The sequence below is a fragment of the Netta rufina genome, assembly GCF_964035555.1.
Source record: "Netta rufina genome assembly, chromosome: 3".
Taxonomy (NCBI): Eukaryota; Metazoa; Chordata; class Aves; order Anseriformes; family Anatidae; genus Netta; species Netta rufina.
In genome coordinates this window covers 14,154,594-14,297,721 of record NC_140125.1, presented here as the reverse complement: position 1 = coordinate 14,297,721, position 143,128 = coordinate 14,154,594, and the positions used below count along the sequence as shown (strand labels likewise).

The 143,128-nt window shown below is 48.5% G+C and overlaps 2 protein-coding genes across 2 annotated transcripts; both read left to right on the top strand.

The window, feature by feature from the left end:
- Positions 1 to 51,885: 51,885 nt before the first annotated feature.
- SLC8A1 (solute carrier family 8 member A1) lies at positions 51,886 to 124,543 on the top strand (the record flags this gene model as incomplete). Its single annotated transcript, XM_084285190.1, has 7 exons — positions 51,886 to 53,699; positions 113,969 to 114,072; positions 116,798 to 116,815; positions 118,182 to 118,312; positions 119,102 to 119,201; positions 122,304 to 122,579; positions 124,167 to 124,543. The coding sequence occupies exons 1-7, from the start codon at positions 51,901 to 51,903 to the stop codon at positions 124,541 to 124,543; spliced, it is 2,805 nt and encodes a 934-aa protein (XP_084141316.1). The 5' UTR covers positions 51,886 to 51,900.
- A 9,643-nt stretch (positions 124,544 to 134,186) lies between these two features.
- On the top strand, positions 134,187 to 136,779 carry GINS1 (GINS complex subunit 1; the record flags this gene model as incomplete). Its single annotated transcript, XM_084285020.1, has 7 exons — positions 134,187 to 134,261; positions 134,357 to 134,421; positions 134,502 to 134,597; positions 134,909 to 134,999; positions 135,517 to 135,633; positions 136,451 to 136,525; positions 136,687 to 136,779. The coding sequence occupies 7 exons, from the start codon at positions 134,187 to 134,189 to the stop codon at positions 136,753 to 136,755; spliced, it is 588 nt and encodes a 195-aa protein (XP_084141146.1). The 3' UTR covers positions 136,756 to 136,779.
- Between the last annotated feature and the right edge of the window lie 6,349 nt (positions 136,780 to 143,128).

The window sequence follows — 143,128 nt, the reverse complement described above, 5'->3', positions numbered from 1 at the left end:
TGGCCTTGAACACCTCCAGCTTCTTGGAGGCATCCTCCAGGCATCCACAGCTTCTCTAGGCAACCTGTGCCAGGGCCTCACCACCCTCTGAATAAAGAATTTTTTCCCTTTCTTGGCTTATTTCAGCACTGGGGCCCTGTACATAACATTTGTTTCTCACTCTTCTTCCAGTTCACCTATGTTCAACCTGAAAACTCTTCTGGTCAGGGGCAGCATCTCCTTAAGGCTGTTATGAGCTTACCCAGTGACGTGAGGAAATCCCCATGTGCAGGCATTGCCCTCGCCATCAGCCAGAAGAAGGGACTTCGGAGCCAATGGTTGTAGGAAACTGCTGCAAAACAATTAATTCCTGAAGCCACATCTGAAGTTCGCTCGTGTGAACTTTATTGATCATTTTGTGAGATAAGATCTCAAAACATAACACTGTGTAAGGTGATAGGCATAGTCCTCATGCACGACAGGCTTTGCAAGGACCACATCAATTTTGAAAGCAGGTTATCCAAAGACCATCTATTGCAGAAATGGTGTGAGCACGAGGACAGTTTGTGACCTATCCTTCCTTTCATTTCACAAATAACTCCAATTCCTTTTTTACACAGTAACTGTGCTGCAGTCTTATCTTCCTTTTCCACTCTGAAATCCCTCACAGCCTCTGCTCCCAGCCCCTGGTGCTCAGCTGCTAGGGGTGCTTTCACATACAAACAATTTAGACTGGGGATGGTCTGCACCACTAATGCAAGTGTTCCTATTTTCAGCCTCTCTTCTAGACTATGCCTAGCTACTGTTAGGAAATTAGTGGTCAACACTTGGGGACAAGACTTTTCAGCAAGGTGAACAAATTTTCTTTGCTACTGTGACCCACCCATTTGGCTCCATATTTCTCCCACTATTCCAGTGAGGCTGGGAAATGACCAGATCCAGTTTTAAGGTGGAGTGAATCAGAAAGATGAAGAAACACGGTTCCTGTTGCAAAATACTGGCTGCAGTAGGGGATTTATTCTCATCAGTGATAGCCCAGGTTTCCGTGACCACAAGTGCTGTTGTGAAGAGACATGTGAACATCTTGAGGGTGCATCTCCAGAAAAACAGAGGGTGTACTTTTGCAGGAAGGGGCACGTAGCATCCTCAGGCTTTGAAAAATTTTGTGCTCCCATAAGGATTTGTAAGGAATTTGGGGACTGACGTGCTCCTGAAAATCTTTTCAGTTCCGCTGAGGGATTGGTTACATAATTCAGATAAATGCCAAGCTCCCTTCTCTGCACTTTCAGGATTAAATGTATACCTTCAGTCATAACATATTTTCCTATATTTTTCATGCAACCTAATTGTTTCAAGCAAGGAAATCACCTGCTATCAAAGCAAAAAAAATGAAACTTTACAAGCACGGAATTATTTCAAGTTTTCTGTTTGCCAAATATTTTCCTTTTTACAGCTTCAGAATCTCCCTATTTGGGGAGATTTCCCACAGCTCTAGAAGGAACAAATGTGATTTTGCAATTGCACGTAACCACACCAGGCAAGATGAAAACTTTAATCAACAAAACTCTTCTTGCAAGGCATGCTGGAAATACTGTTTTAGATCATGTATCCGGGAGGAGAATAAATGCGTAACTGGTAGAGCTTTATTGCAGCTGCTGTGCAGTTACAGAGAGCACCACAGCTCCCCTTGCAAAAACAGAGTGCAAAGATACCCGTGAATAATTCATTCTGGACTGTTTTCAGCATGAAAACTAGTGTTTGTGCTCCTAATGAACCAACCAGCACCTCCTGGTGTATAAACCATGTGCCAGTCTACCCAGCTTCAGCAGGCTTCTTATGGACACGTGTGGCTGCTACTCTCCTGGATAACCACAAGCAGCTCTGAGAGCTCAAGGGCAGGTCCCCTCTCCTCACAGGTCTTCTCCTACCTCCAACCCTTTCCATGCTATGGCAAAGCAAACCCCAAACAGAGAGATCAAAATAACGTATTAAGAAATAAGCATGACTAACATTTTCAAGGATTTTAAATATATATGTATCTTTAGCAACCATGAGAAAGTTGCCCTAGCAACATTATTTCCATTCCCTTTTTGCTCACTGTTTCCTTGCCTCTTTCTCTGACTTATAATACACTCAATGAATGAAGGTTTTGAAAGGGAAGAAAATCAGCATTCAGCCGAATAAAGGTCTTTCTTTCCCCTCATATCATCATGATGCAATCTATAATATCCTCGTATCATCATGGTGGAATCTACAATTCCCATCTACGATTAATACCAACAAATTACAAAAGCGAGTTCAGAAACTTTCGAGAACCGGAAAATCCTTAACATTCAGAAAAAAATTTTGGACTGGCTTCTGAAGGACAAATGACACAGCTTACATGGGAGGGGCAACTGCCACTCTTAACCTTTTTTCCAGCAGACACGAGCCCAAAATGGAGCTATTATCCCCATGTAAATGCCAATTTTCATTAAGCATACAGAATGTAATGCAGCAGTTGGAGCTAACTGGAATATAATTTAAGTTGACAGCTCTGAAATCTCTTCCCTTTGGTCAGATCTCATTGAATTTGGCAAATGGACTCAAGAGCTGAGAGCTTGCAAGGTAGACAGGTGAACAGGGGGGAAAAAATGACTGCATGTCCGCTTGCTGCTCTGACCAGAAACCACAAAAAAAAGTAAAACAGTTTCTAGAAAGGCCAACAACTCTCCCACTCCCAAGATTTCTTGAAATTTTTGCATGTCATGAAAAGGTGGTATCAGTCATATAAACACAAAAATATATTTTAAATGTGACAAGAATACATCCTGAAACACCCATCTCTGCACAGCGCTGTTTTCTCTTACACCTCACGCAGTGCCCAGACTTCCATCTAATTCAAAACAAATATTTCTGACCACAGCACTATATTAGTACATTTACATGGTTATTTTAGTTAAAATTTCCATTTTGGCTTCCAAACAACTCTCTCCAGCATGCTTTCATCACCCATTTGCCCAGGGAGGCAGGAGGACACATCTCAGCATCACAGCCACCAGCTCCCTTACAAAACCTTCACCAAACCTGGGCTTTGCAACATGAAGGCATGCTATTTGCACAAAGCTTACAGCATCTTGGATGCACTATACTAATACGTGTCCTGACAGCTGAAGTGCCTGCCAGATGCATATCTTTCCAAGTCAGGAGATGGACAGCCTTTAACAACTTCAACTCTTTCTCCTTCTCCCCTTGATGTAGCCCACATCTAGGAGTTCAAAAATATTTATTGCTCTCTGTAATTACCTACCAGGAGGCAACTGACAGTGTGTTGACATCGTTTTGCCAGAATTAAAGCCTTTAGGTTTTCTGAGAAAGCATTTAAAACCTTAGTTATTGCTTAGAGATTAGCCAGACTGCCAAATATCCTGGAGTTTTATATATATAAAACTCTATTTTATACAAAGTTTGAGGTGTTGAGTTTCCTTGCCTTGAAATTTTCCAATACCTTCATGTGACCTTGCCTCAGGGAAATAAAAAGAAATAGAAAGTTAATTCAAAACAGTCTCAGTGAGTGCAGATATGTTCATTTCCCTGCTTCCTTTAGCATTGCCAGACCTGGCAAAGTTCTCCATAAGAGCAAATAGAGTCATCACAGCATTTCATTTGTAATGTATAGCTCCAGACCTACCGTAGTTATCAGGAGCAGATCATCTGACTGTTTCTGTCAAACGGCAGAAAAAGCTTGTTCTTTTCTTGTGATGGATTAGACTACTGCAGCATCAGGCCACAGCCCTGAAAGGGGGGAGAAGCTGCTGGAGGTCTCTAGACTGACTCACACCTGATGCAGTATTTGGGTCTCATTGACTTCTGACCCCGTAATGTAAAATTCCCCTTAGAGCACACCCCATACCCTCAGGATACAACACTGACAACACCAGGGCCAACAGAAGAGCAACTTGTCTTGGAGAGAGGCAGGATTTTACATATCACATGGCATTTGTTTTGCAGGGCAATTCCTCTATTGTAATCTAACAAGGCTATGACAAGGTTTTGGTCAGCCCAATTAAAAGAAAAGAGAGGAGAAATAGCCAGAGGGATGCGGGTCTAGGTGGAAAAGAGCAGAACTGGAACATGATGAGCAGGTGAAAAAAATACAGAAAATGAGCCATTAAGAAAAAAAGTGATGCTGGACAAGAAAAATATATAGAAAATACCAACACTGCTGTGCCTCACCCTCTACTAGCCCCTGAGGAACACTAGCTTGGACAGCTTCTAAGAGAGGACTTGCAACTACATATCAGTCCTGTTCTCCAGGCAATGCACATGTGGGAGTATATTCCTGGGAGAGCACTGCTGATCAGCAGCCCTCCCAGTCCTCATTTTTTCTAGAAGGGCACAGAAAGGCACTTCCTTGCCCAGGTGCTGTTGAGCTGGTGGGTTGCAAGAAGACTAGTGAGCACACTCCCTTCCTCACCACCCTTGATGCTCAGAGTAACTGGCCTTTTTGCAGCTCTTTGTTGTGAGAGTTTTGTTCTCCCATTCCACTCCTAGAGCAGCCTTCCTTGCGTCTTCAAATTATGACTCAAATCCTCCAGAATAGATGAAACACATCCCTTGACTGAGAGCGGTGTTTTTGCTTTCCATGAACATTCCTCATTACCCAAAATCTGGCAGGGAGTTTGCAGAGTGTCTTTGGTCTCCTTGGCTTGAGTCCACAGGTTTTATTTGCAAAATATCTGTGGATACTTCTGGTTAGCTTTGCAAAGCTTGAGTGGATGCAAATGAGTCAGAAGCTATTCAGCCTGCTGAGGAACCCTGTGGATCAAAAATGAAACAGGCAGAGTGGGACATCAGAAGTGCCTAGGCCAGGTACAATTAAATATTAAGTGATTTGCATTGAAGAATTGAGATTTCAGTTAAATACTATTTTGCAATGCCAGATTCTAGTGAAACATAGGAAGCATTCATCCCAAATCTAACATCTAAAAGCTGAACGGACAGCCAAAAATCAATAATAAAACACTGATGTTTGATTTGGTCAGATTGTACTGTGTACATGTTAAACTGTGACCTTCTGATTCCCAAGAGAAAGGTAACTTGGATGGCTTATGCCCACCTCCAGGATATAATAAATTGTTATGTTTTATATATCCTCAGCAGGTTTTCCTGCTTGAGCAGGGCAGCCAGTTCCAGTTGCATCCACTCAACGAACCTTTGTGAGAAAGCAGTATTCCATGAGATGAGGCTTTTCAAATATTCAAAAGTACTCATGATATCTACCACACAGTTCTCATCTTTGTCTGAAGCCCATTTTTGGTGTCTCTGTAGGTGCAGACACCTTTTCTGGTCACATGCAACATGTCCATAATACAAGACTCTTTTTTCCTCATCAGCAAATCAACTTTATCACCTGTTTTGGGGAGATCCTTTCTGTTTGCACTTCAAGATCTTTGATGATTGTGATGTCAATGGGCTCAGAGGAGTTTTAAAAGGTGCCCACTGATGTCCAAGCACCTGCAGGACTGCCAGACCTGTGTGTTCACAAGCAAGCTAGAACATGAGAAGAGCTTAGCTTCCATCACATTGTAATGGATGTTTCCAGAATTCACAGAGGTTCTGGAGTCTTTCCCATAGACATTTCTTATTCTACACCTTCAGGACTCATTCACTCAACTCCTCTAGGAATCAAACAACAACAGTGCCCAAAACCACTGAAAATGCCTTGGTAAGAAGCACTCACTTTATTCCTCCACTGTTTGAAGGAGCAAACCATTAAAGAGAGGCTGTGGAAACATGAGAGAGCTGCTCCCTCAAGGAACCAGAAGCCATAGTCATCTGAAGACTGCCCTTTAGAAACTGGAAGTTGTCATTGTCTCTCTCAATCAACTGAGGGTTGCTTTCCCTGCAGTGTGAACGCCCATTTCAATTAATTTCCCAGCTTGTGCAGCAGATGAAAACCCTAAATCAAGGCAAATGGCTCTTATCCATTCATACCGGACATCTTTGCAACTTGATGAACCACAGCAAGAACTGGAGTGACTGCAGAATACATATATAGTATGAAAAATTAGATTTTATGTGACTGGATTTATTATTCAATTTAGGTTGATAATTATTTATTAGACATGCAGTCATTTAGTCACTTGCCCTCAAGGAGCTGGGATAACATAAAACCACTTAAAAGTCACATTTACCTTCAGCTTAATTCCACATGCTCTAACATCAGTGTTGTTCATTCTGCTGTAAGAGCACCTTTCACTGTCCTTAACAGACAAGTGTTTTCTCTCCTGCTAGGGTAGAGAGCAGTCCCAGCACATGCAGGACAGTTCAGCTTTTTGTTCTTCAAATACTTTCAGCTCATTCTGAAGAAACAGCAAAAGCAGGGGTAGAGGTCTGAATCGATACAAAATTAAAGTTTTATATTGCAATGTTTGAAACAGTCCCAGCTTAAAAGTCAGGATCAAACAATGAGCTTTACATCTGTTTTAAGCCAACAGCATTAATGAAATCACTTACATTTTACCTCCCCTAAGCTTTTACTGAGCTGACTTCAAATTACACCTGGAAGCAACATCTATTCTAGATCATCAGCCCCTGCAACTGGACACACGGTGACTGGCTACACAATTTGAGACTTTGAGCTGAATTTCACTGTCAGTTTAGGGACTGACCCTTACAAGCAGCAGTCTGAAATCCAACAACTGCAGGAAAAGGACAAAACACCCAGAGGAAGCAATACTCACCACCCTATCCATAGCAATGACAAAGCAGCACCTAATTCAGAAAAAAAAAAAAAAAAAAAAAAAAAAAAAGCATTGCAAAGTTATGTTTGCACAGTCAGTGAAGAGGAGGGTGAGGAGACAGCAGCAGCTGACAGCTGCACGAAGGGAAGCTGGAGCAATGATGAGCAATGTTCTTGGGAGACGAGGCATCGGAGGGCATCCAGACAAATTTCTTCCCCAGAAAGTCCCCTGGGTGACCAAGGAAGCTGAGAGGAAAATCCCCAGTTGTGGTAAAGCTGCAGCTGCCCTGATCCAGCGTTTGCAATATGTGGTTAGATTGCAGATTGCCAGCAGTCCTTCCCACCAACACTTCTGTGAATCTGTGTGATAGCACCTAGCCTTAGCACCCTGCACACTCGCCAACAGGCAGTTTTATCACATCCTGGATTGCAGGGTAGATTTCTAGGTGTACGATACAGCCTGCACAACATCCGGTAACCGGAGATGGCAAACTGAAGTTATCTTATTCAAAATAACATTATGGAAAAAAACGCAGTTTGAAGAATAGAGGGGGCTGTTGGGAATTGGGAGCAAACATCAAAATTTTAAACAATGAGATTTTGTCGCTTTCCTATTCCCAATTAAAATTTTTCTTTTTTTTTTTTTTTTTTTTTTTTTTAGAAAAGACTTAAAAAAAAAAAAGACAAAGTTCACCCTTAAATATTTTTAAAAGCTTTATAAATGGATTATCTGAGCACAGCAGGCATTGCACTTTTGATAAGTGCAGGATGATATAAGCCTCAGGGAACTTTTGAAGATAGTTCATTCAATAATTCATTCACCTCCCTCTAATACTGCATCGAAGAAAAGTTAAACACTGACTCTGCTTTAATAAGTGAATGAAGGTTCCAAATGCAGATTCCTCACAGGATGAATTCAATTTACCATCTTCCTCAAAGTAATCCTCTGCATCGCAGTGTCAGGAAAAAGGCTCAGGAGCAAAGTACCATGCATGTACCAATAGATAGCTTTATCACCTAGCTCTAGTCCTTTCTGAAATACGGACTCTGAGTTTGAAGTGCAAGTACTACAGGTGGTGACTCTTTCATATTCTGAAACAGTTTCTAAAGCTCCCTTCTAGGCCAGATAATTGGGTAGAGGTGGTTTTCTGCACAGGGGGAAAGCCTTTCACAGAACTTTCGAGATTTTGAGGATTTTTGAGAATTTCTTGAGTGATTCCAGGCAACACTCAAGAGCACGATGTTGGCTGGAGGAACCCAGGGGTTTGAGGACAGGGCACTGCATCATCCCCTTATAGTTAAGTTTGCAACCCCTTGAACAAGGCAGCAGAGAGAGGGCAGGCAGAAAAGCATCCCAGGTCCCTGCTCTGGGAGACAGTGTACACATGTAAGAGATGCAAAAATGTGCAAATCACCTGAAAAACTAAGAGAAGTCAATACTAGTATTTCATAGGTGAAGTATTTCCAGAATAGCTCCTGAAGAAGAGCACCAAGAAAAGACTCCACAATACAGGCCTGTTTTGAGCCCTTTCAAGTGGCAGGAGAAAATAAATGAACCAATCCAGAATATTCAACAAATTGAAAGACCATTTTCCTTCCCTGATGGGCAGCTCTAGTTTTCAAGCCAATTGGGGAAGCAGTCATCTTTATACAGCGTGACTTATAACCTTGAATTTATTTAAGATTAAATGCTTTGAAAAAGTTATGGTTTGGTTATTTAATGACACTTGATCAACACTGGAAAGCAATCAGAGAGGCCACACAGAAAGAGGTGGCTGATTTTCAGAAACTGACGAAACAGTAAGTGTGAAGGGCTTTGAGGAAGCAGCAGGAGGATGTCCCGTGATGCTCAGAGGTTGCTGGCTGCTCATCCTGTGCCTGGTTTTGAGGGCTTAGGCATGGTTCTGCTTTTGTTCCCACTGCACAGGCATCTGAGCCCTTACCCGCACTTCAACATATTAACAAGGAACTTCTGACATTCAGCATATACCCTGCCTTAAAATGAACTTACACATCTCGGTTTTGTCAGTCTGATATAAATAGCCTGGAAATATACCAAGCCAGGCTGCACCCTTATGCCTCTGTCCTCAATCTCCAGACACTCTCCTGGGCCACGGGTGGACTCTTACCACTTGCTGCATAGTCCTGTGGACTGTAGATGTCCCAACACTGACTTTAGTGAACACTCACTGCTTTTAATCTTTACAGCACATCCTCTCCTTTGGTTCTGTGTGAAATTTTCAACAGTTTGGTGTATTTGGACACCATAATGTTTCCCCCATTAAGACTGGAAATGCTGAGAAGTAATTTAGGCAAGTAAGGGTGTTGGTGAGCTCCTATACCTGTTGACGTAAATTTGTTAGAGCTCCTGAAGTCAGTGTCACCACAAAGGACTTTAGCTCAGCCTTTCCTTCCTGTGGAGCAGCATGCCATGTGGCACACATCTGCTCAAATCTGCTCTCAGGCATTTTTACAGTCCCCCAGCGCAACCTCCAACAGATATTAAGACCTACTAAGATAAATTTGTGGATATTTATGAAGGAAGACTTTTGATGTCCAAGTCAAATTTTATATAAGTGGATATTTATACATTCATTTCTTTTCCCATGTAGGAAAGCCCAGAATTAGTTCTCTCTTGGGACCGATTCTGATTTAGCTTCGACAACCCCATTATCGAATGTAACTCTGCTGACATACAGTTGAATAACATTTGCTATTACAGTTGCAATATATCTTGCTTGTGAGATCCGCAGATCCCTTGGAAGCAGGAGTGCTGCTGTTTTGATTCTGATCAGGGATTCTACACAGTCTTTCACCACCAGGGCTCCATAATCCCTTTCAGTAAAGAAGTAGGATTATGAGCATCATACCCAAGCTTATTATTTCCTCAGCCTAGAACTAAGGTGAGCCTGGCTGAGATAGCTCCTGACCTTCTTCATTTCTGCCACCTCCAAGGCCATGACAATTTAAAAAAAAAAAAAAAAAAAAATCTAGCTTGAGAACTTATTCAGGAAAATTTGCAGAATCACTGAGTAACACAGGAATCTCTAGTCCAACTTCATGCTCGAAGTAGGGCAGCTTCAGAGCTTGGGCATGGGCAACCTGCTCTGTCAAGTTTTGAAAATATCTGGTGATGAGTATTTCCCTCTCTTCATACTTTTTCCCCTTTGTTTTGCCTGAATACAGAAATTTTTCAAGTGGTTCCTCATTGATACAGTGCAAACCACCAGAACAGGCAGTTGGAGGGTTCTTGCAATCCACAGCCATCCTACTGACCCTGTTAAAAGTGCTGATTCATTTGTCACTAGTCACATGCTTCCAAAGACAGCTCTCATTTCTCAATTTCTAAGACTGTTTAAGATTATCAAAATGGATGTTAAGAAAAAAAATATCATATCCAACTTTCAGCAAAGTAATGGCAATATTCCAATATAATTCAATGTGTCAGGCGAGTTTCCAACCCCAGAAAGCCAACATGGGCTAAAGAAATTCCTTAATAAATATCTCTATGCTACAGATTTTTTTGCAGCATACTAAGGAGAGCTCCAAGAAGTCTTAATGTCAGGCTACAGCACATCACTCTGGTGAGAAATCACCATTTTCTTATTTGCAGTGTCTGTCCAATCTAACACCTGAACTCAGAGGGGTGATCCAAGGACAACAGATTCCAGCACAACTCATTTTGCTGAATTTGGCATATCAACAATGAAAAGCACCATCATCAAATAAAGCAAATGGTTAGAGCTTTACCAGCAACAGCAAGGAATCTGAGAATTAACACCACATTCTCCCAAGTCGGTCTCCAGTGCCAAACCCCAAATACACTGTCCTACTGAGACTTTTCCTTTTATCCCACAGGGAGGAGATAAATATTTCTGGCCTGAATAAAAATAAAGTGGCTTTAGCATGAGACAATACATTTTTGTCTCTTCAGGTCCAGCATTAGTCCCTGTACAGAAATCTCAGCCACACTCAAGATGTTCAGTGAAGAGCTGCAATTAGAAAAAAAAAAGAAAACGTGGACACAATGAGTGATGAACCAGCAACTGTGATGAATGCTCCTGTCCTAGAAACCTGGAAGCATCAGGAAAGACAGCCTGTGTGAAGTAGTTCCCACCCTCAAGATAATTGCTAGCTGGAAGTACCATCACCAGAAGACAGTGGGTACTAATGAGCTCTTTCTTCCAGCAGGTTAAAGGTCCTTCTTCCAAAAGAGAACTAGAAACTGGTGCTTTTTTCTTTGTAATTTTCTTTTTTCCTGGCTGTTATTGTGAGTACAGTCAGAGCACTGGACGAATCTACAGTGCTTGGCACTTCCAGAACAACCCAGCATGTCTCACTGGAGGCAGACCTGTTGGGAGCCCAGCATCTGGTAACAGGGTAAATTTTGGTGGCCCAGGTTGTGACATGTTTGATGTCACACTCAGACTCTGACATTTGAGTTTCTTGAGGTTTTATAATAAAATAAATACTCCTATTTCCCAAGTCTGCCTCCATCTTCTCTACCACTGTTTTTTCGTACTACTTCCAATCCTGGAGCACTCCAACTCCAAACATGTCCAGACGCACTGAGAAGACTGAAATCACATGAGATCTTTCCACGATTTGGATAAAGGTATGATAATACGTACTAGCAAGAAAAATCTAGTAAGGTTATTAAAGGGCATAGATCTGGGAAATACTGCAGCTAGCTCGCTAAAGATGTCTGCTTGTTGTTCAGAGACAGCAGCATGACAAAGCATCAGGTTAAATATAGTATTTGAGAGAGAAAAATCTCACGGTGACAAGAGGAAGAAATCCATGCCAGCAAAATACAGTCGTTAAGCTGCACGCGTGCATTGCCAGGGACAGGACACGGCATCTCCCGCCTCTCACCGAGCTCTTCAGCAGCCAGTGCAAGAAAAAACCTCCCTCGCTGAGGCGAGAGCATGGTTTCTGTCTTCCCCTGGCAAGCCAAGGCAGCTCCTCGCCTGCCAAGCTCTGAGCCTCCCTCCAGCAGAGGGGAGTGCAGCCTGTTCAGCAGGAGCCGCCAGGAGCTCCAGGAGAAGGGGAGAGCTCGACATTTGCACTTGGGATGATGCTTTCCTCTTGCACTAATATTCTCTCACCTAACTCAGCGCTGGAGGGAGAGCAGGCTGAGGTTAGCAGGCTTTCAGAGACAGTGAACCTTGGAAAGAAGCTGGTGCTAGATGAGAAATCTGCTACAGGTCAGTTTTCCCAGCTCACAAAGGTTTGCAAAGAACTGGTCATGTATTTCGATTCTGAATTAGTTGTTTATAGAGCCAAATTAATATGTTTGCAAACTCCTTTACTAGATGCAGTGCATGGTTCAGCCTAACTCTGCCCATCTTGCTTTTCTGCAGAGCACCTGATCTCTACACTTCTGCTCACAAAATTTTGTGTGAGCAGCTTTTTTTTTTATATGTTCCCGTAATAGATTAACATTTTCCTCTTGCTACTGCTGAAAGTGTTCCAGAAAATTTTTACTTCCCTCTAAAAAGATATTAGACAGCAGCATATATACTTTAACTTACATCCTTTTGGTGTGAGCAGGTAAGCACATCTGTCACAGCGCAGCCTTCTCAGAGAGCAATAATCCATGTCAGTATGGCCGAGGTCACCACTAAAAGTTTTGTGGAACAAAAAACAGACAAAAGTGAGAGAGCCAAGTGCAAACAGACACACTTGCACAATCTACCTTGGTGTTCTCATTCTCAAAATGCATTTGAGATTTAGTATTGAGCTCTATTGTCTCATTAATGCTCTTTCAAGATCACATTTATCCGTATCAATCACCATAATTGCCACACTGTAAAGAAATCCTATTAGAGTTATGGCTGCCTGGATTTCACAGTTCAGTGCTAGACAGAGCCTTTAACAAAGTGTACAAGTAGCCTAAAATTCAAATGCGTCTAGGAGGAATTGCCTTTGCCCTTGGGTTCATTTTGTTAACTCCAAATGGAACCTGAAGAACCCTTTTCCTCCATACCCATGGGGCTGGTCTCTCCTTTAAGTTTCTCCTTCACCATCCAGCATTACATTTCTGCCCTGCCTTGTCTGTTTTCCCTACGTGGGCTCAGCTCTCCACCTCACAAGGCTCCATGTAGACTTTCTGATTAAGTAAACCAGGTTGTTCCCAAGGGAGTGCAGTGTCAGCATATTTGGACACCAGCTGCAGTAACCTCAGTTTCGCTTTGCTCCGGAGGAGCTGGCAGCAGATCCAGCGCATAAACATGTTTGCCAGACTCGTTCACTGGTGAGGGTAAGAGGAATTGACAGCTCTCACAAGAAATATACGTCAGGAAAGCAAGGATGCTATTAATACGGAAAAGGTAGTAAAAGTAATAAGCCATATGGAACAGCTACCAGACAGAAATCAGGGTCCATCAGCAGAAAAACAGAAGCAGCACAATTTGTTCCTCTGTCTCCAGATGCAGGCCTTGATCCTAAATTATTGTACCATGAAGAGAAGAGTTATTTAGCTATTCCAAAGGTGTTTAACCTTTCTTAAATTTACAGCACATTTTGAGTTATATTTCTCACACAGCTTATGGAAAGAGATGCTATGACTCCTGGAGTCTCTCCCAGCTCAAAGTAAAACTGCAAAAGTCCCCAGGAACGCATATGTAAGTCTGCCCATCACAAAGTTGCTTGTCTGTGTGTTCATTAGATGGGTTTTATTGTGTTCTTTGTATTGCTTTAATGAAATGTTCCCTTTGTCCACATGATGTCTGTCTTGTTCAGACCTGACAGATTCATGTCTCTCCTCTAGTTTAAAATTCAGCGTTCTGCACCCTCTGCAATATTGTAACGCTGCTTAGCACAAAGCTTACTGTGCAGGCAGATGTGCTCATTTCCCCCAACCTTACAGTAAGGTAGCAGAGAGAAACCGAGGCCAAATGCCTTAAACCAGCAGCAGTCAGGGACCACCGTCCACCAGGAAACTCTAGAGAATCCTATTTCAACCACTGCTCATCCAAGGGAGTAAAAGGGCACTTGTTCTCCTCAAAGGTACATGAGATCCCATCTTTTTGAAAGCCCTCCCCCAAAATTTGGCTTCTCATGGGAACTGGATATGAGACACTTGCTGGAGTCCTTCCTCAACCTTGCTTTTGGAGCAGCTGCTAGTGGACACTGACAAGAGGCACATCACAATTCAGCAACTCCTACGTGGTTCATTTGTGAGCCTGGCAGCCGGCTCCATCCTTCTTCCAATTTCCTCTCTAAGCAGTCAAATAACTCATCTGCTCTGCGTACACGCTCCTGGCTCATCTGCCACCCACCACACAGAGCAGGGACAATTTGGAGGACATCTGCTCTGAACATTCGCCTGATGCTGAATGATGGAGCTTAGCTTATACTGACAAAGACAGACTTTTTGAAACTTCCCAGGTTGGAGACTAGCAATCATACAAGAAGCAAAATTGTCCATATCCAGCAAAGGGATAAGAAAATAGCTGAGTGTTTTTTCTTCTTTGCACCACATTGGCAGCGAGCGAAACACACGCTAGGTTTGCTTCGCAAGTGAAACACTTCACAAAGCGGATCAAAGCACTTCCCAAATCTCAGCAATAGTATGGATCATTTCCGAGTAACACATCCCATGGAGCGAACTACTCCTTGCAGGGTTGCACCAGCCAAAACAGGATTAGCAAGCGGTAGAAATAAACAGAAATTTTCACACTTCTGAAAGCAATCACTGCTAGAATAACTCACAACGTGCAAAGTGCCTTCACTCCGGAAGATACCTACACTCAAGAAAAAAATGCACGCAATGGGATCCCACGCTGCCGAAATGCCATCGCTTTTGAGGACAACCACTAAAATTGTTAAATCACATTTTGCATTCTTGTTCCAACTCATTCAGGGGCATGCGGAAAAAGCTGACTGCAAGAGACCTTGTACCTGGGCTCTTGAGATTGTGTAGAACAAAATACACTTCATTGTCTCAAATAATGCTGCAAATATCTCAGTGCCATCTGTCCTTGTAAGCTATTACCATCAGTACCCTTTGTAGGAATTACAGCAGAGAATCCAACAAAAAGGAGGGTCCCAACATGCCTATTTCTGTAAATTCACATAATGACGCAGCCCTCCTCTGAACAGCTTGAAACACAATAGCAGGAAGGAAAATGCAGAGAGAGAAAAGCTATTTTTTTAAGAGGTATACAGACCAGAGAGATTTATTATAAATCTGCCTGCATTATGTGATCACATGCTGCCAGTGACAAATTTGAGGGGGGATACCAGACTAGCACCTCTTTCTTACTATATTTGCCTGGCATCTTAGCCACAAGAGCTATTATCATGTTAAATAACCTCTGACAGATTATCTCTGGATGAGGCTCCTAATTTATTGATTGAATGATTGATTGAAGCATCTTCTGTTGAGGAGTTTCACAGCTTCATTATGCAATGCATGGGAAAGGATCCTTCCTTCTGTCTATTTTAATGTGTTGTGTTTTTTTTTCCTTCAAGTATCTGAACATTTTTCAGTTATTTACTCAATCCCTGTTTCTATTGGTGAACAAAGAGGACTTGAGCACAGCCCTTTCAGTTGTTTTCTTCCCAACTGAATAATAGTAATTCTTTTTAATTCTTAATAATTCTTATTAATAATAATTGAAATTCTTCTTAAAAGAAGACTTGCCCAAATTTTGGCTCCCAGATCTCCTCTTTCCATCCCTCTATTGCTCCCATCATATTCTCCAAGAATGCAAAGGTTTGTGCCATGTCTAAGTCTGAGGCACAGGTGGGATTTGTACAGCAGTATTATGGTGTCACTTGGTTTCCTCTGTATATCTTTCCTAATAATTACATCCCATTTGCCTTTTTTGACCATGCTGAGATATGAACAGATGTTTTCAGAGCTATAACACAATACCTCAAATCCTTGGATCCTTTTTGTGAGTAGTGCCTGATAATTTAGATACTAACAATATATAAGCACACTGAAGATTTCACCCCCCCACCCCCCAGAGATATCTTGCTGTTAAAGACATGCAGGAGATTCCACAACCAACCTCTCCCCATGGAGAAAATCAGTGCTCATTCCTCCTCTACCTTTTAAAACATTTATATGCAAAGGACTTTCCTTCTAGCTTCATCACAGCTCTATTTCTCATTCCCATGCCCCCACTAATTCTGTTCATAATTATGATTTCTGCTAATATGCCTGGGAATCCCCTGCAAAACACAGTGCTACCACAAAGCTTGGAGAACATCCTTGAGCCAAACTGAAGACTCTGGAGTCTTTAGAGGTTTATTCACCAACCTAGTGCAATTCCATCTAATTTTCCTCCTTTACCGGAGAACAGCGGTGTCATTTTAACAACCTGCCATCATGGAGCCCTTTCACAACATCACTCAAATTACTGGTGTCTTTATTCTAATTTCCTTCTTAGATAGGACACAGAAATATGATTAGTTTCATCAGCAAAAGCTTCTGTCTCTTAGCATCTGCCCTTCCCCACCTCCAGAGATAAGGGAAAAATTTAAAATCTCTCAGAAAGTCAAAGTTCTTAATCAAGGGGGGGGAAAATATACAGTAAAAGTTAGCAAGGGAAGAGCAAATGAAGTGGCTGTACTGGAGAACATATGTTTCTTCTGAAGAGACACTCAGGCTGATGCCAACAGCACACCGGCTGCTCCCATGCTTGTCACAGCACAATTTGACTCGGTTCCAGGCAGATAGGAAGCTTTAGCAGGATCACACTGCAGATTAGCTCTGCAAACGGAGTTGAAATTATTAAGAATCTGTCACTGCTTCCAGATAAACTTGAAGCACAGATGTAAAATTGCTTGGATGTTTTTAAACCAGAATCCTTACACTTCTGGTAACCTTAAGAGCTCAGACCAGTATGAATAACTCTGTGGGCTTGAAAAGGCAAGGTTAATCCAGAAGGCCTCTCCAGACTTTAATCTAACACTAGGGTTTAGCTAAAAGCATAATGCCATTGCAAGAAGTGTATCTTTTTATGCAGATATTTTTAATCGCTAAATCTGAAGATATCACATCTTCTCATCTGAACTGGCAAGCATAATGCTGTAGAAAAAAAAAAAAGACACAAGCTACACGATTACTTAAGTTTCCTGGTGGACTAACCCTCGGTCATAACATGTGTTCGTTACCTGCCCACTAGCCCAATACATAGCACTGAATGAGATTTCCCTAAGAGATGGCTGGTCATCAAATACATGCTACAATAGGCCGCAACAGGATCTGCTGCACTTCTGTGGCTACAAGTAGCCGTAAAAGTTAGGAAAGGACAAATTCAGGAACAAACTGTGCTTTGTATATGTGGTCAATTTCCTCACTAAAGCACCCATTTGACTAGAAAGAGCACCAAAGCCACCCTTCCAACAGCACATCCAGACCACCTGCACCAAGCACCAGCTGCTACACAGCAAGGCAGCCAATAGCCTCCAGCTGACAGACCATCAAGAATTAAAAGGTGCCCACTAAAACCTTCAAAAAGATGGCCTTAAAATGACTGAAGTTATCCAAAAAGCCAGCTGTTCCAGCTTTGCTAGACAAGCCTCAGTATGCCACTATACTCAATAAACCATAAAAACTAATTCTTTCAGCTTTCGTTCTCTGGCGCCCATCCACATATCCTCAGCTGCTTGTGCTATTTAATCTCCTAAAGTCAGGAGATGACACCAAGGAGGCTGTGGCACAGCAACACTGTTAACCAACGATAATTGTTGGGAGCAGGCAGGCAGGGAGTCAAACAAAAATTGCAAGTGCTTTGCCAGCAGAGAGCAAGGATATCAGCAAAGGTGCCATCTCAGCTAGCTAGGTTTTCCAGGCTGCAAGTGATCAGAAGCAGGCTTATTCAGAGTAAAGCACTAAAAGAAGGTTAAGAGGAAAAAAAAGTGCATGTGGTAAACTTTTACAAATGGCTTTTGTTAGGTAACATCACTTTCATTAGTGGCAACAACATACTCAGGAAAAGTCAGGGTAGGATGCTGGAGTAAGAGCTTGTCTGGAGAGACCTCCAGGCCACAGACTTGATCTGTATGCACAGGCAGACTAGCATACAGGAAGACGTATGCTTAATTCCCCTTTTTGCACTACATCTTCAACAGTATTTGCAGCACAAGATCCCTGCCCCATGGCCTCACATTCTCTTGCCACAGAGCATCCATACCTACAGCATCTAGCAAATATGGCTTTGGAAAGCATCAGGTCTTCCCTTCACACCCTGTTCCATCCAGTGTAACATGGAACAACCAGGCAAAGGGTGGCAAGTTTAGAAACCCTGCTTCTTCCTTCCAAGAAGGAAGTTTCTCCAAAAACCCAACTTTTTTTTTCCCCAAGCATTGTGAAGAAGAGATGTCTACTCATAGTCTACAGTAAAACAACTCAATTTCAGAAAAAATAATTAGTATCACATGAGTCAATGGACTGCTTCAGGGAAGGCTGCATATAATATTGGTGCCAAGTAAGTGTGGCACTAGCATTGTCATCGGATGTATAGGCTCACCAGAACATCAGCATTATAAGCAAATTGCTACCACTATTTCTTTCCCTTGCATTCAAAGGTCTTTTTAACCATCCTTGGAAGAGTTACTAGGATCCAACATGGGCAAACCACGGTTTTTCAAGTACATTTTTCTCATGACTCAACACTCATTCAGTGAAATTTTCTCCAGCAACCATCCTGGTGTGAAACAGCACACTCAGCCCTGCACACTGGATGAAGCAGAGGCCACGGGCATTTCCTGAAAGGCAGCATTCTGATCACACACCACTGCCTCTTTTATTGTACCTGGCCTTTCTTCACCTCCCACAATGGTGCATGATTTGGGTGTAGTATTTGGATTTTAAATGGCATCAAAAAGCAGCAATATGATTCCTGCAGCTCCTGTGGGCCACACATGTTACCATAACCTTCAACAACTCCAAGTTGATTAGATGCTGTGCACTGTTACAACTACCCACATGAAAAAAAAAAAAAAAAAACAACCTGCAGGGACAGATTAAAATCCTGCTATATTTGGGATAAATAAAAATCATGGGATGGTTGAGGTTGGAAGGGACCTCTGGAGGTCCTCTAGTCCAATCCCCTGCTCCAACAGGGACATGGAGACAATCCCATGCAGGGACACAGATAATTTCACTGGAAATTATCACAGTTATGCTCTGAGTGTAGAAGCACGAGGCAGCTCAGAAACTCAGAGGAGCTTTGGAAAAGCAAGTGTTACCTTGGTGACTGGCACGAGGTATTGTCCTTGACAATAGCATTTAAGGTAGGCTGTTGCATATTTAAAGCTTAGGCTGTCCTACTTAATGGTCAGAAAAGGCAAAGGGGATTTTTTTAATTCCAAATTTGCCAAGCTGCTGTTTCAATGAATAACCTGGCTAAAAGGCACACTAACCTTCCCAATTGCTATGCAGACCGCAGCACCTCCCAAAGCTCTGGCTCCAAACTGCCTAATTTTAGCAGTAAGATCACTCATAACATCGACAAGACTAGGAAAAGGAAGGACCAATTCTGGGACTTTCATGCTCTCTTACAGATGTCCCACCTCCTTCCCCACCCATCATGTCCTGGGGATGATGCCCAGCTGGGGAGTGGAGCAGCCCACAGGTAAGAGAGAATAGGCATTAGCTGTGCAGGGGTGGGAGTCTTGGTCTAGGGCTATACCCTACCACTTCCCATGCAATTCCTTAGTTCATGCTTGATTTAATATTTTTTCATGTGTTTGCAAGCCTGTTGCCACTAGCTCAGTTACAGCTTGTACCCGTCTCTTTAGAGAGAATGAGGACTTAAATGCCACTTTCCATATGTTATCCAACTACCCTTGCCACAGGAAGGAGGAAGGGGAAAATGATGCCTCTGGTTGCCCTGGGCACTCTCCCCCCCAAAATACAGGATCTAAAGCCCCCCTCAGGCAGAGGCTCAGCATAGAAAATTTTAGCATCATAGGATGAGCGCCTCAGAAAGTTATAGGGAAATGAAAACAAAAGTGATTGAATGGAAAGTGGTTTATGACCTCAGTGCCAGTAGATACCACTGAAGCCCAGGGCAGGGATCACTTGTCATGGGGTGAAAGCAATCTTTCTTACACCACTCACAAACATTAATCAAAGACCTTGGAAAAGTTTGATTTATAGATCATGTATTCCCAACAAGCATGTATTTTTTATTATCCATCAGAAAACATCCATACAGATGACACACTGCCAAACTAGAGGTGTCAGATACTTATTTTTGCAGTCACTAGATGTAATGTTATTAAGCAATCCAAAGGCTGCCTTCAAGAACAAGAAAAATAAATTCTGAATTAGTTAAAATGAATGAATTCATAATAATCACCTCTAAAGTATCGAGTGATCAATCTCTGTCTCCTCTGCTTTTCAATCCTGAATATTAAATTAGCAGAAGAAAAAACACTGCACAGGACTCACTGGGGTAAGTCTGGAGCCAGCCCACTCCCATGACAGAAATGCTTGGCTCTGACTCTGCCCTGGGCCTGCCAGTAGGTGAGCAGTAGGTGTTAGTTCCAGAGATGTTCTCTGTCAAAATCCTGGTCTTGGAAATCACAAAATAATTGAGATGGGAAGGGGTTGTGGTCCAACTTGGGTAAGGTTGCTCAGGGCTGCATCCAGATGAGGTTTGAGTGGAACCAAGGGTGGATATCCTACAGCCCCTCCAGGCCATTCTTCCCGCAAAGGAACCACCCCCGTGGGGATAAAGGGTTTCCTAACATACCTTCTTAGTTCCCTCTGGCTGCTGGTAGCTTCCCCTTTTTTATGCTTCAAGAAAAGAGCAGGGTTGCTGGGGTCACTGCTGTCATGGTGAAGGCCTGAGCCACCCATGGTGAGCATCTGGGTGTCGTGACTGGTTAGCAGTAGTAGGATGATGACAGCTGTCTCTGAGGGCTGAGATGCTCCTGAAATATCCTCCCTTGAGGAACATCTTCCCACCCACAAGTGCATGGTTGGTGGTAGGTGCAGTGGGGTCAGTTCTTCACCCAGAGCCAGGCAGCTCTTTCATTTCTGAGCGCCCAGAGGCCACCGTTTGCTCAACTCACCATAAAAACAGGGACAGAGGCATACCCAGACAGTACAAAAGGAAGCAGCAGCCAAAATCAGCTCCCTCTTTCCCCTTTCTGCCCTCTAAGAGTGAAGCAAACATTTTGAGCAAATGTTCCTGGGGAAGGCAGAAAAAATTAGGAAACTTGATCACTGAATGGACATGCTGTATGGGACTGCTGCCCTGACAGCCTGGGGTTGGTTCAGACCCCTGAGAGCATGCAGGAAATTATTAATGATAATCTCGCAATTATATTAATTGTATATTGCTCCATCCTGTGTTGTATGAACTGTATTAACAATATTAAGTGGCAATGTGTGAAGTATAAGCAGTATTATCCAGACGTAAGGAACTCTGTTTTCTCCTCCGCTTTCCTCACTCTTGCCAGAGAGGCGGTGAAGTAGGAAGCCACTCATGGAGACTGAAACAATTCTCACTTGTCCTGAGCTGGGGCAGGAAAACAGAGGCTCAGGGTGCCCCCGAGCTGTGCGCTTTCAGCTTTATGACATTTGTGCTGTGAGCCATTTAATGCTTTTCAGTGGGCAGTGATATGCTTAGGCTTTGCCTTTCGGTTTTATAGGCCACAAGATGCTTCTGAAATGCTTCACCCTTGTCAGGTTTATGGACAAATAGATCTCGTCCTCTAATATTCAGTCACATTCATACACAAATTACCCGATCCCAGCTACACTAGCGCTAACATTATGCCCTTGTGTAGCTTCCTGGATTTGAACATTTATCTGCTCCAGTTTGTACTGTTGTGACAGGAGGGAGTGAGAAAATGTCCCCTCTTCCAGTCCCTACATCTGAAGCTGCTGACTCCAGCAGGGCTTAAATGTGTTGAGAAAATATCCGAGCCAGAAGCACAGAGCTATGAGAGGGAAAACAGAGACAACCCCTTTCTCCAGGAAATCTCAGAATGGAAAGTATTAAGAGGAGGGTTCAGTTTTGCTATGTCTTCAAGCATACACAGTCTCATCATGTTCAGTCCCATGCTGGGAGTCACCAGCATGCCACATTGGGGCATTTCTTTTGACTGGGGTAAAAGCTGGATGAACAAAGCTGGGAAGGTGTCTCCCAGTTCCCATCCCCAGATGGAGCAGGGTATGAGGCTGTCGGTGAAGTGGCAGCTGAGCAGTAAGGAGCTTAAGGAGATGGGGAACAGGACCACGGGATATGCACAACATCACTGCAAATCTCTTCAACAACAAGGTCTGGGATGAATTTCTTCCAGCATGAACATGGGGCCAGGTTTTTTCTTTTTGCACTGTCTTCCTCTGGGAGCCAAAGCTGCTTGCTGTGAGTGTTTGGCTAGATGGGATGGTCAGGAGGGAGAGCACCGACACACCAAGGAGAGTACCACCAGGAAAATGTGAGCTGTGAGCAACATCTTTGCTGGGGCTCCCACAGAGATGCCACCCCCTCCGACTGTGAGCATGCCTGGCTTTGTCAAGACAGCGTGGAGCTAGTGGATAACGGCGCCTACGGATAAAAATACATTTTCCCAGTGAAAGCAATTTTGCTGGATTTAGACTCTTTAATTTTAGCAATACTCATCAGTGTCTCTTCATTCTGATTACAATGTTCGTCTCTGAAAGCACTGTTTCCACAGAAGTGCTGATTAATGTTATCAGACCAACAAGCTGATGAACAGAAACGAAAACACTCTGGAGAAAGGTTGTCAAAATCCCATCATCCCGACAAGACTGCAGCAGCAAGGGAGCCCCTCAGACACACCTCTCCTCCCACAGCACGGAAAACTCCTTTCCTAATCCTAGAGGGCCAAAGATGGCCTCTGGGATTCCCAGGACAGCTCCTGAGATGGTGACACTTGGGTATGCCTTAAGGAAACCTGCCGTGGGGGGTCCCCAGGTGGCTTGCAGGCATCAGCAAAGCATAACTCTATGCCTTCTGCATTTCCCTTCCCTTCATTCAGCACCTTCTTCAGTGGTGCCCAGTGCCAGGACAAGAGGCAATGGGCACAAACTGGAACATGGGAGGTTTCCCCTGACCATCAAGAAGGACTTCTCCACTGTGTGGGTGATGGAGCCCTGGCACAGGGTGCCCAAAGAGGTTCTAGATTGTCCCTCATTGAAGATCTTTAAAAGTCGTATGGACATCGTCCTGGGCAACCTGCTCTGGGCAGCTCTGCTCGAGCAGGAGGGTTGGACAAGATGATGTCCAAAGCTTCCCTCGCACAGCTCCCTGGGTGCGCTGGGTGCATCTGAGGCATATTGTGTTAAACAATTTAACACTGCAGGAATTGCACCCTCGCCTCCCTGTCCTCCGCTTTCGGCACACAGCAGCAATGTGATATGCACAGGAGACGTCACAGGGAACTCTGTACAGACTCATACAGTGTTTATCGAGTGAGTGACAGTGCTATCAGCATTGGTGCTGATCCTCATCAGGTGAAAACTGCTGGAGCCACTTACGCCAGGACATTTCCAGGAAAACAAATAAATCAGGAAAAACAGCCGCAGCTTTTTTTTTTTTTTTTCCCCTTGGCAACCAGCAGTTTTTTTTTTTTTTTTTTTTTTTTTTCCAGCTGTGGTTTTCAAATTCTAGATGACAACCCAAATATGTTCACTGAAAACAAAACAAAACTTTCAGGGAAATCCTCTGTCCCTTTTACTTTGTTTCCAAAAAAAACAAAACTTTCCTTCAGCAATACTGCAACCAGCCTTAACACACCTCCTGGATCCTCTGCTAGCTTCTGCTGGCTGGGAGTCTGGCCTGTTGAGATCTGAGGTTTCTAGCAGAGGATTTTCAAAATTGTCATCCCTCTAATGTTTTAAATAAATGAAGGCAGCTGTCTGAGCCATACATCTATCCTAGCCAAAATATTGTTCATTCCAAGTGCATTTGCTCCATTATAAATTGTCTACAAATAATTTAAAAAGTGACAGTGTTTCTTAAATTATCTTATCAAGCTCTTTAAATATTGAAATGCATCAAATATTAATGCTTGGCAATTCAGGGTATCCTTAGCCTTGGTTACTGCAGTACTCTGATCAGCGTTTGAGCCATCTTCTGCCAGCCCTAGGATCTGGAGAGAGGGTGCTAGCTGAACGAAGGGTCACTTCTATGCATCCTCAGCTCCAGAGGCATTTTTACAGGGAAAAAAAAAAAAAAAAAAAAAAAACGGAATACAAAGAGCTAGGAGGATTTCAGAAGGAGTGGGGCAAAGAAAGAGTTAGCAGAGCCTGGAGCAAGTATGCAGCAGGGCATGCACCACCTAAGCATGCTGCTGGTTACATGCATGATCTCCTGGTCCTGCAGTGCAGGTGCAGGAGGTGCTGGTATCAGCTGAACCCTCTGACTGCCACCACAGGTGCACAGGGCTCAGTGCCAGTCTGGCCAGGGAGCTGTAAGTGTCCCAAGGGATGTGGAAATGGAGCCCATTAGGCTGGTTTGGAGATTTGGATATCACAGGGACTGGGCTGGTGATAGTCACATCTCTAGCCTCAGAGGTGGCTCTGTTGGGAGGCAGGAAAGTGTGAGATGAAAAAAAAGCACTGCATGATGGTTTTACACATCAGGAAAGGAGAGCACAGATAAGCTACACCTGTGGAAACCAGAGGCCAAGTAAACACAGATAATATCAGGCTAGTTCCTCCTTCTCCTCCAGCAGAAATCCCAGAACAAAATCCAAGCCTCATCTTTCAGGAGCACATAAGTTCTGGTTGAAGCCACTGGAGTATCAAATTTGGAAACAGGGATGGGTCATTTTGCACAAATAAGGGAGCTGGGAAAACAAGCAGTCTCACTGACTTCTGTATTTACTGCTGCCATCCAGGAACCAAGAGTTTTCAGGACTCAGTCACCAGCACGTGGTCTGCATGGCAGATTGCCCCAAACGCCGGTCCCTACAGCTGCCATGAGGCCTGCAGCCAGGCAGATATGCTGGCAGGGGATCAACAAGAGGGTTTTGATGAGTTCCCTCGTTCCTTACTCCCACCCCACCCTAGCCCACCATGCTGTATCAGGGATTCAGCGAGACCAACACGTTCTCCTGGAACTTTTCAACTTTGACTAATCAGGAGAGTTTCTGACAGGGAAATGTTCCACTGGAACATTTCTGACTAGCACTAATTAGCATTTTTTCTATTAGCTTTGTCCTGAAGGCGCCGTAATTTATGTCTTGGTGAAACACAATCACTTAATGATGGCTAAGAGTTGGACACTCCCCAGGTTTGAGGCATCCTTGCTTACCCTAAACAGAAAAAGGCTTACTCACTTGCAGAGCTTTACATACTTAACACAAGGAAAGAACGGCTGCCTGACTTTCTTCTGCTTTACCTGGGCATGGGCCCAACTGCGTTTTAATCAGTTTGCCATAGGAAAAAGGGAGATTTTTCACTTGCAGGGCAGGAAAGCCCAAGCGACATTGGAGACAAGCCCTGTGTATGACATGAGAGATGGACCACGCTCAAAGAGTTTGTAAGATAAATGGTAACAAAACAAGAAAAGAAGAAAAGAAAAAAAAAAAAAAAAAGAGGAAGACAGAAATTGACCCAGGTGCCTTAAGTGTTCATATTTCTTTACTATGCCTCTGCCATATGTCTGTGTTTTAAGCCGAGCTTCTCGCTGAATCACAGGATAATTTAGGTGGTGAGAGACCTCTGGAGGTCCAGCCCCTGCTTGGAGCTAGGCTGACTTCCACGTTAGATCAGGTTGCTCAGAGCTGTGTCCGGCCCTCACAGCGTGTAACGCTGCATAGGCGCACCTGAGCAGCACATCTGAATGTGTGAAATACGTCAGCTGCAGTCTGTCCCTCCATCCTTTCTCCCCGGCAAGCCTTTCTTTTGGAACAGCGTGCGAGCCAAGCACGGAATAACAAGTCCCTGGCGGTCTCTGAGAAGCGGCTGCGAATGCTGGGCATATGGTGCAGCTTTTGCTGCAGCGAGAATACTGCTACAGGGTCTCCCAGGAAAGCAAGCAGCTATATTTAAACCACGCTTGTGAAATTCACATTGATATTCAGAAGAGAGGCTTCAACACCTCTTTGGTGGCTTAAAACTGCAGCAGAGACAGGGTCAGGTTGGCGCTGGGGACCCAGGGTGGACGGAGGGTTGATATAGGGGGACCGGGGAGAAGGAGACAAGTCAATGGGCACCGAGGGCAGTGGGGTTTTATTTCCACCTCCCTGTGCTCCACTGGGTACATGGTAACACCACCATCCATTTTTTCTTTTGCTTTAGGAAAATGTCTTTCACGTTATCACCCGCATGCCCTGACGCAAACTTCACCTCTCCTAGCAGGGACAAATGGAAAAGCTCTCGATGGAAAATATGAAAAGCTTTTTGGCCAATCTTGTGGAGGGCTGAGTTCAAAGAGGGTGGTGCTGTTCATCCGGAGGGTGACATGCAGTGGCTGTGCAGAAGGGCAGATCAAAGCCAGAAAACAGCCTGTCCCCCTTGGCCTTGTGGTTACCCAAACTCAGAGTGCTGCATTATCATCTTTTTTTTTTACAAGTACCCAAAGCCACATGTGTTTTTCCTAAGTTATGTATACCTGTGGTTTTCAACGTTGCCTTTATGATAAGGATGACACTTCTGCAATGAATTGAAACCAACAGTCTTGATTTTCTTATCTCATTTTGGTTAGCCCTAACACTTAGGTTAATATCACCTTTAATCAGGAAATTTGTAACATAACGCTTATCAGTAATTGTGGAGGTGGAGCTGCCGAGACCTTATCAAAACTTTTATTCTGCTAAGTGTTCAACAAATTTTTTTTAGGCAAAATCCCAAAGAAACAAGGTCATTCATATGGAGGAATATACCAGGGATTTCCTTCTGCAGTGAATCAAGCCCACCAGATTCAAGGGTGACATTGTCAATACAAATGGCCTGGTTGTGTTCAACCTTCAATATCTAAGTGCCTGAATATGTCTTTCACTCATTTTCTGTCACCCAGAGAGTCTTGTCTGAAGCAGTCAGTTAGGTCCCCCATAATCTTCTTTGCTCGCAGTTGTCACCAGAATGCACAATAATAATTATATATATAATCAGTCCAGCTCTTTCAGTGGAGTCCTTAACATTCCGATTTGTACAGCAGAGGTAACAAAGGGCAGAGTTAAGGTTAATTATCTGACTAGTTTCCTGACTTGTGACACAGGGCTCCCTGTGCAAAAAAAAAAATAATAATAATTTTGCCCAATACCAGCCCTTTCTGAAACTGAAACCTAGAGAGAATGGAGGGGTGGAAAGGAGAATGAGGAGTGATTTATTCCCAAACACATCTGTGAGGAGCTTCCAAACTGCAGCTTCCACTCTTCAGTGTTTCAGGCACGTCCCACGGTGGCTACTGTAATATCAGAGGAATGCTTCCTTCTGCTACTGCTGCTAATCCGGGAGCAGTCACGTGGCTCTTCCATAATCTCTCTCTCTCCAAAAATTTGACTCTTAACCTTCCCTTGCTGCAGACATGATGTATATTCCATTGAAATGCTTCCAAGTCATAAACGCACAGAACCCTGACCTATAAGCAAAGCAACAACACCAACAAAAAAGATATTTCTGAGAATAAAATTATGTGAGCTTGTAGAAAAGGGAGGAGAAAAATTGGACTTGGTCATATCTATTTGCCTCCACCTAGGAATTACTTTGGAAAAAAAAACAGCAAAAAGTTAATCTGGGGAGAAAAAAAAAAAAAGAAAAAGGGGTTCTGAGGTGCAAATCGAAGAGGGGAGCCATCAGAAAAGATCGTTATTTATTTATTTCTGCTCATTTATGTGTTGGATGAAGCTGAAAGCTGCCAGATAACTTCTTTTCGACAGCTTGAAGTTACTGTTGGGAACAGATCCATGTATGGAAGCAAAAGCAGAAAAGCACAGATAAGCTGAGATCCAGCTATGCAAACCATCTTTAGAGACACTTAAAGGACAAGCACCCCAGCTCCTTTCTTTCTGGTAAATTTAGAGACACTATCATATGAGGGCTTTTTTCCATTCTGCTTTACCCACAACGGCTGAGACGCGGCTGGGGTAAGTGAAAATCAATTCAAGCTTTTCTCGGGAACACCTAGGTTTTTTGGTTAGAAAGGCATCCTGCGAAAACCCCGTAAATCTGGGGCTATAGGCTGGCTCTAACAGCGGCGTAGCAGTCGAGCTCTCAGAGAGAGGAACATGACATATAACAGCTTTGCCGCTGGAGGGACAGAAACTTTCCAAGTGTCTGAAAGAGTCAAGAAAAAAAAAATCTTGGAAAACGGGTGTTTTATCACTCGTGACGCGGGCTCGCAGGCTGACCCATGCTGGAGCCTTGGTGCACAGAGGGGCAGGAGGGATCGGTGGTGGCGCCCAGTGCCTGAGCCTTTTTGTGTCACTACTTAGAAAAATCTTAAAAATAGTCAAGGGGCTTTTCTTCTCTGGTCTGCCCTACTTTCGCTTTGAGATGTCCTGCTTGACGTGTGGCTTGAGCTGAGTGGACATCGGGAAGAGCCTGTTGTAAACGGCTGTTGTTTTTCTTGGCACTCGGAGGCAGTTTCTCAATGTTTCTCTGCAGATTTGAGGTTGATTACATCCTGTGCAAGGATTTTTGGTACGGTTTTAACCATCATTACAGTGTTGTGAAAGTCGACCCCGGTGAAAACAGCTGTGTGCTATTGTGAATATTTCCAAAGCACAGAAGTAATCGCTCTCCTTCAAACTCACAGGGAAATATGTTCGGTCTGTGAGCCGGGCACTGACAAAAAAAAAAACAAAGTATACCCTTGGCAGAAAGGTTTTCTTCACTGAGGCGTTTTGTCACACAGAACACACACACTCACATCAAAAACCCTTTTTGTAGCCTTGGCTCCAAATCGTGTTGCTTTTGGATGGTACAGTTAAACACAAGATTTTTCTTTAAATGCTACAGCATGGCACTTGCATATCAGTTTGTGTGCTTTCAGGTGTTATAACACAGTACTCATACTCCCACTGCAAAGTGCTAGGTAAAGCTTTCTCATTTTTCAGGTGGTTAATAGACTGGAAAAAACAGTAGAGCAGGTGAAGTGAAATTACACAGAAAGAACTGAACATAATATCAGGAATATGACTGAAATTGTCAGAGATTTCCAGAGATATGATGATGGATGATTGTAAAGGGAAATTACTAGACCACAAATGTCATAAGCATTTCCATTCATGAATGAAAATGCTTTCCTTTGTCATTACATAAGGAGAACATAATGGGAGTATTTGCTTGTAACTCCGTAGTAGTCTGTGCATACTTTTTTTTTTTTTTTTTTCCCTTTTCCCCCTTATTTTGCAAGCATTTCCATGGATATTCCCACAATCCTTGTTTTCACACTCACTGAGCTGCACATCTTCCCTTTGCCTGGTGTCTTTTCATGTGGTAGAAAGGAAATACAATTATACTGAGATTTCTCTGTGCCAGGCTAACTTTTATTTTTTATGACAAGTACATATCACTTCTCTATTGACATGCGCATACAGAAATGAACCCTCAACTAATTGTGGCCAATAATTGCTACTAAGCCAATAGAAAACGATTTTTTTAATATATATCTTTTTGCTATTACAATAAAAGGACGCTTCTGTCTTCCTTGCTTACTGGGATTGCTTCCATTTTCTGTTTGGCAGAGCTGCCCAAGAGCCTTGCAAATGACCCCTCCTTTGTGTGCCACTCTGTGAAAATCAATATCAGGCGGGCTGTGTTATCCCTAAGGTTTATTACTGTTATCAGCACACTAGCTGTTATTAATATTTGCTGTTGATTAGTCGTGGGTATTGCTGGTATTCATTTGGTCCCTCGTGTGAAGCTGACAGGATCTCACTCCAAGGCACTAGGCATGAATATAAATAGTCAAATCGAGTGCTCGCAGTAGTATCACTAGCGTGTTTTTTGCAAGCAACTAGTCACGACGAGCGCTGCAGTCTCCGAGCATCCGCCACGAGGTCCTCCCACACAGCGCTCCTCGCTGGAGCAAGTGGAGGAGGAAGGGGGAGCCCTCCTCTTCCTCACCATCAGGCCCAGCTCGGCGCTCGTCCTTGCAGGCCGCAGGCAAGGGGAAGCTGCCTCAGCCACGAGGGCACTTGGAGTGAGCAAGGACGTGCTGTCCTGGTGCCTGAGCACAGTTTCTTGTGTGAGGGGGAAAGTCGTGCTTGTGGTGTGAGGTATGCCCGAGGAGAGACAGTCCTCAGCATAAATCACGCAGAGGAGGGCTACAACGTGAAGTCACTTGGCAAAGATATTACAAACTGGCTCTGACTCGCAGTGATCCCAGTGTGCGTTCTCCCCCCTCCAATGACTTCAACGTTTTTATGGTGATTCCTTGAAGGATGGAGTCTGGAAACCACCTCTGTCTTTTCTCTAATGAGTCAGAAGATTGGAGCAGATTCTGGGGACACATTGACAGACCGATCCACTTCCCTGGCCAGATACTTTTTATTGCCTTTGTTCTAGGACAAAGGGTTTATAGGCTAGCCCTGCCTGTTCCCAGCCTTGACACTTGCAGACCCATTTGCCAATTCAAATCTGGTTTGCCTGAGGAACAGAGGCCTGAAAGAATGTAATGTTGCAAAAAACAGCCCATGAAAATGGGCAGCTGTCTTATTTGGCTTTCTTGTTCCCAAAACACTACCTCGCTTTTCTCTCCTCTTCATCTTCAGGATAAGGGACAATGATCAACCTGGGGAGGGTTTCACTAGGGGACTCACAAACCCAGGCACTCCTCCAGAAGGAAAGGTATTTTAGGAAAAGTTTGAGTTTGCAGGCTGTGAATATTGCCGTGTGTCCCATGGCACTCACTGCTTGCCATCTCATGCATGGCTGCACAAATCCACCCAGCATCTTTTATGCACATGTGGCCACAATCCTTTTGCATAACAGCAGAATTTCATGTGGAAAATGAGAATGCCTCTACATATCTGTGCTTTAGAGAAACTGCACTGCTATTTTTTTATTTTTATTTTTTTGGTGTCGCAGTGCTAAACTGTGAGCCATTCAGCTTCACAGGCTTTTTCCTCTTTGTAAAACTTTGGTATAAAATAGCTGACTGCACAGTATGAAGAGGTGAGTAAATCAACCTCATCTGGTCTAAATCCAGTTGTCCGTTTTGGTCACTTAGAGACATGAATTACTCCTAACTTTCCATCCCATAACATGAGTTGCCCTTAATGCCTTTGAGTGACACTGAGCTTTCAGGTCCTCAGGATCTCACCAACAAACTGAGCCATAGTGTTACGTGTGTGGATGAAGGATGCCACCTGGTAAAACAACTGCATTTCTAGGTTCTCCTCTGCCACACAACAAGGTTTTGGCTGAGGTTAAGGCATTTGAGGTCAGAGTTTTTCCATCTAAGGTGCACAGATGGATTTTTCTAGAGAAAGGGGTGGGAGAACTCTCAGTTAAGAGGAAGGAAAAGCCAGAAGAAACCATGCACAGACACCTGCATGGTGGAAGGGCTTTGTCTACAGGTGGTGAGGTCACACACTTTGGAGAGGACCTTGCTGTCACCCAGCATTTAATCCTATGAACAGAAGGAGGTTTCATTATCGCCCCCTCTCATCCTCTGATCTTCCATGTACTGCTGTGGTAGGAGGCAGCAAAATGACAGTTTTACGCAGTGCTGGTGTTTTCTGCCAATTTACAAGCAAATCAGGCAATTTATGAGTTGACATTCATTTTTGAATTCATTCTTTAAGGAACTCAGTATTTTTCTGGCAATGCATGGGGGAAAAACATGGCAAAACAATGCAGTAAGTCTGGAGGTCTTCAAAACTCAGTTTATTCTTATCTAGGGCTCCAACCATTGCTGTGATCTAATCACAATTGTATTCTTATTGCATAGGGTCACTGCAGGGCAAAGAAGAAGTTGTTTTGGTTTCCATACTTTAACATATTTGGATTTCTTTTGCATTTAATGCTCAACTTCCTCCTGAGTTTGGGATGTTTGCTTTTAGGATCTTTCCCAAATCCCTGGAATGCTGAACTCTGACACTGCTAACATGAAGTGCAGGTTTCAGTTTCTGATGTCTCTAGCTGGGCCTTTTCCAAATGTGTGAGCAGAGAAGAGCCACGTGCTGCACTCCAGAAAACTCCGCGTGTTTCCTTCTGCAGAAAGGTGGGCAGAGGTAGGAGGGAGACACTCACAGAACTGGGATTCCAGAAAATGCCTGGATTTCAGGAAAAATACAGCATGAAGACACGTGCCCCTCACTTAACAGTGATTAATGGCTCGTCTGTGAATACCCAAAGAAGACAAACACTCCAGAGCTTCTTCTGCCAAGGAGTGCTGTTTGGGTATAGACTTTTTCAGTGCTTGGGTTGTTTTAATCCCCATGGGAATAGGCTATACGGAATGAGGTGTAAAGCCTTTTTCCTGCCCCCCAGTCTCCCGGTGCTTTCAAGCCCTTCATCCTGTTCAGGATGAGTTTCATCAGTTTTGTCCCTGGGATGTTTCCCAGGTTGTCCTGCAGACCGCAGCATGCCCTGGAGGTTGCAGACTAATCCCGTATGACACCAGCACACACCATTTCCTGCTCTCTCGCAGAGTTGTCCTTCCTTTCACTGGAACATCGACTTGGCTTGTTTTTCTTTTCCTCTTACATAAGCAAAAGCGGAGAGCTGGAGGAAAATGTGAAAATGGAAAAATAACGACATGCATTAAGGGCAGGAATGTGGCCTGCACAGCTACTGCTGCCTTTCTATCCCCACCACCAAGGCTTACCTGAGTCCCTGTTGGAAACCTTTGCACATTGGATGCTCCCCTTTTGCTTTCTTCTCTACTTTGGGGTGTATTGGATACCCTTCTTCTGCAACATGACTGGTCTGGGGGCGTGGTGCCATCTCTGTCAGCTAGATAGATCCCTGCAGCAATGCCCAGGGGGAGAAGGGGAATTGCTGCCTTCCTGGGCTACCTGTACAGCCCTCAACCCCATGGCAGGTGGGCTTGGATCTTCCACTGAAACCCACCTGAAAGTGTTCCTCCAGGCTGTGAGGTCCCCCAGGCTGCAGGAAGATCTGACAGACACCGAATTTGGTCTGAGAGATCCAACAAGCATTAGGAAGCAAGGGGCAGGGCAGGAGCCTGGTGGAGGTGATGGAGGGGGCTAAACCACCATGTTTCAAGCAGGGGCTCATGGTGTCAGGCCTCAGGCAGAAGCCTGCATGATTTCTGGAGCAGCCAAGGGATGTGGTTGGCCATCTGAGGCAGCTCTGGCCTCTCTTGGCTTTCTGCACAGGCCTAGGGTTTGAGGGACCACTCTTATCTCTTGCCCTGCAACCTCTTCACCCTTCCAAGTCAGTGTGCTTTGATGCCCGTGTCCAAAATTAGCAACCCGCAGCGAGGTTTGGGCCTTAGACAGGGAACACAAGGCCCATTCCTCTGGAACAGCCTGCTCCCATGCTGACTGCCAGCATTGGCGATCACCATATCCACACTTGGGAACAAGAAAGCAAAATAAAGGTGACATCTCCTCTGCTGGTGTCCAATTCACAGCCTATTGCTTTGGCTGCAGTTTGGTAAGCGTGACATTAAAAATGCCCCGCGTTTTCCCTTTGGCTTACAGAACGGCTCCAAGCAGAGAGGCCTTGTGCTTCTGCACTGGATGCGGCAATAAACATTTAGATTTGCTGCTAGTGCGCCGGGGCTGCCAACATGTACACAGCAAAAGTAAAACCCTTCCTGTGGCCGCAGACCGCAACATGCGAGCGATCCGTGGTATTATCCTGTTATTTAGTGAGTCATTGTCGCTGCTGAGAAATACACACAGTCAAATAAGTTGCTAACAATAACACTGGATGTGAGAGACAAGTGTTTGTTTTACTCTGGCGTAACTTATTCCATATGGTCCTTTAAAACATGTTAAATGTTAAGTCACTTCGGCCCGCCAAATATTATTCTAAGATGACCTCCTGGATTTAGCCAGCTCTTCAGAGCATAGCTATTTGAAGCGAGGCTCCGAAAGCATCTCCTGTCCAGGGTGAATGCCCAATTCAGGAGCAAGACAGATGTTATGGATTGCCCCATCTTGAGCTGGATAAGTAGGTCTTCATTCCTACTGACCGTCCATAATAACCATGTTTACTGCTGCTCTGCTGCCTGCTGTGAGAGCTTTCAGATGTCAGCCACGTGTTATACCCATGTTCTGGCACACGGCAGAAACCCCACCCTGACTAAGGGGTTAATATAGGTTTAACTTCCAGAATTTACCTCCCTTTTATGTCTTTCAAAATTGCAGCTCAGCCAAGTCTTTGTGGAAACATTCTAGCAGGCCTTCCAAATCTTCTTGGTAGTGTCAATTCATGCTGTAAAAAGACAGATATACAGCTGTGAAAGATGTTCTCCTCGAACTTTCTAGCTACTTTACCCAGAGGTTTAGCACCAAAGAAATGAGCCCCAGCACCACAGCAGACCCTTGCATGATGTCCTGCGCTTATGTTGCTGCTGCAATCTGTGCTCGATCTAGTCCACAGCACAGCTTGGAAAGCAAATGGATTTTAAAAGTTTCTCTCGTTTTGAAAGAGAGAACTACTTTTTTTGCCACTGGTTCTGGAAACTAGATGCTCCAAGAAACAACATTTCCTTATCAAAGAAGATAAAGGCTTTTACTGTCTGTCAGTGAAAATGTGCTTAGCTGGCAATGGTTTGTCTGTTCAGCAAACAATCATTGAGTAAGATTCAGGACAAGTCATGAGTACTTCATAAAATGAATCGACACCTTTCTAGACACTTGAGAATCTCCATTTTAAAATCTCAAAGACCTACCTGAGGATCCATAATTTGGTCACAGTCCCTGGATTTTCAGAGGCCAGGACAAACCTGTCTGGATATGCACCTTGTGCCACATGTGCCTGTTATGAGCCTCAATGCGTTAAAATGCCTGAAAATGTACCTCCATGGTGGGGCACTAGAAAACCTCTGGACCTTCCAGATGTAGAGATACCTAGTTTAAATCTTTGTACTTTAAAAATAGCCAAGCAGGCTGTTTTTAAGTGTGTTTTGATGCACAAACCTAGAGGAACGCTACAAAACAGGACAAGTCTGTAAGCATTTTGAGCTGTGCCACTGCTTGTGTTTGCTAGTCATTTTCTGTCCCTGTTGATAAAAACATACCCAACTTTAACATTCTTCTCTTTGAAACAGATAGTGTGATTATCTTGAAACGTGCCTTGATGTGTGCGGCCTATGGAAACTTACAGAACAAGACAGGATTCACTCCAACCTTAATAAAGCTGATGTTTCGCTGCCACAACTAAGCACAGGGCTGAACAACAGCCCTGGCTCAATAGGTCCTGAGTATGGTACTTACTTTACTTTGTCTTATTTACTTATTTATTTACTTATTTGCTTTACTTTGCCTTCTGTCTCTGTTTACTTCTGTCTTTGTCCCTCCTATTCTTCCCAGGTCCTGCTTCTTTACCAAGTTCATCTCCTTCCAGACAAGCCATCCACCCACATTTACACTTTCCTTGCTGGTCCCAGGTTTGCTGTCTGTATACACTTATTTCTTACACACCATATGGTTGCCTTGGTAATTTCTACTTTGGCCAGCAATTAAGCTAGTCCCTTGCTTTTCTTATATCCAATGTTTCTCTTTTCTGCCATTTTTCATGCTGTTATCTGGTTAGGATTGTAACTGTCCAGGGACAGTCAGCTTCATATATATTACCCTTCTGTTTGTTATCAGCAGTGTCTGGTGGCACCATTTCATTGCAATGCATTTTAGGTAGCCCTAAGTCAAGGTTAGTCACCTGCGTGGATGTCACTTAGTCCCTGCTCTGGGAAATGTCCTGGTGCTGCAGTTTGGGCAGGGGCAGGCCATTTGTGTGCATTCCTCAGCTTGTAGCTGGCAGTGGGACAGGACAGAGAGTGAAGGATTTGAGAAGGACTGCTGTGGCCAGACAAATGTTCCCAACACAAGCCTTCCTGCGCCACCAGATCCTGAGAGCATCTGGGTAAGCTTCAAGATGTCTGTGTGTGCACACAAAAAGCTATCAGAAGAGGTTGCTAAGTGAGTTAATGACGCATGTCTCTTGCTCGTTCACCTGTCAGACACACCTTCCTGATGAGATGATGCTGGGAGCTGGGCCACTGACACTCAATCTGGAAAGAGGTTTGCTCATCCAGGTCTTAAAGTCTTCCCGTGACTTCTCCCTCTCTGCAGACAATCCAGCTGGCCATGCCATTACTGATTAACCTACCCTCATGTCAAACTTCACACTCCCTGGTTGTCATTTAACCTCCTGACTTCTTATCTTATAGATAGTAGGAGTGGGAAACACCTATTCCCTCAACTTTGTGAGGATATGTCTTCTCTTGATGTTACGGTCTGAGTTCCTGCAATGTTTCCTCTTGGATCAGGTCTTCTAGATCTCTCACTTCTCTTATTTCTTCCCACTGGTGGCTCTGCAGCTGTTACCCTCCTTCCTGATGCCTCTGCTCATATAAACACAGATGTTAACTCTGGAGTCTACTGATGGCAAGTAAAATGCCAGACACTGTCAACAGCCCTGGCTCAAATTGACCAGAAATAGCACACTGGTGTCTTGAAGGAGCAGCATCCAGAAGCTTTCTTAGTGTGTGTGATGCACGTGGAAGGGAGTTAAATGAAGGAGGAAAGCCCTGGTGGGGCAGGAGGTGCGGCAGCAGCTCAGGTTCAGAGCCGGGGCACGTGTGAATCCCCAGGTCCCTGCTCTGTTCTGCTCCCTGGTCTCCAGCCTGCACATGCACGAGCACCGCAGCAGCCTGTGTTCCCGGGCTGACAGCTACGTGCAGGAAACTGTCTCACCCGCTGAGGAGATGGGGAGCGCTCGCAGGAGAGCAAGAGTTCATCTGAGTAAGCAGAAGCGCAGAGGGAAGAAGTTGGGGCTTGCACAATCTGCGTTAGGAAACATCTGCACGCATGCGCACGCTCACACACACACACACCCCCGTGGCCCTTCTGCACTCACAAACCCAGGAGCACAGCCTCACAACTCAGGCCGTTTCACCAGGAGCACGGCTCCCCACACGAGCAGCAGATTTTCGCAAGAGACCTGGGGGTTTCTGACCAAGAGGTGGGTGGCAAAGTACCAGCTGCTGTTGTGTTGAGGCACCGCGCAATCTGGAAAGCCGTGCAAAAGCCTTTGGGCTCTAAACAGCTTAGGAAGAGGCCAGGTTTGAAATTCCAGATGGGGAACAGGGCTGGCAAGTGGGGTTTGAACGGAGAACACAGCCTCACAAACAGTGTGGTTTCATTTCTCCAAAATCCTGGCTTTATCCCCACCCCACCCCAAAACAAACAAACAAACAAACAAAACAAAACAAAAAAAACATAGCCGTTAGGTTATCTGGAAGTTAAATCTGCTCTTCTTCTCTTTCTCCCCTCTTTCTTTGAGACGAGGCAGGGCTGAGGCAGAGGAAGGCAGAGCTGGAGCAGCAAGGAGGAAAGGAAGATTTCAGGCCACCCTGGCAGCACAGCACCCATTACAGCCCCTTAGAGGGAAGACCAGCCAGCTTCCCTTTAAGAGTAGTCATTTCACATCCTCTTGTCTAATGGGATGGGTTTTTTGCAAGGTGCTCCAGCTGCTTTCTCAGCTCGGAATATATAAATAAAATATAAATAAGGTGCTCCGATGCAGCTGAGGTCAGTCCCTTCTCGCTTTTAATGAAAAGGTCTCTTCTCCCTGGAGCACCCAGCCTGGCTCGAGGCTGGCAGGCAGATGGTGCAGAGGAGGCCAAATTACCTGCACGACCAGGGGCCGCAGCCAGAGCCGTGCACCACGTCTGATTTACCCCTGGTTGCCAGCTGATAGCCATGGGAACATGGCATTAAAATCAAATGAGGGGTGTGGTGGCCTCATGTGACACTGGAGATGCCGAGGAAACATCACGCAGTCTTCAGCTGGCAATGCACAGCTTTCCAGGTCTTGCCACATCGCCGTGGTATTTGTGCTTTGTTTTTTTCTTCGAGTCCCAGCTCCTAGAGGCACAGGGTTACATGCCAATATTTCATCTCTCTCATTATTTTTTTAACTCTCCTCTGGTTACCAAGTAAACTGGAAAACACGAAAACCTGGGGTTTCAAAAACAGAAGGCAAACCCGGAGAACACACCAATCAGTTACATTTTAATTATGTTTTTGTTTTATTTGGGGGAGAGGAGGGGATTTTTTTTTTTATTGTTGTTCAGCCAGGTTCTCTCCAGGCCAGGGCAGGCTTGGGGTGGCTGTGAAAAGAGCTGGTGCTTCAACCAGGGAGTGTTCGTGCCTGCTCCTTTGTAGTGGTGTCCCAGAGCTGGCACACTGCTCCTCCAGGGCCCCTTGCAGGATGCTCTTCTGGAGGCAGCTGAGTCCCCAGGCTATTGCTTTCACTGGGAAATTTATTTCAATTAATTGACCTTGCATCTGCATTTCTAGTTCCTGTATTCTGCAGTTCTGTAACAGCTAAAGATTTTATTTTTTTTTTGGTGGGAAAAGATGTTAAGGGACAGGCAGTCAAGCAGGGGACATCTGGTCCTTCGTTTTCCAGTGACTCAGGCTAGGAGGCGGTTTTGGCCTGTGGAACAGGGACGGGAGTGAGATATTGGTGCTGCTGAGACAAATGACAGCTGCCAGAAGGCTTTTGAGTTTCTACTCAAAGGAGAAGTGGGATTCTGGGGCTGCGTTCAAAGCGTGTGTCTTGTTTTGCGCACTAGACGTTTGCAAAATACTTGCAGCCCTGCCTGTTCCCAGGCTCCCTAAATCCATCCCCAGACCCTACAGCTAGTTCTGCTTTCAACCCAGCCAGGAGGTTTCCCGTGCAAAGACCTTCTTTGGTCTGCCACACATCAACCCTTCCTCCAGGAAAAAGCTCTCCCAAGCTGCTGAGTGCTCTGCCCACCGATGGATGCTCTGGATTTTTTATTTAAACCTCCGTGAAACACGGAGTAGAGCACTCGAGGGAAAGCTGGTGAGTGGCACTAGCAGAGTTTCTCAAGTTACCTCTGCAGCCTCCCAGAGCATCGCAGTGAGAGCAAAGCATAAGCTGCCAATTTTTCACAGACTTACCCAAATGCTCTCGCTGAATATCGCTTTCTCCCTGGGTCTTAGCACTCAGCTTTCCAGGGGTAAAAGACACATTCGACATCTAAGCCCTCTGCCTGGCCAGTGGACCACTGCTGTGTGTTCAGAGCTCCCCGGGATCGTCAGACCTCAGACTGTAGCAGATACGGTGAAAAAGCTGGAGATCTTAAAGAGAAATAGAAGATGTACAGCACAGAGCTGCCCTTCCTACTCACCACTGTGTCCCACGCCGCCCCTCACATTTCTAAGTGCCTGATTTATCCTCCAGCCAGCAAAGGCAGGTGTGAAGGTGACAGTGAAAGTGAATGCTCAGACTGCTGGAAACTATGTTTAGGAATATCTTTTTTGGAAATACAACTCACAGGGATCTCTAGGTCCCTGCCAAGAACATGCAGAGAGGAGCCAGCGAAGGTTCAGCGGGCGCGCGCTCAGGACTGCTGCAGCGAGGAGCGGTGACAGATGGATGGCAAGCCAGAGGTGACATCCCATATGCTCCTGCAGGATCTCCCTGGCATCTCCTGAGGGACTCAAGGAAAGCAAGGACGGAAATGACTAAGCACTAACCGACGAGGGCTCACTGGTTATCCTCCAGCATTATCCAAACCCAGAAAAGCTGGAGCAGAAACCCACACATCCCACTGAGGGGATGCTCCAGATAAGGCCAAGAAAGAGTGGTAGGATGGATGATTGTGCTGTGTTTGGGCCAAAGACTGCCCTTTCCCTGGCCACTCAACTCTTTTACAGGGAATTTAAGGCAGGAATTTCTCACACAAGGAGTACCTGGGGGGTTGTGTCCCCCTCCTCTAAAGCATGCAGGAGTTCATGTCTTCACAAAGTACTGAGTGGAGAGTTGGCCTGCACCACTCTGTCCTGTAGGCTCCGCAGCCCAGTGACTCCTGTATTCACAGGGAGGGATTGTCTTTCTGCTCTGTGTATGTAGACAATACCCAGAAACCTCCTCCAGTGACTGCAGAGAGATGCGGGCTGCTGTCGGAGAGAGCTGTGGGTGTGCATGAATGAATGAATGAATGAACCATTCGTTAGCACCGGCAGAAGAAGCTCCATGATTTTGTGACTGCTAATTAGTGGTTGTAAGTGTGTTTGCAATGGTAGGTGTTCGCTTGCATGGCTGCAAAGAGAGACAGGGAAGGAAAGGGAGATACTCCCCGAGTTAGACTCTTTCTTTCACAGCCCGGCTCCACCTTTCACTCGGGGGCTTTGAAAAACAAAGGTCTGAATGCGCCTGGAAAGATGTGCGTGAGGGTCTGGAGAGTGGGGAGACATCTTCTGCCAGCCTCTCAGCCTCACATCCCTCCTAATCAAGATCTTTCCAAGCAGATGAAGGCAGCTCTCTGGTACGGGTGGGATAACGCCACATCTCCTTTCACCTTTGCTGTCTCACATGGTTTAAGCTGGGTGATACAAGGCAGGGAACTGCATGGGCTAGCGAGCACCACCATGAATGCTGACAGACTTTGGTTTTCTTCAGCCCCTGTTCCACAGATGTCCCAAAACAACCTTAGGCTGGAGCAGCCTTCCCGAGGGTCTGGGCAGGAGGCACAGGGAGATAGGAGCATGCCTGGGGGCAGGCAGGGAGAGGTGGGCTGGGGAAGTGCCTGGCTTTTTGGGGAGCAGCTCGCCAGCTAGCAGAGCTAGCGTCCTGGTGCTCCTGAGGAGTTGTGTGCCGTGTTCAGCGAGACAGCTGGGAAGTAGGTCAGCAACACAACCGAGGGAAACGGGGAGCTTTCGGGAGAGCTTCACGGATGACAGCTAATTAAAATCTGAGCTGCACTGCTTACCGTTGCAGCGATTAGATTTCAGCGTGCGGGGCGAGGAGCATCAGCAGGGATTGTGTTTGCTGCGGGCGAGCTGCTTTCCTTGTGCAGCGCCCTGCATCCCGCAGCCACTGCCAAACCAAGCACCAGGGAGACACAGCCAGGTCCGGAGCCGGGTCTGGTGCCCCATTTAGTTGTGCTCCCTCTACATCAGTCACCCTGGTGGGAGAATCAAGTCCCATCCGATCACCACGCGTGGCCAGATGCAACTGTGCTCTTCCCCTGAAGAGTTTAAAAGAGGTGAGGCTGACAGTCAGAGTTAGCTGTTGGACACAAAAAAAGTGTCTTCTCTAAGCCAAGTGATTTGGAAATTATGTTCATCCAGCGTGTAGGCAATAAGCTCTTAAAGTGAGACCAGAACTACATACCGATCGCAGCTGTAACGCCAATAACAGCTAGCTGGCTTGCTGGTTCGTCACCTCATCACAAAGAGCTTTAAAAGAGGGTGTCGGGATGTTATCCGTGTCCGACACCAGATCCCAACCAAAGAAATGCAGTTTCCCATCCCCACTGGCAGAAAATAGTGATGTGGAAATGTCACCCTCCCCACCAGAAAAGAATAGAATAAAAATTTTTAAAAGGAAATAAATAAAAGCACAAATGAAGTCCACAAACAAGCCAGCAGTGGCATAAATTACAGGTGGACTGGATGAGGGGGAGAAGGTGTAGGACGGGGCAGGAGCTGCAGTAGTGGCTCTACTTCTCCTGGGTTCATGTTGTACCTGAGCAGGAGGGCCACACAAGGTCGCCGGGTACTTGCGGCTACCAGTGCAAGGGTTATTAGCTTTGGTCCTATTTTAAGATCCTAAACCCACAGTTTTGCCTGGAGGGCAGGACAACGGGTTCATCTGCTCCTCGCTGGAGCCAGCGGAGGGTGGAGGAGCCGCTCAGGCGCGGCGGCAGGGGAATTGCCCACAGGAAGGGTGCCTGGGCCAACCTGAGGTGCACCAAGTCCATCTCCTCCGGGCTGGCTGGGGCTGCTGGCTTCCTGCGGGGCCTCCCAAACCCACTGACCCTCTTGTGGGGACAGAAGGCTCGGAAGGTTCAGGGGCTGGCCTGGAGGTGGCCAGAAACAGGTCTTGGGAAGATGCTAAATGACCCACAGGCCCCTAGCTTGTCACCCCACAGCCCCATGGCACCCACAGCCCTGTGCAAACACCATGATGCTGGGGATGTGAAGGGGGGGGTGAACATCAAACCAGGGCCCTTTGGGACACCCCAAGCCTGCTGCCTCCCCACAATAGCAATGGGGACAACATGGGCACCCCTTGCACCATCCTTCCTGGGGCTTCCTAACCCAGGGCTGGGGGAAGGAGAGGGCGTACGGGGGGGGGCAGCGCCTGCCAGCAGCTCCCTCTGTCCTGCAGGGTGCAAATGGGGTCGGGCTCACCCCGGGAAGCTGCAACGGGGCAGGATCGGGACCCGGGGTCAAGCGGGGCAGGGCTGGGGGCTGCCCCGGGCAGGGCGGGCAGGGCGGCCGGGGGTGGGTCCGCAGCCAGCCCTGCCTTTCAAAGTCCCTCGCTCCGAGGAGGAAATCGGGAAATATTTCCAGCAGCAGCAGCAGCAGCAGCAGGAGGAGGAGGAGGAAGAGGAGGAGGAGGAGGAGGAGGGCCGGCGGTTTTCTCCCAGCCCCCGGAGGGATGCGGAGGGAGAGGAGGCTGCCTGCGGGGCGGGCTGGCTGAGCGCATCCCGGGGGCTGTGCGTGTGTGCGCTCCCTCCATCCCTCCCTCTCTCCCTCCCTCCCTCCCTCCCTCCCTCCCTCCCTTCATCCACCCTCCCTCCCTCCCTCCCTTCCTCCTCCTCCTCCTCCTCCCGCCCGCCCTCCCGCCGCCGCAGCCGCGCACCGGGGCTCCGCCACCCCGCGCCCCGCCGCGATGCCCCGCCGCTGCTGAACCGGCTCCGGCTGCTGCTCTCCCCCCCCCCCCCCTTCTTCCCCTCCCCAAACCCCCCGACAGGTAGGTCCGCGACCCCCCGGCCCTCGCCCTGCCCTCCCCGGCATCGGGGGGGAGCTGTATGGGGGGGGTCCCCGGGATGGGGGGAGGTGGGATGGGGATGGGGAGCCGCTGGGGGATGCTGCTGTCCCCCCCCCCTCCACATCCCTTCCCCGAGCCGGGAATGCTTTTTGCAAGCCAGCCGCGGTACCTTTAGGCGAGGCGATTGGGGCTCGCCTCCCTCCCCCGCCGGCCAGTCGCGACATGTCGCGACGGGAGGCGCGCCCGCGGGGAGGGGGGTGCCTCCCTTCACCCCGAGGGTCGAGCGTGCGGGAGCGGGGAGGGGGCCGGAGAGAGCCGCCCCCCCCAGCCGGGGGTCTTACGGGCATCGTCCCCCGGGGGGAGCCGTGCCTCCGCCCGGCGGGGTGGCGGTGCCTGCAGCCGGGCTGCCTTGCCTCCAGCCCCGGGGGGGTTCTGCCTTGAAAGGGGTCCCGAGGCGAGTGGCCGGAGGCACCTGCAGCCCCGCCGAAAATCCCCGTTTTCTTTTCCCCGAGCGGCTGTGCCTTTCCCCGAAGGGCTGGCGCTCGGCAGCGCTCATCACGTAGGCTTTGTCTAGGTGGAAGCATGGCTGGGGCTCTTCCGTCATCGCGAGTTTAATTCTTTCATCGTAGCCTTGTTGCTTCCCTCCCCGCCGAGCTGTGCCCGCCGCTCGGCTCCGTCTCCGGGGCGAAAAGCGAGCGGCCGAGGCGTTGGAGAAATGCAGCAAGCACTAGGGAGAGGACCCGAGCCTGGAAAGGAAAGCCGTAGTAAAACCACAAGGTCACGGGCGTGTGGGTGCGAGCGGCTGATTTCGGGGGCTCCTCTCGCTGGCGCTTCTCTTGAAGCCGTTCCTCCCGTCCCGGGTGCTGGAAAACCGGGAGTCAGGCGATGGAAACGGGGGCCAAGGGAGGCTGGGGTCCTCTGGGTGCTCTCCCGGTGGTGTTCTCGTGCTCTTTCTCGCTGCCCCGAAGAGAAGAGGTGTGCTTTTGTTTGGAAAGGGGAAGCTGGGATGCCCGCACGTTGGTGTGGTGGTGGCAGCCGGGAGAAAACAGCTGGGCTGCGTGGCTGGGGCAGTGGGCATCGCCAAAGAGAGGCAGCTGTGCTGGCTTGGGTGCGTCTGATACATGTCTCCTTCTCACCTTTTCCTTCCAGCTGGTTCTTCAAGAGCAGCTTTGCCCCTTTTCCAGCAATTAAACCAAATGGGGGCACAGCCGAGCATTTCTAGAGCCAGAACCCACCAGTAAAGCCATGAATCCCCCCCCAGCACCTCCCCGGGAAAGTTGAACCCTCTCATACCCACCAGCCCTGTTTCTCTGGAAGCATAAACAACTCCAAAGCCAATGCTGGGGAACTGGGGAGCTCAAAGCTTCCCCTGAGCCAGGGTTTGCATTCAAGATGTTTGAGGATGCACTCACTCTATCCTCACATCCCTGAATGCCAACACCAACTAGCAGAGATAAGCCGAGGAATTTTTCCCTGCTTCTTTACCCAACTCTCACTGAGCTTTTTGAGGTCTTTGGTTGTAAATTGCTCCTGAGATGTCTGATCTGGGTCTGGCCAGGCTGCAGCAGGTTTGCTCTCTTGGCACTGCTGTACCCAGCACAGCATGGACTTGGCTCGTGTCCTTGCTCTCAGGAGTCCCCACAGCACCGTGATGATGCCACAGAGGTACAACCATTTCTCTGACTGTCCAAACCTTTCTTTCTCTGCTCAGGACCTTCAGGGTTGCAGTTTCCTGGCATCACATCTAGGACAGAAGTTGGTTTTCTGTTTTGTTGCTGGGTCCATACAGCCCTGCTGGCTTCTGGGGGAAAAGCCCCTCTTCTCCAGCATCCTAACGAAACTCACGCCTTGTAACAAAGCCCAGTGTCCTCCAAGGTATGGGCATCTCTAGAGGACCAACCCATTCCTCTTGGACAACACAAATGGCATGTGATACGGGCACTGTGGATAACCTAGAACAGCCCAAGTGCTGGATGCCATGATCCACACGTGTTCCTAGCTCACAAATGTCCTGGCTGTGCCTGGGTCTGCAGCGGGGTGCTCAGGGTGCTATTGGGACTGTGGCATCCCACATGGGCTGAGCTCCTGGCCAGTGCATGAATGGTATCTCTCCAGCTCTTTTCAGGAAGCTCGTAGGGACTTGGCCTTCTCCACTATCTCTACCCCTTTGGCAAGTTTAGCTGAAATTGGGGGGAGGTGAGGGGAGCGAACAGACAGACAGACAGACATGGAAAGTGTGATTTCATACGCCTGGCTTCCTAAGGAAACCTGGCTACAAATAGAAGTGAGATTTGCTGCTGCGAAGAGCTGGGGGGAGCCGCAGGAGGCAGATTAGGTGGGGGCTGGAGGGGTGGCTAACCCTGCTCTGCAGGCAGGTGGCCCAGGCCCTGCATGCCCGGGGGGCTCAGATTGTCTTTCCTGGGATCTGGCGGTCTAAAATCCTGTGTGTCTGCTCGGCACCGGCGTCCGGCTCCCTCTAGAGTCAGCGGTGTGAGCCTCTGGGCGATGACCACCCTCCACCAGCCTAGGCTGGACACTCAGCTGAGGGATGGAGACACACAGCTGATGGATGGAGCACACCGAGGTGGCCTCCAGCCCAAATTAAGCTGCCACAGCCCTTTCCCCATGCATGTGCCCAGGGACTTCTCCCACCTCTCCATCCCCAGATGTGTGCGGGGAGCTGGGGAAGGGGGGAGCTCTGCTCTCTCAAAGCCTTCTGCTCCTTCCCCCCATAGAACCCAGGAGCACATCCCACCATGTAGGTGACCCCCACAGAGCTACCAGCCCAAGGGACAAACGGGAACAGGCAGACAGGGAGGAGAGCAAGCCCTGTCCTACAGAAACCCTTGGATCTGGGCAAATTCTTCCTTCCCAGCCTACCTGGGAGCGCAAGGATTGTTAGCGGTGTTTTATCCTCCCAACAGTCATTTTACAGAAGAATTGGATGCTTCTCAATAAAGACAAGGCCAAAAAAAAAAAAAAACAGGTGGTAGGGATAGAGAAACGATCTGGAGACAGCAGCAACAAGGAGGAGAGATGTTAAAAAAATACAGCACAAAGAATTAAGAATTAAGAATTTCTCCCTTGCTTCTCGTTTCCTGGCATTTTCGTCTCTGAGCTCGTGTATCGCAGGGAAAAGAGACAACTTGCCGCTCAGCCTCAATGCATTAAAAAGCAAAGCTGGAGACTCCCTGAAAAAAAAAATACAATTCCAAGCTCAATCTCTACAAGCTGCCCCCAAATTCAACCAATCTGGCTGAATTTTTTTATGGGGGCTGATTTATTTTCTCTATTTATCTGTTTATTTTGGAAAGTTGCTGGGGAGATTGTGGGAGGGGATTGGATGCTGCATGCAAGAGATAGATAGGATACTTGGAAAAATCAGTTGCGGACTGATAATTGTTCTAACTTTTTAATGTCCCTTACAGAAAACAGTGTGGCCTGGTGCGTATTTTACTCGATTGGCTTCATGGAGGGCTCATGCCTCTGACTATATTTGGAAAGGTTTTGATGGGTTTTGTACTGATGCAATCAGGATGCTGACGGCCTGGAAATCATTTTCCCCATGTGGAGATCTGGAGGGTCATGGGCAGGGGATTCCAACAGTTTCGGAGTGACAGAGCTGGGTGGAAGGGAGAAGGAGCAGGGCTGCGAGCCAAGGGCTTTCCAAGCTGCCTTTAAAGTGCCATCGTGCTCCGCAGCCCTGCGTGGCAACATGGCTTTTGGACACTGCAGCTTTCCTCCATGGATCCAGAGGTCCAGCCAGAGTGGCTTTTGGCTCTTCTCTTGCTTTCATGGGTAAAAATCACAGCTGGCAGGAGCTACTTTTTTACCAAAGCTGCGCCACACAGCAGTGCCCAGATCAGGGCTGTTGGCATCCTCCTTGTGTGCCTCAGCTGCAGGAAGCTGCACCTAGACTCTCGGCTGATTTCCTGACTGATGGTCAGAGACCAGTTGATTTGTTGGGGCTTTTTTTTTTTTTTTTTTCCTACAGTCATCACATCTTTCCCCAGCGCAGGGTTTGCTCAAGCCGCCCTGCTGTGAGGCAGATTGCTGCTTTCAACGAGGCGCAGGTGTACCGGCTCCTGCATGGCTGGGAAGGGTCAGGAGGAGGTGGAGAGGTGTTAGCCCTCTGGAGACAGGGCTTTGGGTACAAGTACACTCCTGCAGACAAGGTATGCAAAGCTTTCTGCAGGAAAACTACTCACATTTAACTCTTAGGTGCTGCTCTCCTTCGAGAGAACCTGGGATAGGGGTGCAGGGATTCGGAGACCTCAGGTCTCAGAGGATGCTGCTCCCACCTCCCGCACACCGGTGACACAGCCGTGGGGACACTTTCCCATACAGGCTGGCAGTAAATTCACCGTAACAATGCTTATTGTGGAGCTGATGTCGCAGTGGGGTAGGCACAGTCGGGTGGCTGTGACGGTGTGAAGGCTGCTGTGTTACAGCTGCTCTGCGTTGCAGAGTGCTTGCTGTCAAGTGATGGGCAGAGAATTCCCCGCAGAAAGTCTCTCTTTTTGCGTGGCCACTCCTTCCTCGTGAGCCCAACCTTTCCTGCCCAAGCCCTGTAACGAAGGCAGCCAGGCTAGAGCTATTTTTTTTTTTCAGAGCTCTGAACAGCGATGCTGCTACCAGCCTGTTGCAAACGGCTGCGAACTTCATCACTCAAAGGTGCAGGAAAGCAGCGGGAAGGGTCTAAAAGTGGATACGGCCCGGGTGCCGTGCCCAGATGGGAGTGGGACTTTTGGGAGGCTGCTGCAAAGGAAAAGCTCTGTGCTGCTGAAGCACGGAGCAGCTCTCAGGCTGGCTTTGCTCGCAGCACGCAGCCAGCCTGGAGGAGCCTTCCTTCAGCCTGGAGGAGCTCATGGCAGAGCGGAGGCTAAAAGGCTGCTCTCTCCCCATCTGGCAGCTCCGGAGCTGGGGGGCCAGAGCACGAGCTGGCAGCAGGAGCTCTCTCCTACCAGCTTGTAAAGCCCAGTACTAGGGGAAAGCCTCGAGCTCTCTTCTCCAGGCAGAAGGCAAACATCTCTGCAACCCTCTTAGCCTTACTGCGGGCAAAAACTGGGGTTTTACAGCACTGAAGGCTGGAAGGAAGGCTGGCCAAATGTCCCTTGGCTGGGGTCTGGATCTAAACTGAGCTTGCCTCAAAGGGACCGTGCAGCCCCTTGCAGGCTTTCTCCTGTGACTGCAAAAGCAGCTGCTGGCACTTCGGGGAGCTTCTGGGGAGCGAGCTGGGGGCTGGCTCTGCTGGCTAGCTCCAGCTCTACCTGAAAGCCTCCAGGCAGCCGGATCCGGGGGAAAAAATGAGCTTTGGGTCTGCCCTGTGTTGTAGGGTTGATGCTTACGGGCAGGGCTGTGCTGATCCAGGGTGGTAGCTTGTGGTTCGTCACCACACGTGTACAGCCAGCTCGTGTGTTTGCTTTTCTTGTTGATGGCCTGGCTGGGAAATGCAATTGAGACACCTTAATGAAAAGCTAACAAAGTTGGCTTTGAAGGGAAGGCTGGCATTCTGGTAGCCTTGCTTCTCGTTAGAGAATAATATGAATGATTTGTCTGGGAATATTCCTACTGCTGGGTTTGCAGCAGCCTGCTGACCATGGGCCGAGACCCCATGCAAATGCCAAGCAAGAGGGTCTCCAGGGACCGAGTTGTTTATTTTGGACTGTGCAAATAAAGAAACGCTGCTAATTTTACAGCAGCTGCTTCTCAGAGAGATTTGGATTGTCAGGCTCTGGTTGTGTATGTGTAGCCAGCATGTTGTGACCAAGCATTTTCTAACCCTCCATAATTCCTGAGCCTGCTGCTAATAACGCTGATTATGAATTGGTTCCAGTAGGAAGAGTGGGGGGTACCCGAATCCTTTTTGATAACTGCACTGCAGAATGTTGGAGAAAGTCCAACATAGGGTTGCTGGATGCTATGGCCACTCAAAGAAGGTTGCCTGCACGTTGCCAAGGCTGGTGTGTTTCTCCTTATTAAGCTCCAGCCCTTCTCCACCCATCTGGGCTCTCAAGAAAAGCTCCACGTCTCCTGTCTCCTGCTGTCTCAGGGAAAAATGTTGTTTGTACATGGAGAGCTGCATGGAAAGGCCAGAAAGATGGATTGCTCAGATGCAAGCCTCTAGGCTTTGTTCCTCCTGTTTAACGAAATATGGGACTTGATTAAAAAAATATATATTTGTGTTAGAATGTTTGAAAGGGAAGAACATGGCAAATAAAGTTCAAGTGACTTATTAATCTGATTTAGTGAGTAGTTTTTTTTCTGGCTGAGACTTCCAGTGCTCAAATCCTTTTAAGACTGCAGAGTTGGTCCAAAGTATGATGGGACTCTTCTATTCCTTATGACCTAAATCAGTGACCCAAAGCATAATATTTTCTCTGGAACCATCTGTTTTCTCCTCTTGCCAAGGGGATTTCACAATGCCTGGTTGCTCTGAATAATTGTACATGTGCAAGGATATGACTTGCCACAGGGAGAAAATTAACTGAACAAGGGCAGGTGGATGCTTTGAGTTTTCTATTGATTGAAACTACTACCCTTTAGAAAGAGAGGGTGAAGAACCACAGAGCTGAGTAATATTTTATGCCCACACTACATTTTCCTTAAGCCTACATATTTTTGAAATTAATTAATTAATTAAATGCTTAGGAGTTATCTGGGATAAATAGAGTAGATACCAAGCCAGCTTGTGTTTTGACAGCCCCTTTATCAAGCATCTCCAAGAGTCGGTTTGAAGCAGGGTGAAACACGGTCAGGATTACAGATGTTGGGTGACTAATTAATGTTTCGGCTAAACTTCAATGACCATGAATGCACATCTGTTTCAACTTAGCTATCTGCAAAATGGCATACAACAAGGTACTCTTCTTTGTAAACATCATGTTTTCATTTATTTTTTACTTAAGATCTGTAAGTGACGACTAGAGCCTGCATTATTGGGAAGCAGAAGGTGTCTGGGGACTGTGACTTGGGGAGAAATGTTTGGGGTTTCTGACTCCAGCAGCAAGAGCTTCTCGTAACGTTAGCAGGATTTCCAATGCAAACAATTCCTGTATTTTAAATTGAGCTTCATACAGGAGACACGCTTTTTCTTGTTCCTCTTATCTGTTCTTATCACCCAGCTCTCTGAATTGCTCACTTCCTGCTCGGTGTATCTTTTGCCTTACTTAATTAGAAAATTGGGAGGGGGCTGTGGCAGAGAACAACAATTCCCGGTGAGGAGATGCCATTTACATATAACTGTCTTAATATATTTTCAGTATTATTCTTCCCTCCCAATAATCCCACTACAGCATTCTTCAATAAAAGCAAATCAAGCGGAGGGCGTTCATCCATCGTTACAACATCTCTGTAAGGAGTAGATCCCGTAACGTGGGTGCAAGATGGTACTCACTCCTCCAGACACTTCTTCCTTCGCACACAGCCTGTCCCTGCATAACGAGCCCCTGCCCTGATGAGGAGGGGTGATTTCTGCATCATAAGGAGAGGGGTGGTGGTGATCAGGCGCTCCTTTTCGAGGAGGCGTTGGTGTGTCCCTGTTGGAGGGTAAATGCTTCTCCCTGGGAATGCCTGGCTGTACGCTTGCAGTCAGCAGTGCTGGCTGTGCTGAGAAACAAGCCCTCTTCGAGAAGGAAGAGGGAAGGTGAGCTTTGCCACCCCTGCTGGGGTCACATCTTAGCACAGGTGACAGCTGGGACACTGTCACTGGATGCAGCCTTTAGCACAGATGGGCTGGTCTGCAGCTCCAAGCGCGTGCGGCTAAGCATCTGACACTAAGGGACAGTGGTGGCACTGAGGGACAGGGTTTAGTGATGGGACTCCATAGGTCAGGTTGGTGGCTGGACTTGATGATCCTGAAGGTCGTTTCCAACCTAGATGATTCTGTGAGTCTATGATCTGTGGGACCCGGCACTGTGTTTACTGGGGAGCAGGCAGGTGGCAAATGGTGGGGTGAGACCTGCCAGGTATTATAGAGATGTTGTCTGTACCTCCTGCTCATGTCCGCATCTCTGGTATGGACCTGAGAATATTACCCCTCCCTTAAAAGCTGAAATCTTTCATGACTAGACTCTTGGTTTTGTTTCTGGGCTGTTGTTTTCTTTTTACGAGCAAAACCTGTTCAGCCTTCTGTAGTCTTCAGCAAGGTAAAGGTATCAACATGCTCATTTTCCTCTCTTCATAGAAGCATTTTTAAGTACTGTGTGATTAAATTAACTTGGAATGGAGAAATGTAGTATGGCAAAGGCTCTCCTTGAGGAGAAAATATAGCTTTAATAACAAGGAATCTGGCTTTTATTGCCTAGTAAAATTGAGAATTTAACACTGAGCATGCTCAGGTTTTTGCACTAAGCATCTCTATGTAATTTAAGGCATCTGCTCTGTAGGTTTATGCACTGTTAACTAACTGCAAACCTCTTTAACAGCTCCCCGACACTGCTGGAAAATCCTGAGGCAGGACAAGGGCAAGTACTGCTGTCATGCCTGATGACTGATGTTGTAAATGGAGTGAGAAAGGCCCTTGCAAGGGAAGCCGGCAAAGCTGACCTAGTGGGAAAAGAGCGTAGGGACAGGCTTCCTCTCGAAGCATGCCAAGAGAGCCATGCTTGGATGCATATGGGGCTCTTTCCAGTTTTGGGAAGGTGCAAAGTGATGCGCTGTGGAAGAAATGGCTCCAAAATCATTAATTAAAGACTGCCCTTCTGGTGCGCCGTATGACCGAGGTGCCGTTAAGAGCAAGGTTTTGCCAAGGCTTGAGCTTGCTTCGCGCAGATATGGAGTAGATGCTTGGGAAGGACTGTGAGCAAGAAAAGGCTATAAAATATGTCCTTTACAGTGAATAAAAATATTCCAAAAAATGATTGGACTATAGTAGATTTCCCTGTCCCCTCCTGCTCTTCCCTGAATTCCAGTGCAGGAGTGCTCCATCATTTTGAAACATGAAACACTTCTGCCAGCCATGAAGCAAAATAACGAGTTTTAATTAGATGAGAAACAGGAAAATACAACTGAAGAAATAAGCTTTCAGCAAAGAGAGAGAAAATGGCATTAAACATCTGTGTAGCTGAAAGGGGTAGGTGCTAGCCCACTGGTGTCATCTGACTCAGTCCTTGCTCGGATAGCTGAACTAAAGATTTGTACGTGGAAATCTGCAGTGGTCATAACACAGTTAGGGCTCATTAGATGGGTCTTCTTGAGGAACAGGGTAATTTGATTATACATTTGGGAAAGGTGAGAAATAAATTGGGTGGAAAAGAAGATCTGTTGTCTCTGGCCAGCCTCAGTGCATCTTTCCTTTTGTCTCTGCAGGTTGAGGACATTTGGGACCTGCTCGGTGGAAGCGGCCATGTCGCAAGCAACTCACCCACCCACCTTCCTGGTGAATTTCCAACTCCTGAGTGTTGTGGTGGTGCTGCTCGTCCATGCAGAAGGCATATATGCAGAAAGCCCCAGTGAAGTGCCTGCAAACAAGTCTGAGGAGTGCACGGGCTCGTACATCTGCAAAAAGGGTGTGATTTTACCAATATGGGAACCCCAAGACCCCTCGTTCGGTGACAAAATAGCTCGGGCAACAGTGTATTTTGTAGCGATGGTGTACATGTTCCTGGGAGTATCCATCATAGCCGACCGTTTCATGTCCTCCATCGAAGTCATTACATCCCAAGAGCGGGAAATAACCATCAAGAAGCCCAACGGCGAGACCAGCAAAACCACAGTGAGGATCTGGAATGAGACCGTTTCCAACCTCACGTTGATGGCCTTGGGCTCATCCGCTCCCGAGATCCTTCTGTCTGTTATCGAAGTGTGTGGTCACGGCTTCACAGCAGGGGACTTGGGGCCAAGCACAATTGTTGGAAGTGCTGCATTTAACATGTTTGTCATCATTGCAATCTGTGTTTATGTTGTTCCGGATGGAGAGATAAGGAAGATCAAGCACTTGCGAGTGTTTTTTGTTACAGCAGCCTGGAGCATCTTTGCCTACACTTGGCTTTACATTATTTTATCTGTGTCTTCTCCTGGTGTTGTGGAGGTTTGGGAAGGCTTGCTCACCTTCTTCTTCTTCCCTATCTGTGTGGTGTTTGCCTGGATAGCTGACAGGAGACTTTTATTTTACAAGTATGTCTACAAGAAATATCGAGCTGGCAAGCAGAGAGGCATGATTATTGAGCATGAGGGTGACCGGCCCTCCTCCAAAGCTGATATTGAGATGGACGGAAAGGTTGCTAATTCTCATGTGGAGAACTTTTTGGATGGGACACTGGTGTTGGAGGTGGATGAAAAAGACCAGGATGATGAGGAAGCCAGGAGAGAAATGGCTCGGATCCTGAAAGAGCTGAAACAAAAACATCCCGACAAGGAAATTGAGCAGCTTATAGAGTTGGCCAACTACCAGGTCCTAAGTCAGCAGCAGAAGAGCAGGGCCTTTTACCGCATCCAGGCCACTCGGCTCATGACTGGAGCTGGCAACATCTTGAAGAGACATGCTGCAGACCAGGCCCGCAAAGCTGTCAGCATGCATGAGGTCAACAGTGAGGTGGCAGAAAACGATCCCATCAGCAAGCTCTACTTTGAGCAAGGCACCTACCAGTGTCTGGAGAACTGTGGCACCGTCGCCCTGACCATCATTCGCCGGGGCGGCGACTTGACCAACACGGTGTACGTTGACTTCAGGACAGAGGATGGGACAGCCAATGCTGGCTCTGACTATGAATTCACTGAAGGGACTGTGGTCTTCAAGCCTGGAGAGACCCAGAAGGAGATCCGTGTTGGCATAATCGATGATGACATATTTGAGGAGGATGAGAATTTCCTGGTCCATCTCAGCAATGTCCGCGTGAGCACTGAGGCCTCAGATGAGGGCATTCTTGAGGCCACTCGTGTCTCAACGCTTGCCTGCCTGGGCTCACCGTCTACTGCCACTGTCACCATCTTTGACGATGACCATGCTGGCATCTTCACCTTTGAGGAACCAGTAACACATGTCAGCGAGAGCGTGGGGACCATGGAAGTGAAAGTGTTGCGAACCTCCGGCGCACGAGGAAATGTTATTGTGCCCTATAAAACCATTGAAGGCTCAGCCAAAGGTGGAGGAGAGGACTTTGAAGACACCTGCGGGGAGCTGGAATTCCAGAACGATGAGATAGTGTAAGTGAAGCTTTCATTTGTTACTTCCAGTCTGTCATTGTCCTGAAATTAAATGTACATGGCTACCAGAGCTGCACTGGAGGTGTGTGGGTGCCAGTGAGTAGCAGCAAGCTGTGAATGGTCTTGTGTGCTTTAGGGAGCCTGAAATGCTGTGTTCCTGCCTTGTTAGCAGATCAGAGAGTGGCAGCTGCTCGGGGGCACTCCACCCTTCCAGCAGCTGGGAGATGGGACTGGTTTGTGAGGCCAGCCTCCCACCTTCTACCCAGGACCTGAGCAGATCTCTGTAGCCTTGGCTCTACAGCGTAGGAGAGAACACCACTGAGCTGGCTGTTACCTCCATCCCCAGGCAGTCACCTGTCTAAATCAAGTGTGTGAATTGTGGTAACCACTTCCCCTTGACTGAGCTCACTTGGGACTGGAACGCAGTCTGTTCCACTGATACTCGCTTTCAGTTGGCTTTGGAGAAAGCCGCCTCTTCCTTCTCCTTTTCTAAGGTCCTGGGTGACTTTCTAATGCATGCCCTGATAAACTATTGTCATGCAAAGAAACTTCATGGTTAGAATGGAAGTAGAGCCATGTCTGTCTGTTTGTAAATAAAAAATAATAATAATTTAAAAAAGGGGGGGATGAAAGCTGTTGGAGGCTAGTCCTGAGTATTGCTAGGCAGCAGGTGGAAAAACTGTGCTGTAGCTTTGTTTATCACATTATGTGGAGAATGTCAATCAGCCCAGTAAATCACAGTTAAAAACATATATCCTTGGCTATGTTTTAAAGATATTTTCTTGCTCAGTTGTGGCTCTGAAAGAGCAAAAGCTGGGACTTGTGTTGCTTCAGCCTCAGGCTCTTCCTGCAGTGAGGTCTGTGCCTACAGACCAGGCCCTGCCAGCTGTAGACTTGGTAGCAAAAAAACGCTGAGTAGGACTTGGAGCAGTCCCTGATAAAGGTCACTCTGTGTCAAGAGACCTAAAAGGTGGCTTGGCTGTTGCATCTTTTACAGCTGGTCTCTCAGGAGCCAGAGCAAACCAAAGATGGGGGTGGAGAGTGGACCTGATGTTCCTTCCGTTATCTGTACCTGCTCCACGTGAACAGGGAGAAACACAAAACTCCTGGAAGCAGCAAGATGTAATTCTTAGGCAGGGTATTAGACCACTCAGTGCTTCAGATTCTCAGAAATAATTGAGCAAGAACTTCATAGCTCCGGCATTTTGGAGACCAGAACGTGCATGTTGCTCTTGCTAGGGTCAAGAGCACACAATGTGCTATTATTCCTGGTCTGCACTCCTGAACGATAACTGTAGTAGACAGGAACTCAGTTATTTGATTTGATTTGATTTTTTTTTTCCTTGTGAGGGAAGCAGGAAGGTATCTGTAGAGTTGCAATGAACTAGGCTATAAGGACATCCCCCGAAGGCTCTTTACTTTTTAACCAGGTCACTCACTGCTAGCAAAACTGGGCTGCCGTCAGGAAGACCTTGATGTTTGATTTCAGTTCCCCCGAGATGTGACGTGATTACGTGGCTTTGAGGCAGTACTCAGTGGGGCTTGGGCTTCCCCCTTGTCCTGCAGCCAGCACTCTTGCTGAGATATCTGAGATATCTGATGTGGGGCTGGGCTGTGCGGCGGCGCTGCTTTCCCTCTGCCAGCACGGCGCCGGGTCCCGCCGTGCTGCTGCTGGTGGACTTTCCTCCACTGAACTCTTTGCTGTCAATGTTTGTCAGCAGTGTAGTAAGCAGGGGGTGTGCTGGAAGTGGGCTGGCCACATCCTGTCAGGGCTGGGCCCTGGCCTCTCGGGGAGTGCTGGTGTGCTCTCCCCGCTGCAAGCCTCTCCCTTGCTTTTCTAGCCGGCTATCTGCATGTGCACGCCAAGCGAGATATGGGGAAAACAGCTTTCTTAGAAAACTGAGCATGGTTTTTTGCGTGCAGATGCCAGGGCATTGCCATCATATCTCTACTGTCTTTACACCATCTCCCCCTGGTACTGCTGGAAGGGAGGGACAGTACGTGGGAAGCACCAGCGTGCACTTTAGGACTTGGCAGCCTGGAGCAGAAGAGAGCTCGGTGGATGGAGTGAGAGGAGGTGGCAGCTGCAGGACCATGCGCTTACCAAGGGGCTTGTTTGATTCAGGTGGGAGAAGACACACACATGCCTTAGTACTTTGGGAGAAGAATGGCAGTGATTTTACAATTTGCCATCTGCCCACGTGTCCGGCAGGTAGTAGGCACCCATCTAATAGGTACCTGCTACAGACCCTGTTCAGGTGTCGGATGGTGTGGGCTGACTTGCAGAAGAGTTCCCACAAGTCCATGTCTGCCTGGGTGCAAGTTCAGGACAGCCCTGCAGCACAAAGGCAACATGGTCCTGAAGCTGAGGTGCTGCTTAGGGGCATCCTTACTTGCCTCCCTGCAACTGCCTCCTGTTCCTGATAGGAATAAAGATGTGCTAGCACAATATGTGGACTATAGAGTTAAAGCCTGTTTGCCACGTCATTGTTAGTGTTGTGCTTCAGCTAAATCTTAGCTATGTAGAATTGTGCAATTCTGCAGCATATTTGACTCAATAAAGTTCTAAAACTTCAATATTTCCCATGCTGTGGTGGCCAAGAGATTGCCTTGCTGCCCTTTCTAAAGGTCTTCAGTGCCTCTTCAGCTCTGCCATTCTAGGCTGTATTGATCAGCTCTATAAAATTGAGCAAGATATGTTTCTCTGGGACTCTAACAATGAAGGTAGGGCAAGTGCAGGAGGACAGAAAGATGAAATAAAACTGTGCAAGTCTCTATTATTAGAGGGCTTGTTTGCTGGTAAGACCAGTAAAATTAGGAACTGCTGGGAGGACACCGATCTTCTGGAGACCTTCCTCCACTTCCTAAAAGGCCCAATTACATAACATGCTATTTGTTCACAGAGTCCAGAGAGAGTTTCCCATTTTGCAATCAATCTGTTGATGTCTCCTTTCCCAGAATACACAAAATAGCAATGTAAGTGCTGAAGAGATGTCCAAACAGAGATGTACAGTGGAGAAGATGTTGGTCCCCCTGTGGAATACTCTATCCTGACAGCTATGTGGGAAAGCTATAGATATCCAAATTGTGTCCCAACAAGGTCAGCATCTTGGTGATGCTGCACAGGCACCTGGGGCTCCAAGACATCCATAGGTGCTACAATGTAAGTTTAAGAGAGACCCTCTCCTCTGGGACCATCCTTAGCAAGGTGATTCTGGCTTTGCCTTGCATCTCTGTTAATGATTACAGATTTCTTGATGAGATGATGAACTACTAAGATGTTACAGGTGCTTCCTGCCCACCCATCTGCCCCAGGTGTCGTAATCATAAAAGAGGTCAGTGGTTTGTCTGGCCAGTGTGTTTTTGTCTCCTGATTGAACACCAAATAGCTCAAAAGGAGTCCATCCTCCTGTCTTGGAGGAGGAAGCAATCTTTACCCCAGCTGATGGTATCTCTTCTCCTTGCTGTCTTGAAACATCAGGAGGTGCATCTCTTACAGAGATGACTGCAAAGAGGTATGAAAACTGTGTGTTCTTTCGTGGTCAAGAAATAGCAGCTTCCCTCGAGCTGACATCGCAGCTAGCGAGCTATTACAACCTGCACTCTGGATGTCTGCCCCCACACACCACGAGCACCAAAGTTTTTACTGCATTAAAAAGTCAGTGAGGAAGGTGTTATGTAAAATCATACAGCTAACAAATTGTATTGTTACTTCACCTATAAGGTTACACTTGTAAATGCATCGTCAATCTTATGTTAATCCATCTTGCTGTATTAATACATAAAACACATAGTTTAGCTGTTTTTATACAAGGTGTCTGCTGCAGGCTCAGGGAGTGAAATTGTTGGCCCGCCATATATGACTCGTCCGAGCCAGCTTTGGCATTTCTCAGGAAGCATAGTTCTAGGAGTCAAATGCTAGCAGTGACACAAACACCAGCTAAATCGTATGTTTTTTATGGAAAATGTCCCTGGAGATCACACAGCCTCCCTCCCAAGAGCTCTTTAAAAATGTCGATGTCAATAAATATAGATTGTGGCGGGGGGAACCAAGCAGTACTGCTTTTTTAAGTTCCCTTTTTCTTTTCCAGAAGAAGTTGGGTGAGGTATTTCTACAGAAATAGCAAAAAATAAAATCCTGACTCAGCCCTGGGACCTCTCTAGCTCTGTTTTGCATCCATGGCTTGCAGCTTCAAAGGAAAAATGAAACCTCCAGCACAGCCAGCCTTGTATTAGGACTCGGTGGAGGAGAGGGGAGCATCCCAATGTGGCAGAGAGACTGGTGTAAACTAGGCTGAAGGTGAAGCAAGCAAGCATTCCCCTTCCACCAAGAGCTGGTTGTCCCAGGAGGGAAAGGTGCAGCTGTAATGGGGTGTGCTCTCACTTCTATTTCTCCTCTCTGTTCACACAATGTTTAGTCTTTCCTGGACACTCCTAAACTTTCTTAATTAGTCTTAATGTCTTCCACCCATGGGTGTCTCTTTTAAACTGCTGTGCTCTTGTCTCAGTTGCATCCAGGGAGATAAGGCCTTCCCCTGCACCCAGCCGCCTGCAAGTGCTTAAAGGCTAATTCTTGGGTGCATAACTGAAGAATAACCACAAATGGTGACCCCACGCTGTGGTGTTCACTGCTTTGTACCTTATGGATTGATACCTCAATGCAAGAGGAAGAAATCAAACAGGCCTGAAATATTTTCTTCAGGGGGATTGACCTGAATTTTGGCTTCCTGTTGTGTTTAGGGCAGTCTGAGCCTTCCAACATCAAGCAGAAAAGCAAAGCAGTTTGGGGCTAGGGTGTTTGGCATGGAAAAAAAAAAAAAAAAAAAAAAAAAGGAAATTCACTACCACAAGATGAAAATGTGAGTGCCCACACTACCTACAGCTTCATCAGTTAGGAAGCCTGGTCTGGTCTGAGGATGGAAAATCCCTGAGGGTGGCAACTCGTCTTACTGTGCATCACAGAAAAGACCAAGAAAGAAATGTTGCTTGGGGCCTCAAGCAACAGGGAGATGCTGCCTGCATCCGAAACCCTGTGATGTACAGGGCTGGGTGCTGGATTTCAGTTCTTCGGATGCCTCAGGAGAACCACTAAACGTCTGAGCTTGGAAATTGCATGTGCATGTGAGCCTCCAGCTGCACACTGGATGGCCACGTTTGGACCTGGCTTGCTCTCACTATTGTCCTTTGCATGCAGGCCAGGCATGGAGTGATGTGGACATCATGTGTATATGCACGGGCTGATAAAAAAAAAAACATTCCCACGTCTCAAGCCTGCAATGTACTTTCTCAGAACTGTGTCTCTATGTGTCTTAAGAGCTGATCTGGTCCTCCCCAGAGTAAAGCCAGTGGGTGTGCTCCTGCAGCAAGACATCACAGCCTTGTAGGACAAGCCCTGCCTGTGGCTTGCCTGGGGAGGGTGAGCGCGGGATGCAGTCTGTGCTGCTTGCCCAAATAAGTCATTCTGCGTGTGCATGAGATCTAGGAACTTGATTTGATGGCGTCCCCTGTGGAGGGGATTAGGCAGCAAGGCTGTGTTACTGGATGAAGCAAGTTGTGCCAGCACGTCACTTGGGGGAACATGGAGGAAGAGGGGTGAGGACAGGAGTGGTTAGCTGTAGAACTGATACGGTTTTTGTCCTTGAAAAAACAATGTTTCCTTATTTGTAATGAGCTGTTGTTGGCAATTTACCGCTGCCAGCTGCATCTCTGTGGTTGATTAAGGGAGCTTGGATCTTAAATATGTAATAACTCTCCGAAAGCCATTGAGAGGCAGTTATTAGCTTCATCAGGGCTTGCGTACACATCCGCTGTGCTCCTTTATGAAAAGGCTACCTATTAAATGCATTGTAGTAATTTATAAAACGCAGGATCTAGGCTTGTTTTAAGAAATTAAAGCAGCAATCCTACCAAAACCTGTTGGCGTGGGAAAGAGTTATCCTGGAGAACAGCACAGCTCCTTAGCACCTTGCTGGGGAGGTGAGAGCAGGGGGCAGGAGAAGCCCCGTCCCTCTCTGCAGTCTCCTTTCCTTCCCTGGCACATGCCTGAGTGCTGCTGGCAGTGGCACTGCACCAGCTGTGGCATGCAGGTTTTATTGACAGAGCAGGGACCCATCCCTCTCCCTCCTGTGCACACATGGCAAGTCCTCGAGCAACGAGAGGTAAATGCAACCCAAAAAAGTGTGCAGGACCCCAACACAAGCTCTGAGTTCAAGTTGTGCTTGGGAATCGGCCTTCTTCCCTCTGATACCTTGCCTCCAGGTCTGACCTCAGTGGGCGGCACTTAATTGGTTTGTGGGCTTAAAGCAAGACTGACAGAACAAAAAGCAGACAGCTGACCACATCCAAGTGTTTGTGCAGATGGGCAGAGAAGCACCTGCCACCATCTGAAGCCAAGCGAAGTGGAGAAGCTGGACCTGCAGACAAGCAACCAAGTCAGAAACAGACCCCCAGCCTGGTCTTGCTGAACCATCTTATCTCTACAGCACTGCCAGGTCAGGAGCTTTGACTAAAGGTTAGTCTTTCACAGCCACAGTGTTGGTGAAGGTCTCTCTGCGTTGGAAGTGGTGGGTATTCTCTCTGTTTTGTCACGGGCATGGTTGCAGTGAAGGTCAGCCCTCTCCACATCAAACACCACTGAGCCTGAGGGCATCTGGGGAGATATCAAAAAGTCTGCTAATAACATTTCTGACACTGACATTGGTGGCACTGTGCTGGCTTCCAAGAATGGCGATGCTGGATGCTGGGCGACAACAAATAATAACGGCATTCTCCGCTTTAAAAATATCCTCGTGTAAGGGAAAAAGTATTCCCACTGCTGTGCAAGTGAGAGGGTGACCAGCATGTGCCTCCGCCATCCAGTCCCTATATGGCTCCATTTCCATAGTGTCTGGATGCCTTCCTACACAATCCGAGCGACAATTAAATGCGCCTGGCAGTGGGAAACAGAGCCCTGATGAAGAACCAGGGCATGGACTGGAATCCCCGCCATCAGAGCAAAGCCCTTTCCAGAGGATGTCCTCCCAGTGCAGATGCTCTCAGCCCTTCGGTTTATGCCTGCCCTTTCTCCCCAGCACTTGCCCCCTGAGCACACAAGAGATAAGGGCAAGAAACGTGCCTGGAGACTGCAGATGCTGTGCTCCAAGATGCACTGGTTTCATTGGGAACAATGAAGATCTGAGATGAGATGTCTTTGGCTCGTGCAGGTGGGGAGCAGGGCTCGCCTGGCACCAGAGCCTGCAGAGGGCTTTGCATTCGCTTAGTTCAGTAGATCTGCATTCACACTTCAGGCCTGCTTGTTGAAATTTATGTTCCTCCTTAGTGACTGGATGTGTGATGGGACCTAGGGGGATAAGCTATCACTCCTACACAGGGAAAGAATAATATAAACAAAGTCAGTATTAATGGCCCAGGCACAAATGATCCTACCACAGGGGAAAGGGAGGGAAGTGTAACGGGAGATTTACCTGACTCACGAGCTCTCCAGTGACCTGGAACGTGGAAAGAATCATACCAAAAAAATAAAAACCACAGAAAATAGGTCGGCTGAGCAGGGAAGAGTGTAACGGAGCAGCGTGGGTGTGTCAGGTTGGAGTCAGGTTGGGCAGGAGCCGGCCAAGAATTAGAGGAGAAGATGTCCTGCCCACACCTTAGTGCAGAGGGAGAAGGGAAAGGGAGCTGAACATCACACCCCACTGAGAAGCATAATTCTCCTTGGATGTGCTTCAGTCTGTGCTCATGGAGGCATCAGGAGACAACCTCCAGGAAGCCTACAGGTGGAGGATGGAGATAATTTAACTCACCTGTCCCCAGAGCAAGTGTGGATAATGACATTGAGCCTCATGTTGGTAGGGGAATGCCCAAGGGAGAGCTGCTCACTGTCCCCTTGAAAGTTTTCCTGGGTGAGAGATGAGATCTGCGGGCAAGCTCCAGAGCTGCCTTCAGCAGCAGTTCAGCCAGATTATGTCTGCTTCTGTACCTGGAGGAGCTTCGAATAAATCAACACATTATTTGTAAGTACCTTGAAGATAACGAGGAGATGAATAACAGCCAGCAGAGATTTGTCAAGAACAAATCTTATCAAGCCAACCTAATTTCCTTTTATGCCAGGTTTTTGGGTGCAGAAGAAGCAGCTGTTGTCACGTAACTCAGCTTCAGAAGGGCTTTTCATGTTGCCTAGCTTAGTGCTGCTGGGAGGAAGTGCTGGCTAAATGGGCCACTGGGGTGATGGGGTCAAACCTGCCTGAAAAGAGAAACGTGGCACTGGATGGGAGTGAAAAGGTGTTCAGCAGGTGCTCGTCCTGAACTGGAGCTTGTTGGGAACAGAAAGGAAAAGTTTGTTGTTGAAGTGTGCAGGTGGCGTGGACAGGTTGGAAGCATTATCAAAGCCAGCATGGGGATTTAGAGAGATGGGCTGAGAGGAAGCAGGATGCTGCGAAGACAAGCGCTTGTGCAAGAACTGCCCCAAGCACAAATTTAAGTGGGAGGGGAGTGACTGAGGCAGGGGCTGCCATCGTGACCCAGCAGCCAAATCTGAGCTCACCATGTCATGCTTTTGCAATGAATGAGGCCGACGTCATCCCGGAGATATTCACCAACTCCAGAAGAAGCTGGGGAGAGTCCAGAGGAAAGTGCAGAAAATGACTGGTGGTCTGAGAAATGTGACCCACAGAGAGAGGCTGCGAGAACTCAGACTGTTTAATTTAGACGGCAGCCTAGGGAAGAGCTAAGCCTTGAGCTATGTAAAGGGCAATCCATGTCTGCAGGGTCTTAAGGCAGCAGTGGAGGCGATTCAAATCAGACAGGAAGGAATTTCCTCCAAGTACATATGGGTCCACCCAGGCGTGGCTTGGGGGAGTGGGTAACCTCTGTCAACAGCAGAGGTCAACGTAGAGGCACTGGTTGAAGATTTACTGGAGATGCTCAGCGTGTTGTCTCTTTTAGGACAGGATTGGGTCAGACGAGGTCTTGGGAACTCTCTCTCTATCCTGTTTTTCTGTGATAGCCAGGCAAAAGCAACCATGGTGTGAGCTGCACTTCAGGCAGGTGGCTTCCGTCCTGTGTGGTCTTCTGCTGCAAACGGGTGGTGGGGTAACATGCAAAGCAACCTACAGATGGAGCAAAGACCGAACACGTCCACACACACGCAACCTTCAGAGCTTCCCTGTGGCCACCCCATCTGGGCTCATTGCTCACAACAACTATCTGGGACAGGGCCGGTGCTCACCTGCCAGCTCTCTCCTTTGCTAATAATTAGTTGCAATCCAGGCTTCCCTGCAGGAGAGCCCCGTCCCCGTGGGGGAAGAAGCAAGGCTGCACGGATTAAGGAAGCTAATTAGCAGGAAAGAGAGCGTTGGTGCTGAAGCCCCAACAGCCAACTTTGAAATCTAGATAAGGGAGCAGTATTTAATTATATACAATTAAAGCACCGCGTGTCAGCCCCCTGAGAACTGGCGGTCTTGGAGAGCCCTCCCGAAGGTGCTAATGAACAGATCTGAAGGTGGTGGTGGTGGATGAGGGGCTATGCATTTGAAACTTCACCTGGCCAGCATATCTGATTAGAAGACCTTGGAAAATTCCACTGGGATACCAGCTCCTTATTTCTGCTTGGCGTCCTCCCTTTGCCATAGCGGGTAATGGGAACCTGATCCCTTTGGGGGGCTAAATGTGGGGATTGCTCTGCTCCTCTGACACCTAAACACTGAGCAATGGAAACGTGATGAAGAGGAGACAAGGCTATTCTAAAAACATAATGGAAATTGGAGAAGATCACAGGTATACTTGGCCTGAGGCAGAGAAACAGCCTTTGTGGCCTTTTCTCCAAATGCCCAGGAGAAACCAAACTGCAGGAGACAAAGCTCCTGCCCCTGTGCCTGCCAGCCAGGGCCTCCTGGCATCTCCAGGGAGCTCCATGCCGATGTTCCCCTTTGCTCCACAGTTCTACAAGGTTCTCTGAGGTTATTTTCCCACGAGTTTGCTCTAGCCACTAACACAGCTCCTTCCCCTCCCTGCTCCTTCGCCTTCAGAGCACAAATAGCCCCTGACCTCTGATCCTTTACCTTGCCCTCTCCATGCTAGGAAGGCAGTTTGCATTCCCTGCAAAGTGCCTGCCTTGTGTTCAGATGTTTTTTGTTGTGCTCTGGGCTAGCAGAGCCTGCAAGCTTTGTGGGCGTCAAGAGTAGCTTTTATCCCAAAGGTGCTTCTGGGTATTAATGTAGTAAAAAAAGATGAGAACGGAAAGCTTGGATGGATCTGTATCATCTAGCAGAGAACTGCAGAGGCAACCTGAAGTTTTCTAAAAATCCTCTCCCTCAGCAACTACGTACAAACCCTTAAGAAAGGCTTTAGCTCAGCCTTGGGTGTGAAAGGAGGTGGTGCCTGCTTTAATTAGCAAATATAAAGTGCCTGAAGGCAGTAAGTTTGAAAAGCACAAGCAAAAGCCTTGAGCTCATTTTCCTGCATCCTTGTCTCCTGGTATTCCTCTCTCTGGCCTGGTCTTTATCCCCAGTTTCTTCCAGGTCCATGTGCAGAACCTGTGGGTCACATTTGCAATGCTGTCACAGACAGCTTCCCTGGTGGTTTGGTTGCTTAAATCTCACAAGAGCTGCAAGCGATGCCAATGCCATGAGGTTTATTTTATTTGTCTGAGTGTTTCTGGTGCTGTTTTCCTTTGCAGTGCCAAGAGCTAAACCCTCAGGGGGTTCTTCACTCATTGTGTTTTAGGTGAAAATTAAATTTCTTGTTGAATCCCAGAGCTCCCAGGGTTGGGGTTTTAAGAAAAATGCTGAATAGAATCCAGAGAGCCCTGTCTGGCCCTTGCTGTGCCAGGGGAGAATTTGCTGTGTTTCTTGGGGGAGAATTGCTCTCTATTCTCCACCCTGCAGAGCTGAAAGGGAAGGTGAGAGGCTCCTCAGTGCCAGTTTTCCTGGGCCTAGAATGAATGAGTGCCTTGGTCTCTTGCGAATATACAAACAGATTTCTACAAAGCACTTGCTAATGAACTGAAACAGCAGTTTGTCCTCTCAGTGATTTGCAGGGAGTCAGTAAAAGACTTAACCTGGGGAGCTCGTTACGCTGCTGAAGCAGTGCATTTTTAGTGGAGATCCTGGGAAGCTGCTGGAGAGCTTTGGCAGCACAGGGAGGAGACCTGTGAGAGCAGACATCGATTGCCCCCGTGCCAGGCTGTGCTGGTGAGGTCGGCTTTGATTCTCAGCCCTGATCATCGTAACCTCATGGCCAGGCTAATTGCATGCTGATACCATGCTGGGACCATCTATGGCCAGGTCTCGGGTGCACAGTGGAGGAGAGGAGTGTCCCACACCAGGGTGAAGGCAGCACCACAGCAGCCTACCTGGACCCTTTGCCACACGCTTGGTACAAAGCAGAGACCTGGAAAAGACATGATAAAAAAGGAAAAATCGCATTTGTATGAGTGCTTCCCCCACAGCTGCAAGCGAGTGCTTGCAGAGCTGTAATATGTTTGGGTTCATGCCCAAAAGCCTCTCGTCCCACTGAAGCCAAGAGCAAGGCTGGGGTGCTGGTGTTTGCGACGGCTAGTTGTGAAAAGCTGCTGGGCTCTTGCTACAGCATGAATTTGACATCCATGTCTTAAATTCACTGAGCCAGTATTGCACAAGTTTCAGCTTCAGTGTGCTTGCAGGGAGAGCCCTGGCTCGGCACTAGGCAGCCACGGTAAAAGCAATAAGGAAAAGAGAATTCTTCAGGCCTTGCCAAGAAAAATCACCGTCAAGGCCAACTCGATTTCAAATGGTGCATGGAGAAGGGAGAGCTAAAGTGGTCTGAACTGTCCTGTTAGTGATCAGCATTTTGGTGCCAAGGTAGCCGCACTTTGTGTGGGTGGCTATATCCATGTACCCGTAAGAGACAGAAAGGAGACAGGTAGCGTGAAAAGCTCCACATTTGTGATTGTGTCAATGTCTTCTGTCCCAGCGAGAGCAGAGGTTTAAAATTACTTTGCTGTAAATCAGGGAAAAAATACTGATTTTTGCGAATAGTATTTACTTAGGGAAGAAAGCTCCACTTTTGAGGAAAGTTGCAAGTGCATAAATTAGTTTGGCAGTCTGGAGAAACCAACTGAAGTAGGAGTTGTGATTTATTTATTTATTTTTAATTTATTGCTTCACAGAAAATTCAAGTTACGGCTTGAACCAAACTTTCATTCACTGGCTCTGGAAACTTAAGCAAGGTCTGAATTTCAGGCAAATGCTTAAAACAAAAAAAAAAAAAATGGCAGAAGTCAAAGCAATAACACTTCAGGATCACAACGTCTCTGAAAAAAAAAAAAAAAAAAAAAAAAGCAGGTTGAAAAGGTAATATATTATGTCGTGCAGCTTGTGCAACAACTCTTTGCAAGCAGGGAGTTGCTTCTAGCACCCTCGTTATGTGACAGAAAATCCTGCAAAGGAGCGTGGAGGAGTTGCAGAGCTGCTTTGCATCCAGAGCTGAGCGTGGTGATGTCCACCAGCAGCTGCGGGGAGCAGGGCACAGAGCCCTTTGGTTTGTGGCATGAGCTTTATTCGTTTATCTCTTCTTGAGCCTCAGCACATGTACTAATTAGAGGGGAACTGGTGAGCTCTGCTAACGCATTTGAACGCGGGTACCTTTAGGCTTGCATTTGGATCATTAAAAATGAAGCAAAAATGATGTTCTCTTTGCACCAGCTGCTGTGAGCGGGGGCCTTGATTTGGCAGCAGTTAGCTCCCCGGCACAACGGTACTAATGACTGCTAACACGGAAAGAGACGTGTGGCATTAATGCGGTAGGGTGGTATGAGCCTACTGCGTGAAACGGGCATGCAGGGACCGAGCAGGTTGTGAGCTTTCCCCTCGCCTGTGAGATTTCTCTCCTCTCGCTGCCAGGCCTGGTAAATCCCCCAGGGAAGCCCACCTTGTGTCTTCTGAGGATCTCCTCTGCCTGCTGGTGTGTCCAGGCAGCCCAAGTGATACCTGAGTGAGGTTTAATTCTTCACGGTGGGATCAGGCTGCTGGCTGCAGGCAGGCCGTGTTGAGATGGAGGCCATCAGTTTTTTAAAGCCAGTGATAGCCTGCGAAGAAAGGCTTCATCTCACAGCTGGTCTAAGCCATGAACATGTCACAGCTACGTGTGTGGAGGCTGCTCGAGGTGGCCTGCACAGGTCATTTCGGTTACGTCCCTGGGGGACAGGCATTGTACAGGCATGTAGGTTTTCAATCCTACAACAACTGGGTCTGGGAAATGTTTGACTGTGGGTATTTCCTCAGAGGTCCCTGACTACAATTTCTCTTCTCAGTGAAAACGAGGAAAATTGGAGACTTATCACAGCTCACTTGTTTTTCATTAAAAAAAAAAAAAAAAAAAATCTAGAGAAAGAGGAATCACAGATTTTATGGGGGTATTTGGTTTGTTTTTAGAGAAGACAACCGGGGCAAAATAAAATGTCTACTCCTGTTTTCAGTGGGAGAAACCCACAGTGCAACACGGCCACCAGTGACTTGTAGGAATTTCCTGAGCTGGACAGGCCCCGTGCCAGGGTCCCGCTGTAGAGGTGAAGTCACACCGGCTGGGGTTCAAATGTGGTGGAGGAGGAGGTATGAGTTATGTCAGAGCTTTCATTATCTAATTCCTCATTGTCAACCACCTTCTCTCATCTCCGTACGTAATTGATGTGGTGGCAAATAGTTCTTGCCTGCTGGAAGCTGGCTGCCTTTTGAAATGCTCTCACCAGAGATGTGTTTTTTTCAGGCTTGTACTTCTTCTTCCTCATTATCTTGTCAGCTGGGAGCAGAGTGGAGGAAGGAGAACATATCGGCAGGGGAACAGGAGCCTGCTCGCTCTTTGCCCTGTACATGGGGGTGCCAGGGTTTCAGCTCCTGGCAGGTGATGAATTCCCATCCCTGGCAGAAGAGGTGTGAGGGTGGTGCAGCCTGGCAGGGGCCAGCCAGCTCAGTGACTGCCAGGGCTGCAAATGCCTTCAAGCAGGAAGGTTTGTGGCTTGTCTTGTGGCTGTTCTCATTTGTAGGCTCCACAGCTGCTCCTTCAGCAAAGGAGCTCTTTGGAAATCTCAACGCTATCAGCTGCAGACAAAGGCAGCTCATTTTTTAAACTCTAGTTGAGTATAAAAGAAGAGAAACCTGGGGATTTTTCTTTCCCCTGTAGCTAAACCCCCGGGTTTTCTCTGCTGAAATTTCAGAGAGAAAATCCAACAGCTACTAATTCAACCGGTGACCAGAGGTAACCAGGCTTCTGAGGAGTGCAGAAAAGATCACATCTGACAGCAAAATGGCTCTGGAGCAAGTGGGGAAGCTGGGAAGGGTCAGCAGGCATCAAGGTGTCACCACGCCATAACCCTATTTTTGCTCCTCTGGGGTTGGAAAACACTATTCTGCCGTCTTCCTATAGTCATCTCTTGCTTTTCCTCCTATTGACCTTGTGTCCAAACCCAGCTTCCCCTCTGTCCCTTCCACCCCCATTTCCCTTGCTCGTTTTTGGAGTTTCATGGCCTTGTGCCTCTCCCACGTCCTGGAGAAGCAAGGTAAGGTGAGAGGGGAGCTGCCAAACTATAAGCTCCCATCTGCAAACCTGTGGATATATAGAAGATGGGTATTTTTAGCAGCAAGAAGTGACTTGCAGACAGTCTGTCTCGAGGTGCGGCGGAGATGCCAGCACTTGAAGGCTGTGCACCCTGACCAGGTGGTTTCCTGGAAGATCTGCTGCAAGGTGCCAGGATAAATGCAGAACCCAGCAAGCAGGGGAACCTCACAGGGACATTGCCATATTGCAGGAGCTGGGAACAGCCCGGGGCCACTGTCGGGTGCTTTGCACCCTGCATGACCCCTCTATAGTATCCTGGGGAGGATGTAAGGGGCTGCCCCAAAGCTCCACTCTCATGCTCAGAACTAGACAAAAAGCAGCATATCAGAATTACTGTCTTCACCTTCATCATCTCAAGATGTTTCTGTGGCCAAATATGCACTGCGAGATACATCCCACATAATCATTACCAGCAAAAGCTGTGGTGGTTTATTTTTAATTTTTTAATTGTTATTTTAAACTGCAGCTCTCAAGCCAGCCTCTTCTCCCTCGCCGTCACTGCAGAGAGGCTCATCGTGTTTGATGGTTGCTTCTGCCCCGTGAGCTCGCCGTTTGCTGTGGCAAAGCCAGTTGATTTTAGCGGCACTTTGGCATTGATTGAGAGCAAAACCTGGGTGGTTGGTGGTTTTGTGACTGTGCTCTGCTGAGATGCAGCATGAGTTACAGAAAGAGAAACAAAAGAGGGCTTGTGTTTAAATAGAAACGGTTCTCGTGGTTTTGTCACCGCATATGGCAGGACATATGCAGAAATGAATTTGCTGCTGTTTGCCCGGTAACAATAAGCAGGTTGAGGCAGCATGTTAGGTCTCAGAAAAGGAAGAATGCATTTTCTTTTATAATCTCTGTTTCAGAAATTCAGATGTTCACTGCTGTTTTCTCAAAACGGAGTTACACGAAGTTAATTGGTAGCAGGGGAGGCATCCAGCCGCAGTGAAAAAGCAGCAGCCTGCCCCGGCGGGACTGGAGCTCATCTGCCTGTCGGGCTGCCTTGTGGGACGCCCTGTGCAGTCACTGATCTCTCAATGAGAACCAAGTGTCGTGGGCTCCAGCTCCAGACGAATGCACGCTGGCAAGCCCACTTGACTGGTTTACCATTAACGTTATGGGTGAGCTGATGGAAGCCTACACATAGCGGACTGAGAGCAGGGGTGCCAGCTTCTGAGCACAAAACCATCTCTGTGATGGAGTGCATGGGCTCAGCAGCGTGACGGGGAAAGCTGCTGATATCTCAGGCCAAAGCTAATGATTCTTCAAGGGCTATGGACCCGTTCTCTTCCCCCATGTCTGCCACGCTGGTTTTCAAGCCCATGTGTCTGCAGTCCTACCTGAGCACACATCCCTACCCTGTGGTTCACCCAAGAGGTGATGGCCTTGCCCTCCCAGTGGCACAGCAAAGCCAAAATCAGCACCTCTTTCAGTGTCACACTAAGCTTAGAAGCTGGGAGGTAGGCAAAAATTTGCCAGCAAAAGGAAGGGAGGACAACGCTGACATCTGGGGTGTTACATTAGCAAAGCCTCAGCTAGGAGCAGAGGAGGGCAGCAAGAAACACCTCCATCCTGTTTCTGCAAACCTGAGCACCAGAAAAAAAAAACAAAAAAAAAAACACCACCACTCCTTGCGAGTGAGCATCGTACAAAATGCCCTGCCTCTGCTCAGCGGCGCTGCTCTTCCAGAGCCCCGTGGGTCCCCCGATGACTTTGCAATAGTTAATAGAGCTTGATAATTCAGGACAGCATGAGGCAGGGGGGCGTCTCTGTGCATTTCCAGGCGCTGTTGCAGATATGGTGGTGAGCACAGCATGCTGAGACATCCCCGGGAAAGCAGAGCTCTTCGCGCACGCCGCGTGGCAATCATGCCTCAAAGCTGATTGACGATGCGGGCTTGTTAATTTTAACAGAGGTTAATGGATCTCATTGCTAGGAACTTAGCATCCTTTTCTTTGACCATATATAGCCAAGGTATCAACTTACAGGCCTGGGGATTTCAGCTTTCTGTTTAGATTTTAGATGAAAGGCTGCAGTTGGAAGTGATCATTATAAATATTTCCCGCTATCTGGTAGCAGGCTAACTTCAGCCCCTTCTAAGGAATTCACTGGCATTGTCTTTTACAACCGCTGCCCCTGGCAAAGGGCTTTCGAGGGGAGCGTGCCTTGGAGCTGCTTATCCCCAGGGTGTGCTGGAGGGATGGGGGCTGAGGCCCCGCATGGCCGTGGAGGACCTCTGCCCTCCGTGCCATGCCGCAGCTCTGTTGCTTTGCTGTGGGACTGCTGCTAGGGCAACGCACACGTCTGGCATCACGCGCTCCAGCAGTGCTCAGGAGCCAAAGAGAGACCATCAGCAGCGCTGCGAGGCTCCCTGTGAGCACCAGGAGAGGGGAAGCCACTGGGATCCAAAATTCTGGGCTTGCGAAGGAGATGGACGCATGCGATGAAAAGGGTCACATGCATCCTTCACTGGCTTCTCCCAGAGCTGGGGACGGGTTCTGTCCGTGCGATGGGAATCCAGGGATTCGTGGCTACTCCACGCAGAAGGGCTAAAAAGAACATAACTGCAGCAAGATCACTTAGAAATCCTGACTACCGGGGCCTCTGGAAATTTGTGCCACAGAAATGCCGTGCTCTTGTGCAATTTAGTGTCTCTGAAGAAGAATAAATCTGCTTTCAAAAAAATCCATCTGCATATTGCATGTATTTATAGTTTGCTGCAAGCCTTTCCAGTGAGAACTTTTAGAATTTATTTTAAATTAAAGTGACTAGCGTGACATACCACTACTTAGCCTTTTAACAAAAACATTTTAGTCTTATAAATACAGTTGCTATTATTAAACTCCAGGGAAAGCCAGCAAGCTGCTCCAAATAACATCCTTCTGGTTGCCTGCCTGAGCTCTTCTGATGCGCAGAACCAAGGCATTTGAACACCTTGTTGGAGGCCAGGATCTTATTTTCTGCTTCCATGATGGCTGTTGAAGCTTGTTTAAAACTTTTTTTTTTTTTCCATTGCGTTATTCCTTTATATTGTTTTTCTCCTGGTGGCACTTTCTGGCCTTCTCCCTGGAAGCAGCCAGAGACCTGTCTGTACATCAGCTGCTGGGGCTGACTCTGAGGATGGCAGACATTATCATTTGGGTTAGCAGAAGATGGGGTAATTTCTGCAATTTTCTATGCCTGTAGAATGAGATTTTAGGAAATCTCAGTCCCTTTATTCTGTCTGTGTCCATGGCTACCAAGTGATGAAGGAGCACCTCTCCTGTGGGGGGAGCCTGAGTGAGCTGGGGCTCTTCAGCCTGGAGCATGGATCTTGGGGGGATCTCATCAGTGTGTGTAAATCCCTGAAGGGAGGGTGCACAGAGGGCAGAGCTAGGCTCTGTGCAGCAGTGTCCAGTGCCAGGACAAGAGGCAGTGAGCACAAACTGGAACACGAGGTTCCCCCTGACCATCAGGCAGCTCTTCTTAACTGTGTGGGTGACAGAGCCCTGGCACAGGGTGCCACGGAGGCTGTGGGGTCTCCTCCTTAGGGATCTGGATGTGGTCCTGGGCGAGCAGCTCTGGGTGGCCCTGCTTGAGCAGGGGCCTCAACCAGAGGGCCTCAGAGGTCCCTTCCTACCTCAGCTATTCTGGGATTCTCCAATTCCAAGGAACCAAGAGGTTAAAAGGCAGAGAGCCAACAGCTTGGGTTAATCCCATCTCTTAAACACTGGTGTTTGCCCAGTTTGTTCCAAAACCAGAGCTGAGCAGCTCTTCCTCGTGCAGCCTTTAAGTCTGTGTGGCTGCTAAGAGAGGGAGGAGGCAATAAATCACTTCAGCCAAAGGCATGGACCCATCCAGTCACTTAATTAACGAGGGGCTTTCTCCTTATTTGTAACCTCCTTTCAAAGCAAATGAGTGGGACTGGTAATGAAAGGAAACATATGCAATAGTTTAAAAATAGATGTCAGGGTAGTGAGGAAAATCATTGCCCTGCTGTGTGTAGCTCAAGACAGCATTCAGCATATCCCATTTGCCTGATGCTCTGTGAATGGGAGTGAACCAGAGTGCATGGGGGGCTCCTGCCCCTAAAGTGTCCTTCTGTGTGTTGCCTAAACATAAAAATAGATCCTGCCTTCCTGATCTTACAGGGTGGAAATTGAGGCACAGGGATCTGGGACCAGCCCATGGGAAGATGCTGGTGTGCATCGTTGCACCAGCTGGGGGGTTTTGGGGTTGGCCCTCTACCTTTCAGCTCCCCACTAGTGGGGCTGTCAAGCAAGAGGAGAGAAACAGCAGCCGTATCATGCCTCTTCCTGGTCAGCCCATATCTCTTAATGTGCATTATAAAGAGAAAAACAAGGCAGACTCCAGTCAGGAGCTTGGTGACCCCAAACGATGTACCCAGGAGATATGGGGCTTTCCAGAAACTTGTGGATGTTTGTTTGCTGAGCCTCACAAGGATCCATCTTCATCAGACAGGACAGCCAGGGCACTGGGCAACAGAAACACAGTGACCCACAGCAGTGGGGACCCCTGGTGTCCCGTTTCAAAGCCAGGATTTTCTGCCCACAGAATCACAGAATGATCTAGGGTAGAGAAGACCTTCAATATCATCAAGTCCAACCATCAACCTGACCCACTGAGTCCCATCACTAAATTATGTCCCTTAGTGCCAGGTCCACACGTCTCTTAAATACCTCCAGGGGTGGGGACTCCACCACCTCCCTGGGCAGCTGGAAGTAGGAAGCGTTAAGATTTTAGCTTTTATCTTTCTGTCTGGCATGGGACATTAAGAGGTATCAGGAGGCTTCTGTGGAAACCTTTTTTGTTTGCTTTGTCCTTATTCCAGGTTTCCCTTTCTTTCTATTTTCCTTCTTAATTCAGAGAGTTTAAAGGACTCGTAAATATTATGCTTCAGAATTAAAAGCAGACAAACTTATTCCATCAAGTTCTGAAAATAGCCAGGAGTTGGCGATTCTGGGGTAGCATCCATCACTATCTGAGCTCATGCACTTATCTCCGGTCCTTCCCTAAATGTCTGTGCCTGCATATAGGATCTGTCCCCAGGCAGTCACTCGCCTGCTGCTCCTCTTACCATACAAAACAGTGCCTGGCACTGGTACTGCCAGAACAATCGGGGCAATTCCATGTGCAAACCGGAAAAAAAGCAAACACTCAAGCACGTATGGAGGAAAAAATTAGTTAATCTCCGTGACAATTACTTTATTTGTTTTCTAGCAGTTTTCTAGCCCTGGAGGTTTTGTGATGGTTCGCGAGATAAGAAAAGTCTTTTTGCCGTATATGCAGCATTTACTAATCTGCCAAGTAATTGCATTGGTTGTAAAGACGGTGTGCTAATAAGCATGTGTGCAGCTGGGATGCAAAAACCAGAGCTAATCCAGCTGGGGGTGCCAAGCAATAGGCAGTGCAGAAGTAATGATTATTAATAGTGTGTGTTGACTTAGGCTGATAATGCCCCAGAGCCTTCGTTCTCCGTATCTCACCAGCGGTAAATGGATGCTTGGTGCGGAAGACAAATAGCATGTAACTAGGAAACTGCCCACCACTAGACTTCCTTCTTATATTTATATAAGGTAGTGTGTCCCAAGAGGCACAAGTTCACCAGGGTGGAGGCTTTGGGATGTTTTTGGAGCCTAGGACCACCAAAATACCAGGGCAGGGGATGGCACCCTGCTTCTAACGATTTTCATTGCAGAAAGGATTGTGGAACTGTGTTCGGACGTGATAAATGTAGACACAATGCGATGTGTGGGCAGGAGCAAGGCAGGTTGCGTATGGGGAGGGCTCTTGTCTGAGTTAATTATTCCCAGAACCAGAAATAATTAGTGCTGAGCCTATTTTTGGAAGCAAATGCAAGATGAGCTAGAGAAATATTAAACAGGAAAAATTATTATGCAGTCTGAAGGATAGAGCTGGTTGAAAAGGGAGAAAAGAAAATTGAAAAAAATACAAAACCTCAAGTGTGGGGAAAAAAAAAAAAAAAAAAAAGGCAAAAAAAAAAAGCTAGATTAACCCAAGAAAAATTCCTAAACCAACTTACAACCTAGATACTTCACATTTTCATTCTCTGGCTATTATTCCATCTTGCCAGACAGGATGATGGGTGACTGTTAAGTCACAGGGAAGGTTAGGGAAGAAATTCTTTGTTCTTTATTTTTTTGGTTTATTCTCATTCTTAAACTTTTTTTTTCATTTTCTACCCTTCCTCTGTTCCAGAATTCCTTGGGTTTGTGGGAAGAAATCTCTGATATGGCAAATGTAAAGTAAAACCATTCCTGTTGTAACTTTATATGGTTTCAGAATTTCTTCAGCTTTAGAAGGTCTCTAGCTATAAGAAGTGAGAGAGCACTTTTTCCTTTTTTTTCTCCCCATTATTGACAGTTTTAAAAAAATAATGAGAAGGTGGGAATAAAAGAAATGGGTAAGAAAGAGAAACAATGAGGACTTAGGGCAATGGAATAGGCAGCTAAAATGTGATTCTTAAACATTTTATCTCAAGGATGGTGAGGGCTTGAAATTTTTAGCCAAGAATTTCAAGATAACTTCCAATGGGGAAAAAAAAAGTTTTTAACAAGACTTTTTTGGACAGCTCTGATAGTAACCTTATTCCTCTGAAGAAAATTTTGGACATTTAAAGGAAATGATGAATTTTTCCCTAAGCCAGAGCAGCAAGTGGATTTGACACAAATGCAGTGATCTACTCTGCCTTGCTTAAGGATCCAAGATCCCTTAGATTCAATATGAAAGCTGGGAAAAACGCCCTCCGTAAGGACAATTAGTACTTCAGAGAGAATATTTAAAGCCAGAACTGTCACAAGCAGAGGTATCTGATTGTAGGGCACTACTTCTCAGATGACACAAGCTGATACTGCAGTTGATAAAAGCAAGCAGCAGAAATGTGAAATGTGTATGTAGAAAACTGGCCTTATTGCTCTCTTGATCCGGTTTTGATTGCTTAGGAGACTTGGGCCTCTCTTGACCATAATATTAGCTTGTTATCAACAAGAAGTTCTCACCTTGTCCTGGGATTAGAGTTTGTTCCCCATACAATAGGGTGGACCTCCTCACTGCCACAGCCTGTTTAGGTTTGGGATGAAGGTAGCAGCTGAGCCAAACACCTTGTCCTCTCCTCTCACCCAGGAAGGAGCAGCCTAGGCTCCTTCTACAGATGCCCTAGGCCAGACTGACATCTCCATCACCACTCTTGCAGCCGTACCAGAGGTGTCCACAGCACAGCAGCAAGTTGTGTAGATGACCCCCTAGCTCATGCCAGCCCTGCTCCAGGCCACAGCAATACCTGCAAAGACACTGGTTATGCTGGAGAGAGCTGCTTTGCCTTCCTTGCTTGGAAGAGAAACATCCTCACTGAGATGTTTCTAGGATGGGAAACCAGGAAGAAATCACATTTGCAGGCCTGTCTCAGAGCACACGGATGTTCAGACAGAGTGATACACAAGGGATAAATGCAACCCTCACTTCCAAACTTGTCTGGGCTGTCTTTGTATGTGTTCCCCCACCAGACAAACTTTTTCTGACAACACTGGTCGGTCCGAGGGCCTTGGTAGCTGGGATCTCACAAACCTTGTCTGTACAAGATGGAGAACACAACCACAGACCACCACGAAGAACTGGGCCTCTTCCATTTGATATTTAATATGAACTGACTAAAATCTTGGGCGTAAATTGAGCGCAGCAGTGAGCAGCTCGAACTGCAGCTGTAATGGTGGAAGGAAGTGATTTTTTTATTACTTAGACTTGTGAATATGTCTCCCAGATCACATGCGTGCCCATGGAGAATGGAAATGAGGGACCATTTGGGGAGCTAGCAAATAACTGCACTCCTCTGAGAAACCTTTGTGTTTGAGGATGGGGGATTTTACCTGTGAGCCTGCATGCTTGGTCAAGCATCCATGGGACTTCTGTCATGGGAGGCCCTAGGAAGACGCATCATTGGTTTTCGCAAGTTGAAAACAACCAAAATTGCTTTTGTTCCCAAGTAAGTGGTTTGGATCTCATTTTCCCACTGCATATTGTACCTTGCAGACTAAAAAAGACATGAGAAATAGAAATGACTGATTTTTCCATTCCTTAAGCTGCCTCCACGTGGGTTGATTGCTCAGGGGATTTCAAGGCAGACTGAAACACAGACAAATGCTGGCTTCATGTACACTCTTAAATATTGCTGTGTTTTGAATTTTGTTAGAAACTTGGCAGACTTTTGCTCAAGCTCTAACTTCCTTTTCTGCCTTCAGTTTATCAGCTGCCATAATTTCAGATGCACAATCACAGTGTGCAACCATTTAGCTCAGCACGCATGAGCAAGGGAAGCACTCTAAGAACATGTCTGGTTAAAGTACTCGTCGTATTAGGAGCTGGCAGCCAGGGCAAATTAGACCCAAATTGGTACATTGCACAACAGAGGAAACTCATTCTCTGGCATGTCTTATGCCATCAATCCTACTGTGCTTGGACAGGAAGCTTAACTGCTCGGGAAAAGGCCAGGATCTTCTCTCCGTTGTATTCTCTGAGCTCTGCCCAAGGAGACCTTGGGTGCATATATACTCAAGGGCATATGTATTCAAGGCAGAGGGTGTAATAAAATAGTGCCTCTGTCAGAAAGTAAATTCCGCCTTGTGATCTTTTTGAGCTGACTGCAGCCCTAAATCCTGCTGATGAGGCAGCCATAATTCCTTTTGCGAGGCACCGAAGACAGATGCGCAAATCCTAGTCCAGCATGGGAAATAGGTGTTTTTCCATTGCTCCAAAGAAGATTTTGACTTGTGAAGCCAGGGTTCTTCACTTGGTTTTGCTGCAGCATGTCCTGTTCAGAGTCAAAAATGTGGAATGTCAGAAATTGCTGGTTCTGGCCATAAACATTGGACAATTAGGTCTCACAAACCTTTGGGGATGGGGAAGAAACAAGCAAGGTGCGGAGAAGAGATGGGTGCAAAACAGTTGTGCAAGGAAATTGGTCCTTCATGAGCAGCACCAGCCCTCAGCACTTTGATGACCTAAAGGCAGGACGGGAAAAAAAAAAAAAAAAAAAAAAAGGCTGACTGATAGCTGATGAAGCTATTAATGTGACGGGATGGTTTTTTGAGCATGGTCCAGACCACAGCATGTTTGGGAGTCATTGGCAGCTTGCCATCTGCAAGGGAGATATTCGCGGTCTCCCTCAGTGCAAGAGGGAGAAATTCCCTGTTTGCTTTTTTGCTTCCCACACAAACAGATCCAGCTGGTGTTCAGACTCCAGCTGGGGAGAGTTTGGGATGCACCTCTCTGAAACAGCTTGGTTTTCTATGGGAAAGAAAGTTTTTACCACCGTAACTTTGAGCACTGCTGAGTGCAGCACGGCTCCAGGAAAGGCTGGCAATCAGGGTATGTGTGGCTGCTGAGCAGGGGGACACGATGGGCACTGCATCCTGAGGAGGTCCTGCAAGCTGGAAGAAGTGTTGATTACTGACCGTAGCAAAAGCTTCTTTCTTCTGCGGCACTGCAGGGGGTGTACTAAGTGGAGCAAGAAGCTGTGCAACCCGCTGTAACATCCCAAGCCGTCAGCCTGGAGTCACCGCCTAGGGACTTGTTGCAGCCATGAGAACGGGCAGTCCTGCTGACCCCACGACCACGCCAGCATCAGCCTCGCAGGCAGGATGAAACATTCCAGGAGGACAAAGCCTTCCAGGAGGGTGGTGTTGGTCTGCTCCTGGTCTGGCAGGTTCTGTCCTGGGCTCTTGTGAAGCCTGATTTCTCCATGGCCTTGGCATCCCCCTGCAATTCCCGCTGTTCCTGATGGCAGGGCATCCAGACAGAGCAGAAATATGTTAGCTCTCTGTTATCTTGACTGCTGGTGTTGGTCAGCTGCTGGCACCTTCCAGGGAAGAAGGCAAGAGCAAGCCTGTGGGTGCCAGTGCAAATGGAGATCACCCAAAAGGTGAGGACACAGTTGTGCTTCAGAGACCTGCAGCACACACCTGCCTCAAGGAAAATGAGGGCTTTTCATTCATGTTCGTTCCCTCGCTCTGCTTTCCTTTCTTTCAGCCTTCTAATTGCTGTTCCACAGCATGTTATTATCCTGGTTTATCACCCAGATGCTGGAAGCTGGGACAGCCTCCCAACCTGCCTTGGAGAGGAGTTACTCCAGAGCAAACCAGGCAATGCCTGGGAGAATAAACTAAGAAATAAAGAGAGCTGGAGAGCCTGACATGTTTGGGGTTTGATGGTGCAGGAATAGGAGGAGCCCTTGTGCCCCTGCCTCCCTTGCTGCTGGGACTGCCTCGAAGCTGAGAGCCCACAGAGAAATTAAAGCAAGTTCTGGGAAAGCAGACGGGAGCTGGAGACCCTGGGAGATGTGGCTCAGAATGGAAACGCCTTGGCTGTTTGGTCTTTGAGTCACACACACATCCCAGCCATGGCACCCCCGGGAAAGCCCCAGCTCCCCTGGTGAGCTCCACGCATCTGTACGTTTTGCTGGAAATGCCATTCATTAATTAGGGCTGGCTTGATGAGCAAGGTTTGGGGGTGGCTGCACTCTGCTTGGTGTCTCAGTGTCTCAGACTGTGAGGGAGCAGGTGCCTGAGACTTAATGCACACGTGGGGCAGATCCTGCATGTGCAGCAGAAGTTTCCACGTAGCAAGCAAACACTTCAAAGATGCTGACCCAAATCCCGCGGGAGAACAAGGCAAGATTTTTGTTGGCTTATCCATGTGTCTGCATAATTCATGCAATTCAAAGTAGGGAGTAGGTTACGTGGGGACCCGTCTGCGACTGTGGCTCTTTCAAGATAAACCAGAGTGGAGATAGCCTGGGGAAAAATCCTGGGAGATGAGAGAAGCCGGGCGGACAGCCAGGGAGGCTCTGCTGAGGAAGCAGCACGGGTGGACTGGGGGTGGTGGCTGCATGGGGTCAGAGGAGGGGGTGCTTGCAGCTTCGGCACCCCACAGCATGTGGGTTCACACAGGGCCTTGTCGCACCACGGGACACTTGCTGGAGCCCCTCTGCAGATGTTTTGTTCCCTGAATTTCAACAGCATTGCACGGAATGTAAATCAACACGGCTTCACAAGGAGTAGGGCAGCACCTCAGGCTGAGTCTGTGTTCGAATTTGGGGGCACAACTATCCACAGTAGTGTGACCACTCAGGGTCCTGCATGTCTGCGCATATCTAATGCTCCCCAGTGACAGGCATGTAGAATAACTCCTCTCTTTCAGGAGTGAGTGAAAATTTTGCCTTGTGTCACCAGGTTTTAGTAGCTATTCTCATCCTTTTATCTGCGTCCCCTGAGACATGAGGAGCAGGGATGGCTCCGCACAGATGCGCTGCGGCACGAGCACAGGAATGAAATGATCCATCCAGTGCATGATCGAGAGGCTTGGCTGGCTTACTCACCAGGCCCCTCGTAAAACACTTGGTAGACTTCTGCTGCTGGTTTTGGGGGTTAACCACACATTTTTTGGTCAAGAGGAGGCGCAGCCTCTGCAGGGTGTTTGGGGGCAGTTTGATTTCATTGTGTGTTTTCTGGAGCTGTGGTTTCTATTTGCACATCAGCAAGTGTAAGCCTGCATGTTCAGGAAGAGCTTAGAGGATGAGGACAGCCACGGTGCTGGTCTGAAACAGCGTGACCCAGCCTGGCCACGGCCCCGGGCCCCGCTCCATGGCCATGACCTACATACACCCGCGCTGGCGGTGGACGTATTCCCAGACTTTTTTTAAGAGTTTGTTCCTCTTGGCCTCGCTGGGAGGAGCAAGGGAGGGTTTTTTGGGGCCAGGCTAGGCACATCTTTATCTTAGAGGCACTCCTTAGCATGCACTTTTTTGCTGCGTAAATAATAAATAGCAAGGTTAATATTAAACAGCCTCTGCGCTTACCAAGCCTCACTGAGCACGTGAGATCTGAAGAGCATGAAGGCCATTTGTCCTTAAAGCCAGGCAGAATTTCTGGTGTGCCACTCTCCTTTGACAGAGGGAAGAAGCAAGTTTTACTCCCTTGCTATTCCCTCTGCTCCTTCTGCCACACCTCGCTGGATCCTCTCTTGCACTGGACTGCGCCCTTTCTGTGACCTGGAGCTCCTCCATGCACCACGACCACCACCATCTCCTCCTTCTTCAGCAGCCTACATGGGGACAGCTCAGGGCACGGCTCTGCCGGACCCTGGCCGGGGGCACAAGCACGAAGAAAGCAGTGAAAAAATGGAAATGATGAGCGTGCAGAGCTTGGCAGAGCTGGGACAAGGTCGCTTTCTGGCAGGGGACCTAGAAGGATGCATGACAAGGACAATGGAGGCACTGTCAGTGCAGTGGGTGACACCTGGTCGGCTAGCTCAGACTGCATGCCCATGCATGGGTGTGCATGTAGGCAAGGAGGGGGGCAGCAGGACGATGCAGTTGGCTTTTCCATCTCTGCTTTCTGCGACTCGATGGTCATTGATCATTTTGGAGAGCTAATCGCGTTACTCCGCGGTTCCAGGTGAATAAGGAGCGGGCGCGATCCCCGGGGATCTGACACGCTGCAAAGCAGGCATCCGTCTGCCAGGGCGTTATTGCATTAGCTAAGCATTTCTGTTCCTGTTGATGCATCCTCTGCTCTTGCATTGCTGCTGACAGCGCGTGGAGTAACACGCAGCAGCGCTGAGGCGAGGCCGGGCAGCCTGATTCGATTTCGTTGTTTGCTTGTGGAAGATTCATGGGAGATAGGAGGGAGGGGAAAAATCCAGATGAAGATGAAAAATGACGTTGCAGATAAAGGCTACTGATGAATATACAGCGCTGGTCTTTAAATCAGCCTTCAGAGCCTGAAAGCAACACACACTCTCACAAACGCAAAGCCCAGGCTGCACATAATGGATTTTGAGAAAATGAGCCCTCGGCTCCCTCCTCCCAGCTTTACTTTTTAGAGAATGCCTTTCCTTCATTTTGGAAATGATTGCATTATCTCAAACTGCTTGTAAATCTTGTTAGCCAAGTAATATAGTTTGGACTAAATGTCTGTTCCTACATGGGCCCCAGGGGAATATGGAAAATAACCAACGCAGGCCTTTGTGAACTCCCACCATCTCTGCAAAGGAGACTCCTTTTTTTTTTTTTTTTCTTTCTGATTAACCTCAGTTCTTTCTTTGGTGAGGCAGAAAGAGAAGCAGCAAGATTAATGAAAATTGGTTCTGTTAAAGCCAGTGTTTTCTAGCTGTGTGTGCAGCCTTGCCACTGAACTCCTCACCAAACACAGAATTAATCAAACTGGAGCGCAGGCACTTAGCTACCCTGTGTGCATGGACACATACGTGTGCGTGTGTGCAACAAGGCGCCTGCACCAGATGCATTTGCAATTGAAAGGAGCGGAGGAACAGAGACAACTTGTTAATTTGCCTATTTATTATTTATGCATTTGAGAGTTTGCACCAGCAAAGCTCATAGAGCTGCGACTGATGAGTTAATTGGACACCACAGCAGCATCGCTGGAAGAAACTGCAAGCCCGAGGACAGAAATAGCAGCTGGGGCTCTAGGAGAGCGTGTCCGATGCGTGTTGATGTGCTTAGGGATGCAAAGTTATAGCTGATGCTCCTGCCCCAAAGGGAGGAGAGGCAGGGGGCCTCCCCAGGCCCCACTGACCTGCACAGGGCCATGTTACAGGCATTATTTCTTCCCCAGTCGGGTGGCTGGACCGAAATGGCCCTGCCAAAGCCCTGGCTATTTTACTCTGGAAACACTCCCCTGCTATGACAAGCTGTTTCTTCAGGCTCTGAACCTGCTGGACATGGGTGTGAGCAGGTTTAGAGAGCACTTTCCCATAGGAAAGGCCAGGAAGACGTGACCTTTGTAAGCATGCCACGGGCTGCCTGCTTGCCCTCTGCAGCTTGCAAGTAATTTCTTTTCCAAACCGATCGCTTCTGGCTGAAATGCCCAGCCATAAAGCACAAGGTTGAGAGCAGTCAATCCAGGGAGGGAGGATAGGGAAATAGGGCTGCCATAGGATAAAAAACACTGACGGTCGAAATCCTATCCACTGGGAGCCAGGGGAAACCCTCCTCAGAGGGTTATGCTGAGTCTTACACGGACCAGAGAAAGCAAATTCAGTCATTCCCCTTATCCAGCAAATTCAACACTTATTTTTTTTTTTTTCTGTCTGCAGACATAGCAATTTTTTTTTTTTATTATTTGCATGGATTTACAAATTGCAATCAGCATCTGGATTCCTCAGGCTTCTCTTAGAACAAATTCAGCTGTTGGCCACTGGGGTTAGATCAGCCTCTGCTAAATGAGCAGAGGAATTCCTCCTTCCTCTGGGTACAGTCTGCCAGGTGAGTTTTCCAGACCTTGACTTGCTTTCAGTTTTTATTGGGCACTGTAACAGCCACGCTTTTTTCTAAACTTGCATTTAAAGTAACTTCATTTTCCACCTAAACATCTAATTCTTTGTTTAATCCTACTAATCTGCTGACCTCAGAAATACTTTGTCAGTTATTGCCACACTTTTTCATGCTTTGGGTAAAAATAGAAAAATCCTTTTGTTGCTCATAAATCCATCACTCTTTAATTTTTCCAGGAGATCACTTGCTCTTCTGTTAAGGAAGGATAAATGAGAAGTGTCAGGCAGACCTTTTAAATATTGCTTTATCTTTAAGCTAAACAAATCCACTCTGTGCAGCCTGTCTTCCTATGGAAATGTCTACACCCCTTAATTAGCTGTCACCCTGATACTGCTGTTGTCCCTTTTTGGGGCAGAATGACAGAAAGTGAATATGTGCCCTCCCTGCAAATGTACCAAATGCCATCATGCTGGTTTGATGCTATTTTTTTTTTCAATCCACCGTTTCCATGTCCAAGGGTTTCTTTTCAGAGAGGAGCTCTTCACTGGGCTGACTGCTTTTCACTAGCGGTTACAGCTTATTTGCAATGTGGAGCATGAAGGTGCAGGGTTTTTTTGTTTTGTTTTGTTTTGTTTTGTTTCCATCAGTGTGTGCATTGCTTTGCATTAATTTCTGCAGACTTTGTCTTTCCACTTCCTTGCCCTTTGTGGGTACCTTTAAAGTTTCTCACAGACTTCTCTGACCTTAAGTCAAATCTGCATATATATGTATATATGCATGTGTAGGTATATATACATGTATATGGAGGTACGTGCATGTATATACGTTTTGTTTTGTTTTTTCTCAAAATTTTAAAGAATTTATGAACCCCTCTATATCCTTCCACGCAACCGCATGGCACCCTGCTGTTGAGCATATCCTCTTGAACACTGACCATTTGTTCTTCCTCCTTCTTTTCCGCTTCCAAGCTATTTTTGAAACCTTGACCTCTCTCAGCTCTCTTTAACTATCGATCACTGCCTGTCATTGCCGCCATTTCGTACGGCCTGGACCAGGTTGAAGCTGTTTGAACCACACACCAGATAGTGCTGCACGGAGTGCTCTTAGATGTTTATCCTCAAATTTCCTGCTCTGACACCAGACGCCTCCAGTGATGGCTCACCCTCTCTCAAAACTTAATCCAGTTACTGCACAAAGCCACTTTGTACATTGAAAAAGCAATTGTTAGAAATTGTTGTGCAAGGAGGCAGGAGAGGAAGCCAAAACGTCGAAGGCCTGATACCGCTCTGCCAGAGAGCTCATGAGGCTAAGCAGATCCAGGGCTCAAGGTTGCACCATCGGCTGCCCATCCATCCCACAAACCAGCTGCCTAGCTTGATGCACTGGGCAAATCTTAGCCTTGAGGCCAAGTTTTCTAAAACCCAAACAAGCAAACATGCAAGCAGATCTAATTCCCCTCTGGTAACCCACCTGGGAGCAAAGAAGCAGCTTCTTTCAGGGTGTAAACCATTGCTGCCTGCTGAAGCCAGTGAAGCTGTTGATGGGCCAACTCTTACTTTTCCAGGTGGACCATGAAATGATTCCACCACTGCAGATCCAGACAGCCTCCATCAGCAGAGGGTAGACAGCATATTAGGGAGTCCTTAAGGAGGCCAGAAACAACACCAGCAAGTTTTACGTGATGCAGCAGAGATGGCTGGCCACTGTTACACAACCTGAATTAAGATAAGTGCCAGCCCCTTCAGTGAACATGATGAGGACCACTGCCTTTGCTCGCCTTGTGTTGTAGCCTTTCAGCTTTAGACTTACCTTGAGAGGATCCAGGTTCCTTCATTTTATGAAGATTTCACAAAAAGTTTAAGCTAGCTTCATGTTCAGTGAGTGTCTTTGTGACAAATTATCTGATGACAAGGCAAGGGGGGGGAGTGTTTTGCTCTAGCAAGGGCTGGTATCTCATTCAGCACGAGGAGCTGCTCTCTTAATGGTTCTGTAAATAAAAATCTGCTTTATGCTGCGAGAAATGGAGTGTATCATGCATGCTGTCACTGAGCCATTCTGAAACAATGTTAAATAGTGTAAAGGGGAAAGAGAACATAAAAACAGACTATGAGCTTTTTTTATCCCAAAGCAGCATTGCAATGTGTGTGTTGGGGGTGGAACTCAGAATTTCTACATTTCAGTATAGTCACAGTTCCCTTCAAACTGGGAGACCAGTCCCACTGAAAAGCACTAGGTATTCAGTGAAGCATTCACTTCAGGAAGCAGAAATTCTGGCAGCATCCTAAAGCGAGCTGGGCTGGTCAAGCCATGTATTGAAATGACATAGGAAAGGGACAGTGCAGTCTGCAGACAAATGAAGCCTGGGGACAGCTCTGCATGTAAAGTGATCCTGCTACAAGCACCCTCCAGCCCTGCCTGCCAGAGCTGTATTTACTTTCTCCATTGGGTGGCAGGCAGTTTTCCAGCTGCTCCCACAGGTCCCTGTCTCAGCAGGTCTAAAAAGAAAATAAGAACCCCTCTGAGTTTCTCTTGTGGGCACGTAGGCGATGCTGCTTCGCAGGATCATAGGGATTTTGTCTTTGAGGGGTGACTACAGCATCTGGATTAGATCCAAAGTCTATATAAACCCTCACTTTCAGGGCGAAGTCCTGAGGCCATGCATTTCAAAGGCTGGTGGAGGCAGGTGTATTGTATGCTAGCACGTGGTTTAGCTTTTTGTGTTCTACTTGACGATTTAGGAACTGAACCAATTCAAGAGTTTAAATGACTTTGAAGCCCAAATCTCCACAGGTTGCCACCAGAGTATAGATATGTGCATACACATACATTGTTCTAATGGCTGCAATGAGTGTTCGTCTTAGCATCCTGAGCAAGGGGACACAATTAACCTTGGCCAACACCACTGGACAAATTTACCAAGGTCCACTCCTTTTTTAATCATCCTGCCAACTTCTCCAGCTGGGAGAGTGATGAAAGGCTTCATCTGCTGCCACAAGGCTAGGAGAATAAGGAGAAATATGGAGGTGTTCCTACAGGGGAGTCTCACACAACAGCTGCTTCAGCAAGGTTGAAGCAAAAGCAGCTCCTAGCAGAGGATGTGACAGCTCTGATCTATCATGCAAAAATGAGGGTTCAAAACCCTGGCAAAGGGTCCTTCTCCTGCATGATGGAGTGGCCTTTTGCATGTCCATACCTCCACAGGGAAGCTATGCTCTCACCTCTTTGCCCAAGCACTGTAAACAGCTCTGCAAAACTGCACATGAACTCTTCAGCTGTCCTCAGGAGTCCTGGCTTGACCACATCACAGAGCAGGACCACATTCCTGACCGATGCATGACTTTTCTTTCAGTGTCAGTAAGGCAGTGGGACTGCTAGCACTAACACTAGCATTTGGAAATGTCCTGTGGCTTAAGATCTGAGACGTCTGGTCTGAATTGTACTGAAATGAAGGACATTAAAAAACAGGAGGGGGAAACTTGGCCAAGATCCCGATGTGCCTCTATGTTTGTGTGAGTGCACATGCCAACAAAAAAGAAAAAAAAAAAAAAAAAAAGAAAAAAAGAAAAAAAAAAACTGGGTATGATTCACCCAAATATTGTGTGGGGGAATCATTTTCCACCAAGGAGATAATTGCTAATTACATGAGTATGAAGCAATTTGATTTGCAAAGTTTTGTTCTTTGCAGTCTAAGAAACCTAATTTTGCAGGAACTGAGGTTACGGGTATTTAGGCAGTGGAGGTATTGTTGTATCTGTCAGAGCCCTGAGCTAAAGTTTTCAGGAAAGCTGCTGCTCTTTAAAATAACTTAGCTTTATTTATTAGCTCAAAACTTTCCCAGAGCAAATGACAAATAAAGCCTGTGGTATTTTTCCAGGGCTTATTTTGAGATAAAAGTTATCTGGTATAAAGGGCTCCTCTGGCAGCTGGACAAGAAGACCATAAATCAGCGTCGGGGAGCGGGCAGAGCTGTCCGACAGATGCAGGATGTGCCGAAGGGTTTCTTTGCTCCAGACAAGCTGGGGGTGATGTGGTTCAGAGGTGAGGGCAGCTCCCTCCAGGCCCTGCTGTGGCCTAGCCACCTGCTCTGGCCTGGGGGCCTTGTACCCTGTGAGACCTTTCATGCTCACAGCCCCTTTAACTTCTCCAGACGGTGTGTTGAGATGTCACAGAATCATAGGATGGCTTGGGTTGGAAGGGACCTTAAAGACCATAAGGTTTCCACCACTCTGCCATGGGCAGGGACACCTCCCACTAGACCAGGGTGCTCAAAGCCCCATTCAACCTGTTCAGCCTGACCAGCGTCATAGTAAAGAATTTCTTCGTTATATCTAAACCCTCTTCTAGTTTAAAACCATTACCCCTTGTCCTATCAGTACACTCCCCATTAAGCTACAAGCTTTCTTGTAGCCCCCTTTAGGTACTGGAAGGCCGCGATGAGGCCTCCCCAGGGCCTTCTCTTCTCCAGGCAGAACATCCTCAGCTCTCTCAGCTGTCTCTCTGCACATGGATTTTGCACCCTTCAAGCACCTGGACTGAACTCCCTGTGTTTTACATAGCATTGTTATCCTTCAAGTGCTTCTTCCCATCTTCATAGCAGGCTATGCTTCCCAAGGACACAAGGCCAGGTTTTGTGCAGAGTTAAACGAAGCTGAACACAGAGCAGGCATGTTTGTGGAAAGTGTAGCTGAACTGGGTTTAGATCAGCAGAGCTCAACTCACAAAAAAATAGAGAAAAATCTTCAGGACAGATTTTAAATGTAGCCAGATCTTTACGAGGCACTGCTTTCAATCTGTCTTCTTAACTTTCCCCCTAAAATGCTGCTGGTTGCACAGGGTCGTCCATTTTGTCTCCTAGCCCTGCAGCTCAGGTTTGCAGCTGCAGCCATGGGAGGGTGTCGTGTGGTTTTGTCACCCTCCTGCACCAGGGTGTCATCTCACCATGGATGGTCATAGAAACAACGAATCACAGAATTACCGTTTCCTCTCATCCTATTGCTTGTCACCTGAGAAAAGATTCTGTTGGTGATCCTGTGAGCTGGCTCTGCAGGCTGCTGAGCACATGGAGCTGCAGCCCACCTGAGAGCTGGCTTTTACAGCTCAGGGTGGGAATATCAACTCAAGAAGACCTGGTTCTGCAAGAATATTCCTGGGTCCAAGTGTTCCTTAACAGGACAGCTGGTTTGGTGACAAGAGCTGTAAATAGGGACTCTCCTGTATTGGCCATTGGGGCTGTTAGGTTGTACCTGGTTCACACCTTCAGTTTTTCTGCAAGTGTGTGAAACTTGGTTATGTTTTAAGAAGAATGTAAACTTTATCATAGCCTCCAAGCTCAAGGAGACCATACCTTTGGGTATCATCACCTAGCACCACACAGAGTCCTGCAAACAAAATTGTGAAAAAAAATAAATAAATCCTGTGCTGAGCACAAACATTTGCAACTTGGGACAGTCCACAGGTAACTTCTCAGTGGTCTGTGAAGATCATTCTGTGAGGACAGGAAGCTTGAATCTACCCCCTGAGGGTCAAAAATTTAATTGAAGTTTGAAGCTGCCTGCCTTAGAGGAAAAGAGAAAATGTGATATCAGCTGCTAATGTTGCACAAGAGGCCATCAGCTGGTCCAGGTGCCTTACAGTTCTGTCATCCTGCCTTGGGGGGATGTGATGAGAAGCTCTAGGCTCAGTGCTGTGCTTATGCCTTATTTCCTTCATCACTGAGGCATTGTCTGCTCCATCTTTTTTGTTCTCCTTGGCTTTTTCTTTTTTTTCTCTCTCTCTCTTTTTTTTTTTTTTCCTCCTGTCCTGTGCATTTTTAGTCTCAGGGCAGCTGCAGCATCCTGGCTTATTGCAGTTGCATGTCTGTGTATCATCCACATTTGATCTCCTCACAGCTGAAGAAGCTTTTCAAAATAAAAAATCACTCCCTCGCAAGCACCTCACGGATGAAATATGCATTCCTTGGTAAAATATTAATACAAATCTCTTCCACACAGGCATAGCCCATGAAGATGTCTTTAAAACACACAGTGAGGCATGGATGCAATATTTACAATCTTCAGCAAAGCAATTTATATCTGCCTGAGCTCCCTGGTGCTATTGGAGCTTTTTTTTTTTTTTTTTTTTTTTTTTTTACTGGAGTGTATCAGAACAAATTAATCAACATTTTCCTTCCTAACTATATGCAAATGGGCTTTTGAAGTTTCTGGCTGTAGGTTGTAGCACTAATTGCTCACTGGGCTCATCCAAGCGGCTTGGATTTGATAAGCCGGAGAAAGCACCAGACACTTCAGTGAATTTCTAATGCAAACTGACCAGCCCATTTCCCCTTCTGCAATTATTAAAGGTCATCACAAAATGAACTGGAGAGGCAGAGTGATCTGCTCACCTTTTGCTTTGATGCTGGGCTCTCCTTTCTCTTTGTGGAGCTGGGGATGAGGGGGGGGGGACATAGGGAAAAGGAGTGAACTGCCCCAGTCTCTGCTTGTACCCCCTTGTACTCCAGCATGAAGTACAAACAGTATTTGACAGTATAAATTCTGTCAAATTAACAGAAGGCTTGCAAAGCCCTGAGCCTGCACAGGGCTTCCTGATGGTGTGACCATTGGCATTTCAGAGCCAGGCTGTACCAGGGTTTGAGAGATCATCCCCTCTTGCTGTGATGCCAGCTTGCTCCTCGCCTTACCACTGAGCCCTTGGGTGCTTCACCTCTGCATAAACCATCACCAAAACTGCAGTGATAGGGCACCATCAGAGCTAGTTCTGGCTCCCAGGACTCGAAGAGGGTGAAAAATTTTCCCGTTGGGGTGTTTTTTCCCACTTGGGTGCACAGGGTCTGGTTCCTTAGCTTTAAGACACGCCGTCACTGGCTGGCCCTGATTAGATGGAGCTGCTGAGCTCCCACATCTCAGCAGCCTGGAGTGACCCAGGAATGTGCAAAGCTGTGAGGAGGCATCTCACAAACCAGGTCTGAAGCCAGAGCAAACCTGGATTGTGGCTGTCACATCAGATCAGCACTTCTGCAGGCAGAGAGCGGCTGGGATTGCACCGGAGCAGGTGGCACTGCCTGCCTAGCCCCCTGGGGACAGAGGCTGCAGAAGTCCTGCCGTAGCTGTAAAGCCATCAGCACAAAACAAGCTGCTTTAGAGAGGTTCAGGGCCTGCTGAGTGCTGCTGGGAAAACTCTGCTCTTGTGCATGCAGCATTTTCCAGCAGGAAGTGCTACGCTCTTTACACCAGAACCGGGAAGGTGGTTTACAATTTGTCACCGTAAATGGTGACATAAATCCTGGTGTGGGGCCTGGGAGTGAGGTTCTCCCGAGGAGCTCTGCAGCTCTGTTGTAGGAAAGGCAGCAGGAAGGGAACGCAGGCAGGTGGAGCCTTTCCGAGCCTGGAGAGACCCCCCTCAAACCAAAGGCAGGACATCAGGGCACAGCTGAGCATCAGGAGAGGTTATTGCTGTCTGGGTGAAAGAGGATGGAAGTATTTATTGCAGATAAGGGTGCTCTGGGTGCTGCAGCAAATGATCCTGCAGCACCAAATGTGCAGCACAGCAGTGCAGCTCTTCAGAAACAACCACAGAAAACCTCTGAAGGAGGAAATTGCCTTTGTGTGTGTGGTGCCTGCCATTGAAACTGCATTTCTGACTGTGTCCACGTAACATGCCAAACCCTCCTTACTGCTATTGCTGACATCCCCCATAACTGCTGGGGATGCCAGGATGGGAGTCCAGGGCTTGCTGCATGGGTTGAGAGAGCAGAGACGTGGCTCAGGGGCTGCTGGAAGTCCTCAGAGCTTCCAAGAGGCATCGACAGGATGAGCGTCACTGATGTGCCTCTGCAGATCCGGCTGGGCACCTGCAGTGTTATGCTGTTAGCAGGGTTATTTCAGAAGCCTTGAGCAATGTATCGATGTGAATAATGCAAGAAACTGCCCCCCTGAAACTCATTGTGGGGGCAAGATCCCTGTGCAGGATGCCCAAGCTCAGTGATGATCGGGAGAATCAAGAGGTTGAGCGATTTGGTGAATTATTTATCCGTTATTCATTTATCCGATGTGCATATAATGCTGTGCAGCAAGTGAGCAAGCGCAAAATTAAAAACCAAAATGATGGATGCTGCCTTATGAAGGGCTCTTCATCCCTACTCTTGAGACTCATTCAGCTTTAAATATTGATGGCGGACCTTCTGTTGGCAAACAAATAGCGTGTAAACCCATCCTCCTCGGCTCACTGGCACTGTTCAGGAGGCAGAGGCTTTGTGCAGTTGCAGCCTCATGGGCTGAGGCCTGTGGCCTGTACTATCTGGGCTGAAAGCAGGGCTTATATACTCTTTAATTACTTCCAGAAGGTAGGCAATTAATCTATGCTTGAGGACTTGCCTACCTGGCAATGCAACATCAACGAGGTACGGTCCTTAATATGCTGATCCTTACAGCATCCCTCGGAAGCTGTCAGGAATTCGGGAAGGGGGTTGTGCGTAAAGAGCTGGGCTTTGTCCTCGCCTCAGCAGCTCCTCCGGGACCGAGGTGGCAGATGGATGGCCCAGAGGAGCAGCCAACAAAAGGCATGCTGGAAACATCTCTGTCGTCTCTCACGGGCTGTAGGCACGCAGAGAGGTGCCTCTCTGGAGACAGTGTCCTTGCACAACTCCCAGGTGAGCATCACCGTGTGCTGCAGTGTGACTCCCACATGGCACACTGGGCTGCTCCTGCCTGCTCCAGCAACACACATTTCAGGGCTTTCAGGCCAGCAGGTTTTCATCCCTCCCATGCCAGAGAGGGTGACGTTGGCTGCAACGTCCTGGCTTACTTTTGCTGAGCTTGTGATGATGCATTTCTCAGAGCTGGGACCACACACCGAGTTTGAAGGGCAGGGGGCAAGGTTCAGTGCTGCCTGCAAAGCTACGGTGTTCTTCAAAACCACTCATCCATGGTCAGCAGGGAGGTAGACGGGGCAGGACAGGTTGCTTGCAGTATTTTGAGGGGGCTGTGCCCAACTTGGGGTGACGTTGGCCTCGCTTGGTTGCTCCACCCATCTCCAGGCTCATCCCCATGCCATCAGGAGCGTGGTTTGTCACCCCCTGAGGCCCTGCTGAACCAACTGGGGGAGCAAATCTGGCAGCCTGGTTAAAAAGGCTAAACCACCTAAACCTGATTAAAAAGACTAAACCCCTAAACGGCAGGGGTTAGGAAGGAGGATGCATTGGCCACCGCGGGGAGCCTGCTCTGCTGGTAACATCTCCTTCCACCACAGCAGTGAGCCTGTCTCAACAGTGAGCCGTAACTCAGAGCAGGCAGGTAAGAACAACTGTTTCCCAGCGTGGAAGTCAGCTTTCAGCTGCCTTTACACATCATGCCCTTATCTACCGGCTTGTCAGCTCCTTGTCGCTGCGTCCTCAGCAGCTTTAGGATATGTGAGCCTTCAAAGCCTGAGAAAAAAATGCCATCAGCCCCTCTCTTCCCCACTCTCTGGAAGAAAGACCTGATATTCTTTTCATATTTCAAACGCCCAAGACAAGTATCTTAAACATGGAGCAAGGCCAGTCCAATTACTTCTCTTGGTCCCATGCCCAGGGTTTATTCCGTGAAACATCTTAGTGACAAATGTTCTCATTGCGAGAAACTTTCTAGTACTTTTTTCCATTTCTTGATGCAATATAAACTTTTGCCAGAAGCTGCCCAGAACCAAGGTGTAATGCTGATCCATCCAGGCCTCTGAAAAGTGCGGCTGGAAAATATCTCAGCGAGGTGATAATCGCTACAGCCTTGAGAAATAGTTCTGTATAAATGAACTCAGTGATTTCTGTTGTGGGAATAAATTCCCCTTGGAGATATTATGTCCTTGTCCTCCTTTAATCTTTTCCCTGTGCTTTCCAGACCAGCACCCTAAGACCAAATCGGGCTGTGTTGCTCATTTTCTGTCCATTCCAGGCACAGATTGATTGCAGATACCCGCTTGGCTTGCTTCACCTCCTCTTTCCAAATCCTAGCTGTATGATAGCGTTAAGCTAAACCACTGCCAACCCAAGCACAGCGGACCAACTTCACTTCCAAGAGGAAAGGATCCTGGTGGCGATTCAGGCCTAGGCCCTTGCCTTGTGTAAAATCAGTGCCTGTCCGCTGAGCATGATGAATTTGGCCATTTTACACTGGCAGAGAGCTGACCCGTGGGTTATCGCTCGCGTGCATGTTGTTTCCATGGAAGAAACCAGCAGACCGCGATGCATTTCGGAGGGGAGAGGAGTGTGGCGGTGCCAAACCCCTGGCACGGCACGGCAGGGCGGTGAGGGGCAGCTGGCAGAGATCCCTGGCCGCTTCGCCCTGGCCGTGCCTCGCGTCTCGACGTCGGGGCTTATTATTCAGCGCAGGGCTCCGCGCAGACGGCTCACCACTTCTGGCTGCTCAGCCAAATTAATCGTGCTGAGTGGGAACAAGGCGTACTGGCGAGCTTCCTTGGGACTGGGCGGATCACCGCTGCTCCCCAACATGTCACTTGGGGCTTTCTCATCCCCATCGCCACCCTCCAGCTATTTCTAGGCACAGCAAGCACCAAAATGCTCTTTTTTTTTTTTATTTCAGCAGCGGTCACTCTCTGTGCCTAGCTCAAGACAAACCCCAAGTCTGGTTTGACCATATGCTGCTTCCCTTTGGGCATCATAGGGCTGAATGGATGCCCAGGGGGCTCGCAGGACAGAAAATCAGCAATATCCAGGACAAAGTGATCACTTGCAGAGCCCTGTGTGACGTGTAACAACCTGACATACCGGCAGGCTGTTTGTCACTGCTTTCTCTTTCGTTTCCCCAGTGGAGCCCCATGTGTTGCACACAGTTTTTCCTGCCAAAGTTGCTTCATCTTCACAAATCCCTCCCTCCCCATGCCTCCTGTGAGGGCTCACTAGAAAGCCTGATATGTTGGCCATCCAAAGGAGCAAACAAATTGGGAATTGCCATTGTAAAACACCTGGCAGTCTGCTGGGGGCTCTGTTTGGTCATTAAATCACTAATGGTATCAGTGCAGAAGGTGAACAATATCCCCTCCAGCCCACACGCCCACCATGGCAATGGGATTCTGCTCAGACTCAACTCCGTAGGTGAAATTCAAAATGCAATGTTGAAATTTTTAACAAAATGCTCTCATTATCCTAAATAGAAAAAAATGTTTGATTCCAAACCATTTTTCATAGTAACATTAGACGAGAGTGGCTTGTTCTAAACGTGTCACTTTCAACAAAATCAGCATCTTTATGGCTGAAAGGAAATACTTTGAGAATAAATCTTTGTGCCAGTACTAGTGATAAGTCTTTCATTTCATGCTCTAATTGAACATTGGCTTTACAACTTAAAAGCAATCATCCTAAATTGCCTTTTGCTAATGTTAATGCTTCAGACAAAGGGTAACAGCCAGATTAGAGGTTCGTATATTATTCAGGCAAATCTGGGTTCTTCATACATCACTTTTTAAAAGAAAATTAATTTTTCCATGTGTCAAAAATGAAAATAGCAATAATGGATGATACACTTACATCATCCCGCATTGCTCAGATTGGCAAGAACATTGCCTCTGAACAAAGCAAGGCTTGGCCAGCTCGGATGCCCTCATGCCTAGCCAGCTGCTGGGCAATGAGTGTGCATTCTCCAAAACACCACTGCTTGTGACCCCTGCCCCTGCTTCCTCCTCTGGAGAGACCAACTCAAGTCCTCTGCCCCATTTAGCAACATCATCACCATCTATTTGATAGATGCCACCCCTTTCTCTTCCTTGCTCTGTAGCTCAGCAATGAAACCCCTTGATCTGAGCTGAGAGCAGAGCTGGGTATTCCTCCTCGAAGCCATCCCCAGGGCTTCCCTGTCCCCACTTTGCCCCCCATCCCAAACACACTGCACCTCTCTGGCCCTATAAAACACACTCCTGTAGGCCTCCTGTCTGCATGCCCCTGGGGGTGAAGGCAGGTTTGCACAGCAGCCCTGGTGCCGCTGTGCTCCCTGCTTTTTTGGCCGTGCCATGGGAATCCCGCTCTTTCCCAGGGCCGTGCTGAGAGTGGTGTATTTTTAGTTCTCCGTGCCGCGGCCGTGTGCCAGGTTTGTGGCCCTGGTAACGCTGGTGACAAATAAAGGTCCCCTCAAGCTGCTGAGGGGAGTGGATGCAGCGGGTGACGGAGGGCACCGCGTCCAAGCTGCGCCATCCCAGGGCTGCTCAAGCCCACGGGCTCCGTCCGTCCTTCCCAGATGTGCCAACAGCTGTACAGCAGATTGACGGCTCCTTGGGCTGAGCGGAAGGTCCTGAGATCTGCAGAAGGCACAAATAGCAACCCAGTTTAAAAAAATAAAATTAAAATTAAAATAATTAAGAAGTAGCTGCAGCTAGGAGCTGTGCCTGGCACTGGGGAGTGTGCCCCCCCAGGGAAGCATTGCCACGAGCAGGCGCTTCCAGGAGGGAGCAGTCCTTGCCCCCGGTGGGAGAGAAGGATGCAGGCAGCTCTCCAGGCCTTTTGTTGCAGGATCTGAGGCTCCGAGGAGAGCTGAGAGGGAAGGCTGTGCAGCTGGAGGCTTTCTTCTGGAGATGGAGACGGTTGGGCGAGCAGGGAACAACGAGAGGCTGCAGCCCCCGGGAGCTCGCTGTGTGTGGAGACGAGCCTGGCGGAGGATTTCTCCTTGCTGACAGAGGGCAGCTGCTACCGACAGGGAGGAAATGGGCACGCAGGAAATCCAGGGCACGTTTAGGCTCTGAGGGCCAAATCCCAACTGGCCATGCTGCTGTCTGCCTCCTGTACTCATCCCGAGGAAGCCATCAGTGTAAATGTGCAGTAGCTCAGAAATTCAAAGCAATATCTGTGGTCTTATATAGCCCAGAGGTCCCCAGGTGCTTCACAAAGCCTTTGATATCATGCAGACAGGGGAAACCGAGGCAGGCAAAGGTGGAGGTAGAGGCAGTGTGTGCTGGGTCACACCACAGGGCTGCATCTTCCAGCATCTGGCTTGCCATCAGAGTGCTGCCCCGTGGCTTTGTGCAGACAGAGAAGCACTTGGGTTTTATCTGCTTTCTGTGATTTACTCTGCAGTTGTCAGTCTCCCGTTAAAGGTGGTACAGTCCGAAAGCACCTCTTGTTAATAGCTTGTTAGCAGGATCGGTGCCGCCGTGTACAAGCCGTATCGCCTTGATCCCATCTGTCTTGGGAAGCGTGGTCTGGAGGAGAGCAAGGATGGAGCCCAGGAGGGAGACCTGGGCACCCCCCGGTTGCGCTGCGACCGTCTCTAATTCATCTCCGCTCAGAGGAGCACTTAGAAATGTCACTGGGGAGCTGCAGCAGCAGTGATTGATCGCGTCTCCGCTGCACACTGACGGCGGAGAGCAACTTCAGCAAGAGGAGACCTTGGCTCCTGAGCCTCCCCTTGAAGTGCGGGAATGAATTATGCAAACTAATCCGTCCCTTGGCTCCTCCGACAGCTCCTGCTGCTTTCCCGAGGTCTCCTGCCTTTCCTTCTTTATCTCCAGGCGGTTTCAGAGCCATGGAGGCAAGGCATCCTTTTGTCTGGTGCTCACATGTGAGCACCCGTGGAACGGGGGACGATTCATCACCTCTTGTAGGATTTTGTCCAAAATCAGAGGATAAATTACTGAGCTAGTCTTGGCCACAGCTTGGTGCAAGCGTAGCTCCCCATGCATGCAGCATCTCAGTGCAGCACACCACCGAGGCGTGATGCTGTAAGGGTGCTCGCTTGAGGCAGGGCAGCACATGGGAAGGCTGCAGGGCTGGGAGGATGGGGAAGGCACCGCATCTCTGCATGGTCCCACCAGCTCACGTCCTGGTACCCTGCACTTTTGCAACCAAAGCCTTCAAATACCCACAGCCCACTCATGCTGGGCATCTGCCAACAAGCCAACTGACCCCACAGAGATGGGTTTGGGCTGGCGTTCTCCACACCAGCCTATTTAGGGCTCGTGTGTTGGAGATGCAGAGCTGGAATTTCTCCCCGTGCCTCAGCCGTCTGGAGTGCTAAGTCTTCTGCACGTGAGCTAATGAAATCCCGTGTGACTAGCATTTGTGGTTTGCCACTGTTTGCAGAAGAAAATAATAGCGAGCTTAAATACCTATTAGTCACCCACAGCTCTGCATGTCTGCACCATGCATTTAGAGAGCAGATGCAATTTAGCCGGCCATGGGATTTTTTGAAAGAGTCTTTTAAATGTGCACTTGTGAAAAATCAGCGGTTAAGTACGGGAGATGTGATGCAGTTCGGCAGCTCTCGCCAGTTAAAGAGCCAGTGGCCAAAGCCATTCCTAAAGTGCTTGCAGGCAGCAGGAATATTTCCTGGGGGAGTTCAGAACCCAGCTGAATACAAGCTCCAGGAAACAGATGCAAAATGCTGTGTGTAGTTTTATAGGGCTTTTTTTATTATTTTATTTTATTTTATTTTATTTTATTTTATTTTATTTTATTTTATTTTATTTTATTTTTTATTCTAGTTTTGTCTTGCTGGTTCAGGCAGGTTACTTAAAAACATGCCCAGTGTCCATGGATCTCCCACCTACCTCCCTGGTGTTGCTTCGTGCTGCTTTGCAGGTGAAAGCATCTCCCTCTGAGCTAGGGAGCACATTCCTCTGCATGCAAGGGGAGGCAGAAGGGAGAGAGATAGGACATGAGGACAGGTACCTCCTCGTGCTCCTCGTCCTTGTCTGAAGCACCAGTGTGGTATGCAGGAGCTTTGGGGTTGGGGTGTATTGAAAACTGGGGTGAGGCTGATTTCACCGGGCTGGTCCCACATAGCACTGGCCTGCAGGGCAAAGGATGCCCTTGTTGCTGAGATCTAGGGAAAGCTGCAACTAATGGGTATCGATCAGAGGAGGAAAGACATCTGTGGGCACAAATTTATGCGCAATCTTGAAAGAAGTATGTTCCCTAAACGGGGAACAGCGTGAATAATTAGGCTTTGAGACAAATGCTAATCAGCATTACATTTTGCCTCTGAGTCTCCAGACAGAGTATTTAATCTCTGGAATTAAATATTTCCCTGGTGAGAAGTTAGACAACTCCAAGAGACTCCTGTTTGAAAAATTAAGCCCGGTGTACATTGCTTTTAGATCTCCCCGATTGTGCAGAGTTCAGTCTGTCCAGAAGCTGGCCAGCCTCTGAACATTCTGAACTTTATGTCTCCGAGCAAGACATAAAAACATTAATTCCTCCCCATTTTTATTGAGACACCAACAGAGAAACATTTATTAATCAAAGGCGACCCAAGACTGCTTGCAATCAGATGTAAAGGCACAGCATTTTCCATACAAGAGCTGTGACACAAACATCTTCTTGAGGTGAAATATTTTATTAAAGATTAAAGCTCAGATATTTATTACCTAGAAAAATACCTCCCACAGGTTGCATCTCTGTTCCTTTTTTTTTCTTCCTTTTTTTTTTCCTTTCTTTTTTTTCCTTTTGTAGTCCCTGGGGTTCCTTGGCATTAAGTACAGGAGCTGAGCCATAGGAAAAGGATGGATTTAGGGAGACACGAGTTGAACCTTTGACAACTGTAGGCTCAGGCAGTTGAGGAATCAATAACTGGTATCCATCCCAGCTTTTGTTCTCAGTGGTGATGTCTGTTTTAAAGCAGTCTCAGATGGATTAAACTTATATTATATTGTCTGGGCTTGCTTTTGGGAGTCTCAGAAATGTCTTAGATGATCTGCATGCACACACATCTATATGGGGACATACATGAGCACCCTGAGCTAGCTTTGGGGTTGGGTTTGAGGAGGGCATGGACCCTGCCCACCTAAACCCTCTACAACAGTGCATTTGTGATCAGACTTCAAGAGAGTGTGTATGCACTTTCCAAACCCCATCGGCCCAGATAGGTGTAGAAATGTATGTGTTAGTGGAGAAATATCATCTGAATGAAGCCCCTGCTTCACGAAGAAGCAAGAAGGAAAATTTTGCATTGTTAATTAAAAAAAAAAAAAAAAGAAAGAACGGGGGAAAAAAAATGCGTAAGGCAGGAAGAGAGGTATTTGTTCCTCTTAGGAATAAGAGTTCTGGTGTTACGGTACTTATTTTGGAAATTTCATGACAGTGATTTCATCCTTTGTAGCCACTTGTGGCTCAGTACATTTTTACCATGGTTGCCAAGTAACAATCACTAAGCGTTTTTGTGTGTCGATCAGCAAAGGAGAGTGGAGGGAAGGGATAAAATCTATTTTCAGAGGCATAATCACTGGCGGCTCTTTGTAGGTTAACGGTTAAGTTCGCGCAGCAGTGACAGTATTTGGTTGAAGGCCTTGGGATTTACAAACAGGAAAACAAAGCAAAGAGACTAAAGAGGGTTTTCGATTATTGTTATTACTCTTTCTGAACGGAGTGGCTTATAAGCGATTAAGCAGGCATTAACTTAGCTGGACATCAGGTCCCACGCGCAACAGGCGTATGATAATCCCTCCTTGAGCCCCAGGTTTCGCTGTGCCAAACCTCCCGGCACCCAGCTTCAGCCCCATTTCGCTCACAGGGGTGCTGACAGCAGGTACAAGTGGAGAAGAGGCTTCCCTCACTGCAAAAAAGTATTAAAATTGTGAGGGAAATATGGGGAAAAGGAGAGAGATCTGGTGAAAAGTCACTCCGTGAGTTCTCCCAGCATGGCAGAAGCAGCTTGAAGCATAAAAATCCTCCAGGGCACCTCAAGGTCACCCACATCTTTCTGAAGGTGTCATGCCATGGATGGAGTGGCTGAGTCTTTCTGCAATTAGCTGGTGGAGCTGAACCCCGTCTGCTTGGACAAACTGCAATGAGCGGTGTGACACCTGTGGGAGTCCCACAGTTCGCCCTTGTCGTGGGGAAAGGCATTTGGATTTCATGGTTTGGGCCAGAAGGCCAGATAGCTTTGTGATCTGCTGGGCTCTTGGACTGGTGTGTGTTTAAACGGGGAGATAAGGACACCTTGATTTAGGCTACCAATCCCACCCTGAGATATTCCGTCCCTCAGCTGAGCCGGGGACAGAGCTGAGCCTCACTGGTGGCCACAGTTCTCAGCCAGGCAACACCAGCCGTGTCCACACCAGGGGATGTGGGCTGTGCTATGGCTCATCAGCAAATTAAAGCAGGCAGCTTCCTGGAAACTGCGATGGAGATAAGGCTTAACTCTCGCATCTGCACAACCAGGCTGCATCTGGGTTCCGGGAAATACTGACCTTTAATAAGTGTTCATCTCTCACCTTCTGACTGAAAAGATAAAGAAGAAATCCCCAGTGAATTGCAGAATAATGTTTCTCCTTCTTCGTATAAAATCCAGTGGTTAGAAAGGAGCGGCTCTTTGGCAGGATTTCTAGCTCACATTCAAGGGATTTGAGGTGGGGGGGTTGACTGTGGTTCCTTTTTTTACAAAAAAAAAAAAAAAAAAAAAAAAAAGAGAGAGAAAAAAAAAAAGAAAAGAAAAGAAATGACTTCCAGATCAAAACTTAATCATCCTCTTCTGATGGCCAGAGATCTGGGAAACAATAGAGCCAGAGCACTAATAACCACCTTTGTGTTTAAGGACTCTGTCTTCCTTTGAGGACCACAAGTGGGGGGAAAAAACCCGTGACATATTTTCCAGAGCCTCGCCTGGCTGCTGTCACGGAGCAGGCGAGATAAGGAGACCTGAAGGATCTCCGTTTCGAAACATGAGCTCAGTGCTGGTTTTCACACCTCCGTATCAGCCAGGTTCTGCCTTCTCCATGCCTTGCCTATCTGGGAAGAGGTATGTGGCACTGCTGCCCTGGAGGTGTCGAGAGAAAGGCAGACGGGGCCATATCTGCTTGGCTTCCACCCAGTGGGACACAAGTTTTCGAGCAGATCTGGATGTCCTGACGCACAAGCAACCCTCCCTGTGCCACCGTCTGGCTGGGACGTTTCAGCCCGCACCTACCAGTGCTGCTGCTCAGTCACATCCAACGTGGCTGAGCCGTTTCTGACACCTGGCCAGCTTGACTCCTTTCCCCTCTGAGTGATTTTTAGAGAATCACAGAATGAGAGAACGATCCAGGCTGGAAACGACCTTCAGGATCATCGAGTCCAACCATCAACCTGACCTACCAAGTCCCATCACTAAACCATGTCCCTCAGTGCCACATCCACACGTCATGGATCAAAATTCATCCCAAAGCAGGAGTGATGTGGAAAGGGGTGAAAGACCAGCACCATGGGCATATTGGAGACCACTTGTGTCGAACCAGTTTCTGAGTCAAACCACGCTGGAAGGGCTCGCAAGCAGAGGGTGCTGGGCAGCCCATGGTCAGGCTATTTTTTGGAGATAAAAATAGCAGCAGAGTGGAGTAAGCCCATGGTTAATCTGGGTCTGTTAGGGCCAGGCATCCAAATCCAGTTCCGTACTTTCATTAAAAAGGCCGCATTATTTACAGAGCTGCCGAACTGGCCAGTTGCCCACTGGGGTGACACCGGCCACCGGGCACTGGGCCAGTTTGACTGGGTGACTTCAGTATCCTCCTTCAAAGGCTGCACTGAGATTGTTGGCCTAACTCGTCCTCCTGAGACCTCACACGGTGGGTCACGAGCGGAGCTGGGATTTCTCTGCTGAATATTTCAGCCTCAGGATCACAAACGTCCACTTCTGTCTTACAGAAGCTCAGACACAGCAGGCTTCCCCGGGAGTTTCCTCGGTGGGTCAGAACCTCTCATCCTCTGTCTTGACCCAACATCCAGCCTTTAAAAGGTGAATTAAACAGGTTTTGAGAGGTTTGGGGAGGAAAACCAGCCATTCTGCAAGAGCTGGCGTGAGCAGGGCCTGGTTTGCTACTCAGCTGGCTTGGTTTGCCCACACAGGACACCAGGCATGACCCTGCTGCAGAAAGAGCTGCACGTGGAGTTTGCACATGGTTAAACACCAAAAAGCCCACTGGCAGGGTAAAATGATGGGTCAGGAGGAGAAGCTGCTGTTGAACTGCCTGTCACAGCTGTGACAGTTCGTTCTTCACAGCGTCTGGCCTCCCTGTGGCCTGAACAGTGTCCTCCGCAGGCGTCTGTATCTCTGGTGACAGAGGGGGGCTGCTGAGAGCAAGCCCCTCGGTTTAGGCAGGTATGGGATGAGTCCTGTGCCTCAGTGCCTCCAGCTTCTGCTTGCAGGAATGACCTTGAAGATGCTGGTAGATCGTTGAAGTAAAAAAATTCATGGACAGCATGGAGAATCTTGCTTGGGTGGGTGGCACGGTGTCTTGGTGGCCCCAGGCTGGCAGCCTGGCTTGCCATGGCTATCTGAGCAGCAACGTTGCACCACTGCTGATGCTGTGGCTGGCTCCAAACTGTGAGTGAGGTTGCTTGGCTGGCCCACAGTCAGCTTATTAAAATGGTATTTTCCGCACATTTGTGCAGCGATTAGGGATGAAACGCAAATCACATGCAAATCGGTGCAAAGCTCTGCTGTGCACATTCAGCTCTGAAGTTGGGGACTTTTCTTTTCTGAGGCATTCAGGCTCTTTCCGTGCTCGTGTGGAGGAACAGGATGAACCTGCCTGAGATGCAAGCACGCAGCTGAACCCCAAAGCACAGAGAGGATGCTCTCTGCGAGGGCAAAATCCGCCTGGAAGCACACGCTGCCCAGCATCAGTTTGAGCTGCAGCGATACATGGAATCCAGCCCGTGCAAAGATCTTTGTTAAATAAACAGCTAGAAACCACACGAACAAGCCTTTCACAGAGCTTGCTTCCCAGCCTTGTTCCTCTTGTTTACCAGGGACTGTCTGGAGCCCAGTTTGTGGAATAGCCTGTCACACTGCAAATCAAAATGCCATCATGGTTGCTGGATATAGCAACAAAATATGTTTCCCTGAGTATCAGATCTGGAAAGAAGGTCTATAAACACAATGAAAGCAAGAAAACAAATTCCCAAACCCTTGCCACAAAGAATAATTGCGAATATATATGAATGTATATTTTTAACTTGGCTTCTGTTCCTCTTTGGCTTGCAGATCTGTAGCACTGCTTCAGCCTGAAATGCAGTGAGGCCATGTTTCCTCACTTCCAGGCAGCTTCATGGGGATGGCAGAGCCAAGACAAATAAATAAATAAGGGCTCGCAGAGTGAAATACTATATTTAATAAGGCTGACGAGTCCTCCTGAAACCCAGTTGTGAAAACTTTAAAAAGTGTCTGTTTCCTGTAGCTATCAACATGCTAGAAAAAGGGAAGCCCTGTGGGCCAGTCAAATATTTCCCAACGGCTCCAGTGACTTTCGCAGCTGGTCTTGATTTGCCTGGATATTGCTAATTTTCCTAACACTCGTTACAGCCCTGGGATGGAAATCCTGTATCCCCTGAGACCGCCTGAAGGCAGTCAGGGCTGGAGCAGCCAGGCACTGCTGTGCCTGCATGGGCACTGCAATTCGGGCTGGGACCTCATCTGGATCAGCAGCCAAAGCCCTAAACCGAGGGGTGTGCACACGTCCAGCTTTGAGCATCGCCCTTTCCCGATGGAAAACCTCACTGAGCTTCTCCTTCTACTCCAGAGACAATCACTATCTGAGGGAGCAGCAGGCAGCAGGCAGGGAGCCGGCGCGAGCACTCGGTGACAAAGCAGCCATCCCCAAATTACTCATCCCGATTAGCTCTTGGCTTGAGGAAACGAGGCTGAGTTCATGAATAATAGAGTGAATAACAGAGGCTTAATAAAGGACAAAATTCATGGTGGATATAGCTCCATCACGTCAGCAAACAGGTTTCCGCTGCTTGCGGCATCACCCTCTCAATGCGAGCCAGCATCGAGGCTGCAGCAGCTTTGCCTGCGTGCCTCTGGGCTCTGTGTATGTGTGTGTGTGTGTATGCAAGTGCCTATTAAATATACATGGCCCTGCTATTTGTGGGGCACCATATGTGTACCGGGGACATAACCCGGCTGGCTGGAGATGGGGTTTGTTCTCGGCTGCGCTGGCAGGGCCCCCTGCACATCAGTTGTCGCCCACTTGGAATAAATACACCTTGGGCATTTCTGCTTTCAGGCTCTCTGGAAGCCTGGAAGCATGCTTTTCTGAAGCCTGTCTGCTAGGTTTTGGACATGAAGCTGTTTATTTGAGGCATAGAAATGGAAAATCTCTTCTTCACAATTCACCCTGGAATTTTCCTGCAAAGATCAGTGAAAGCAATCATTAACATGGGGCATCATTTACAGCTCTGTGCAAAATAATCCTCCAGGCTCTCCAGCAGCTATCAATTGGAAAACAATAAGGACGATTACTAAGGATTCTTTTTATTAAAAAAAAAAAAAAAAAGTGTTCTTCAATACATGCTGGGGCTGGAGGCTGCAGGCACGTGGCCAGAAACCCCAACCATGCTTGGGCCCTGCTGCAGTGATTGTGGTTAGGGCTTAAATTAACCTTAAACGCCTAAATAGCTTTATAAAGGTGATCTCCACTGAGAAAATAGAGCTGCAGGTGTGTGTGGCTATTAGAGGATCCCCACCTAGCAGTAACAAATAAACAGGTACACGGTCAGTCTGGGATCCTGATATTCAGTCAAAAAGCAGGTATCGAGATGAGGTAGTGTGAATTGGTGTGAATGCAAGTGCCATCACCAGCATGCCATCACTTCTGGTGCCAAAAGCAATTAAGGATAGCTTTGTTTCTCCCTGCCTGGGCCCCAGGCTTTACACTGGGAGGACTTTGGGCAGCCACCCCCTTAGCATCCCTCCTGCCCTCCTTCTACCCAGCAACTTCCAAACCATCCCTGTGGTTCCCACCTGGCCCAGGCTAGGTAGAAGCTCTCAAGGACACGCTTTAGGGGTGTTTCTGCCTTAAATACCTCTAGGTCTTCTTCTTTTAAACTGACCAGGTGTTTCCTGGGACCCAAAGGCAGCAGGCTCCTTCTGTAGCACCACTCCACCTGCAGCCACCCAGTGTGATGAGCCCTCTTCTGCCAGGGGCAGGCTGGAGCATGGTCCTACTCCAGGCTTTCACAGAGTTGAGCTCAGGATCAGGACAGCCAAAAAAAAAAAAAAAAAAAAAAAAAAGAGTCAGAAAAGGAGAGCTGGTCACGGTCAGAGCTCCTCAGCAGCATCCAGGCACAGGGAAAGCCCTGCTGAGGGCACAGCATCTGCAACGTCAGGTTGGCACCAGGAGAGGATGGAGCGTTTCCAGAGCAGATGAAATCCTCCAAGACCTTGAGCTGCCAGTTCGAAGGAGCCTACGCATTTTGCAAGTTTTTTGAGTCTTAGAACTTGGTCTAATTTAAGCGAATTTTTATGGGATTGGCACATCCTAAGCGCTGGAGAGATCCTTCTGCTAAGTTTCATTCTCTGCAGCAAAGCATAAGGAAGAGAGAATTACTCAGCATGGTGTTTGGGGAAAAGAAGGAAAAAAAATCATGGGCAAGGCAGCATACTTTTTCCCTAAACCGAGTCTTTGGCGGATGAACCACTCAGCCAGATGGTGGGGGCTTCTTGTAACTCTCCCTGCAGTGGCCACCCCACCTGGAAAGTTTCCATCTCAATAGCTAAAGCCTGGCAAAGTTTCCGTGGAAAGTCCTGGGCAAGTTTAACGACAGGCGCTTCGACATGCTCTGCCTTTAATTCCAAGCCCTGAGGGCATCAGTAATCCAGATGAGCACGTGTAAGATACACGGATCAGCTGGAGAAACAGCATCTGGGAACTGTTCCCTTCCTGATGTCTGAGGCAGGGGATCGCGGCGGGATGGAAACCAGCTCCTGGACTCCGGTGTTTTTGTGTGGGGATCGCCGCTCCCACGTCATTTCGGCAGTTTCCAGCTGGAGCTGGGGGGTGTGATGTGGGGCTTGGAGGAGCCCTGCCTTCGCACGAAGCGTGGTGGGCCTGTGGTTGGCACAGGAGCCAACCCAGCACGTGTGCCTCCACGGGGTTCCGCAGTAGGATTTTACATCCAGCATTTGATACGTCTATCAGCCCTCTGGGCATATGGATGGGGGCTGGAGGTGCAGAGATGGCCGTGAAGGGGAGGCTTTTTAGCAGCAGATGTAGCTGGATTTAACCTGCTCCCACAACGAGGCCTCCTCCGAGGGCCTCAACCAACAGGTCTCAGCTAATAGCACCGAATGATGCCTCCTGCTGCCACCATTGCTCTAAATGGCCCTGACACACAGCTGAGGCCTCTGTGGGCAAGGACTTTTCTCTATCACTGTTCTTAGCTGTTTCTTGCCACTTTCACCCAGGTGAAATGTGGATGTGTCCCCCCTGTAAGAGCCGCTGGCCGAGGTCAGGCCCGTCGCAGCGTGCAGCAGCAAGCTGTCACAGAGCGCTCAAGTGCTTCCCCACGCTCACGTTCCTCTCGGCCACTCCGTTCCTCTTATTTTAGCTTTGTTTAAACAATCTCCTTGGTAACAGGAGGGAGAAGCAGAATTTTTTCGTCCTTCTCCTGGGGCTGGTTTCCTGCCTATCTCAGCACCGGGAGGAAGCACGAAAGCTCTCCTGAACAAATGTCCTCATTAGCAAACACATGTTTGCATCTGTGCTCCCACCACAGGTTTTAACCCCGTGTATCTTTGGGGATTTCAGGAGCCCCCAGTGTCTCTTTCAAAGGGTTTCTCTACCCAGAGTTTCAGTGGAGAGGGCTGTATTTCACAACTTAATTTATCTGGCAGCAAATCAACGGTGTGTCGGTCAGTGAGTGGTAAGTGAAATTGTCCACATGCCCCTGACCTCGAGTCCAAGAAGACCGTGAGGATCCTCTGCTCTTCTTGGGACAGTTTCAGAAAGGCCCCTGTGAGGAAATCAGCATCAATTCTTAGCAGCTCCCAAAGTCCTGAAAATGTTTAAAAAGGCTGGGAAGCGATGGCGTTGCACGGCACCAGGGTGTAGCTCACCAGCTGGGTTCTGGTCTTAAGAAATGAGTATCCCTGACGCTTCGAGCCTGTACAACAGCAGCATCCCATATGGTGGCATCCAGAGGCTTCATGTTTTTTGTAGCCAGGTAGCACCCTGATGCTGGTCCAGCACAGGTGACTTGCCCAAGAGAGGCTGGAGCGGGGGGCACTCTGCAGCCAGCCATTTAAATTGCTAAAATGTGAGCTTTGCGCTGGAACATCCCTTGACAGATGATTACTTACAACTTCTAATAAAAGTTCAATGTGACACTTAGTGACAAGCTAATAAAAGATCAAAAGGCTCTTCCGTAGCTTAGGAGCCTATTAGCATCTGCAGGGCCGCAGCAGGGAGAGGAGGCAGGGTGTGTGCTGTGTGCTGCACTTGCAGATACCGATCACATCTGCACACACGTGCATACACGACTGGTCAAGGCAGATGTTGTTTTGCTTGGCACTTTGACTGCAGTTTGCATGTGTGCACACGTGTTTTGGTAAGTGTGAAGCATTGTCAGGAGCAGCAGAGCACGCTGGTGTGAGCGGCACAGCAGAAAACGTTTCGGCTACAGGCACTTTCTGAATCTCGAAGCAGTCACTTGATCCCTAGACAAAAGATGATAAAAGTAGTGATGGTGAAGTGCTTTTTTCTGTGGAGGCTCTGATCCTATATTTGGGTCTCCATTCCAAGATTTTGGGGGAGTGTCTCTACCTCCCATCTTGAAAAAAAGGGGCTGATTTTTGGGGCTGGCCACCAGATGCATCTCTCTGACTCAGTGCAGAGGTAAAATGAGGCAGGATACTGCTCCTGAAAGGCAGCTTGCACATTCAGTACGGATGTTTTTCCTCTGAATTTCTGCAGCATGCCCTCTGCTGTCACTGAGCATCCCTGCGTCCTCCCAGCAATTCTTTTCCCATATAGAGGGAAGGGCAGGGCGCAGCCAAGACCCCAATTGTAGCATCTTCCTGAACAAGGGAGAGCCTCCCTTGATCTGAAACCAATGCCAGGGGAGATTGAAATGTGTCTTCCTTTGGGAGGCACTGGAGCAGCTGATGCCATTGCACAGCAGACGTATTCTGGGCTTCCTTCAACCCTGATTCCTGAAGCTGAAGGCACACTGCTAGGTTTCACATGCTGTCCTCTGTTTTGTTTACTCAGCTTAAACTCAGCAAAGTTTGCTAAATAATTTACAAGGCTGCAGAAACGTCCCCTCTGCTGGCAGTAGCTTATTGCAATTCGTTTTGGGAAGTGCCAAAGCCATTTCAATAAGAGTGATGTGTTCTGTTTGAGGAGCATTGTCATGGCAACTATGTCAGGTGCACACAGAGAAGGGCAACTCGTACTTATTGGAAAGGTTGGAGTAATTATTCTCATAAAAGGGAACCTGTCTGTGAAGAAAAGCCATGTGCGTACTTGGGTGCACGGAGAAGTGGGAAGCAATTGTATGAGTTTCCAGTTGTTTTCCCTTGGGGAAGATGTGTATGAGAACAACCAAGTAGATGGGCAGAGGAAGAGCAGAAATACCAGATTTTGGCTCCAGACTCTGCAGCTTCTTCATAATGGCATTTGCAAGGGTTTATATGCAGGAAGGGTCTTAGGCTGGGAAGAATCCCGGGCACTAAACCCCTTGCTTGCAGCACAGGCTGAATTTTTTGGGACTAACGGCAGTTTTGTGTGAAGCCACGGGATGAGTTATTTCTACTCTGTCAGCTTTCCCAGGCGCCTTAAGCAATTGCTGCTGGGGTGGTTTTGATCAAATTCACATCAAATGTGTTTTCCTTCCTAGCCATCGCTTGCATTGCACTGTTTATGCGTGTTGTCCTTGGAGATCCAGACACTGATCTAGACTTAGTGACTCCTGTGTGATCCCTCCCTGCGATCCTGCCTCCATCAGGCACTCGGTGAGCTTTCAGTGGTGGGTCACCACACCTGGATGTGCAGGGCAATGGGACTGGGAGAGAACAGCAAACACTGGTTTGTCCTGGTGTTACCATATCCAGAGCCAAGAGTCGGTCACACCTTCAGCTGTCCTGGCAAGGGGAAACTTTTAAGCATGACCAAGGGCTCAGGTCCTGTTTTGGGGCACTTCATGCATTTTTTGGCCAGCCAGCCCTTTGTGCAGTGTGACATTGGCAGATGAGTGAAGGCATGGATTAGCCAGAGTGCAAATTCACACTCAGCTCAGAGCAAACATCAGGGATTCCCCAGAAAAGCAGCATCTCTGGTCTGACAAATACTGCCCAACACAGCCTTCGTAAGGAGAGCGTCAAGCAGCATTCAGCCTAGCATTTGCAATATCTTACCTGGTGATTGTTGCTCCTCAGAAGTCTTTTCTGAGGCACTGAGCATCAGCTGTGCCTGTCATCTCCCAGCTATTCAAGCAGCAACAGCCCTCGGTCCTGCTGCCTCTGCAAACCACCTCCCACATCTTGCTTCTCCACAAGGCCAAGGAGGAGAGTGCTGGATAGACGAGGCTTTTCCAGGGCTCTCCTGGTAGCGATGCTCTGAAGCAAGACAAAGTTATGTATTCGAGCCGTGTGTTGTCATTTAAACTTAATGCATCCTGAGGCCAGAGGAGCAGTTGTTTCATGCTGCCACGGAGATGACAGCACAGCCCTGTGCTCTCACAGAGATTGATTCAGCAAGACTGATTTCTCTGAAAAAGAAGGAGAGGGCAACCAAGAAAATAAAAGCGACCAAGTTAATTTTGGCTCCAGTGGTGGAGAGAGAAGGACAATTTCCCCTCCCTTCCCAGTTTGCAGTGCCCAGGCTGGTGTGCTCAACATTTTGGCAGGCATTGGGCTGTGCAGCCCCATTCAGATTTGGGCTGCTGGGCCAGCAAACTGAGCTGCCGCATCAAATCTGCTTACGTTTACCCTTCCGAAAGCATGTGTCAGGCTTAGCTTCAGGCAGGTTTTCCTTTGCCCTCCATGTCATGTTGGCAGCATGCTTTAGGTGAAATTTTCATCAAGTACAGACATTTCACGTCAGCAAGCCTGGGATCTGCAAAGGGCCCTTTATGGGTGATTCACAGGGCATCTTACAAGCACGGGACCCCATCGGCACGGGGTTAAGGATGGCCAACACCACGGTCTCTCCTCTCACTCCCATTTCCATTTGACCATCATGTCCAGCCCATGGTGTCAGTAGTGCCAATTTATTCTCTACGGTGGACTAATTAACCAACTGCAAGGAAGTACGTCACTCTGACAACTACCTGCAAACTTTGCATACCCATGCTCCTATTTGCTAGAGCCAAGTCTGTACCAAGCCAGAAACCTTCTCTGGTTCCCACTGCTCAGCCACTGTCTGTGTTGGGGAGGTTTGGTCTGCCCTTCTGCTTGTGCTTGGGGGTGTTGGGATATCTTCCCCTGTCTTTTATTGGATTTTAATGGTTATGCATCCGGAGAAGAGGCTGAATCTGAGCTCTCTGAGTCGCAGGGTCAACCAGAAGACATTTTATGGCCTTTATGCATCCTGAACCGCTGGCTGGGAGCTGGAAGTGAAATGAGATGCCCCCAGAGAAGGCATCTCCAGCCTGTTGGCATGAGTGGAGCCAAGACTGGGCCCCATGACCAGTGTCTTTCCACCTAGGCCCATTGCCTGCTACAGCTGCCATCCCCATACCCTTGGCTGGTAAAGGCCTCCAGAGAGCGTAGGCTGGGGCAGAAATCTTAATGAACCCTCTCCTCTCTCAGAGCCCGCTGTTTAACAGATAAAACTGGGCGTGACAAGGTCGTTTGCACAATCTGGCCCACGTTTGAGCATTTTCTGTCCCTGAGGAGGGAGTGACCCTGTGCTGGCAGGGCAGGCATCGCGTTGCCCTCCCGCTCGTCCCCCTGCCAGGCGCACGTCACCTGCAGCCGGGATGAGGGCTCCCACCGCTGTCACCTCCCTGCTATCAGGTGCAATTTTCTTGTCAACTGGTCTAAGAAAAACCTCGTCTCCTCCTTTTCCTTCCCAGCAACAAGACAACTTCCCTCCTCGACTAGCTGTCAGAAATTTGAGCAATGAAGCTGCTAAGTGCATAAAAGCACTCCCTGGTGCCCGGGTCTGAGGAGCTGCGTGCTGCAGAGGCAGGCACAGGAGCAGCTAGGGGTTTTTTGGCATATCTAGGAGAAGGAACAGGGCCTTCAGTGGAAGTCGGATGGGTGACAAGCTGCATAAGAGCATTATTCCCTGAACTGATTCAGGAATAAATGTTTGTCTGTCCCGGCAGTGAGAGCATGCTATGGGCAAGCAACTCACTGACTGCTGTAGCAGCTGGTTGTGTGTTTAGAGATGTTCATTTTTGTGGCCCACTGGGCACGCCTTCGCTAGCTGCATGCAGGACTTGGTTATTTCAGCCCCAGCTCCTGTGTGATCTGGGCACGGCGATGAAAACCACCTTTCACAAAATGCCTGGGTAGGTTGCCACCAGTCGCTCCTGGTGCTTCCTGAGCCTGCAAGAGAGCAAAGTCTGGCTGAGGTATCTCTTGCCCTTCCCAGGGATGTGTTCAGAAAGTGTGGGTGGGCTGGCATGCTTGTACCAGGTACACATCACCCCACGAGACCAGCAATTTGCTGCCTGTGACACCGAGCTGGCGTTAGCAAGCACGTCGCTCTCCCTGGCACCTGGGATACTGCAAATGCCAGAAGTTTACCCAAGCTCAGAGTGAAACGCGAGAAACCTGCAGAGCATGGCTAAATACATAGAAACCTGGGCTGGCTGGAAACCCTGAGACACGGATATCTGGGGGCTGGGAATGCTTCAGCTGGAAATACTGTCTGTATGCTCGTCCTGCTCATACATCCTCCTACGGGCAGGTGCTCTTGGCACTGGTCAGAAACTGTGCCGGATGGCCCTCGGGCATGGTGGCTGTTCCCTCATTGCACCATCCTTGGAGCATCGCCCACCAAAGGGATTTCTCCATGGGTTCTAGGAACCAAAGGTTGTGTGGGGATGCTCTGCTGAAAGGTCTTTACACTGTGAGTGAAATGGTGTAGTTTGAAACGAAGACTATAACCCCGATGAAGAGCGTGGGTCTTGGAGCAAGGGCAGGAATTTGTACGCCGTGTTCAGGAAGATCCCCTTCTTTCCCTTGCTGCTGGGTGTCGGCAAGAGGAAAAGAGCTGGAGCTGCAATTCTGCAAGATTTGTTTTATTCTTTGATTGCTGGTACATGGAAATGAGCTGAAACTCATTCCCTCAGCGATTGCCTTGGCTACGGACTCGGGGACGAGCAGTTTCTGGTAGAGAAATGCAGACAGTTGGCTGCTTTCTCCTTGGCAACACTTTGCCCAACTTTTTGTCAGTGTGAGCACATGGGGGGAAGGGGGTGCCTGGAGCCAGGTGGTTCCCATGGGTGGTTGGCAGCTCTGAGTGGAGCCACCAAGCACATTCCCCCAGTATTTCATCCTCCCTGCCTGGACACAGGCAGGAGGAAAGTCCACGCACTAAATGCCCCTGACACATCGTGGCACCAGCTGGGCTGATGCCAGTGCTTTCTTTTACCAGCAAGAATGCATTGCTGCTCACAGCAATGGTCCCATATGACTAAATCAGAGCACAAAGCTGGGTAAGGCAATAGTTTGTCTCCTGCTAAGGACCCAAGACCTCTGCTGGTTTTTGAGGGAGTCTTGCTGTGCAGTGGGGGCGTTTCAGGGTGCTCTACAGGACCCAGCAGGCAAAAGGCTGTGCAACGGAGATCAGGCATGCTCTAAGAATAAGCTGTGTTATTTCCACGCGCTTGTTTCTCAGGCAGATGTGGTCTCCAACACCATCAGAAGGAAATCCTTTTCTCTGGAATTGCAGCATCATCCCAGGGACTCATTTGCCTCAGCAATTTTTGCTGATTGGGAATTCATCTTGGGGAGCAGACTCGCTGGTTTTTCCTCCCACCCTTTGTCCCAGCAGCCTTGTTACAGCAAAAACCAGCAGTGCTCCTGTCTACCCAACACAGAGCACTCACTCGCACCCTGGGAAGACCACCTGGAAAGCTGCATTACAGCAGCACCTGCTGGCAGGGGCACTTTCAGTCCTGCGGCCCCATTGTTCTGGTCCTGTTTGTGTTGAGTCTGAGCATCGGGAGCTGCTTTTTGTATTTTATGGGCACCCAGGGTTCTTCTTGTAAGAGAGGATTATTGTGCGGAGCTTAGAAATGCCGCACACAGAAAGCCAGAGCACGCCCATAGGCAGTTTGCATCTCGATTCCTCTGCTGCCCTCAGTATTGCTGAACGCAGCTTTTTTAATTAATTTTCCTGAGAAGGGCTTTTTTTTCATACGTGGAGGGGACGCGCGGGATGCAATTTAATGGGATTTGTCAGGAAAATTATTGATTTGGTTAGTAATATTTTTGAAATCGTGCCATTCTGTTAATACTGCCGGGCCCTCGGATAGCTTGGCTGTGAGCATTTTTGCATCCTTCATTAGTTTTTTAATACACAATAATTTCACCTAACTCATCAATGCAAAGCAAGATCAGCTGCGCGCTCGGTACCTATTTTTCCTTCGTACAAACCCGTTGCAGCAATAATTACCAACCGAAGAAATTATTACAGATATTCATTATAAAATACAATTACACCGAGCCGCGCTGTATTGTTACACTCTTCACAGCCATCACTCGCTCTTGAGTAAACGGTTTCATTATGAGCATGAAGGGCAAACTTAATACACCTCTGACTCATAGCGAACGGCACAAGGAATCATCCTGGCTGTTCCTCCGAGTGCTTGGCGGTGTTTGCTCCGAGTGAGAGTAAAATGTCGCCTCTGCTGCCAAATACTTGTCAGGGCACAGAGGGGCTCTGCCACGCAGCGTGCCGAGGAGCTGGGGATGGGACCGCAGCATCCCTTGCCAGTCGGAGCCCGCGAAGCCCATAGGGAGCAGCTGAGGGTCATGTTGTGTGTGGATGTGCGGTGTCGGGATGAGGCAGAGCCCCCGGCAGGGGCTGGGTTAAGCGGGAGCAAGTCATCGAGGGGCTGCGTTGCACCCTGGGTTTTGGGAGGCACCCTGACCCCACAGACCGTGCTCGTTGTCTCGGCCTCTCGGCTCCTGCCCTTTGCTTTCGGCTGTGCTGCCCCTCTGGCTGTGCCACCGAACCCACTGTTTTCTCTCCGCAGCCACCTCCTCCTGGCGTTTCCACCCTCCTCCTCCTCCTCTCCCTGTCTCCCTCCTCCCTCTTCCCCCCTTACTCTTGAATCTCTATTTCTTCTTCTCTGTTCCAGCAAAACGATATCAATCAAGGTGATAGATGATGAGGAGTATGAGAAAAACAAGACCTTCTACCTAGAGATCGGGGAGCCCCGGCTGGTGGAGATGAGTGAGAAGAAAGGTGGGGGACGTGCTCCGGGGCTGAGCCCAGCCTGTGTGTCCCTGTCTGGCTCACTCATGCCTGGCACCTGCAACACCGAGCTCACATCCCCAGCGCCTGCGGGAAAAGGCAGGAGCAGGGGCCCCCCAAAAACCCCAGGCTGGCTGGTGGGGATGCTCCTGCCCTTCCCCGTCCGCCACAGGGCGATGTGCAGCCGCTTCCCTCCCTCCCCGACCATCTCGGCACCACGGCGGACGTGAACTGCATGCGCGTGCGATGCCAATCATGTGTTTGCCTTTGTCTTGTGTTCCCACAGGAAATTCATTACCCTTAGAATACTTGACCGTGAGGAGTATGAGAAAGAGTGCAGTTTCTTCCTTGTGCTTGGGGACCCGGTGTGGCTACGACGAGGAGTGAAAGGTGTGAGAGTAACACCAGACCAGCTCTCGAGACGCTGCCGTCCGCTTTTCTCTGTGTCTCCCTACTCTCACACTCCTTTCTCCTCGCGCTCTGGCTCCCGGCCGTTTTGCCCTCCCTCCTTCGAAGCTTGGCCCCTTGCAGCTTTTTGCTCTGTTTTTCTTTTCTCTTTTGTTTCGGGGGCACCCCGTCTCGCTCACGAGGGCCCCCCTGGAAGACCCAGGCAGGGAATGATGAGCATCACCATCTCCTAGGGATGTTTTCAGCACACTGGCCTGCCACACCGCAGCCGCAGCTTCATTCAATCTCGTAGAAAATTCGGTCTCCAGAAGCAAGTGACACTGCATCATTTTTATCAGAAGATAAAATAGCCTCTGCTTGAAGTAAAATGCCTGGCCAGAGCAGTAATTTTAGCCTTTCTTATGCTGGCACTAGGGTCTGGAAATAGCTGAGAAGCACGGCACAAGCAGGTAATGCCGTAAGATGCAATCAATCCAGGAGAAATCAGGTTACACTCAAATAAAGTTTCATGGCTCTGCACTGGATAATAGCTTCTCATAGGAATAATAAAAACAATTTCCTCTTTCATCACATAAAATAAAAACATTTCTAAACTAACTGAAAGCCTTCCCAAAAAGGCACGGCTCACTTAGTTTTCCAACAGGTTTTTTTTGTTGTGTTTTTTTTTTTTTTTTTTTCCCCAGGAAATTAACTAAAAATTAATGGCAACAGCTAATCCTGTGCCCTATTGGTGGCCGAGCAAGAAGCGGTTTTAGAGCTACTTAAGATAATTAGTTGCCCTACAACGGCCCCTTATTAAAGCCTTTGTAACAAATTGGTAGCAGCATTTGTTCTGGCTTTCTCATTTCTGGGACAAAAGCTCTCCCTTCAGCAGACATGGGGTTGGCACATACTACTTGTGCAGGGCCAAGAGGGTCCCCAGCAGTCCCCATGCTGAGCAGGGAGGTGCCACTGCATTTCAGCCTCAAATCACATCCAGCAGCAATGCCACATTCCCCTTCAGAACAGGTGTCATGCAGGTCAGCTGCACCTTCCCCTCTGTCAGGTTTCCTGGTGGTTTTTGTGACTTGCTGGGTTATATGAATAGTTAGCAGGAGCCAGGCTTTTTTTTTAAAAAAAAAAAAAAAAAGTTTCTCACCCTCCTGGTCACAAAGATCATTTAGAAAACCTGAGGGATGTTCAGCTTTGCAAACTCAGTAGCTGGAAGGCAAGTCAAGATTTTAAAGGATGCTATTTCTGCCTTGACCGTGCTGGGGTTTTTTGTGTGTTCGCCTTTCTTTTTTTTTTTTTTTAGTTAGGTTTTTGTGCTTGGTTTTTCACAAGAGGCTGTGAAGTGGGGTGAGCTGTGTGCTCAGCACCCTGCACATGGGAGCATCCCTGAAACGTCACCCTTGGGCCACACAGCCAAGGTGAGGTCCGTGCCTCAGGGGCCAGAGACCCACCATGCACCAAGGGAGAGCCTTTTTCTTTTGTTTCAGACACGTAAAATGCTGAGTGACCAGATCCCCGAGCCAAACCTTGCTCCAGACTTTTCTTCTCTCATTCCATGTCAGAAGTGCAGCCTTCAAGTGTAGTCGTTGCTCCCCAAAAGGCAGCTGGAGGAGGTCAAAGCCAGTAGCCACTGCACGTGGGACGTATTGTGTCCTCCCCCGAGGCAGAACTGCCCCCGAGACCAATGGAAGATCTTGCACATATGATTCGAAGGGGAAAAATGAATTTTTGGAGTGTGCCTTTTAACTCATATCCACCCCGTGTTTGCAACCATTTTTATTTTAAATCTACTGTCCCATGAAATGTTTCTGTTCCTTTATTTTTAGTGCATCACTCTCAACACTAATGGTATCCTGCAGCTTTACAGATCTGAAATCTCTGCCCTGGGATCTGGAGTCTTTCTGTGGATATCCCTTTTGATTTCATTATTCATTTACTTTTCTTCTTCTGTGTTTGTCTCTGTCTGTCTCCTTCACAGCCCTGTTGTTGAATGAGCTTGGTAAGCGCGCATTCCTTTTTCTTTTCCATTTTTCCAGTTTGTCTACATATTTTTGGAAGACGATTGATTTTGTTTGACATTTTTCTTTGCTCACAATGTTCTCTTTTAGGGCGGTCAGCACTATTTAAGTAAGATCAGGTACCTGATGCCCCAACAGCCCTCGGATTAAAACCCCAAACTCATTACCATTAACAAGAAGTAACCCGCCATGGCAAGGAGCATTTTTTTGGGAGTGGTGTTGTTACAGCCGTAGCAAACCCACCGACATGCCGGGTTACAAAACCATGCTGTGCAGATTAACCCATCACCTCTTATGCTGGCATGGCGAAAAGAGGACAGGATAGTGACTTAGAGGTGGGACAGATGGCCAACCCAACTGGAAGAGGTGGTGCAAATGGTGCCTCCAACATCTACAGCCAAACCCAGCCTCTGTGTTTTCAGGCCGGGGAGGGAAGCAGAGTACCCTCAGCCTCCAGGTGGGCTCTGCAGCCTATGTTAGGTGCTGGGGGGTGGCTGATGTGGCTTGAAGAGCTCACATTTGGGCAGGGTGTCCCCACACCATCCCTAGGGTGCAGGTCAGGGACCAGCCCCCAGCCCCACATGGGGCAGGCAAGGACTCCCATGTCCCTGGGGGCTGCGGGGGGCTGCTGTGATGATGCTAACCCTCTCTTTCTCTCTTTCTCTTTCTCTTTTTCTCTCATTTTTGGTTTCATCTAGGTGGCTTCACCATCACAGGTATGGACCTCTGCTATCCCCCTGCCCACCCCCACCACCCCTTCTCCTCTTAACGGCCGTGTGCTCATCCTGCTCTTTCCTCTCTCTCGGTTTCCTCTTTGCTTTTGTTCCGCCCTGGAGGGAAACTCTGGAAGGGTAAGCAGGCGGCAGGGCCGCCCTCGCTGACACCGCGTCCTCTCACAGCACGCCCAGCCTGCCGCACACCCTTCATGGCCACTGCCCTCGGCGGGGCATGGCGGCCATGACACGGCCTGACAGGACGCAGAGCAGCCCCTCAGGAGTGCTGCAAACGATCCTTGTGGCTGACGAGGTTCTGGCCGCGTGGCCGGACCCTTTGAGCAGCTCCCTGTGGTGGTGACAACTCTTCAGGCAGGGGGACAGCCGGGCGGGAGCCACGCTAACCCCGTGTGCAGTAGGATGTAGAGTTTACTAATGGCACAACGAGGGTGTGCATGGGGTGTGCGGTGCCTCCTGCTGATCTCCTGCTGGTCGCTCTGATAGGAAAACCCATCTTCAGGAAGGTCCAGGCTAGAGAGCGTCCTCTTCCCCGCACCGTGGTCACCATCCGAGGTACCTGCAGCGTGGCACCCATGGGCCGTGGCGGTCTAACACGGACTGACCAGCGTGTTTACCTACTGACCCGGGCAAATTAACTCCTCTCTCCAGCAAACCCAGCCCCTCTCAACCCCAATGGTCTTCTGCTCATCCCCAAGGGCGGGCTGTCACACCAAGAGAGGGTGACAAAATGTCCCCCCGCCCTGAGGTTGCACATACATTGGTGGAAGTGCAGAGCAGCTCCATGGCTCTTGTAGTCCTACTGTTGCCTCCTCTCTCAGGGTTTGGGGCCAAGCCATGCCCTGGGGACAGCTCCTGGCCATGCTTTTTCCTCCAGCCCCATGCTCTCCAGCTGCCAGCCTGGTCCCCAAAAGGTAAAGCCCTGCTTAGGAGGGTCTCGTCCCTTCCTCAGCCCTGGGGCTGCTGACAGCTCTCTCTGCTTGTAATGGGGTGATGGAAATGTCCTAACCACACCTGGCTGCAGAACTGGAGGGCTGGGAATTGGAGCAGCCTTAGTGGTGATCTGTTCCCCACAGCAACCCTCTGGGAAAGGCAGCAGATACCAGGGATACTCCCCAGCCCTGAAGGTGAATTAGACTATTCCTGAGGTTGGACGAGCTGCAGACCTCTTTTGCCAGCATTCCCCAGCAAAACCACCTTGTCTATCGCTCCATGACCTCCTTCTTCTTCTCCTCTGCTCTGTCGCTCATGCTCCTGCCTGGAGGCTTCCTGACCTCCCCCTCCGATGGGAAGCCAACTCCAGAGAGTGACCGGCCGGACCTGGCTCACAGGTGGGCTCTTTGCTTTACAGAGGAGAACGAGGAGAAGCAGCCACTGACCAGCAAGGAGGAGGAAGAAAGACGAATTGCAGAGATGGGGCGCCCAGTCCTGGGGGAGCACACCAAGCTCGAAGTCATCATTGAGGAATCCTATGAGTTCAAGGTACCACCCGCATCCCCATCCTTCTACTCCTCTGCTTGGGGACCCACTTTTTGCATAGCATTGGCCAACACACGCTAATGGCATCGCAGCAAAGTGGGGCAGCTACTGGCATCACAAGGTCTCAGACCATTGCCTGTGGTTATTACACACACACATCAACCAGGTGAGCCTGAGAGCTCACTGGGCTCCAAAATGCTGCATGTTACTTTCAGATATAAACTTGCTATCACAGTGATGCTTTATAGCCTACATAAAGGCAGTTTTGAGTGAGCCCTGACCCTGGGATTCCTATGGCAAAGCTCTTACACCCTAAATGCAAGCAGCCATTGTGGCTTTGTGGTGAAGCCTGCCCAGGAGCACCCCCTGCCCGCTGCAGCCACAGTGCCTTCCCCACTAGCACTGAGCTTCAGCTCCTGAGCAGTGCAGAGTGGCAGAGCCTCGCTCAAGTCCCAGTTATTTACAATGCTTTGAAGCAGCCCGGTAAAAATTCTTCCCAAGGCATTGTGAAAAACAGGAGCTGCAGCACCTCGGTGCTATTTGCTGTTAAACCTCCATCGAGACCACTCAAATTCCCATCATGAGCAGGTTTCAAAAGACTTTTTTGAGTGGTAATGAGGGGAATTGGAAATACTTACATTTGCTTTCACTTCCGAGACGCTTGACCTCAGCTTAGTGTCTGCTAAGCTTTTTCCATAAGCGTACGGCTGTAAGCACCAGTGCCAGTGGGTTCTAGCCCCGCATCTCCAGTCCGATAGCCCCTAATTCTCTCTTCTGCATCTCCATCTGCAGAACACAGTGGACAAGCTCATTAAGAAGACGAACCTGGCCCTGGTGGTTGGCACAAACAGCTGGAGGGAGCAGTTTATTGAGGCTATTACTGTCAGTGCGGGTGAGTTTAGACTGCTGCTCCAGGTGAATTATGATCAGCCTTGCTCGTGTCTCGGCTTGGCCGTACCAGTAACACAGATCGTAGTGAGGCAGCAGGAGGAAAAACAGGTGGTGGAGTTATTTACAGCATCTGCATAAATAAGACAGCTGATTAAATCTTTTCGTGAGATCACCTTGTCTGATGCGTGGGAAACCTCCTGCAGTAAGTGTGTAGCGCCCGGCAGAGAAACGCTCTGGGTGCTACCAGATGGCAGAGGGGAAAATTCATTTCAGTGGGAGAGATCTGGGGGGAAATCGCAGTGTTTCAAGTCAGAAAGAACAGCATGGAAGGTGCTGGTGGGAAGTAGCAGTGCACGCCCTCTCTGGTGCTCCCTGCAGTGGGGACAGTGCTAGGCTGAGGGCGCCCAACCCTGAAGATAGTCACTGTGTCCCCCCTCAGATAGCCAAAATTTGCCCTTGACCCCTTGTGTTCGGGACAGGAATGCTCCTGCTCTTCCAGCCCTCTGTGGTTATGGTTCAGCAGTAGATTATGGCTCAGCTGCCCAGTAGCTGCAGCACACATCCTATCTCTGCTCACATCAGATCATATTTGATCATATCTCCCCCTCTCCTGAAGAACTGCCTTTCCCTCAGAAATACCCTCCTGTACTGCTCTCGCAGGGACCAGCACCATGTTTACCAGTATGCCCAGTATAGGATGTATTAGCACTCCCACTTCTGGTGTAGGTAGAATAAGGTCTCTCACAGATGTGGTTTTAACAGCTGGAGATGTTATAACTCACTGGCTGGATGTTGCAGCCTTACAGCTCAGCCTGGGCCCTGCATCTGCAAGCATTAGGGCAAAATCAACCAGCCTAGATTAAATTACCAGAGAAGGCAATAGGAGCCCACCCAGCTAATTTTGCATCGAAATGCATGAGGGAACACTCATACTTCCTACCTCGAGCTCCTCTGTACATGGCAACCCCTACCCAGTACAAGTTAATTAAAAGTGACGGCTGTACCATTTACCCTTTGCATCTGAAAACGAGGACAGGACATTGCGCAGCAGCTATGCCCTCAAATTGCCATCCCTCTCTTTGTAGCATAGTTATTCTTAGAGCCTCCAGCCAAGAGCCTCCCATTATTTCGGATACAGCATGAACATATCAAGCAAGACAATCCTCGCTGCAGGTTTCATAGCTAATATGGATAAAATAATCTATGCCAGAATCAATTATTTAATTGGATCCCATATTAAAGCAAAGCTAATCACTGGTGCTTGGATCTCATCTCTGCGAAGTATGGAAAAGACTGCAGCTACATGAAAGCCCCATCACCACTACTCTTTGAATACACAACTACCATCAGTGCTAATAGGATGATTAACAGACATTTAATAAACGTGGCATAATTCAGTGGGCGTGAGCTGTCCCTTGCAGCTGGGGAAGATGAGTTTGTCTCTGAGCTCTGAACCTAAGTTTTTGCTAGGATTTAGCTCCTCAAGCAAGAACTTGCTGCAGTTTGTGAGCTTCTACCTGAATGGGTCGCTGTCCAACTTTGCTCTGCATTTCAATTCACCTTAACAGTATCTGGCCAGCTCTTGGAAAGAGGGCCATTATTCCTGCTTAACGAAATGATAGACAGATGTGGATGAGCATTATGACAGTGGTGCTCATGTTCATTTTTCAGTCTATTTTATCATCTCTGTAAAGATCTAGATCCACAGCAGTCCTGCTGCCAAGTAGCTTGGGAAGAGGATTAAAATACCTGCCTCAAAATTACAGTGTCAGCACAGTGTTTCCTGCCAGTACCAGCCTTTGTGCAAAAAGCAAAAGTCCAGCCTAGGCTTCCCAGGCTGAAAAAAATGTTCCTTATTTCCACCACAATGCACAGGAATGGGGCATCTATGTCTGCCAAAATAATAACACCATGCTTCCGATTAGCTACTGTTTCTGCCATAATGAGTGCAATGCCTTAAAGCCAACCAACACATCATTTTCCATCACGTTATTGTACAGACACCAAGTTTCCCACTGCCTCCATCCTACGTCTTGATCTGCAAAGGCTCTTCAAAGCCAAATGATACTTGTGCAACGTTGCACCCCAGCAGGGTACTGAGTAGGACTTTCCCAAGGTTTATTCCTATAGCTTTATTTAGCCAAATGTTGAAAACACACAAAGATGGAAATGTCCACCACCCAGGGTAGGTGTCCCAGGGCTTCACCAGCCTCCTGGAGGAGACATTTTCTCTGGCTTCATGCCCTCTCCCCTGCGGCTTGATCTCTGCTGAGCGCCCCCCAGGATGCCAGCAAAGTTTACTTGCACTGGAGCTGGAGCAAACCAAGAGCAGGTTGGCTCCCTTTACAGGTTACCAACACCCTCGTGAAGGACTGAACTATCTGGACTATTTCCTTTTCTTTCTCCCACATGCTGTGTGCTTTCTGGTCATAAAGGGCTGAAACTTCAGTGCTAAGGGTTTGGCCACCTTCTTAGGAAGTATGCCATGTCTTGGTCCCCGATTTGGCTTTTCATTGCCACCTTTGCATCAAGGCAGAAAGCAGTTGTAGTTAAGAGCAATAACGAAGCAAGCAGCACTCGAGCAGCTTTCCCCAGTAGCTCCACTGTCACAGCATGGAGCCCCCATTTAAATGTGGGGTTAATCAACACCTACGGATTGGTACATGGTATACAGCAAGACCACTTGTTATCCCTGAGGGAGACTCTATATGTTTTCTTATCCAATTAAATATCTGCGTTGTGGGGGAGGATGTGAAAAGGAAAGTAGCCTTTTCCCTTTTGGGGAAGGGGCTACTGAGCAGGGGCCAAGTCTCAGAAAGCATCTGGTGGTCAAACCCAGGCAGAGGTGCTGGCATGAGGCTCTGTATTTTCTGACATGCAGGTCAGTTTTCAAGACTGATGCTTCTGGGGGGTCTCTGTACAACAGAGAGGGGCCAGGAAGGGTCCTCGTGCCTCCCTGTACTTTGCCCAGAAAATGAGATATTTGGAAGTCAAGGTTTTGCAGAGCCCAAGCCATGAGAGGTGATGTTTGGGGGCTGCAGGAAGCACAAAGGCTTTGCCAAATTGAATGAGCAACTAACCAGGCACTGGTGGTTTTCTCCAGGGGAAGATGATGACGACGATGAATGTGGGGAGGAGAAGCTGCCCTCCTGCTTTGACTACGTGATGCACTTTCTGACCGTCTTCTGGAAGGTCCTTTTTGCCTTCGTGCCCCCGACAGACTACTGGAATGGCTGGGCTTGCTTCGTCGTCTCCATCCTCATGATCGGCATCCTGACAGCTTTCATCGGCGACCTCGCGTCCCACTTTGGCTGCACCATTGGCTTGAAGGACTCGGTCACTGCCGTCGTGTTTGTCGCGCTGGGGACATCGGTGCCAGGTAAGGGCAACAGTTGTTTGTTGTAAAGGTCCATCTCTGCCCAGACTGTGCTGTATCTGTTTCTGTGGACAGCCTCCATGGCGTTTGTTCTCAGAGTCTTTGATTAAAATGCTGCCTGTGTTGGCACTTTCTGAAAGTCTTCTCCTTTGACATTGTCTCCCAGGTGAGGTAGGTGCTTGTTCATACTCAGGGTGCTCTACCCAGCACAGACACCTCTGTATGAGTCCAGATTCACCTTTGGTTCAGGTGGATCAAGATGCTATTGAGCCAGGTAAGCTGCTAGAAATGCCACTTGTGAAGCTGCTGGAAGGCTGTGACCCCACATATATTTGGAGAGATGTCTATGAACAAATGGCCACCAAGATTCAGAAGACAGCAGAGACTGAACACTGACCAGGCGGAGAAATAACATGAGTTTCCATTGCCACACACCACAGTGCTGACCATACACGGTCTAGATCCTGGAGATGGGGCTGTAACCCAACCTGACCACCTCCAGCTTCAGTCAAACATTTTCTCACCAGTCCCAAACCTCCAGTGGTCAGCACTTAGGTGCGCAAAGACCTTGAAACTGGCCTAACACTATCAGAGCCCCAAAAGGAAGCAACAGAACTAAAAGGGAGATCAGGTTCAGGCAAAAGAAGGAGCATTTTTTAGATTTCTGGCACTAGAACTTTCAGGTGCAAGCTTTGTAGCACTGTCTCATACCCTTGACAGCCAAAGTCTTCCCTTCTGTTTTTGTTGACAAAAGTTGACATTTCAGGAAACATTTAAGAGAAAAAAAGAGAAAATCTTTTGGGATATATTTGGCTACTCCTGTTTCAACTGGGAGACACTCACAGATGGTGTAGTGTTATCTGGGCATTAACTGAGCTGCTGGCTTTGGATCTAAAGCCAACATTTCCCAATGGCAGAGGACAGCATCATGCTGGTCAACTAGCCACAAGATCAGCAGCATACAAGTCCAGGCATGTTTTATCACAGTTTTATCTTTTGTTGCTGGTCTTGAAGCTGTTGGAGTAGCTGGGCAAGTGTGCACATACCTGCCCAGTTTTTCTCCCCTGTTAAATGGGTGAAAGTTGTGTGCTTCTTTCCCAAAGTGTCAGGGTCTTCAAAGGACACTGGACTTTAGTGAGGCACAAAGCATTGGTGAGAAGTCATTAAAGCAAACACAGAAATGAAAATACAAAACTTAAGCAGACCTGATAGATGGAGACAGACCGTTCCAGCTCCCACAAAACTCTCCCAGTCTTCAATTCTTGTACAAGTCAGCATATTAGTGGATGTGGGGAAGGGGCCAGTACACTGTAGTACTGGGGAGAGCTGTCTCTGGCTTGAAGCACCATGGGGAATCTACGAGCCATACTGGGGGAAGCCCCATATTTCAGGACTTTGAGATTTCCCTCCTGGGCATTCCTGGACCTTGACTTTCCTTCCTCAGGAGTGCCTGTAGGCAGAGCCTTGGATACCTTTACCCAATTCTTCATTCCCCCAGTGATGCTTTTGACTTCTATCCCCACGCTGCCCGCCGCCATCCCTCCTTACCTGCCTGTTCCCTGAGGGTTTCTCTCTGCCTTCCCCTTGCAGACACATTTGCCAGCAAAGTAGCAGCGACACAGGACCAGTACGCGGACGCCTCCATCGGGAACGTCACCGGGAGCAATGCCGTGAACGTTTTCTTGGGCATCGGGGTGGCCTGGTCCATCGCGGCCATCTACCACGCGGCACATGGACAAGCCTTCGAAGTCTCGCCTGGCACCCTGGCCTTCTCCGTCACCCTCTTCACCATTTTTGCTTTTATCAGTGTGGGTGTGCTGCTCTATCGGCGGAGACCCGAAATTGGAGGTGAGCTGGGCGGGCCGCGGACTTCCAAGCTGCTCACATCCTCACTCTTTATCCTCCTGTGGCTCTTGTACATATTCTTCTCATCTCTGGAAGCCTACTGCCACATAAAGGGCTTCTAAAGGAACAATCAGAGATAGTAAATATATATATATCTATATGTATCTATATAGAGCAATATATAGGTATAGATATAGATATAACGCTGTGTATAATGAACAGAGAAAGAATAAAAGAGATTTGCCATGTTCACACACCTGCTGACGGAAAGCGGCTTTGGAGCGTCCTTTGAACTAGGAGGGACCCCAAAGCCGGCCGGACCCCCTTCCCAGGGGTCCCCTCTTTGCAACTCTACCAGCGAGAGCAGCCGGCAGCGACCGAGCAGCGTCCCATCGCTCTCACCGCCCCCCCAGGAGGATGGATGGATGCGAAGGCGACCGGGGCGCGTTGGCACGGGGAAGGCCGGAGCGGCTGGTGAGAAACGGAGCCGGTGGGCAAGGGAAGGAGAGGCGAGCGAGGGTCCTGAACCTCCGAGCATCCTCCATCCGCCTTCGCCACTTGGGAACGTCCCCTCTGGCCCTGGCAGAAAGAAGCGAGAGACCAGACTGAAGAAAAAGGGGAAACTGGGAGCTTTCTAAGGATAGAACACAACCATTTTCGTCATTCGATTTTTTTTTTCTCATTTTGATGTGTGTATAATTAGCATTTCTCCTCCCTTCCCCTCCCCATTTTCCCCTTTTCCCCCACCCTCCGTGCTTTGGGGACACAGCCTCGTGTCTGGTGTCCTACGCTGAGGTCCCGCAGCGCCCGTCCTCTGCCCAGCCCATGGCCCCCGCCTCGTCCACCCCCCGGGCATGCTGTCGTGGTACTAGTAACATTTTGCATGACTGAAACGAACCCTACCTGTATATAGCATCCTATAGCGATAGTCCTTCCAGCCATGTGGGTTGAGCATTGCAGATACAAGTGTTTTCACCTGGTTTTATTTATTTTAGGTAGTTTAGTTTCTCCCATAGTTGTTTTTTTTTGTTGTGCTTTTTTTTTTTTTTTTTTTCATTTGGTTGTTTGTTTCCTCTTCACGGGGAGGGTGGGGGAAAGGAGGGAAAGCTTTCACCATTCACTGCTTCGCACACGGGTCCCTGAGAAGCAATAACAGCCATGCGGGTGTTTCTGTGTCCTCGGGGGCCAAGAGACTGCCCCTGTTTCTGAGTGCTAAGCCATCGGGATCAGTCCTCAGGGCTGCTCCTTCCCCACAGCCATTTGGAGGCAGAACAGTTCGGTGTGAGAGCTGAAGGGCCATAACGGGGTCTCCCACACCTCTGAAGGTAGCCATGAAGCATTCCCTGAGGAAAAAAAGGACATGTTTGCACTGCCAGCAGCGCTTAGCACTAGGCACTGCCTCTGGGATCGATCATTCAGCATGCAGCGAGGGCAAGCTCGGTGCCGAGCAGGGCACAGCCCTGGCGTGGAGGTGAGGTGGGGACCTGTGGCCTTGGCCAGGGTGACAGAGAGAAGGCAGAGCAAAGGGGGTGCGTCCAGCAGGGCATCTGCCCTCTGGAAAGGGTGAGACAGGGCAGGTGTCGCTCAGCACCACCCCATATCTCCAGGATAAGGTTGTGCATGGTGTTGGGTGTCTCCTCACCCCACACCACCCACCTGGTGGCCCAGCCAGGCAAATCCCCAGCCTGCACGTCACTGGCGAGCTCCTCTGACCCGGCTGAGAAGCACCTCTGTACCACAACCGGTTGGCTGGGGTATCTGTACTCATTTTGAACAAGCTGTGGAAACTTCAATTAACCTGTTGTAAGATTTTCTCCAAGAGTCTAAAGATATATATTTTTTCCTTTGTCAAAGCTTTTTTTTTTTTCTTTTTTGAAGGGTTCTTGGGGTTTTCTTTTTGGTTTCTCATTGTTTTGGGGGAGGAATTGAACACAAATGCAGGTTGTTCAGGTCTGTGATTACCTTTATGTACAATGATTTCATTTTCGTTTTGTTTGGCTTCATTGATTTTTCTTTGTGTGTATTGCCCACCACTATAGGCAGTGAGTCCACTAATTGTGATGATCCTTATCAATGGTACACGATGCACAGACAAATAAAGTTTGTAATGATTCCTCATGGATCCAGTAGTGCTCCTGCATATTCTCTATGGACCTCCCCCCCTCCCCTTCCCTCTCCTTGTCTCCCTTTACGTTGCACCCATTTCTTATTTATCCATCGCTTTGCCTTCGTTGTGTTTCTGCTGCTGGTGGGGGCATCGGGGCCTCCAAGCACACCTTCCTGCCCCATCTCACAGCTTTCCTCTTGCTCCATCGCCGTCACGCCTCGGGCTCAGCGTGCTGGGGTGCAGCGGCGGCTCTCAGAGGGACGCAGGAAACCGCCCAAGGACAAAACTTGCAAGTAAAGCCCATTTGGGGCCAGATGCTGCTCCTGTGCTGAGTGCCCTGTCAGTGCTGGTTTGCCCCCAGACTCAGGGAGAGTCACACAGCTGCCTGCGAGGAACTTAGCAGCCCTTTTTGCCCGTGCTCCCCAGCTGCACAGAACTGCTCCTGCTCTTGATCCAGCCTCGTGGTTCGGCTGTCAGGGCCCCCTCCAGGCAGTGCACATGTGTGGAGGGCTCCACAGAGGGACGCTCAGAGCTGCAAAGAGCCCGGGTCCCCTCCGCACCATTAAAATGTGTCCCTTTGCAGGGGACCAGGCTCAGGTCTTCAGGCTCAGGATGGGGCTGCACAGTGAGGCCGGCAGCAGCAGCAGCGCCTGGCTTTGGAGCTCCAAAGCAGGTAAATGATGCTCCCCTACAGCCAGAGGATTTAATGCAATCTCTGGGCTGCATGAGCCTGGTCTTTTCCCAAAAAAAAACTAAGCTGCTTTTTGCCATCCGAGCCACTGACCCTCTCCCTGCTCAGCATCCTCCAGGATGAGTGCAGCTCAGCCGCCAGCCTTTGTCAAGCCCCAGCCAAGCGCAGTCGGTCACGCCCGTGTGCCTCTCCCAGGCAGTGAATTGTGAGAGCGAAGCACTTCTCCTGATCTGGTAATTACATCTTCCGCAAGGTGATGCTGGTATTTCACTCTCATCATCCTTTTGCTTCTCCGGGATGAATCACAGTCGCCGAAGTCATTAACAAGTCAAACAGGACGCGTGTAGCGGCGCGGTTTAACAGGCAGTAAATAAGCGTTCTGCTCACAGAGCTTTCCAGCGGGAGTGATGGAGCACTGCTCGCTCAGGACAAGGCCTAAATCACACGGCTAACACCAGCCTTGTTTGTGCAATTATTCTCCGCCAGCCCCGTGCTTTTGGCATCTGCAATGAGCTTATGCAAAGAGTGATGCCCGTTTGCCTGTAAACTGCACTCCTCCTCGATACACACAGACTCTGGAGGTCCCCGGTGCCAGCATTTGTGGGTTTTTCTCCCCATTTTCATCTCTTCCTTCAAGGACAAGAGGGCAGAGGCAGGCTTTGGACCCTTTCTGGTAGCCACGTGCCTCAGATATGTCAGAAGTCTGGATGCAGTCTGTAAACTTGCCGTGCTATTTCTGCCGTGGGCGGGGAGGAGAGGAGCAGAGGCCGTGTGTTATTGTTAGGGTTATTTTTAAGTGCTCGGGTAAGAATCGCGCGCAGCGGTGTTGGGGACCTTATCCATACCTAGGGAGGAGCCGCCTTACTGAGGGGGAGCAGCCAGAAAGTGTCGGTGTGCCAGGGGCAGAGAAAAGAAGGAAAACTTCATGCCAGAGGGCGTTTGCATTGCTTTTCCATAAGCTTTGGCACCCGCGCCATCCAGGGAAACACGTTTGCAGAGCACGAGGAACCCCTCCGGCCTCTCCCGATGACCGACCACACGCACACACACAGCTGCAGGAAAGCCTGTTTATCTTGTAAAAACTTGACTTGCGCAGGAAAGCATCCAGAGGCATCTGTATTCTTGCAAAATGCCCCCGGGGGACAATAAATACAGCCGGATTCCTCACCTTTTAAGGACTTGAGCCTCCCTCCTTTTGGAAGCCGAGGTGCCGAGAGCCTCTCGCCAGCCAGCGACAGCCCTCGTGCGGAGGGACGGGAAAGCTGCCAAGGCGGGCGCTGCCGGTGGGATGTCCAGCATCAGGGAGCACGGGGATGGGGGGAGCACCAGGGGGTCCCACACAGAACTGGAAACCCCATTTTAGGTGCTGCCACAGCAGGCATCCCTGCCCCGACTGCTGTGGCTATGGATCTTGGTGCAGCTGGTGGTGGGAAGCAGCATCGGCACTGCACCCCCGGCATCTCGGACTCAAGGCTGTGCAAGCAAAGGAACCTGCAAGTTTCCAGGTTGAGGAGGACAGAGGGTGGGTGTGCTGAGCCCTTTCTGCTCATTCTTATTGCCCTGAAGATTAATAATTTGTGCTGAATTTCCACCGTTATCAAGGCCTACAGACACTCTAGTTCCCCCAAACCCAAGCCTGGCTCTACACTTCAGAGCAAACTGCTTTAACGGGGGGTTCAAGGTCCGTCTCAACTCCTTTACCTCAAAACAGCGCCTGTTCTCAGTGCTCTGAAAAATATTCACCCCATTAAAGTGGGCAGAGTTTGATTAAGACCCTGCCCAGCTATGTAGTGATGGCATGAGGATGTTCAAAGGAGGGCGCAGACAAGAGACAATGTCCTTCTTGCTGTGAAGCCTTCAGTCACGATGACTTGGGATGCTTAGCCACACTTAGAGTTCCTAAACCCTACCAGGGCATGGAGGAAAGCCACGGGGATCTCTCCCTGCACCTCTTGACCTCTCTGTAAAGGCCGGATTTAGTTCTTCTCTATTTCTAGTTCAGTCTGTGTCCCTAGCTGCTATCAGTGAGGGGTGATAACAAAAGCCTTTGGAAACTGGTGGCTTTGTGATTCCTAGGGATGCAGGGAGGTGCACGACTGGATCGCTCCTTGCCTTCAGCCCCAGCCTTTTGCGTTGGCTTGGTCTCGCTGAGCAATGAGAGCCACAATTAGATGCCCCATGGCTGGACTCCCCCCGAGCAGAAGGAAATGAACAGGCACCTGTTGTGCCTTCCTTTGTTGGCTCCGTGTGGCTCCCGTTGTCTGCACAGCTCGTGAGCAAACACATTCGTGCAGCGAGCCGGGCGGGAGCACTGCTCATCCTCCTTCCAGCAGCTCCGGAGAGCAAAAGGCTTCGATAACGCTTTGACATGATAGCTGCTGCGTTAGTGAGAAAGAAAACTCTCTGTATTTTTTTCCCTGATGACAACTCTGCTTCTGACAAGGCTTGTCCAGCTCGTCTTTTTTATTTATTTTATTTTTTTTCCACAATGCATTAAGCCCTCAGCTGTTGAGCAGGAGGCTCAGCTCTGCAGATAAACCAGCTTTTAGGCTTGCCCATTGAGGATGTGGCTCAGCAATCTGACAAAACAGTTTTGTTTGTGGATGTGCAGGGAAGTTGCCGAATTCCCCTAAACATCATAACTCTAGCGTGCTGCTACGTGGCGGTGAAAGCCACAAAATGCCGGGTTTGGTAGGACGCAGCCCTCTGTTTCTTGGGTCTTTGTGATGAAGAGATGTGGCATGAGGTGTGCTGTCAAAACCAGGACTTCCCGATGGGCACCTTCATACCTCCCATAGCCCATGGGTTGCCTGGAGAGGTCCCTGTTGTCCACCAGGCCCAAATCTGCTCTTAGCCAAGCAAGAAGAGGGTGCGGAGGTTTGCTGTCTCCAGACAGAGGTACCTGCAGGCAGAGCCAAGGGTGAGGCCTGGGCTCCCCGTGCTCACATCAGCCCTGATTTCAGCTGGAGAGGCCTGAGGGAATGACCATAATGTTCTGATAAAGTGGAAAATGAGACAGGAGCTAGGCGAAAAGCAGCTGTAGCAGGAATTTAAGAGTGATTTTCCCCTGTAACGGAGAGGTCCGGTTATCTCGATGCTCGAGTAACCACTCCAGCTCTCAAAAGCCATTCCGCACACTCGAAACACGGGGAAAGCAAAGCAACGGCTCCTCTTTCTGAAGCAGAAAACAGCCTCTTGCCACGAGCCTGCAGAGGACACAGCGGCGCAGCCCTCTTGGCCGAGGCCCAGCCAAGCCAGCAGCTTCTCCATCCCGCTCTCATTTCCACCAGCGAGGCGGGCTCGGGCCTGATGTCAGGGCAGGAGAAACAGCTCAGAGAGACTTGGGGGCCCTCAAAAAGCCAGGGGAAGGGCTGACCCTGCGAGGTGGGCGCTTTCCTGCTCTCCCGTGACAGCCGCCCGGCACCCCCAGCACCCGGCACTGCCCTTGGGGGCTGATGGCTCCCCCCCAGCTCGCGCTTCCAGCCTCCCTCCCCACCATCTCTCTTCCTCTTCCTTGTGAGCTCAACGGCACAATGCAGCTACACTCTTTGAAAAGCCATACTATTTGTTGGTACGACTCTTTTATGACTGTCGATTTATATATATTTGTTGATAAAAGAGGCCATCTTGGGAGACGCTCGTAGTCGACTGGGAGATAATCACCCGGTGCTGTATATTCTGTACATGCTGTATAAACAAACAAACAAAAAAAGCAAAGTATTTAAACCTAAATGTTCGTGGAGAAGGGGTGGGGGGGAAGGTCGGGACTGAGTCATCCCATGGGGTGACTGGGGACGTGGGGACGGGGACCTGGCATCAAAACCAGGGCAGAGCCCGAATTGGGGTCGCCAGCACTGCTGCCATCCCCGCTCACGGCCGCTGCTCAGCCACCCAGCAGCGTGAGCTCCACAATCCCACTCCCTGCTGCCTTCGAGACCATCGGAGGCGGCCATGGTAGCCCGGAAAGTCGTGCTAAGCTCATCTATTTTTATATATTCGTGGTGTTTTCCTATTGATAGAGAGTAGTGAACGAGTAACCCCGTAGCTGAAAGTGAAATGTTCCAAGTAACTATACGACTGCAGAAAATGTTTGTAATAATAATTTATTTGAAATATTCTGCCAAAGATAGCTCTCTAATGACCTGTACAATGTCGTTTCTCTCTTTTTGCTCTGAATGTCATTGTGAAAGCACCTTTCTCCCCGCTCTCTTTTGAAGATTTGCTTTTTTTTGTATATTTAAGGGCAATGAAAGACGCCAATGATTTTTTTTTTAATTATTTTATTTTAACCGGAGCAGTAAATGGCGTAGCAGGGAGGCACGAGATCACTTTTTAGCGGTCAAGTGAAGAACAGGACCCAGCAGAAGAAAGTGAGTTCAGGGACCCCCAAAAGCCATTCCCTGGGGATCCCAAAATCAACCCCAAAATCCCAGGAGGGGATTCCCAGGGGAGCCCCAGCCACTGCAGGACACAGGCAGGTGGTCTTTACCAGGGAGAAGCTGCCCAGATGGGTCTGTTCAGAAATTACAGAATTTTATTTTATTATTTTTGTGTAGGGAAAAGTCTTATTTCCCTTCTTCATAGTTTCCTCTTGAAAGAACTTTTTAACATTGGGAAAAAAAGAAAAAAAAGGCATTATCTTTAGTGATCCCTACACCTGTTGCACTGGAAATCCCTCCTCGGCCGCATCCTTTAGGCTCCACCACATCAGAGAGACTTTGGGCTCAGCTTTCTGTTATTTGGTCGTTTGGGTGTGGGGTTTTTTTGTTGTTGTTGTTGGTTTTGTTTTGTTTTTTTTTTTTGCTTCTGAGCAGATTCGCAGTTTCTTATAATTCTTGGTGGTAAAGAGCCAGAGGAATTGATTGGTAATACGGAAACGGGATGCAGGCTGTGGGCATCGGGAGGCAGGGATGTTGCAGGAGCCAAGGCACGGGATTAAAGCCCCGGGCACAGTCTGCAGCCATGGGAGCTGCAAGTTTTTGGCTCCTGCATGCAAAGCGCTCCCCTGAAGCCAGGGTTACGGTGCCACAGCATCGTGGAGACAGGTGAGCAAAGCAGGGATGGCAACCGTGAGAAGAATTGGGTTTCTGATCACTGTGCATTTTGTTAATTAGTGAATTCAAATAGTTTTATTTTTACCAAAAAAAAAAAAAAGAAAAGAAAAAAAAAAAGAAGAAAAAAAAAGAAACCAGATAATCTTTATTCCAGTACAGACAACTGTTGACATATATATATTATTTGAATGGTTTATATCCTGTTGCTCTAACTGCATAAAATGGGAACCTGTTGCAAGGTGTGTCATTCCGATGTACAAAATAAATGACTTTCCCCTGCATGCTGCCTGGGTATGTTGTGATTTGACTTCCGAGTTACATTTGAATTGCCTTATTCAAGAGGTTGTATGTTACCTAACTGGGGAATGACCTGGCACTGTTCATCACATTACGTGTGTACTTGATGCTGTGTTGTGTCGAATCCAGATGAGCTGTCTGTCATCCGTGTACTTCGTGGGAGACCTTTTATCTTGTTAAACTGTGCTATGTAAACCTCTCATTGCCTGAAATAGTCAGAGTTGTATAAATCAGTGTCCTCAGCTGTTTTCCTAATTTTATCACATTTCCTAACACAAAATATAGATGTTTGTAAATTCTTCATTCATTTTGTCTATTTTTATGTACGAGGCCTGTTTAATCTGGCAGAGCAGTGAGGCAAGGCAGAGCCTGATGCTTTCACTTGGGCTCGGTTACGTTTCCATCCCCAGCAAACCCCAGCAGCTGATTTGCAGCAGCTGCAGCTGGAATTAGGGACAGACACTTGCTGCCCTTATCACTTCTAGCTCAGATGGGCCGCTGGGTTTTCATTTCCATTTCCTAGGTGTCGGGGGCTAAAGGCTTCCCTGCCTCATCTGGAAACAGGCCTCGCATCTTTTCTTCCCCCACGTGCCCTGCAGTTTGGGCAAGCTTTGGGTTTGGAAGATGTGGGAGATGGAGCAGGACGAGTTGGGGTGGCATGGGGAGGGGTCATCAGAGACAACCATGTGTAGCACCCTGGAGAAGACCCAAAGGAGGAGTGATGGAAACAGGCACGCCTCTCTTTAAAAAAAAAAATATATATATATATATATATATATATATATATATATATATATATATATATATATATATATCTTTAATTGCATTGTTTCAAAATGCAATTTTAAAATACAGTTTTAAAAATGTGGTTTTAGAAAAGCAATTTTAAAAAAAGAATTAAAAATGCAGTTTAAAAAACAGCATTTTAAAATGCAATGTAAGAAATGAAATTTTTAAAATGCACTTTAAAAAAGCAATTAAAAATGCAATTTTAAAAAGCAATTAAAAATGTAATTTAAAAAGCGATTAAAAATGTAATTAAAAACAAAAATGCGATTTAAAAATTATACTTAAACCAAAAGATGCAATTTTAAAGATGCAATTAAAAAAAAAAAAGGGCAACTTAAAAAATGCAAGTTAAAAATGCAAATTAAAAAAGCAAACGAATGCGATTTTTAAAATGTAATTAAAAGACAAATACAAATTAAAAATACAATTTAAAAACAAAAGAATGCGATTTTAAAAACGCAATTAAAAAAAAAAAAGTTCGATTTTAAAAATGCAATTTAATAACGCAATTTAAAAACGAAATAATGCAATTTTTAAAACGCAATTAAACATCGATTTTAAAAAACGCAATTTAAAAATGCAATTAAAAAAGGATTTTTAAAGTGCAATTAAAAAAAAAAAAACAGCAGACACCATCAATGCCAAGGTGTCCCCCCCCCAGCTCGGGGACAACGCGGGAAACCCCGGGTCGCTCTCAGCACACCCCCGGCGCGCGCGCGCGCCTGGGCGGTCCCCGAGGGGGCGTGTCCTCGGAGCCCCCCGCCCCCTCGGCCGCCTCCCATTGGCTGGGGGGCAGCGCGGCTTTCCCGCGCGCGCGCCGCGGCGGCATGGCGGGAGAGCGGGCGGTGGGGCTGGTGCGGGAGCTGCAGCGCGCCGCGGGCGGGCACCTCCCGCCCTTCCGGGTGAGCGGGGACCGGGAGGGGACACCGGGAGGGGACCGGGGCCGGGATGGGGCCCCCCGGGGCTCGTCCTCACCGAGTTGCCTCCGGTGCTGCAGGCGGAGGAGCTGCGGCAGGCGCTGGAGGAGATGCGGGCGCTGTACGAGCGGAACCAGGCGGATGTGTGAGTGCCGGGGGGGGGTCCAGGGGGTCCCGTCCCGTCCCATCCCGTCCCGTCCCGGTGTAACGCGGCTCTTCTCGCAGGTCCGAAGCGAAGGCGGGCCGGACGGATCTGATTTTCCTCATCCGCTTTCGCCACTGCTGCCTGCTGAGGAACCAGCGCTGCATCGTGGCCTATCTGTGAGTGCCTTGGGGGGAACGGGGTGGGGTGCTGGGGACCCCAAAAAGAGCGACCTGCCCTGGGTTCCTCTGCCCAGCCAACGGGGCTGCCTCTGTTCCCTGCTGGCATCACCAAAAACCAGGAGGAAGACCGCTTGCTCCTGCGCTTTGAAAGTGTTAATTAACAACGAGGCCCAAAATCCCATCCTGTTAACAAAAATCCCCTCCTTTAGAGGGAGGAGGGTGGGGTAACCACAGCCTTTGCCCCCTGCTCTGAGGGCAGAGCCGGGTATGGTGAAGGTGCTGCTTGTGCCCCTTGGTTCTTGCCCCAGGTACGACCGGTTGCTGCGGATCCGAGCGCTCAGGTGGGAGTACGGCAGCATCCTTCCCAACGCCATCCAGTTCCACATGTCAGCTGAAGAAGTGAGTCTGCCTCGTCTTGCACCGTTCCCCTCCTTCCACTTAATCTCCCCAGTGGATTGTTTAGTACAGTCAAAAATGGATGACCCTCCCCCATCCCTACTAAAAAAATAAGGCACTTCATGTGCTTTTCTGTAAATGTCAGTCTGTTTCGAAATGTTCTAAGGGTGCAATCCTGAATGTACAATGAATACAGGTAATGCCTGGCAATTCAAAGGATTGGGTGGCCTTCATTAGATCCCACTCACAGCCAGCAGAACTCTGGCCTCTACGTGCTGTTCTCAAATTCTCTCTCAGGACTGAAGTACAGAGCTGCTCATGGTGTTCTCTGCATGTGTGCTAGCCCGAGTCCAGATTGCTCTGTGTCCTGGACAGTTATTCCCTTCAGACGAACTTGCATTCGCTGTTGGCTGCCAGGAACAGAGGTCTGACAGCACAAACAAACTGCATCTCGCTCCTCAGGCACCCGTCAGCATGAGCTGCATGGCTTTGCCTGAGGCACTGCTGTTGATGTTTGCAGGTGGAGTGGTTCAATCGGTACAAAAAGTCCCTAGCTACCTACATGAGGTCAGTAGGAGGAGAGGAGGGGCTGGACCTTACGCAGGACATAAAGCCTCCCAAGAGCCTGTACATCGAAGTAAGTGGAAGAGTGGCGATTTCTGTCTGAACAAACAGTTTTTGCCCAGCTGTCTCTCCTTTTTCGGATATTTTTACCTCCCTCCCCATTAGGAAGTCCTTTGAGTAAAGCCTTCCAGAGCACCAAAGCTTCCACAAGCTCTGATGCTTTCCAGTTTAAACTCTTCCTGCCAGTATTTTATTTCTTCTACTATGGAGGGCTCAAATTACATTGAAACATGAATTACGTGCCTGCAGGGAACTGGTGTGGTAGGGGTGAAGAGTCTGAACCACAGTAAAAAGTTTAAGTGTTTATTTTGCAGAAACAACTCTTCCTTTCAAATAACTCTTTGGAGTGATTAGAAATCTTCCCACGTTATGGGTTGTGAACGAGGCGATGTTTATTGTTATTTTAAATGGACTTTGATAGGTGAGACTATAAATAATTTTACACAGTTGATGCAACCATCCAAGAGCACGTGAAAAATTGTACCAGTCACCAGCTGAAGTGCTCTGTTCCTTTACTCTCTTACAAAGAACACGTGGTGGCAGTCAGCCTGCTCTTTAAGACTGTTTCAGTGTTAACAGACGGGCAGTTCCTGCTGTGTGTGTGGGGAGGTTTTCCTGGAAATGCTGCTGCTATTCTTCAGGGCTGGTCTTTAGTTTCTGGAGAGCTGGGTCTGCTCACTGGTGCTTCTTGCTCCGGGCAACGGCAGGAAGAGAACATCAGGTAGAGGGTACCTGGACTTCTGGAGCATGTGTTTTAAGTCAGCAGTGCTGTGGGGTATTTGCTGTGTGAGGTCTGTTGATCCAGAGACTGCTGCCCCTCTGCTCTGCAGGTGCGGTGCTTAAAGGACTACGGAGAATTTGAGATCGAAGATGGAACCACCGTCCTGTTGAAGAAGAACAGCCAGGTATTTGTGACAAAAGCATGTGGTCCTGTGGCCCTAACCCCTTTCCTGTTCTTTTCCTTTTTTTCTTTCACTCCCATGACGTGCCCCAGGCCTGCAGTTCAGCCCTGCCTGATCTGGCACCCCTGGATTTCAGGGAAAAACATGTCTGTGTTTCCGTGCAGCACTTCTTGCCCCGCTGGAAATGCGAGCAGTTAATCAGACAAGGAGTCCTGGAGCATATCCTGTCCTGAGTGTGCAGGACAGGAGGGACAGCCTTTGCCTGATGCCCTGTGCATAATGGGGAGCGAACCCTGGTGCGTGCAGGACTTCAGCCACCTCAGCATTTCTGCACAGAGCACCTGCAGCTCCGTGTAACAGTTATTACTGCCTGACATGAAGACCAGCTCCAAGTTTATAAAGTGTGCAGACCATATTGGCCAGCGCTGCGTGACCAAAGGGTGCATACTGGTAATGTAGCAAGCCTGGGAATCCTGCCATTGTATCCAAGCCCTGCAGCTACACGCAGGTTCTGTGAATGCTGTCGGGCTTGGAGCAGCTCTTTGTTCACACCGTGCCTTCGGGAGAAAGAGGCTGACCAGCTGGGCTGGGGAAGCTGGGAGAACACCACAGCTGCAAAATGAAGAGCTGCTTCAGCCTTCAGTTTTTATAGTTCAAGAGTCAATGTTCCGTTCATTAAACACTCCCTGACCTGGATCTCTGGGCCAACCCATCTTGTCCCTGCAGGGTGATGCTTCACTGGTTATTGAGGTGTCTCTGAACTCTTCCACATGTCAGGTCAGGCTGAAAGAGCTTTCCAGGACTAGACACAGCTTTGTCTCCCAGAGGCCTGTAAATGTGCTTTCTTGAGGTGCTGAGTGAATGAGCACTGCAGACTGTGCCCCTTTCTTTATGGGGTCACCTTCCCCAGCACCCTGGTCTGGTAGGGCCTAGGGGCTATTGGGAGGAGGGGTGGGAGAGGGAGCAGAAGGTTTTAAGGATTTTAAGCATCAAAACAGTAAGATGGCAGAGCTGCTCTCCCTATAGTTTTCATAATGGAACTGCTCAGTTTTGAGTAGTGGCTGAGGAAACGCTTCTAAAAACGTAAGTTCTGTGTAAGATCACAGGTTTCCCTAGCCAGAACCCAATACCTTACGGAAGAACGCAGGTAGAGGATCAAGTGTTGAGGCCATTTTTGCACTGCTCTCACAGCCTTAGCCAAGGAACATCCCTGATCTAACCCTGGCTTGTTCTGCCACCCTGCATGAACTTCCCTCCTTGCCATCACACAGTTTCCCCGGGAGCCCCTAGAATCAGGGCTGCCTCCAAGGCAAAGCAAGAGGAATCTCAGCTGTCCTCCAGCATGGCAGAAGAGCAGCCCTACACTAGAGGCCTCAGTCAGCCTCCAGCCCTCTACTTGCATTGTCCCTGTCCTGTCCTGTCCCCCATGGCAAGGGGCTGCCCTGCCAAGCTGGGAATTAGAGGCAGTAGCTGAGTGTGGCTGTCATGCCAATTTATTCCCTTTTATTCTTATGCCAACAACAGCTTGATATTTAAGCCTTCTTGCTTGTAGTGGGTTAGCCTCTGCTTTACTACCCTGATGCAGTCAGGCTTGTCTCTCTCCTGCAGTAGTCACCACAGCCCAGAACCCCCGGAGTCCTTTCAACCCCCACCTAAACACCCTTGGCCCTGCACAAAGCAAGGCAGTGATGTAGTAGCAATGATGCATCCCTCCACGCAGAGGGTAACACCCCATGCCGATCAATAAAGCTGGTATTTGCTCACACGAGTGCTTTGTGGCCTTTTCAACAGCTTATTTTGGCAGTACTCAGTGTCAGTGTGTGAAGAGTAACAAGGAAGGCAAGGTGCTGCCCTTCACTTACCCTGCCTCCTGGTCTCCTTTGAGGAAGCGCAGTGAGGACGGCTTGCTGAAGTACAGTACAAAGCCACCAGTGCTGCCCCCAGCCTTGGAGTCTCAAACTGGAAGAGAAGCCCCTCTGGCCTGCTCACCACAGAGGAGATGTTGGTTTGGATCCTAGGCTCAGGCTTTAGGAAGCTTCAGGCTCCGTCTCCTAGAGCCCAAGAGGAACTGTAGGGAACAAGAGAGTTCAGCATCTGTTTTAAGAGGTTCCTGAAATTCAGAGCAGGCAGGATGGCAGGAGCTGCTGCCAGCATTGCACACATTTTAGTGCCACGATGCAGCTTTCCTGCTCAGTGAGCCAGATGCAGGAACCTGCAGCTCTCCTGCCCTGGCTTTCCACCTATAACAGGGCGGCGCCAACAGCAACCCTCTGCAGAGGAGCGATTCAGGACCTTCCTTGAAGGACTCTGGTCTCAATTTTCTACTTTCTACCCAGGAAAATTCTGGCGAGATCAGGGAGGACAAAGCTCATTTCCCAACCCAGCCAGATCTCTCCTTCCACACCTGACAAGTCCGGGCCAGGTCCAGCAGCACGGCTGCCACAGCAGGCGCCCCACTACACACTCAAAGACGCCGGTGTGATTTTTCCGATGAGCTGCTTCAGGGCCGAGGCCTGCTCCTCCAACACCTGGTTCTTCTCCTCGGTGCTCTTCTGCTTCAGCTCTGCCGCCTGCAGGGCCATGGCAAACCCCCTGTTCTCCTCACGGAGCTCTGCAATCAGCAGCTTGTTCCTGGAGAGCTGGGCCTGCGGTGAGGACGGGAAAGCTTTAAGGCTCAGCGTGCCCTCAGAGGGCTCCCAGCGCGGCAGAGAAACGCAGCTCCAGCCCCTCCTGCACCCACCTGTGTGTCCTTGAGGTGAGCTGCCCTGTCTGCCAGCACGGCCTCAGCGCTCCTCAGCTCGCTCTCCAGCCCCTCCGCCTGCTCCATGGCCGCCTGCAGCAGACGCTCGTGTTCCTCCTGCAGCGGGCAACGAAGCCGAACGTGGGGCTGTGCCAGCACCCACCCGGCCCCCAGCACCCCCACACCACACAGATCTTCACACTCTTCTCTTCCAGGTTGGAACTGGATGGTCTTTAAGGTCCCTTCCAACCTGAGCCATTCTATGAAGGGTGAACGGGGGATCAGCAGGATGCAAGAGCAGTGAGGGAGTGCCTAGAGCCCAAAACCTTCCCTAGGTCAGCACCAACCTATTTTAAGGCAAGACACAGCTCTCCCAGCAATGTTTTCTGTTAAAAAGAAAAAAAATAAGCCAATGGTCTTCCTTCTCACAGCTGTGCCCAGAAAAACCCAGGGAGAGAGAAAATTAAGTTTCCCTGGATGCAGTTTCTGTGTCCAGATGTTTAATTATGATTTGTTCCATTTGTGCCCAGGTCAGTTTGACTGAATCACAGTGTCCTGAAACAGAGGATGAACACACACAACCCCAACACCTTGTTGACCCAATGCTCTACAGATAAAGCCACCCCACTCCGTGCAGGCTACGTCTCCATGTAGAGGGCTCAAGTTCTCTTTCCCAGGCCTGAGCCAGCACAGCGTCTCCCTGGATGGCTCCTGCCCCGCTAAGGGGGAAGGTATCTGGCCTGGGGTAGGTGGATTGGAGTGGGGAGGGCTCTTCCTCAAGCACAGGCTGGTGACTGGGTTCATGAGGAATGAAAACTGCAGCTGGAATTTGAAGATCTATCGGGGCTCTTGATGTGCAGCATCTTCCACCCAAACCTCTGGTGACCTCAGCCACCTCCCAGGCTGGCAGCGCTCCCTCTGGCACCCTTGACTGAGCTGCAAATCCTCGCTTACCTGCGTCCTGAGCAGCTGCCTGTGTGCCTGCTCAGCCTGCCAATGGAGGTTTTCCTGGAGCCACCGAGCCCTGCTCTGTTCCTCCCTCAAGCTGGCTTGCAGCTGCTCAAACTGTTTCTTTGGCACCATGTTGTTCATCTGTGCCTTGGCCTGCTGCAGCTGCAGCGCATGTCGAGTCTGGGCCAGGCTCAGGCTCGCTTTGGCTTCTAAAAGCTGCAACACAGAAAGGCAGAGAGCTGGTTACAGCTTTGGGCCAGCGAGGGGGCAGCCCCAGGGTGTGCCGCAGGTGAGAGGAGAGCTCAGGCAGCACCCCCAGCTCTCATGTCAGCACGCCCACAGCAGAGCAGCAGGACCATGGCAGAGGTGCTTGCCAGGCAGCCTGCAAAGCCAGGGATGGAGACTGCTGGGAGCTGCAGGAGGGAGTGTCCTTTGTCTACCCCAAAGAGGAAGAGGATGGTCCCTTCTGCCTGGGGAAGGTGCCCAGCACGGCCCTGAGCAGGGCAACATCAACCCCACAGGGGCTGTTCAGCAGCCTGCCACCCTGTTTTGATACCAAACAGCACCCACCTTCTCCTGCGAGGCCCTGAGCTGCTGCCAAAGCAGTTCCAGCTCCGTCCAGCACGTTGCATGCTGCCTGTGGTGCTCTGGCCTTGCTGCCATCTCCGCTCCTTGCAGCTGCTCAGCTTCCACCAGCCTTTGGCTCTGCAGCTGGGCGGTGGCAGAGCTGGTGCTGTGGCTGGCCTCATGCTCAGGGAGCTCATGGCTCAGCTGACACAGCTTGGTGTTCAGCTGGGAGACCTCCCTTTTGCTCTTCTCACTCTGGAAAACATTCAGGAAAAAAAAAAATGCAGAGGTTTAGAGAGGGATGAGCAGTAACAGAGACTTTACCTGTCCCTGCTGAGCCCTTAACCACGAACTCTGCTGTGACTGCAGGACCGTGCGTACACCTAGGACGTGTGCCCTCATTTCCCAACCCGACCAAATCCCAGCAGCCATGTTCAGGAGCAGCATTCGTGGTTAAGAAAACCCACGCAGCTGATAACCCTGGAGGAGGCTGCCAGGAAAAGCAGCAAGGGGGACTAGGGTCTGACCGCAGAGATGCGTAACAGAAATATTAAGGTTGGTGTGAACGCAGCACGAATGGTAAGGTAGGCAACAAGAATGGAACAAGGGCTACAAGAGCAGCCTCCAACACCAAAGGACACCAGCCCCCAGATGCTGTTCCCAGGGCATCATTCCCAACAGCTGGCCCATGGTCTGACAGACCACAGCACAAATAACGTATCAGCAGGAAGCCTGCACCTAACACCAGGGTGGCAATAAAGCCCACACACCGCCCCTGCTAGCCTCCCAGGAAAACAGGCAACAGCTTTCCTCCCAAAGAGGAAAACCAGACAGCAGATTTTAAATTTTGAGCCTGTGGCCTAAGGTTTATGGAAGCTGAACTCAGCAAGGGTCAGCAAAGGCCCTCCCTGTTGCAGGTGATGGCCCTGGAGGGTACAGAAAGTACTTCCACAAAGCAGTCTGCGGTTCAGAGTCACAAGGAATCCCAGGAATGGGAACGAACTTGACAGCATCCAACACTCATCCATGTTACACACAAGCAGTCCTGGCCAGGCCTTTTGCACACACGTGTTCAAGGGTTTGTGAGCACATGGGTTTGAGACTGGGAGCGAGCAAAACTTCTGGGGGAATGAGTGCAAGTAAGTAAAAAGGACCTCTCCAGAGGCTTTGTAGTAAGTATGATTTTTCTCTCCTGTAAAGGCCTTCACAAGCTTCTGTCACACATCCTTTCCCTACTTGAGAAGCTATAAAATGACGCTGGTTCTAAAAGCAAAATTAGGTTTGGATGTTTGAAGCAAGCATTCCTGTTCTCCTCCACAGGCAGATGCAGATTTTGCCCTCCTAAACCCTCCAGCCAAGAGTCTGTCCGTGTTAATGGCTTCTTACCGACTCCATCAGCTCCGGTGTTTCAGCCAGCTCTTGCACCTCCTCTCTGCCCAACTCATTCACGTGTCTCCTGTCAGGGAGAGGGATATGATCAGCTTCAAGCCAGACAGCCACAAACACGGCCCCCGTTTCAGGGAGCCACACATCCAGTCTTGGCCCGCAAAACCAAGCAAAACCTGGCCAAAATGGTCCTGAACTGACTCTGGAGTGGGTCGGGTGCCTCAGCCTACTTCAGGGAAAACAACTGGGGACACCCAAAGTCCTGCAACATTGCCAGAGGCCTAAATGCCCTGATTAGGGGATGAAGTGCAGTGGGAAAACCAGCTTAAGAGACTCTTGAAACCAACCACAATGGAAACCCAGCTCCCTGATTTACAGTTCAGTGGGTGAACCCAGTCCCTATCCCAAGCTTCCTAAGGCAGCAGCCTGACCAGAAAGTTGATGTAACTGAGAATCCCACCTTTTCCTCCCTCGGCATACCTCTGTCCCCAGTGCCTTCCCCAAACCTGAACCCTCTCCTCTGGCCTGCCCAAGCCAGGCCTGGCCCACCACTGGCAGCTTTCACGTGCAATGAAGTGGGTGAGAGTGCTGGTTTTTGGAAATGAGTAATCAAAAGGCAAGCTGAGACAGCAGAAATCTAGTAAATGCACCTGAGTGGCAGTCCCTTTTACAAGCATTAGCTGTCCACCCATCCGCCAGCCTCCCGTAGCTGGTTCCTCCCTTACTCATCGTGTCTGCTGCCCTTCCTTGCCTCCCTCAGCTCTTGCTGGAGCCTCCCAAGCTGACTTTTCAGCAAGCTGTTCTCCTTCAGCAGCCAACACAGGTCTCCCCTGCAGGGAGAGACAGCAGAATGAGAAAAATCGTGGAAAAATCATGCAAAGGCCCAGTTTGCTCTTGGCATCCTATGCAGGCTCCCTGCTCTATTCCCATTTGCAAGGACATCAAGAACTAAAGAAATCTGA